Source organism: Dama dama, chromosome 4, assembly GCF_033118175.1.
Source record: "Dama dama isolate Ldn47 chromosome 4, ASM3311817v1, whole genome shotgun sequence".
Lineage (NCBI taxonomy): Eukaryota > Metazoa > Chordata > Mammalia > Artiodactyla > Cervidae > Dama > Dama dama.
Genome location: NC_083684.1, coordinates 67948394 through 68090468, shown reverse-complemented (window position 1 = coordinate 68090468; position 142075 = coordinate 67948394). Strand labels below are relative to the sequence as shown.

At 44.5% G+C, this 142075-nt stretch overlaps 7 protein-coding genes across 20 annotated transcripts; all 7 read right to left on the bottom strand.

Annotated features, from left to right (window-relative positions):
* Window positions 1–6453: 6453 nt before the first annotated feature.
* Window positions 6454–11602, bottom strand: LOC133055211 (cationic amino acid transporter 3-like). Its single transcript, XM_061140638.1, has 11 exons — window positions 11230–11602; window positions 10538–10696; window positions 9075–9252; window positions 8772–8884; window positions 8378–8600; window positions 8087–8226; window positions 7868–7970; window positions 7500–7684; window positions 7134–7300; window positions 6753–6861; window positions 6454–6587 (listed from the first exon to the last, which is right to left on the bottom strand). The coding sequence occupies exons 1-11, from the start codon at window positions 11600–11602 to the stop codon at window positions 6454–6456; spliced, it is 1884 nt and encodes a 627-aa protein (XP_060996621.1).
* Window positions 11603–20371: 8769 nt separating this feature from the next.
* LOC133051886 (cationic amino acid transporter 3-like) lies at window positions 20372–25851 on the bottom strand. Its single transcript, XM_061136561.1, has 11 exons — window positions 25474–25851; window positions 24579–24737; window positions 23122–23299; window positions 22818–22930; window positions 22430–22652; window positions 22139–22278; window positions 21935–22037; window positions 21359–21543; window positions 20991–21157; window positions 20612–20720; window positions 20372–20445 (listed from the first exon to the last, which is right to left on the bottom strand). Exons 1-11 carry the CDS (start codon window positions 25844–25846, stop codon window positions 20384–20386), a joined length of 1812 nt encoding a protein of 603 aa, XP_060992544.1. The 5' UTR covers window positions 25847–25851; the 3' UTR covers window positions 20372–20383.
* Window positions 25852–31341: 5490 nt separating this feature from the next.
* Window positions 31342–42780, bottom strand: LOC133054852 (cationic amino acid transporter 3-like). 8 transcript variants are annotated; one of them, XM_061140206.1, is made up of 14 exons: window positions 42762–42780; window positions 41908–42114; window positions 40464–40571; window positions 38453–38799; window positions 37443–37601; window positions 35916–36093; window positions 35600–35712; window positions 35140–35362; window positions 34835–34974; window positions 34638–34740; window positions 34253–34449; window positions 33888–34051; window positions 33499–33607; window positions 31342–33327 (listed from the first exon to the last, which is right to left on the bottom strand). In XM_061140206.1, the coding sequence occupies exons 2-14, from the start codon at window positions 41955–41957 to the stop codon at window positions 33215–33217; spliced, it is 2004 nt and encodes a 667-aa protein (XP_060996189.1). In that variant the 5' UTR covers window positions 41958–42114; window positions 42762–42780; the 3' UTR covers window positions 31342–33214. The 8 variants fall into 8 exon arrangements, with proteins under 8 accessions (XP_060996189.1, XP_060996188.1, XP_060996193.1 ...); XM_061140205.1 differs by lacking the exon at window positions 42762–42780 and adding an exon at window positions 42223–42486; XM_061140210.1 differs by lacking the exon at window positions 42762–42780 and adding an exon at window positions 40914–41722 and having other exon boundaries at window positions 41908–42198.
* A 20709-nt stretch (window positions 42781–63489) lies between these two features.
* LOC133051877 (cationic amino acid transporter 3-like) lies at window positions 63490–69975 on the bottom strand. The gene is given in 11 exon segments (XM_061136551.1): window positions 63490–64137; window positions 64303–64411; window positions 64686–64852; window positions 65050–65246; window positions 65436–65538; window positions 65633–65772; window positions 65943–66165; window positions 66517–66629; window positions 66830–67007; window positions 68889–69047; window positions 69604–69975. Coding segments are annotated over 11 exon segments (1881 nt in total). The 5' UTR covers window positions 69974–69975; the 3' UTR covers window positions 63490–64015.
* A 9177-nt stretch (window positions 69976–79152) lies between these two features.
* LOC133054851 (cationic amino acid transporter 3-like) lies at window positions 79153–95475 on the bottom strand. Of its 7 annotated transcripts, none has more exons than XM_061140201.1 (14): window positions 95100–95475; window positions 90280–90350; window positions 87843–87983; window positions 87182–87581; window positions 86403–86561; window positions 83194–83380; window positions 82880–82992; window positions 82491–82713; window positions 82180–82319; window positions 81968–82070; window positions 81584–81780; window positions 81216–81382; window positions 80835–80943; window positions 79153–80671 (listed from the first exon to the last, which is right to left on the bottom strand). In XM_061140201.1, the coding sequence occupies exons 4-14, from the start codon at window positions 87552–87554 to the stop codon at window positions 80586–80588; spliced, it is 1857 nt and encodes a 618-aa protein (XP_060996184.1). In that variant the 5' UTR covers window positions 87555–87581; window positions 87843–87983; window positions 90280–90350; window positions 95100–95475; the 3' UTR covers window positions 79153–80585. The 7 variants fall into 7 exon arrangements, with proteins under 7 accessions (XP_060996184.1, XP_060996185.1, XP_060996179.1 ...); XM_061140202.1 differs by having other exon boundaries at window positions 87182–87555; XM_061140196.1 differs by adding an exon at window positions 88134–88987 and having other exon boundaries at window positions 87182–87983; window positions 95100–95474.
* A 9751-nt stretch (window positions 95476–105226) lies between these two features.
* On the bottom strand, window positions 105227–112155 carry LOC133051869 (cationic amino acid transporter 3-like). The gene is given in 13 exon segments (XM_061136539.1): window positions 105227–105344; window positions 105759–105867; window positions 106345–106511; window positions 106707–106906; window positions 107076–107178; window positions 107281–107430; window positions 107605–107817; window positions 107987–108103; window positions 108431–108493; window positions 108496–108603; window positions 110358–110516; window positions 111726–111729; window positions 111787–112155. Coding segments are annotated over 13 exon segments (1815 nt in total). The 3' UTR covers window positions 105227–105291.
* Window positions 112156–119640: 7485 nt separating this feature from the next.
* On the bottom strand, window positions 119641–141619 carry LOC133054849 (cationic amino acid transporter 3-like). The gene is made up of 13 exons (XM_061140195.1): window positions 141495–141619; window positions 135530–135637; window positions 132738–133136; window positions 131566–131724; window positions 130443–130620; window positions 130127–130239; window positions 129747–129969; window positions 129457–129596; window positions 129253–129355; window positions 120938–121137; window positions 120592–120758; window positions 120212–120320; window positions 119641–120049 (listed from the first exon to the last, which is right to left on the bottom strand). Exons 3-13 carry the CDS (start codon window positions 133105–133107, stop codon window positions 119952–119954), a joined length of 1860 nt encoding a protein of 619 aa, XP_060996178.1. The 5' UTR covers window positions 133108–133136; window positions 135530–135637; window positions 141495–141619; the 3' UTR covers window positions 119641–119951.
* Between the last annotated feature and the right edge of the window lie 456 nt (window positions 141620–142075).

Sequence of the window (142075 nt, the reverse complement as noted above, 5' to 3'; positions counted from 1 at the left end):
TATGACCCAGCAATACCACTTCTGGGCATACACACCAAGGAAACCAGATCTGAAAGAGACACGTGTACCCCAATGTTCATCGCAGCACTGTTTATAATAGCCAGGACATGGAAGCAACCTAGATGCCCATCAGCAGACGAATGGATAAGGAAGCTGTGGTACATATACACCATGGAATATTACTCAGCCATTAAAAAGAATTCATTGGAATCAGTTCTAATGAGATGGGTGAAACTGGAACCCATTATACAGAGTGAAGTAAGCCAGAAAGATAAAGACCAATACAGTATACTAACACATATATATGGAATTTAGGAAGATGGTAACGATAACCCTATATGCAAAACAGAAAAAGAGACACAGATGTACACAACAGACTTTGGGACTCTGTGGGAGAAGGCGAGGATGGGATGTTTCAAGAGAACAGCATCAGAACATGTATATTATCTAGGGTGAAACAGATCACCAGCCCAGGTTGGATGCATGAGACAAGTGCTCGGGCCTGGCGCACTGGGAAGACCCAGAGGAATCGGGTAGAGAGGGAGGAGGGAGGGGGGATCGGGATGGGAAATACATGTAAATCCATGGTTGATTCATGTCAATGTATGACAAAAACCACTACAATATTGTAAAGTAATTAGCCTCCAACTAATAAAAATAAATGGGGAAAAAATAAAAAATAATAAAAAAAATAAATAAATAAAATTTAAAACATAAGTCTTAGAATCTCCAGGAACTGATTAAATCCCAACCAATTCTCACACAAACACAACAGCTCCCAGCTTTCGTCTAGAAAACGGGTCTCTCCACCCTCAGGCTGGAGCCGGGCTGACCCCCTGCACTCTGGGGTTGCAGAGGTCTCTTTAGGAGGATGTGAACTCAGTGCCCAGTCTCCCACAGAAGATGGTGCCCTGAGACTTACTGGTCCTTGGAGCAGAGCCTGGAGCACTGGGTCAGTCAGGGAGACTGAGGTTAAGCCGTGCGGGGCTGGAGCTGAGACATCTGTGAGAACCGAAGTGGGGAGTCCTGAGCACAGAAGACAGCCTTTACTCCTGGGATGTGGGGTGCAGATGGGGTTGAGTGGGTGGAGAACAGTGTTGCTATCAGCTCTTGACACTTATGTGTCACCTCAGGAGGTGGTTCTGAGAAGGTTTTTTTTTTTTTTTTTTTTTTTTTAATTGTGGTAAGGTACCCACAACATATTATTTACCATTTTAATTATTTTAAGAGTCCAGTTCAGTTGCGTTAGTACATTCACATTTTGCCTTACCAAACTCCAGAGCTTTTTTTCGTATGGCAAAACTGAAATTCCATTCCCATTAAACAAATCCCCCTTTCTCCTTTCCCAGTTCCTGGCAATCACCATTCCTCTTTTTGTCTCTATGAATCTGACCACTATATGTACTTCATTTAACTGGAATCATTCAATATCTGTTCTTTCCTGTCAGGCTTCTTTTATTTAGTACAATGTCTACTAGATTCATGCACATTTTTACCATTAAAAAATAATTGATTTATTTTTGGGGTTGTTAGGTCTTTGCTGCTGCAGGTGGGCTTTCTCTAGTTGCAGTGAGTGGATCTACTCTCTAGTTGCGGTCACGGACTTTTCATTGCAGTGGCTCCTCTTGTTGTGGTGCATGGGCTTCAGTGGTTGCAGCTTGTGGCCTGAGGTTGCCCCACAGCTTGAGGAATTTTCCTAGACCAGGGATCAGACCTGTGTCCTCTGCATTGGCAGGAGGATTCTATTCCATTGTGCCACTAGGGAAGTTCTTGTGTGTTTGTGTGTGTGTGAGTCACTCAGTCATGTCCGTCTCTTTGCAACCCCATAGTCTGTCCATGGGATTCTAGGCAAGAATACTGGAGTGGGTTGCCATTCCCTTCTCCAGGGAGATCTTCCATACACAAGGATCAAACCCAGGTCTCCTGCATTGGCAGGTGGATTTCTTACCACCTGAGCTAAATGCTGACTAACACTCCATTATGGGTACCTACCACCTTGGTTCATCCATTTAATGGTCAATGGACACTTGGGTTGCTTTCATGTTTTAGCTATTGTGAATAATGCTGTTATGAACCTGAGTGTAAAAATATCTCTTCCAGAGTATGCTTTCAACTCTTCTGGGTATAGGTCCAGAGGTGGAATTGCTAGATCATATGGTTTTAAGATTTTTTCCTGCTTGTGATGGAGAAGATGTTCACATATTGAGGAATGGAGAAGTCATTGTGGCTTATCCATGGTTCAGCCTGAACTGTGTGTGAACTAAGACTTCCTCTCCAACTCTCACAGCTCATTTGCTTTAACCATTGAGGTAAAGAGCATCTGTTTTGAAGATAAGGATGAATAACTCCCTTCTCATGGCCTCCATGTTAACACTCCCTGTGAGATAAAGTTCCCTTACCAGACAGCAGGGAACTGCTGTCTTGCTGTCTCTGTACTAAGTCTCTCTCTCTTTAAATCTTGAAGGAATACACCCTGTCATGTTGATGTATGTACTTTGTTTGGGTGAGGTATAAGACTGTGCTGGAAACCATGCTTCAACAGAGTATGTGCCTGTTTTTATGTGCCTGTTGGCCGTCTGCATTTCCTCCTTGGAAAAATGTCTAATCATTTCTTCTGCCCAGAAGAAATGTTGATCTGTAAGAGCTTTTTATGTATATGGGATTCTTTCATTATGTGTTGTGTTGCATGCATGCTCAGTTGTGTCCAACTCTTTGTGACCCTATGGACTGCAGCATGCCAGACTTCCCTGTCCTTCACCATCTCCTAGAGCTTGCTAAAACTCATACCCATCGAGTCAGTGATACCATCCAACCATCTCCTCCTCTGTCATCCCCTTCTCCTCCTGCCTTCAATCTTTCCCAGCATCAAGGTCTTTTCCAAGGATTCCATTTTTCACATCAAGTGGCCAGAGTATTGGAGTTTCAGCTTCAGTATCAGTCCTTCCAATGAATATTCAGGCCTGATTTCCTTTAGGGTGGACTGATTTGATCTCCTTGCAGTCCAAGGGACTCTCAAGAGTCTTCTCCAGTGCCACAATTTAAAGCATGAATTCTTCAGTGCTCAGCCTTCTATATGGTCAAACTCTCACATCCGTACATGACTTACTGGAAAACCCATAGCTCATAGATTAGCCCAAGCTTTAAACTCTCATTTTCCTTTTCAATTAGTTTCACAAATATTTTCTTCCCAGACAAATACTGTGCATCCCCCTTGATAACAACTGCTAAATAAAATTTTCTGTTTGGGGGCACATAAAATATTATATGTACGTGTGAATCTTTTATCACATATCTCATCAAATATAGTTGATGTCTGTATTCCAGACACTATTTTGGCTGCTGGGAAGAAAATAGTGTCAAAAGTGTGGTGGGCTGAATGCATCTCCCTGCTCTCAAATTCATATGTTGAAATCCTAATCCCCAGGAACCACAGAATGTGATTGTATTGGTCATTGGGCCTGAAAGAGGTAATTAAACTTAAATGAGGTCACTAGAGTGGGTCCTAACTCAGTGTGACTGATGTCTTCATAAGAAGAGGATTAGAATGCTGGGAGTATACACAGAAACCAAGAGGTGAGAGATTTAGCAAATAAAAATACAAGACACCTACAGGTAGTGAATTTCACAGAAACAGAGAACATTTTAAAATGTATATTTAATACATATGTCTTAGATAGATACATATTTTATGCATGTTGACTATACATATATACATATCTTACTATGTACAGATACAATGACAAGTACACCCATAACTTGATTTTTTGTACTTTCCAGATAATGATTCTTTTTCTTTTCTTCTTCTTCTTTTTTTTAAATTGAAGATTTGTGGCCACTGAAGTTAATGTTTACCACATTTAAAAAAATATTTTAAAATCAAGGTATGCGCATTATTTTTTTTTACAGAATGCTCTTGCACACTGAGTAGAGTGTAGTATAACATAACTTTTACACTCACAGGGAAGCTAAAAAATTTGTATATGACTCTGTTTATTGCCACTTCTTTTAATTGGGTTGTCTGGACTCAACCAGAGATATTTCCAAAGTATGCCTATGCAGGTGATTTGATTAATGAATGAATCTCCAGTTTGGGTTATATCACTTATTTTATTTTGTTGGTTGTGCTGCACATCTTGTGGGATCTTAGGTCACCCATAAAGGACAGAACCCACAATCCCTGCAGTGGAAGCACGGAGCCCTAATGACTAGACCACCAGGGAATTCCCCATACCATTCAACAGTTATGAAAATGCACCATTTTCTTTCCTGGAGAATTACTCACATTCTGGTTTCAGTTAATGGTGCTTTCAGTTCAAATGTGAATCTATCCCTCCTGTCCACTATGAGCTGGTGGTTGATCTGAAGGCTTGACTACATTCTGATTCAACTTTTCATCGAGTCTTGCCTCTCACAGCACATGGAGTAGCTCAGGATATCCGGTTGTCCGGAAGTAAGGGAAGGATGATAATCAGGTGAGGTCAACCTCTTCTATCAAAGTTTCACCAGCAGTTTCAGTCTCCGTGACTTGGATTCTACGCCTTTAATTTCATCACGACTCTCAATTTGGTGATTTTCCTACTTCTGCTCAACCTCCTCTATCTATTTTTAAAAAATATTTGCTATTTTTTTAATTTGGCTGCGCTGGGTCTCAGTTGTGGCACCTGGAGTCCTTCATTGTGGCGTGAAGACTCTCCCTGTGGCAGGCAGGCTTCTCTCTAGCTGTGGTGGGCAGGCTCAGTCACCCCCCAGCATATGGGATCTTAGTTCCCTGACAGGGATCAAACTCATGTCTTTTGCATTGGAGGGCGGATGCTTAACCACTGGACCACTGGGGAAGTCCTGCGTTCCATCTAGTTTTAATTCATCTAGTAACTTGCTACTCAGTTTCTTTTTTAAATTATTGTTTTATTTATTTATTGTTGGCTGTTCTGGGTCTTTGTTGCTGCGTGGGCTTTTCTGCAGTTGTGATGAGCAGGGGCTCCTCTCTAGTTGTGGTGCACAGGTTCCTCATTGCAGTGGTTTCTTTTAGGGCAGAGCACGGACTCCAGGGCATGCAGGCTTCAGGAGTTACGGCTCCCAGGTTCTAGAGTGCAGGTTCAGTAGCTGTGGCCCACTGGCTACATGGCAAGTGGGATCTTCCTGGACCAGGGATCACATCTGTGTCTCCTGCATTGACAGGTAGATTCTTAACCACTGGACCACTGGCGAGGTCCCATCTTCCATCTAGTTTTATATCATCTCATGAGTTTTCTACTCCATTTCTTTTTTAAAAAAATAATTTTATTCATTTGTTTATTTATAACTGTTCTGGGTTGTCTGTTGATGAATGGGGTTTCCTGTAGCTGCAGTGCACGGGCTTCTCATTGTGGTGGTTTTTCTTGTTTCAGAGCTCAGGTTCTAGGGCATGCAGGCTTCAATAGTTGCAACTCATGGGCAGTAGAGCACAGGCTCAGTAGTTGTGGCCCAGGGGCTTTGTTGCTCCATGGCATGTGGGATCCTGCCTGATTGGGGATCGAATCTGTGTCTCCTGCATTGGCAGGCAGATTCTTTACCACTGAGCTACCAGGGAAGCCTGCTACTCAGTTTCTTGATTTTCATCCCTCCTTCATTCTGTTTCAGTTTCTCAACCCCACAACCAATCCTGTACTTCATTATAACCACTGTCTTCATTGTTCATAATCTCCATTTCAAGCATTCTGTCCTGCAACAGCTTAAACTTGTCTTTTCAGTTTCACCTTCCAACATTTATCAACAAAACCCTTAGTTCCCACCCCCTTGACCCACCTCTGGCAGTGCAGGTTTTTTCCCAATTAAGAATTTTTCCTAATCAACTCTACTGTGCAGCTCTAAGAGTCTGAGACAGAAAAGTCAAGAAAAATGATTATTTTCACTATTGACACTATATCTCAATAACACCAGAGGAAAGGCACAAATGAGCATATCCCTTTCTCATTATGAAAGGATCCACTTTATCTGTTATTACTCTCTTTTCCTTAAGGTCAGCTTTGTCTGATATTGATGTAGCCGTGCTACCTTTCTTGTGTTACTGTTTGCACAATGTACCTGTTCTTTTTGTTTTACTTCCAATATATTTGTGTCCTAATATTTCAAGTGCAATACCGGACACATATATTGTTACCTGAATTTCCTTCCCATGTGGGAGTCGCTGGTGTTTTTACTGGAAAGAGGGAGGAGGAACTCTTATATGCAGGTCAGTATTTTATTTCTTCTTCTCGTTGCTGCTTACATTGTAGTTTCTTTGTGAAACATTCATCTTGCTTCACTTGATGAAATTTTAAAAAGTTTATTTAAAATTTATGCAATGTTACAGTCACTGTGTCCATGAACAATAAAATACGGGGCTCTGAGGGCCTCCACTGTCAATCCATAGAGGCTCACAGTGCCCCTTAAACCAGCAGATCCTCCAGGGCCTGGAGGGATTCCACACAGCATCTACTCCTGTGGATAAGATAACTCAGCATCAGGGATGTTTTTGTCAAGAGTCTGGGAGGCGGAAGCTGGTGGCTGTTGATGATTGTTCCCTGCCAGGCTGTGTCGGATCCCATATCCAAAGTAAATGAGAAATCCTAGTAGAGAAATGAGACAATGAGAAGGTAAATTAGGCCTTCTCCTCACTTACAAATGCAAGATGGGCTCCTGTTATGGTGTCTGACACAATATAGGAAGAAATGGTAGGAACGTGGTTGGGTTCAGCCACTCAAGAGGTCTCTTTATCCCAGAAAGTCACTTACCAATTGCATTCCAAACACCAAACTGGGTCCAAGTCCTATGGGTTATCAGCATCATTAGGTAAATGTTCACAAAGATGCTCACCAGTGGGAGGACAGGCAGAACAGGGACCTGTAGGCAAAGTCAGCTCATGCTGAACACACCTCTGACATTTGAAAAGGAAACCCTACTCCACATGGGTGAGACGACTCTAGTCCTTTTCAGGCTGTATGTTCAGTGCCTTCTGAGATTGTGTATGTAAAGCACTGAGTGTGGATCAGGGAAGCGTCTGTTTGTTTTAGCAACTTCTCTTCTTCTCTGGGCCAGCAGAAGACGTTTAAATCTCAAAGCATGCAGACTTCATTTATTCAGTATGGATGCTTCTGGCACATAAGGTCACCTACCTTGAAGTAAAGAGCAGTGGGGTCCTGGGGCTGCCTCCAGATGATGACCGTGACCCCAGCGATGAGCAGCAGCAGCAGCACAGCCACTGTTGTGAGCACGGGGTCTCCAGAGAACACCTGGCTGGGCCACTGGGCCAGGATCAGGCTCAGGATGGTGAGCAGGAGAACTGCAAGGGTTAAGGTGGAGGAGAACAGGCTGGACTCCAGAAGACAAAGATGTCAGGACCTCGGGTCACACCCCTCCTCAGGCTGCCCACCTCAGGAAGGGCCATCATATCTCCAAGATGTCTCAACAGCCAAAGACACAGAATTCCACTCTATGTTGCCAATTTCAGAATATGACCAAAGAGAAATCTCACAGCTCACCAAGCAGTAAAGTGCATCCATAGATAATCTGGCCAGACTCCTGGGTGGGGATGGTGTTGATAGGATACCACAGAGTCTTCAGGATGTTTGACGTTCCTGCTTCACGTACAGGTGCTAAAGGACTTGCTTCACATTCTGAAACATCAATTTCTTCTCTCTTGCTTAAATTCTGTTCTGGTTGGTACCTGAATTACAGGTATTATGCTAAGAGTGGCCCATACTCATCCAACATCACACAGACTATTCCACATCTGTCCTACCTTGAGCAGAGAAGGACATATAGAAAGCAGCATGAAGGCACCAGATGGTTACCGCCCCATCAATCCCCACAAGTTCAAGACCCCAGTCAAGGTGTAGTGGAGTCTCACCTGAGGACAAGCATAGAGAAAGCCACCAGGGAGTAAACAAGCAGATTCTCAATTGACATGAGGTTCAGAAGGTCGCTGAACTTGAAGAGCAATGCCAAGAGCCCTAGAATGAAGGCAAAAAAAGATGGTGGAGGGAGGAGATGGTGGAGGGGGTGAGAGACCAGAGGAAGTACTCAAGCTAAAGAAATTGATCAAAGAAGGAGTGGGTTTGTTATTCACCTGCAAGATTTCCAGAAGACATGATGGCCATGATGGGGGTTCTTGTGCGAGCAAAGACATTGGCAAGTCCTTGGAAAAGGAGCCCATCATGTGCCATATCCTTGATCACCTCAGGTATGGGGAAGAATATATTCTGGAGTCTGGAAGGGAAAATGGGAACATGAGGTTAGACTAGGGCATCTGCTCCCTGGTCTACAAGATGTAAGCTGCCTTTATCTCTTGTCTCTCAATCCTAAAGTGTTGGGAACCTGAGCATCTGACCATAGATGGGGAGAAAACCATGACACTGACCTGGATGTAAGAGCACAGAGGGTGGTAACAGCCACGACATATCTGGCAACGTCCCACCCAATGTAGAGAAAAGCCTGCGGCAAGGGGCTCTCAGGGTGAATCTGGTAGTAGGGCACCATGAGGGTGAGTGCTGCTGAGACACCAGAGTACGCCAGAAAGCAGATGAAGATCGTGATCAAGATGCTCCAGGGGATGGAACGACGAGGGTTTAGGGCTTCTTCCCCTGCAACATTGATGGAGGTACCATGTCAGGAAAACACACTGGGGTGAAAGCACAAAATCCCTCTCCTTCTTGTACCATGAAAATAAGCCTAAACTTCTACCCACCCCTGTGCCCAAGGGGAAGCCCAATCTGTCCTTAAAACTCTGATGGGACACACAATGACCATGTTACCTTTAGTGACAATGACATCAAAACCAACAAGTGCATAGAAACATGTTGCTGCTCCATGGAGAATTCCATCAAGACCAAATGGCACAAATCCTCCAAAACCCAGAGGACCCAAGCTATGGTGAGAGAAGCAACAAGGAAGAACATGGGTGAGGTGTGTTCAGCTGTCTCTTCTGGAATCCTCAGTTAATACCACAAGTCCTGGGCTCCAGACTCCCAACATTTGTATTCATCAGCCCAGGTATCTTAGTCCCAGCTCTGCACCCTCAGCCCATGCATTACTAAGGTCAAGAATACCACCCTAACCTAGAAATGCCACCCGATCCAGGTGTGATAGATGTGTAGTCCTGTTCTGTGAGCTTCCAGTTGTGCAGGTCTCCCTTAATGAAGCCAGAGAGCATGATGAAGATGAGAACCAAAACGTTGATGCCTGTGAACACTTTGGTAATCAGGGCTGACTGGCGAGCTCCCAGAGCAAGTGCCCCTGTAAGAAAGATGGAATATGGGACATCCAAAATAACTAAATCTATAGAGACAGAACACAGACTGGTGGTTAACAGGAGCTGGGGGTTGTGGGAGTGGGGTAGATGGATGGACAGTGACTTCTCAGTGGGTGCAGGGTTTCCTTTGTTGTGATGAACATGTTTGGAACTACATGGAGGTGATGGTTGTGCAATGTTGTGAATGTACTAAGTGTCATGGAGTTATATACTTTAAGGTGGTTAATTTCTTATTGTGGCCATCACCTCACAGTATACACATTGAACACCTTAACCATATATAGTGTTGTATATCAATTATACCTCAATAAAACTGAGGGAAAACAGTAAAATTGTTAGTTTTATGCTACGTGAGCTATCTCCCAGCTGAAATCACATCTTTAGTCTTAAAACAGCAGAAGGAACTTGTCCAAGTAATTGATTCCAAGCTGGGGTTGAGTTTGTGCCTCAAGGGACATTTGTAATGTCTGGAGACAAATATAGGATTGTCACAGTTTGGGAGACAGGTATAACTCGTATCTAGTGAGGAAAGCCTGGAATGCTACTTATCTGACAATGATAAAAATTAAGAAAATTCTACAGTTTAAAGAGTCAACTCTTTGGAAAAGACCCTGATGCTGGGAAAGATTGAAGGCAGGAGGAGATGGGGACAACAGAGGATGAGATGGTTAGATAGCATCACCGACTCAATGGACATGAGTTTGAGCAAAACTCCAGGAGATAGTGGAGGACAGAGGAGCCTGGTGTGCTGCAATCCGTGGGATCACCAAGACTCGAACATGACTTAGGGACTGAACAATAATAACAACGGACAACACAGCCCGCAACACCAAAGGATGTTCCAGCCTAGGAAGTCAGTACTGCCAAGGATGGGAAACAATAGTCTATGTCTTGCCTTCCTCTCTCTCATATCCAGACCCTTCTTGGAGGATGGATTGTGCATGTATGCTCAGTTGCTGAGTTGTGTCCAGCTCTTTGTGATCCCATGGACCATAGACCACCAGGCTTCTCTGTCCATAGGGTTTTCCAGGCAAGAATACTGGAGTGGGTTGCCATTTCCTCCTCCAGAGGGTCTTCCCCACCTAGGGATTGAACATGCGACTCCTGTATAGGCAGACAGTTTCTTTACCACTGAGTCACCAGGGAAGCCATACCTGAGACCCTTCTTCTCAGTCCTAAGCCCCCACTATTCTGCCACCCCAAGCCTTTCCCACCCCAGTCCCCCTCTACACCCCACTCTTCTCATCCTAACTCTGACCCCTGTCTCACCTGTGAACAGCAGCACCACAGCCAGGGCGACAAAGTCTGGGTATGTGGCCAGGTAATCAGGCATGTACTGAAAAAAAGTTTTCTGTAATGCCTGAGAGATGTGGTTCCCAATCAGGCTGTCAAAGGTGGAGCTCCAGGCCTTGGCCACACTTGCACTGGCTGCAGGAGCAGAAGAAGGAACAGTCATTGGTCACATGAATTGAATCCCTTCGTGCACCATGGTATGTATTTTGGGGAGGAAAAATACAAAACACCAAATCTCAAAGAGTTTCTTATCATGAGGTGGGGAGAGTAGACCCAGCTGATTCCAAAATAGGTCAACAATTTAATATTATAGTGAGACATCAAAGTTATGTAAGAAAACAAGGAAGAGGGAACAAGAGGTCTGGCAGATAAAGGACTAAAAATTTAAATCCAGTGTTAATGGAAACTCCATGAAGTCAACAGCTGAGCAGAGACTTCAATACAGTGAGGGGATGAGCCTATGGGACATGCCTCCTTCTCACCCACTCCCCACAGTATGAGGAAAGGGAGAGAGAGAGAGCTGAGTAGAAGTTGTGGAGTTTTCCTGACACTATTACTCTCCTCGTCTCACTAAGTGGATGACAAAGTGCCCATGAATGACTGAAGACCAAATCCCCACTCCGAATTTCTGGTCTCAAGCCCCATGCTCTCTTCATCCATCATCTCACCAACAATATAGGACAGTATGAGGTTCCAGCCAGCGATGAATGCCCACAGTTCTCCCACACTGATGTAGCTATAATGATACACAGAACCGGTCCACAATATCCGTGTCCCAATCTCGGCATAGCAGAGTCCAGACAACACAGAAGACAGGGTGGCCACCAAGAAGGAGATGATGATCGCTGGTCCAGCAACGAACAGGGCCACTACACCAACCACAAGGTACACGCCAACGCCCAGAGTGCTGCCCACACCCAAGACCACCAAGTGGAGGATGTTCAGACGACGGGTCACGGGACTCTCTAAGCCCTCCCTGGGCTTCAGTGGCCACCTGCGGATCAGCTTCTGACCACACTGGCGGGGATCCTGACACCGCATCCTAGGTGGAGTTGAGGAACTGTGATCTGCAGAGAAAGGAAGACACCAAGCCATGAAGAATATCCATCTGCCCTTGGCCCTGGGAGTCCAATTCCATGGAACAATGGAGTGATGGGGGACAGATGGTGAAAGGACACTTGCGACAAGTTCTCCATCTCTGAGCATAGGTTTCTTCAAGCATAAAGAAGCCTTTTAACATGTTTCAAAGTTACTGGAAGGGACTTCCCTGGTGGCACAGTGTTTAAGAATCTACCTGCCGATGCAGGGAACATGGATTCAATCCCTGGTCCAGGAAGATTCCACATGCCGAGGGGCAACTAAACTGGGACACCACGACTACTGAGCCTGTTCTCTAGAGCCTGTGCTCCACAACAAGAGGAGCCACGGCAATGAGAAGCCCACACACCAGAATTAAAGGGTAGCCCCTGCTCACCACAAGTAGAGAAAGCCTGCTCACAACAATAAAGACCCAGTGCAGCCATTAATTAATCAGTTTTTTAAAAGTTACTGGAAAGGTTGTTTAAAGAGAAATGAGGTAGAGTGAATTAGGTCTCCCCTGCAATTGTGACCCTTTGGAAGATGGACAGTTTTGAGCTGAAGGCAATGAAGACCCAGCAGACTCAGAAGCTTCTTGCCAACTCCCCACCCCCGACCCTTACCTGCTCAAAATAATGTAGTTTAGGAGGAGAGTTATTACCAGAGATAAATTTTTATCTCAGAAAGACTTGTCTGCATGGCACAGCAAACTTTTGTTCACCTAGCATTTCCTCTTCCCATCCTTCCTGTGGGTTCTCTTCCCCTTGAAGCCCCAGATCCTTACTCCCTTCTCTTTAACTCAGGGGAGTGTATAAGCCTCAACTGTCTGACTGTCACTATAGCTTAGAGTTTTTATTGGACTCCAATACATAGCAAATTAAACTTGTTCATCTGATTTTGCTGACTTAATTATTAGACTGGGCAAAGAACCTGGAAAGAAAAGCTTCCTGCCCCACAGAAGCAGAAGTTTCCGACACAGGATCTGACACAGCAGCTGCTTAATTGGCATGAGTGGATGAAAAGGCTTATCTTTGGATTGAAATCAACCAGCTCTGTTGGTTCAAATCCAACTATACTACATATTAGCTTGTCTTATTTTGCACAAACTATGTACAATCTTTGTCTCCTTTTCCTATATAAAACAATGAATAATATTATCATTGTTAACTCCCTTCCTTGATCTGAGTGAGGTGATCCTTTCAGGAACTTGCTGATCAGAGAGCTCAGACTCCATACATTTCTTCACCAGGGATTCTGAAACCTTGTAGATTTCTGTTCCACTACTTGCAGAGGGAAATGGAATAGGATCTCTGCTCTGGGGGAGAAGGAGATGGAATCTGTAGGAGGCACAGACTCTAGCCCAGCTCAGTTAAAGCATCAAACCTGACTGGTCTCCGAAGTGCCTGTGGGGAGTGGGGGACTAACCTTCATTCTGAATCAGAAATGACAGGACTCTGTTTCCTGCTCCTTTGGGGCATGAAATGTCTCCTCACTACACGGCTCTGCAGGAGTTCCACCTCTGACACTCCGAAGTCCAAGTTTATCATTTTGGTTAAGAGCAAGCATTCAAAGAGCCAGGCAACTGATCAGAATTTTAGCTCCATGATCACTCTTATGCCTTTAAACAAATCGTATATTTCTCTGGACCTATGCTTCTTTCTGTTCAAATGCTCGCTTCTGAAACCTTGTGCAGTGTGAGTAGGAATGTAAAATGCTGCAGTTGCTGTAGATAAATTATGGTGGTTCCTCAGAAAATTAAAAGTGGAATTACCATATGATCCAGCTAATTTCGCTTATGGGTATACACCCAAAGGATCTGAAAATAAGGTCTCAAAGAGAAATTTATACACCCACATTCACAGCAACATTATTTACAAAAGCTGAAAGATGGAAGTAGTCCCAATGTCCATTCATGAAGAAATAGATACATGCAATGTAGTCTGTACTACCAGTGGAACAGTATTCAGCCTTAAAAAAAATCAAGAAATTATGACACAAGCTGCAACATGGAGAACCTTGAGGACACTATGCTAAGTAACACAAGCCAGTAACAAGAAGATAAATATTATATGATTTCACTTCCATGAATTACATGGAGTTGTCAAATTATAGAGATAAAAAGTTCTGAATCATGGTTCTCCAGGGGCTGGGGTGCAAAGGGAAATGGGGTATTAGATCGGGGCACAGTTTCAGTTTTACAAGATGAAAAGAGCTATGGAGATTGGTTGCATAACAGTGTAAATAAAAAATGGATCAGAATCCTACAGTCCTTCTCCACCCCACCCCCTATTCCTCTATTCGCCTTTTGTCTGTAGAACACTTTTAGCCACAGAATAACAGAGAAGTGAGAAAATGAAGAAACCAAGGAAAGTAAACAAAGAGGACAAAACAACAATAGTTTAGTCACTAAGCAAAGTCAAGGACCTTTAGTTCCTTCTCAAGGTCTATAGATAATATTCTGAGCCATATGCTGTGAGCTGTCTTATAGGTACTGAAACCCCAGGGTGGAGCCGTTAACTACAGGATGACCAGACTGTAGCCATGACATAACCTGCCAAAATTCTGAGACCTGTTCTCAAAAAATGGGAACTAATCAACCCTGGAACTAAAGATTAACTGTACTCAAAACAATCAAGATAATGCTGATCGGGCCACCCCATAACCAATTTCAGGATGTTGGTCAGAGCTGACTGTGCTGTTTCTGTACGTATCCCCCTTCCTCCATCTATACACCCTTACTTGCCTTTAAAACCCTTGCCCACTGATGGTCAGTTGGGGAGTCAGCCTTGGGACTCTCTCCCCACCCTGTACCCCTACTCCAGTTGTCAGCTGCCAGGATAAAGCAAACTCTCCTTTTTACCAACTTACCCTCTCGACTATTAACTAATAACTTCTGAGTGGCAAGCAGTTTTGACAGCCAATGGACTTAATAGTATGGAACTGTACACTTAAAGAAGGTTGGAATAGCAAATTTTATGTTATGTGTATTTTACCACCATTTTAAAAAATTGCTGCCCAATAGTAAATAATAGAGCTGGCTTCACAGACTTGCTGGGTGTAATAAACCCCAGGTGATTTAATATAAATCACCATAGTCTTCCCAAGGAATCTGGGAATATTCAAGTCCCAGATGGAGAACCAGAAAATACGGAGGTCCCATAGTATAAAAGAGACTGAATCCAGGGTCCACATATCATAGACTCTATGTAAGTTTAATCTTTATTGTTGAACACCACTCAACAAACACATCTAGAGACTCCAGACACTAATGCAATCTCCCCCACACTACCTCTTCACATACACACACACTGAGTTCTCAGTTCCTTCTGTTTTCATCTGTAAAACGGGTTTCTCCATCCTCAGGCTGGAGCTGGGCTGGGATTGCAGAGGTCTCTTTGGGAGGATGTGAACTCAGGGCCCAGTCTCCCACAGAAGAATGTGACCTGAGACTTACTGGATCCTTGGAGCAGAGCCTGGAGCACTGGGTCAGTCACGGAGGCTGAGGTTAAGCTGTGCAGGGCTGGAGCTGAGACATCTCCAAGAACCGAAGTGAGGAGTCCTGAGCACAGAAGACAGTTCTCACCACTGGGTTGTTGGGGTGGAGATGGGGCTGGGTGGGCGGGGAGCATCTGCAGTGTTGCTATCAGCCCTGACTCTTCTGTGGTGGCCCTTGGGGGAGGTTCTGAGAGGGTTTTATTATTATTATTATGGTAAAATACCTATAATATAAAATTTACCATTTTAACTCTTTTTAAGTGTCCAGTTCAGTTATGTTAAGTGCATTCACATTTTGTGCAACAGAACTCCAAGACTGTTTTCATCTTACAAAACTTCAACTCTGTACCTATTCAACAATGCCCCTTTCTCCTCCACTAGTTCATGTCAATCACCATTCTACTTTCGGTTTCTGTCTATTAATCTGACAACACTAGGTCCTTTATTTAAGTGGGATCATAGAATACTTGTCATTTCCTGTCAGGCTTATTTCACGTAGTAAAATGTCCACAAGGTTCCTTGTGTTGGAAAGGTTCCAAATGTGTTGGAATTTTCTTCCTTTTCAATGTTGAAGAATACTCTACTGTTTGTGTCTACCACATTGGCTTATCCATATGTTGGTCAGTGGACACCTGGGTTGCTTTCATGTTCTAGTTTTGTGAATAATGCTGCTATGAAAATGAGTGTACAAATACTTCTTTCAGCATGTGCTTTCAATTCTTTTGGGTATAGCTTCAGAAGTAGAATAGCTGGATCATATGATTCTAAGATTTTTATCTGCTCCTGATGGAGAAAACGTTCACCTACTGAGGAATGGGGAAGTCATTTTGGTTTATACATGGTTCAGCCTAAACTTTGTGTGAACTAAACCCTCACAGCATCTGCTTTAACCATTGAGGTAAAGAGTGTCTGTTTTGAAGATAAGGATGGGTAACTCCCTTCTCATGGCATCTATATTAACATCCCCTCCAAGATAAAATTCCCTTCCCAGGCACCAGAGAGCTGCTGTCTAACTGTTTATGTACTAAGTCTGTCTCTCTTGAAACCCTGAAGGAGTACACCCTGTCGGGTTGACGTGTGCTCTTTGTTTGGATGAGGTATAAGATGATGCTGGAAACCATGCTTCAGCAGAGCATTTTCTCAGAGCTCTCTGAGAGGCTGCCTTTCCAACTATAGTCCTCAGTTTGTTTGGCTCAAATTAGACTTCTTTCTGTCCCTATTGATTGTTTCTGTGGGCACAAATTTATTTGATTATCAAGAACCTTGAAAATTAGGGGCTATAAAACCAGGGATTGAACTCTCAATTCTCCTCACTCCCAGTTTTATTTACACTACTTGGCGTTCCACAGTACTGAGATACTCAACTGTGGGGAACCCCTAAGCCCAGCTTGGCACCAATCAGGAGTTTGTTGTTGTTGCATTCAGTTGCTAAGTGTGCCAGACTCTTTGCAGCCCCATAGACTGCAGGACACCAGGCTCCTCTATCCTCCACTATCTCCCTCAGTTTGCTCAAATTCATGTTCATTGAGTTGGTGATGTTATCTAACCATCTCATCCTCTGTTGTCCCCTTCTCCTTTTGCCTTCAATCTGTTCCAGCATCAGGGTCTTTTCCAGTGAGTCAGTTCTTCTCATCAGGTGGCCAAAGTATTGGAGCTTCAGCTTCAGCATCAGCCCTTCCAATGAATATTCAGGGTTGATTTCCTTGAGTATGGACTGGTTTGATCTCATTGTAGTCCAAGGGACTCTCAAGAGTCTTCTCCAGCATCACAATATGAAAGCATCAGTTCTTCGGTGCTCAGCCTTCTTTATGGTCCAACTCTCACATTCATACATGACTACTGGAAAAACCATAGCTCATAGATTTGACCTAGTTTTAAACTCTCATTTTCCTTTTCAATTAGTTTCACAAATATTTTTTTCCCAAACAAATACCGTGCATTCCCCTTGGTAACAACTGCTATATAAAATTTTCTCTGTTTGGGGGCACATAAAATATTATATGTACATGTGATTCTTTTATCACATATTTCATCAAATATAGTTGATGTCTGTATTCCAGACACTATTTTGGCTGCTGGGAAGAAAATAGTGTCAAAAGTGTGATGGGTTGAATGTACCTCTCTGCTCTCAAATTCATATGTTGAAGTCCTAATCCCCAGGAACCACAGAATGTGACTGTATTGGTCATTGGGCCTGAAAGAGGTAATTAAACATGAATGAGGTCATTAGAGTGGGTCCTAATTCAGTACGACTGATGTCTTCATAAGAAGAGGATTAGAATTAGGGAGTATACACAGAAACCAAGAGGTGAGAGATTTAGCAAATAAAAATACAAGACACCTACAGGTAGTGAATTTCATAGAAACAGAGAACATTTTAAAATGTATATCTAATACATATGTCTTAGATAGATACATATTTTATGCATGATATCTTACTATGTACAGATACAATGACAAGTACACCCATAACTTGATTTTTTGTGCTTTCCAGATAATGATTTTTTTTTAAACAAATTGAAGTTTTGTGGCCACTGAAGTTAATGTTTACCACATTTAAAAATAATATTTTAAAATCAAGGTATGTACATTATAATTCTACAGAATGCTTTTGCACACTGAGTAGAGTGTAGTATAACATAACTTACATGCACAGGGAAACAAAAATTTGTATATGACTCCGTTTATTGCCAGTTCTTTTTATTGGGTTGTCTGGACTCAACCAGAGATACTTCCAAAGTATGCCTATGTGGGTGATAGTATTTGATTAATGAATGAATCTCCAGTTTGGATCATATCACTTATTTTATTTTGTTGGCTGCGCTGTGCAGCTTGTGGGATCTTAGGTCACCCATAAGGGACAGAACCCGCAATCCCTGCAGTGGAAGCACGGAGCCCTAATGACTAGACCACCAGAGCATTCCCCATACCATTCAACAGTTATGAAATGACCCTTTTCTTTCCTGGAGAATTACTTACATTCTGGTTTCAGTTAATTGCATTTTCAGTTCAAATGTGAATCTATCCCTCCTGTCCACTATGAGCTGGTGGTTGATCTGAAGGCTTGGTTACATTCTGATTCAACTTTTCATCGAGTCTTGCCTCTCACAGCACATGGAGTAGCTCAGGATATCCGGTTGTCCAGGAAGTAAGGGAAGGATGATAATCAGGTGAGGTCAACCTCTTCTATCAAAGTTTCACCAGCAGTTTCAGTCTCCGTGACTTGGATTCTACGCCTTTAATTTCATCACGACTCTCAATTTGGTGATTTTCCTACTTCTGTTCAACCTCCTCTATCTATTTTTAAAAAATATTTGCTATTTTTTTAATTTGGCTGCACTGGGTCTCAGTTGTGGCACCTGGAGTCCTTCATTGTGGCGTGAAGACTCTCCCTGTGGCAGGCAGGCTTCTCTCTAGCTGTGGTGTGCAGGCTCAGTCACCCCCCAGCATATGGGATCTTAGTTCCCTGACAGGGATGAAACTCATGTCTTTTGCATTGGAGGGCAGATGCTTAACCACTGGACCACTGGGGAAGTCCCGCGTTCCATCTAGTTTTAATTCATCTAATAATTTGCTACTCAGTTTCTTTTTTAAATTATTGTTTTATTTATTTATTGTTGGCTGTTCTGGGTCTTTGTTGCTGCGTGGGCTTTTCTGCAGTTGTGATGAGCAGGGGCTCCTCTCTAGTTGTGGTGCACAGGCTCCTCATTGCAGTGGTTTCTTTTAGTGCAGAGCACGGACTCCAGGGCATGCAGACTTCAGGAGTTACGGCTCCCAGGTTCTAGAGCGCAGGCTCAGTAGCTGTGACCCACCAGCTACATGGCAAGTGGGATCTTCTCGGACCAGGGATCACATCTGTGTCTCCTGCATTGACAGGTAGATTCTTAACCACTGGACCACTGGCGAGGTCCCATCTTCCATCTAGTTTTATATCATCTCATGAGGTTTCTACTCCATTTCTTTTTTAAATAATAATTTTAAAAATAATTTTATTCATTTGTTTATTTATGACTGTTCTGGGTCTTCATTGATGAACAGGGTTTCCTGTAGCTGCAGTGCACGGGCCTCTCATTGTGGTGGTTTTTCTTGTTTCAGAGCTCAGGTTCTAGGGCATGCAAGCTTCAATAGTTGCAACTCATGGGCAGTAGAGCACAGGCTCAGTAGTTGTGGCCCAGGGGCTTTTTTGCTCCATGGCATGTGGGATCTTGCCTGATTGGGGATCAAACCTGTGTCTCCGGCATTGGCAGGCAGATTCTTTACCACTGAGCTACCAGGGAAGCCTGCTACTCAGTTTCTTGACTTTCATCCCTCCTTCATTCTGTTTCAGTTTCTCAACCCCACAACCAATCCTGTACTTCATTATAACCACTGTCTTCATTGTTCATAATCTCCACTTCAAGCATTCTGTCCTGCAACAGCTTAAACTTGTCTTTTCAGTTTCACTTCCTATTTTTCAGTTCCACCCAACGTTTATCAGCAAACCCTTACTGCCCACCCCCTTGACCCACCTCTGGCAGTGCAGATTTTTTTCCCAATTAAGAATTTTTCCTAATCAACTCTACTGTGCAGCTCTAAGAGTCTGAGACAGAAAAGTCAAGAAAAATGATTATTTTCACTATTGACACTATATCTCAATAACGCCAGAGGAAAGGCACAAATGAGCATATCCCTTTCTCATTATGAAAGGATCCACTTTATCTGTTATTACTCTCTTTTCCTTAAGGTCAGCTTTGTCTGATATTGATGTAGCCGTGCTAGCTTTCTTGTGTTACTGTTTGCACAGTGTACCTGTTCTGTTCATTTTACTTCCAACATATTTGTGTCCTAATATTTCAAGTGCAATACCAGACACATATATTGTTACCTGAATTTCCTTCCCATGTGGGAGTCGCTGGTGTTTTTACTGGAAAGAGGGAGGAGGAACTCTTATGTGCAGGTGAGTATTTTATTTCTTCTTCTTCTTGCTGCTTACATTGTAATTTCCTTGTGAAAATTCATCTTGCTTCACTTGATGAAATTTTAAAAAGTTTATTTAAAATTTATGCAATGTTACAGTCATTGTGTCCATGAACAATAAAATACAGGGCTCTAAGTGCATCCACCTTCACAGTCCATAAAGGCTCACAGTGCCCCTTGAAACAGAAGATCCTCCAGGGCATGTAGGGATTCCATACAGCATCTACTTCCTGTGGTTAAGATGGCTCAGCATCAGGGATGTTTTTGTCAAGTCTGGGAGGTGGAGGCTGGTGGCTATTGATGATTGTTCCCTGCCAGGCTGTGTCGGATCCCATAGCCAAAGTATATGAGAAATCCTAGTAGAGAAATGAGACAATGAGAAGGGAAAGTAGGGCTTCTCCTCACTTACAAATGCAAAATGGGCTCCTCTTATGGTGTCTGACACAATTTAGGGGAGAGGTGGTAGAAACAGGATTGGGTTCAGTCACCTAAGGGGCCTCTTTATCCCAGAAAACCACTTACCAATTGCATTCCAGATTCCAAATTGGGTCCAAGTCCTTGGGGTCATCAGCATCATCAAGTAAACATTCACAAAGATGCTCACCAGTGGGAGGACAGGCAGAGCAGGGACCTGTGAGCAGAATCAGTTAATTTTTGAACACACCCCAGATGTCTGAAAGGGAAATCCTACCCCACATCGGTGGGAAGACTCCAGTCTTTTTCAGGCTGTTCATTCAGTGCCCACTGACATTGTGTATGTAAAGCACTGAGTGTGGATCAGGGAAGGGTCCATTTGTTTTAGCAACTTCTCTTCTTTGGGCCAGCAAAGGATGTTCAGACTTCAAAGCCTGCAGACTTCATTCATTCAAGGTGGACAGTTTAGGCACATAAGGTCACCTACCTTGAAGTACTCAGGAAATGGGTCCTGGGGCTGCCTCCAGATGATGACCGTGACCCCAGTGATGAGCAGCAGCAGCAGCACAGCCACTGTTGTGAGCCCGGGGTCTCCAGAGAACACCTGGCTGGGCCACTGGGCCAGGATCACACTCAGGATGGTCAGCAGGAGAACTGCAAGGGTCAAGGTGGAGGAGAACAGGCTGGACTTGAGAAGCTAAAGATGTCAGGACCTGGGGTCACCCCCACCCACCCCAGGCTGCCCACCTCAGGAAGGGCCATTGTATATCCAAGACTCCTCAACTGACAAAATGCACACTCCCACCACCTCCTGTCAGTCTCAGAATATGACCAAAGAGAAATTCCACTGCTCACCAAGCAGGGAGGTACATCCATAGACAATCTGGCCAGATTTCAGAGTGGGGATGGTGCTGGGAGGGAACCACAGAGTCTTCAGAATCCTTGAGGTTCTTGCTTCAGGTACTGGTTCTGAAGGACTTGCTTCATGTTTTGAAATATCAATTTCCTCCTTCTTGCTTAAAGTCTGTTCTGGTTGGTACCTGAATTAGAGATATTAAGGCAGTGTTAACAGCAGCCCCTACTCATCCAACATTAGACAGCCTGTTCCACCTCTCTCTTGCCTTAAGCATAGAAGGACATTTAGAAGGTGGCATGAAGATAGATTTAAAAGAAGACATTTAAAAGGTGTTTGCAATGTAAGAGGTCTGGGTTTTATTCCTGGATTGGGAAGATCCCTAGAGAAGGGAAATTCTACCCACTCCAGTATTCTGGCCTGGAGAATTCCATGGGCTGTATAGTCCATGGGGTCACAAAAAGTTGGACATGACTGAGTGACTTTCATTCACTTCAATTTATGAAGGCATAAGATGATTACTTCCCCATCAATCCCCACGAGTCCAAGACCCCAGTCAAGGTGCAATGGAGTCTCACCTGAGGACAAGCACAGAGAAAGACACCAGGGAGTAAACTAGCAGATTCCCAATTGACATGAGGTCCACAAGGTCACTGAACTTGAAGAGCAATGCCAAGAGCCCTAGAATGAAGGCAAAAAAAGATGGTGGAAGGAGGGAGAAACTGGAGGAAGTACTCAAGCTAAGGAAGTTGATCAAAGAAGGAGTGGGTTTTGTTATCCACCTGCAACATTTCCAGAAGACATGATGGCCATGATGGGGGTTCCTGTGTGAGCAAAGACACTGGCAAGTCCCCGGAAAAGGAGCCCATCACATGCCATATCCGTGATCACCTGGGGTATGGGGAAGAAGATGCTCTGGAGCCTGGAAGGAAAAATAGGAACATGAGGACAGACTGGGGCACCTGCTCCCTGGTCTACAAGGTGTAAGCTGCCTTTATCTCTTGTCTCTCAATCCTAAAGTGTTGGGAACCTGAGCATCTGACCATAGATGGGGAGAAAACCATGACACTGACCTGGATGTAAGAGCACAGAGGGTGGTAACAGCCACGACATATCTGGCAACGTCCCACCCAATGTAGAGAAAAGCCTGCGGCAAGGGGCTCTCAGGGTGAATCTGGTAGTAGGGCACCATGAGGGTGAGTGCTGCTGAGACACCAGAGTACGCCAGAAAGCAGATGAAGATCGTGATCAAGATGCTCCAGGGGATGGAACGACGAGGGTTTAGTGCTTCTCCCTCTGCAACATTGAGGGAGGTCAGGAAAGCACACTGGGATGAAAGCACAAAAATCCCTCTCCTTCTTGTACCATGAAAATAAGCCTAAGTTTCTACCCATCCCTGTGCCCAAGGGGCAGCCCAATCTATCCCCAAACCCCTGATGGGACACACAATGACCATGTTACCTTTAGTGACAATGGCATCGAAACCAACAAGTGCATAGAAACATATCGCTGCTCCACGGAGAATTCCATCAAGACCAAATGGCACAAATCCTCCAAAACCCAGAGGACCCAAGCTATGGTGAGAGAAGGAACAAGGAAGAACATGGGTGAGGTGTGTTCAGCTGTCTCTTCTGGAATCCTCAGTTAATACCATAAGTCCTGGGCTCTAGACCCCCATCATTTGGATCCATCAGCCATGGTCTCTTAGTCCCAGCTCTGCACTCTTCAACCCATGCATTACTAAGATCAAGGGTACCACCCTAACCTAGAAATGCCACCCGATCCAGGTGTGATGGATGTGTAGTCCTGTTCTGTGAGCTTCCAGTTGTGCAGGTCTCCCTTAAAGAAGCCAGAGAGGATGATGAAGATGAGAACCAAGACGTTGATGCCTGTGAACACTCTGGTAACCAGAAGTGACTCACGAGCTCCCAGAGTAAGTGCCCCTGTGGGAAAAATGGAATATGAGATCGAAAATAACGAAATCCATAGAGCCAGAACACAGGTGGTTACCAGGGGCTGGGGGTTGTGGGACTGGGACACATGGATGGACAGTGACTGCTCAGTGGGTGCAGGGTTTCCTTTGTTGTGATGAACATCTTTGGAACTACATAGAGGTGATGGTTGTACAATGTTGTGAATGTGCTAAGTGCCACGGTATTGTATACTTTCAGAAGGTTAATTTTTTTATTGTTGCAACCATCTCACAATATATACACCTAACACCTTAAACTTATACAATGTCGTATGTCAATTATATCTCAATAAAACCAAAGAAAGATAGTAAAATGGTTAACTTTATGCTATGTGAATTATTTCCCAGTTAAAAACATCTTTGGTCTCAATACACAGGAAGAAACTTGTCAAAGTAAATGATTCTCAGTGGGGGTTGATTTTGTGCCCTAGGGATGTTTGCCAATGTCTGGAGACATTTTGATTGTCATTGTCACTACTTGGGAGATAAGCATAATGTCTAGATAGACAGGGTGTCTAGTGAGGAAAGTCCAGGAATGTTATATATCTGGCAATGATAAAATTAAGAAAATCCTACAATGCAAAGAGCCTACTCATTGGAAAAGACCCTGATGCTGGGATAGATTGAAGGCAAAAGGAGAAGGGGGCAACAGAGGATGAGATGGTTGGATGGCATCATTGACTCAATGGACATGAGTTTGAGTAATCTCTGGAAGATAGTGAAGGACAGGGAAGCCTGTAGTCCATGGAATCACAAAGAGTTGGACCTGACTTAGGAACTGACAACAACAACAACAATGGACAGGACAGCCCCTAATACTGAAAGCTGTTCCAGTCTAGAAGGTTGGTAGTGCCAAGAGTGGGAAACAGCAATCTATGTCTTGCCTTCCTGTGTCTCTTGCCCCAGACCCTTCTTGGTAGATGGATTGTGCGTGTGTGCTCAGTTGCTCAGTTGTGTCCAACCCTTTGCGACCCCATGGACTGCAGTCCACCAGGCTCCTCTGTCCATGGATTTTCCCAGCAAGAACACTGGAGTGGGTTGCCATTTCTTCCTCCAGGGGGTCCTCCTGACCCAGGGATTGAAACTACATCTCCTACATTGGCAGGTAGGTTCTTTACCACTGAGCCACCAGGGAAGCCATCTCCCACACCTTTATTCCAAGTCCTAATCCCCCACGATTCTGCCATCCCAAGCCTTTTAGCTCCTCCACCACACCCCTCTTCCCATCCTAATTCTGACCCCTGTCTCACCTGTAAGCAGCAGCACCACGGCAAGGGCAATAAAGTCTGGGTACCGGGCCAGGTAGTCGGGCATATACTGAGAGAAGGCTCTCTGTAATGCCTGAGAGATGTGGTTCCCGATCAGGCCATCAAAGGTGTAGCTCCAGGCCTTGGACACACTTGCAGTGGCTGCAGGAGGAGAAGAAACATTCATTGATAAACATGAATTGAATCCCTCTATGCACCAAGGGGCAACAGAGGATGAGATGGCTGGATGGCATCACCGACTCGACGGACATGAATTTGAGTAAACTCGGGAGTTGGTGATGGACAGGGAGGCCTGGCATGCTGCAATCCATGGAGTTGCAAAGAGTCGGACATGACTAAGCGACTGAACTGAACTGAACTGAACTGAATGCACCATGGGATGTATTTGGGGAGGAAAACTACAAAATGTCAAATGTCAAACAATTTCTTTTCATGAAGTGGGGAGGGTAGACTCAGATGATTCACAAAATAGGTCAATTATTAAGTATTTTAGGGGAGATCAATGTTATGCAAGAAAACAGGGAAGAGGGAACAAGAGGTCTGGGAGAAAATGATTAAAATTTTAAATCCAGTGCTAATGGAAACTCCATGAAAGCAAAAGCAGAGCAGAGAATTCAGTATGGTGAGGGGATGAGCCTGTGGGCCACGCCTCCCTCTCACCCACTCCCCATGGTTCCCGTTCCTCTGGATTCTTGGTCCATCATTTAAGGAAAGCAGGGGAGAGCTGAGTAGAACGAAGTTGTGGAGTTTTCCTGGCACTATTACTCTCTTCGCCTCACAAAGTGGATGACAAAGTGCTCATGAATGACTGAAGACCAAATCCCCACTCCTAGTTTCCCAGTCTTCAACCCCCCACCTTCTCCAGCCATCATCTCACCAAAGACATAGGACAGTATGAGGTTCCAGCCAGCGATGAATGCCCACAGTTCTCCCACGCTGATGTAGCTATAATGATACGCAGAACTGGTCCACTTTATCCGTGTCCCAAACTCAGCATAGCAGAGCCCAGACAACACAGAAGACAGGGCGGCCACCAAGAAGGAGATGATGATCGCTGGTCCAGCGACGAACAGGGCCACCTCTCCAACCACGATGTACACGCCAACCCCCAGGGTGCTGCCCACACCCAAGACCACCAGATGGAAGATGTTCAGATGACGGGATAAAAGAATCTCAGGCTCCTCCCTGGGCTCCAGGGGCTGCCTGCGGATCAGCTTCTGACCACACTGGCGGGGATCCTGACACCGCATCCTAGGTGGAGTTGAGGAGCTGTGATCTGCAGAGAAAGGAAGACTCCAAGCGATGAAGAATGTCCATTCACTCTTGGCCCTAAGAGTCCAATTCCATGGAGCAATGGAGTGATGGGGGGCAGATGGTGAAAGGACACTTGGGGCAAGTTCTCCATCTCTGAGCATTGGTTTATTCAAACATATAGGAGACTTTTAACATGTTTCAAAGTTACTGGAAGGGACTTCCCTGGTGGCACAGTGTTTAAGAGTCTACCTGCCAATGCAGGGGACACGGGATCAATCCCTGGCCCAGGAAGATTCCACATGCCGAGGGGCAACTAAACTGGGACACCACGACTACTGAGCCTGTTCTCTGGACCCCTCGAGCCTCAACTACTGAGCCTCAACTACTGAACCTCAACTACTGAGCCTCTATGCCTTGAGCCCGTCGTCTGCAACAGGAGAAGTCCCTACAATGAGAAGCCTGCGCACCAAAACTAGAGAGTAGTTCTGCTCGCCACAATTAGAGAAAGCCTGCACACAGCAACAAGGATGCTGCATAGTCATTAATTAATTAAATACTTTTTAAAAGTTAGCAGGAAGGTTGTTTAAAGAGAAGTGAGGTGGAGTGGACTGCATCTCCCCCCACCAATTGTGCCCCTTTGAAATATGGATAGTTTTGAGCTGAAGGTAATGAAGACCCAGCAGACTCAGAAACTCCTTGCCCCTCCCCTTAACTGCTCAACACAACATAGTTTAGGGGCCTATGCCTAGAGGAGAGCTAATACCAGAGATACATTTTTATCTCAGAAAGACTTGCCTGCATGGAAGAGCAAACATTTGTTCACCAAGTGTTGGCTCTTCCCATCTTTCCTGTGGGTTCTCTTCCTCTTGTTTGAAGCCCCGGATTCCTACCTACCCTTCTTTCTTCACTCAGTGGAGTGTATAAGCCTCAACTGCCTGACTGTCTATGTGCCTTAGAATTTTGATCAAGTTCCAATACATAGCAAATTAAACTTGTTCATCTGACTTATGTCAACTTCATTATTAGACTGGGCAAAGAGCCTGGAAAGAAAAGGTTTCTGCCCCACAGAAGCAAAAGCCACCAACACAGAACTTGGCACAGTAGATGCTTACTTGGTATGAGTCGAGTGGGTGAAGATAGTGATTTTTGTATTGAAATCAACCAGCTCTCCTGGTTCAGATCCACCTATACTACTACTTACTAGCTTATGGGCTCCCCTGGTAGCTCAGCTGACAAAGAATTTTCCTGAAATGCAGGCGATCCAAGTTAGACTCCTGGGTCAGGAAAATCCCCTGTCAGAGGGATAGGCTATCCACTCCAGTATTCTTGGTTTTCCCTAGTGGCTCAGATGGTAAAGAATCTGCCTGCAATGCGGGAGACCTGGGTTTAATCCCTGGGTTGGGAAGATCCCCTGGAGGAGGAAATGGCAACCTACTCCAGTATTCTAGCCTGGAGAATCCCCATGGACAGAGGAGCCTGGTGGGCTACAGTTCATGGGGTCACAAAGAGTTGGACATGACTGAGTGACTAAGCATACACACACACACACACACACACATTAGCTCATCTGATTTAATATAACTCATCACAGTCTTCCCAAGGAACCTGCAAATGTTCAAGTCCCAGGTGAAGGACCAGAAAATACAGAGATCCCACAGTATAGAGGAGACTGAATCCAGGGGTCCACATATCATAAACTCCATGTAAGTAAAACATTTATTGTTTGAACACCACTCAACAAACACATCTAGAGACTCAAGACACTAATGCAATCTCCCCCATACTACCTCTTCACACACATACACACACAAACTGAGTTCTCGTTTCCTTCTGCTTTCATCTAGAAAATGGGCCTCTCCACCCTCAGGCTGGAGCCGGGCTAACCCCTGCACTCTGGGGTTGCAGAGGTCTCTTTGGGAGGATGTGAACTCAGTGCCCAGTCTCCTACAGAAGAGGGTGGCCCGAGACTTACTGGATCCTTGGAGCAGAGCCTGGAGCACTGGGTCAGTCAGGGAGGCTGAGGTTAAGATGTGCGAGGTTGGAGTTCTAAAAACTGAAGCAGGGAGTCCTGAGCACAGAAGACAGTCCTTACTCCTGGGTTGTTGGGGTGGGGATGGGGCTGGGTAGGCGGAGAGCAGTGTTGCTATCAGCTCTTGACACTTATGTGGTTACCCTCAGGAGGAGGTTCTGAGAGGTCTTTTTTTATTGTGGCATAATACCTATAACATAAAATTGACCATTTTAACCATTTTTAAGTGTCTAGTTATGTTAAGCACATTCGAATTTTGTGCAACCAAACTCCAGGACTGTTTTCATCTTGCAAAAGTTCATCTCCATTCCCATTCAACAACAATCCCCCCTTTCTCCTTTCCCAATTCCTGGCAATTACCCTCCTCCTCTCTGTGTCTATGAGTCTAACCACTCCAGATACTTCATTTAAGTAGAATCAGAATATTTGCCATTTCCTGTCAGGTTAAGTTAGCTTAGTGAAAAGTCCACCAAGTTCTTTCATGTTGTAGCATGTGTTGGAATTCCCTCCCTTTTTAATGATAAATAATACTCTATTGTTTGTACCTACCCCATTGACTTATGCATATGTTGGTCAATGGGCACTTGGGTTGCTTTCGGGTTTTAGTTTTGTGAATAATGCTGCTATGAAAATGAGTGTACAAGTACCTCCTCCAGAGTGTGTTATCCGTTGTTTTGGTTTAGCCTCGGAAGTAGAGCGAGCTTCCCTGGTGACTCAGACAGTAAAGAATCTGCCTGCAATGTGGGAATACCCAGGTTCGATCCCTGGGTCAGGAAGATCCCCCGGAGAAGGGAATGGCTACCCTCTCTAGTATTCTTGCCTGGAGAATTTCAGGGACAGAGGAGCCTGGCGGGCTACAGTCCATGGGGTTGCAAAGAGTCAGACACGAGTGAGTGACTAACACTCTCTCTTTCAGAAGTAGAATAGCTGGATCATATAGATTTTTGTCTGCTTGTGATGGAGAAGTATTCACATACTGAGGTAGGAAGTCATTTTTTCTTATGGTTCATCTTGAACTGTGTGTGAACTAGGACAGCCTGTCCAGCCCTCACAGCTCATCTGCTTTAACCATTGAGGTAAAGAGAGTCTGTTTGGAAGATAAGAATGAGTAACTCCCTTTTCATGGCGTCCATGTTAACACTCCCTCCAAGATAAAGTTCCCTTCCTAGACACCAGGGTCCTGCTGTCTCGCTGTCTCTGTACTAAGTCTGACTCTCTTGAAACATTGAAGGAATGCGCCCTGTCATGTTTATGTGTGAGCTTTGTTTGGATGAGGTGTAAGAGGATGCTGGAAATCATGCTTCAGCAGAGCAGTTCCTCAGAGCTCTCTGAGAGGCTTCCTTCCCAACTATAGCCCTCAGTTTGGTTCAAATTAAATTTTTTTCTATCCCTATGGTAGGTTCTTTATTGATTGCTTCTGTGGACACAGACTCATTTGATCATCAAGAACCCTGAAAAAGAGGGGCTGTAAAACCGGGGACCCAACTCTCAATCCTCCTCCCTCCCAGTTTTATTTACACAACTTGGCCTTGCACAATGTGCTTGTGACCTGAGACACTCAGTTGTGGGGAATCCCTAAGCCCAGCTCAGCACCAATTAGGAGTTTGTTGTTGTTACATTCATTCACAAAGTCATATCCAACTCTTTGCAACTCCATGGACTGCAGCATGCCAGGCATCCCTGTCCTTCACTGTCTCCTGGAATTTGCTCAAACTGCTGTCCATTGAGTCGGTGATGCTGTCTAACCATTTCATCCTCTGCCACCCCTTCCTACTCCTGCCCTCGATCTTTCCCAGCATCAGGGTCTTTTCCAATGAGTCAGTTATTCGCATCAGGTGGCCAAAGTATTGTAGCTTCAGCATCAGCCCTTCCGATGAATATTCCAATGAATGATTTTCTTTAGGATTGACTGGCTTGAATTTCTTGCTGTCTCTCAAGAGTCTCTCAAGGACTGGAAATAGAACTGTCATATGACCCAGCAATACCACTTCTGGGCATACACACTGAGGAAACCAGATCTGAAAGAGACACGTGCACCCCAATGTTCATCACAGCACTGTTTATAATAGCCAGGACATGGAAGCAACCTAAATGCCCGTCAGCAGACGAATGGATAAGGAAGCTGTGGTACATATACACCATGGAATATTACTCAGCTGTTAAAAAGAATTCATTTAAATCAGTTCTAATGAGATGGATGAAACTGGAGCCCATTATACAGAGTGAAGTAAGCCAGAAAGATAAAGAATATTACAGCATACTAACACATATATATGGAATTTAGAAAGATGGTAATGATAACTCTACATGCAAAACAGAAAAAGAGACACAGAAGTACAGAACAGACTTTTGAACTCTGTGGGAGAAGGTGAGGGTGGGATGTTTCGAGAGAACAGCATGTATATTATCTATAGTGAAACAGATCACCAGCCCAGGTGGGATGCATGAGACAAGTGCTTGGGCCTGGTGCACTGGGAAGGCCCAGAGGAATCGTGTGGAGAGGGAGGTGGGAGGGGGGATCGGGATGGGGAATACGTGTAACTCCATGGCTGATTCATGTCAATGTATGACATAACCCACTGAAATGTTGTGAAGTAATTAGCCTCCAACTAATAAAAAAAAAAAAAAAAAAAAAAAGAGTCTCTCAAGGGACTCTCAAGAGTCTTCTCCAGCACCACAGTTCAAAATGACTAAAGTTCAGTTCTTTGGTGCTCAGCCGTCTTTATGGTCCAGCTGTCACATTCACATATGACTACCAGAAAAACCAATCTAGTCATAGATTAGATATAGCTTTAAATTCTCATTTTCCATTTCAATTAATTTCACAAAATTTTTTTTTCAAGTGAATACTGTTCATTCCCCTTGATATCACCTGAAAAATAAAATTTTCTCTGTTTTGGGGCACATAGCCTGGTGGGCTACAGTCCATGGGGTCGCAAAGAGTCGGACACGATTGAGCGACTTCACTTTCACTTTTCACTTTCAAAATATTACATGTACATGTGATTCTTTTATTATATATCTCATCAAATATAATTGAACATTTTCTGCACTTCAGACACTGTTTCAGCTGCTGGGGAGAAAATGGTGGTCAAACGTGTTGTGAGTTGAATACGTTTCCCTGTTGTCAAATTCCTCTGCCGAAACCCTAACCCCCAGGACCACAGAATGTGACTGTATTTGGTGAGAGGGCCCTAAAGAGGTAACTAAATTTAAATGAGGTCATTAGGGTTGGCCCTAACCCAATATGACTGATATCCTCATAAAAAGAGGTGATTAGAACACAGAGAGCATATAAAGAGACCAAGAGGTGGAGAGATTTAGCAAATAAAAATACAAGACACCTAAATGCAGTGAACTTCATAGAAACTGTGAACATTTAAAATATATATTTTAATACATAATCTTATATAGATACATATTTTATGCATTTAACTATATATATCTTACTATGTACAGATATATTCACATGTACACACATGCTTCACTTTTTACAAATACTGCATGTTTTACAAATTGATTTGTGACCACTGTGTTATCAGTTGATGTTTACCATATTTTAGAAAAAAGTATTTTTAAATCAAGGTGTGTACTTTTTTAAACGAAATGTTATTTCACACTGAGTATAGTATAGTATAACATAACTTTTTTAAAACATGACTTTTACATGCATGGGGAAACTAAAAAATTTGTGTATGACTCTTTTATTGCCAGTTTTTTAAAAATTGGGTCATCTGGACCCAACCAGCAATATTTCCAGCGTATACCCATATAGGTAATCGTATTTGATTAATGAATGAGTCTCCAATTTGGGTCACGTCACTTATTTTATTGGTTGCACTGTGCAGCTTGTGGGATCTTAGTTCCCCCATCTGGGACAGAACCTGCACACCCTATAGTGGAAAAATGGAGTCCTAATGACTAGACCACCAGGGAATTCCCCATACCATTTAATAGTCATGAAAAAGCACCATTTTCTTTCCTGGAGAATTACCCACATTCTGGTTTTGGCTGATGGCATTTTCAGTTGAAATGTGAATCTATCCTTTATACCTGCTGTGAGCTGGGAGTTGCTCTAGAGGCTTGATTATATTCTGATGCAGTTTGTCATCAAGGCTATGTTCTAGGAAGTGTCCTGTACTGCTTATCACAGCACATTGGGTAGCACAAAACCTGGGTGTCCCTCATCAGTAAGGGAAGAATGACAATCAGGTGATGTCAACCTCTTCCATCAAAGTTTCACCTGACAGTTTCAGTCCCCATTAATTTCTAATCCAGTAATTTCATTCAAACTCGCAAGATAGTGATATCTCCGTTTCTGTTCATCTTCCTTCATTTATTCTTTAATCCATCTGATAATTTTGCTGTTTAGTTTCTTGACTTCCATCCCCCTTTTACTCTACTTCAGTTGTTCATTCCCACAAACAACCCTCTATATCATTATCACCAACATCATGAAAGTCCATGATCTCAGTTTCAAGCATTCTGTTCTGCAGCAACCACTTTTCATCTTGTTTCTCCAGGTTCATTTCCCATCTTTTAGCTTCACCCAACTGTAAGCATTCATCAGCCAATTATTACTTCCCATCCCATTTCCTTCCCTCTAGCAACGCAGGTGTCCTTGTTGTTTTTTCAATTAAGAACTTTTTCTCATCAACTCTGTTGTATAACTCTAACGTTCTACCACAGAAGAGTAAAGAGAAATGATCATTTGGACGATATTACACTACATCTCAATAAGCTGGGGGAAGAGATTAAAATGAGCATTTCCCTTTATCATTACTCAATGATCTATTTTATCTGTTATTCTCTTTTTCTTAAACTCTACTTTGTTCTATAATAAGATAGCTGCCCTAGCATTCTTGTGTCACTGTTTGTACAGAGTGTTTGTTCCCCTCCTTTTACTTCCAACTTATTTATGTCTTAATGTTTAAAGTATAACCCTGGGCAGAAAATATACTTACCTACATTTCCTTCCCAGGTCACAATCTCTGCATTTTCAGTGGAAACAGACACAAGAAGGTGCTTCTTATACACCCATTAATATTTTAGTACTTTCTCTGGTTGATGGTTATTTTGTTGTACTTTCTTTGTGGAAATTCACCTTGAGGCTCACTTATGAAGCATGTGCTTTTCTGAATATATATTTTGCTTTGAAAAGTTTACTTCGAAATTATTCAACAGTAAAGTCATTTTATCTGCTGGCAATAAGCACATAGCTGTAAATGCATTTCACCTTCAGGCTCCACAGAGGCTCAAAGTGCCACTTGAACCAAAAGAGACTTCTGAGTCTGGAGGAATTCCACACACTATCTATGTCCTGTGGTTAAGAAGATTAATCACCAGGGATGTTTCCATCAAGCATTTGGGGATTGGAGGCCGGCAGCTGTTGATCATTGTTCTCCCCCAGGCTGTGTCGGATACCATATCCAAAGTATATGACAGATCCTAGTAGGGAGATGAGACAGTGAGAAGGAACAGTAGGAGCTCTCCTCATTTATGAAAGCCCAGCAGATGTCCTATGCCTTCTGTTGCATCTGACAGTTTAGGGGAGAGGTAGTAGGAAGACACTTGGGTTCAGTCACTCAAGGGGCCTCAGTTTCCAAGAAAGTCACTCACCAATCCCCATCCAGAGGCCAAACTGGACCCAGGTCCTAGTGTTCATCTGCATCATCAAGTAAACGTTCACAAAGATGCTCACCAGTGGGAGGACAGGCCAACAAAGGACCTGTGGACAAAGTCAGTTCATCCATGAACACACCCCAGGCGTCTGAAAGGGAGACCCTACTCCACATGGGCAGGAAGAGTCCAGTTCAATGCAGGCTGTGTGTTCAGTGCCTACTGAGATTGTGTGTGTAAAGCACTGAGTGTGGATCAGGAAAGGGTCAATTGGTTTTAGCAACTTCCCTTCCAGGAGCAACTCCTGATCGAGCCTATAGCATTTAGATGTCAGAGCAGGCGGCCTTCATTCCTCAAGGTGGAGAGCTTGGACACATAAGGTCACCTACCTTGCAGTGAAGAGGAGAGGGGTTCTGGGGCTGCCTCCAGATGATGGCCGTGACCCCAATGATGAGCAGCAGCAGCACAGTCACTGTTGTGTACACTGGGAGTCCAGAGAACACCTGGCTGGTCAACAGGGCCAGGATCAGGCTCAGGATCGTCAGCAGGAGAACTGCAGGGGTCAAGGTGGAGGGGAACAGGCTGGACTCCAGAAGACAAAGATGCCAGGACCTTGGGTCACACCCATCTCAAAACTGCCCACCTCAGGAAGGGCCATCATCTCTCCAAGATTCCTCCTCAACTGCCCAAAACACACCGCCCTCCCCATACTGCCAAATTTAGAATACAGCCAAAGAGAAGCCCTACTGCTCACCAAGCAGGAAGGCACATCCATAGACAATCTGCCCAGATTTCCGAGTGGGGATAGTGCTGGAAGGGAACCACAGAGTCTTCAGAATCGTTGAATTTTCTGCTTCAGGTACAGATTGTAAAGGCCTTGCTTCCAACTGAAAAATATCTATTTCCTCTTCTGCTGTCTCATTCTGGCTTAAATTCTGTTCTGGTTGATACCTGAATTAGAAAGATTAAGGCAGTATTAATAGTATCCCCTACTCATCCAACATCACCCAGATGATTCCATCTCTTTCCCAAATTAATCATCGTTGGTCATTTTGAAGGCAGCATGAAGGCAGAAGAGGATCATCTTCACATCAATCCCCACCAGTCAGACCCCCAGTCAACGTGTCGTGGGATCTCACCTGAGGACAAGCACAGAAAAGGCCACCAAGGAGTAAGCGAGTAGGGTCCCAATTGACATGAGGTCCACAAGATCAGTGAGCTCAAAGAGTAGTGCCATGACCGCTAAAATCAGGGCACAAACAAAGTGGGGGGAGACAGTGAGACCATGGAAATATGCAAGTTAAGAAAAATGATCAAAGAAGTTTTGTTTATTCACCTGCAAGACTTCCAGAAGCCAAGATGGTCCAGATGGCAGTTCGTGTGCGGGCATGGATTTGGGCAAGTCTCCTGAAAAGGAGCCCATCCTCTGCCATTGTGTAGATCACACGAGGCATAGAGAACATGGTGCCTAGGAGGCTGGGAGAGAAAGTGGACATGTGGGAGGAAGGGGAGAAGCAGGAGAGACTGGGGTTTCTGCTCCCTAGTCTACATGGGCTAACTGTCTTTCTCTTTTGTTTCTCAAACCGAGGCTACGATGGCTGATAATCTGACAGAGGATGGAGAAAAAGCTTTGATACTGACCTGGATGAAAGAGCACAGATGGTGATAGCAGCCAGGACATATCTTAGATGCCTCCACCCAACATCAAGGAAAGCCTGCAGCAGGAGGCTCCCAGGGTGAATCTGGTAGTAGGGCACCAGGAGGGTGAGTGCCGCCGAGACACCAATATACATCAAAAAGCAGATCAAGATTGTGATCATGATGCTAATGGGGATGGAACGCTGAGGATTTCTGGCTTCTACCCCTGCAAGATGGGGAGAGTATTAGGTCAGTAAACATATTGGAATGAAAGCACAAAACCCAATTTCCCCTTGCAGCTCCAAACACAGTCTAACCTTCTCCCAACCCCTGTGCCCAAGGGCGGCCCAACCTGCCCAGACCCTTGATAAGATGACAAAAACCACTACAATACTGTAAAGTAATTAGCCTCCAACTAATAAAAATAAATGGGGGGAAAAAAGGTGCACAGTGACCCTATTACCTGTCGTAGCAATGACATCAAAACCAACAAAGGCATAGATGCATGTTGCTGCTCCCTGGAGAATCCCTTCAATGCCAAAAGGTATAAACCCTCCAGCACCCAGAGGTCCCAAGCTGTGATGAGAGAAGGAATGAGGAAGATCATGGGTGAGGTGAGTTCAGCCATCTCTACTTGTATCCTCAGTTACTATCACAACTCCTGGGCTCCACGACCCCACCATTGGATCCATCAGCCCCAATCTCTTTGGTCCCCACCATCTTCTCAGCTCTGCACATCACACACACAGACATTACTCAGCCAAGAGTACTCTCCTAACCTAGAGGTGTCAGTGGATTCAGATGTGTTCAATGTGTAGTCCTGTTCTGTGAGCTTCCAGTTGTGCAGGTCTCCCATAATGAAGCCAGAGATGATGATGAAGATGAGACCAGAAATGTTCAAGCCTGCAAACACTTTGTTAAGCATGACTGATTCATGAAGTCCCAGAACCAGTAGTCCTGTGGAAAGATAGAATATGAAACATCCAAAATAACTAAATCCATAGACATACAAAGAAAACGAGTGGTTGCCATAGGCTCGGGTTTACGGGTGGGTGACAGGTAGACCGTGACTGCTCAGTGCGTACAGGGTTTCCTTCTGTAGTGATGAAGATGTTTGGAGCTGCATGGAGGAGATGGTTGCACAACGTTGTGAATGTACTAAGTGCCACTGAATGGTATACTAAAGATGGCTAGTTTCTTATTGTGGCGATCATCTCACAATAAACACATTGATCAGTGTCACTTTATACATCTTAAAATTATGTAATATTGTATCTCAGTTAAGACAAGCTATGACAAACCTAGACAGCACCTTAAAAAGCAGAGACATCACGTTGCCAACAAAGGTCTGTCTAGTCAAAGTTGAGGTTTCTCCAGTAGTTATGATGGATGTGAGAGTTGAACCATAAAGAAGCCCAAGCATGGAAGAATTGATGCTTTCAAACTGTGGTGTTGGAGAAGACTCTTGAGAGACCCTTGGGCAGCAAGGAGATCAAGCCAGTCAATCCTAAAGGAAATCAACCCTGAATATTCATTGGAAGGACTGATGTTGAAGCTGAAGCTCCAATACTTTGGCCACCTGATGTGAAGAACAAACTCATTGGAAAAGATGCTAATGCTTGGAAAGACTGAAGGCAGGGGGAGAAGGGTATGACAGAGAATAAGATGGTTGGATGGCATCATGAACTCAATGGACATGAGTTTGAGCAAACTCGGGGAGATAGTGAAGGACAGGGAAGCCTGGCATACTGCAGTTCATGGGGTCGCAAAGAGTTGGACACGACTTAGCAACAGAACAACAATAACAGTCTCAATTATATCTCAAAAAATCTGGGGGATATGGTAAAATGGTTAATTTTATTTTGTGTGAATTTCCACTCAAATAAACAAATATCTTTAGTCTCAGTACAAGGAAGAAACTTGTAGGCCTAAAGTAAATGATTATCAGGTGGGGATGATTTTGTCTCTGAAGAGACCCTTGGCAATATCTTGAGGCATTCTGTTTGTCATAATTTGGGTGACGGGCATTGCTGTTATCTAGTAAGTAAAGACCAGGGGTGCTAATCAACAGCTGACAATGAATGAAAAGAAAATTTACAATGAATAAGACAGCTTCCTCACTTCGAAGAATGATTGCACCCAGAATGTCAGTGGAAAACAGTGGTTTGTATCTTGACTTCTTGTCTTATCTCAGACAGTTCATTCCAGTCCTAATTATCCCACCATTCTGGAACTCCAAGCCTTCTGCACCCCAGCTGCCCCTCCACACCCCACTCTTCCTGTTCTATCTCTGAACCCTGTCTCACCTGTGAGCAGCAGCACCAGGCCCAGGGCAAAAAAGTCTGGGTACCAGGCCAGGAAGTAGGGCATATACGGAGAGAAAGTTCCCTGGAACGCCTGAGAGATGTGGTTCCCAATGAGGCTGTCAAAGGCGAGACTCCAGGCCCTGGCCTCACTGGCAGTGCCTGCAGTAGCAAAAGAACACTCACTGACAAAGAGAAATTGAACCCCTATCATGTAACATGGGGTGTACTGGGGGGAAAAACAGACAAAATACCTAACTTACAAAGTTCCTTTTTATGAAGTGGAGAGGGTATACCCTTCCCAAACAGTGCTAATGGTAAAGAACCTGCCTGCTAGTGCAAGAGACATAAGAGATGCAGGTTCAACCCCTGGGTTGGGAAGATCCTTGGTGGTAGGAAATGGCAACCCACTCCAGCGTTCTTGCCTGGAGAATCCCATGGACAGAGGAGTCTGGTGGGCTACAGTCCATGGGGTCGCAAAGAGTTGGGCATTACTCAAGCGACTTGGCACGCAGAGTAGACCCAGATGATTCACAAAACAGGTAAACTATTTAATATGTTAGGAGGAGATTAATGTGAGGCCAGAAACTGTAACAGGGAAATGGGACCTAGAGGACGGGGAGGTGAGGGTGAAAATTTAAGTTGAATTGTAAACAAAAATCCCACAAAGGAAACAGCAGAACAGAGACTTCAATATGGTGAGGGGAAGGGCCTGGGGGACATGCCTCCTTATCACCCACTCCTTTCAGTTCCTTTTCCTGCTCTGTTCTTGGTTCAGTCATTTAAGGAGAGCAGAACTGACCCAACTAGAAGATAGTTATAAGGGTTTCCTGCCACAGTTACCCACGTCCCCCAACAAGGTGGATTAACGATGTTCTCATGAGTCAGTGATGACTTCAATACCCGCTCTGAATTTCCTGATTTTAAGCCCCACACCTTCCCCCACCCCACCATCTCACTGACAACAAAGGACAGGATGAGGTTCCAGCCAATGATGAAGGCGCACAGCTGACCCATAGTGACGTAGCTGTAGAGATACGCAGAACCTGAGCGTGGTACCCAGGCCACCAACTCAGCGTAGCAGAGCCCGGACAAAAAAGTTGACAGGCCAGCCAGCAAGAAGCAGATGACGATCGCTGGTCCAGCCTCATACACAGCCACTTCTCCAACCATGATGTAGACACCAGCTCCTAGGGTACCGCTTACACCCAGGGCTGTCAGGTCTATGGTGTTCAGACAGTGGGCCCTGCCACTCTCAGACTCCTCCCTGGGCTCCAGCGGCCGCCTGCGGATCAGCTTCTGGCCAAATTGGTGGACATCCTGATACAACATCCTAGAGAATCGAGGAGGCTCAGATCTGCTGAGAAAACGACACAGCAAGCCGTCAAGAATGTCCACCCGCCCTTGGCCCTGGAAGTCCAGTTCCACGGAGTGAGGGAGTGATGGGAACAGGTGACAAGAGGACATGTTGAGCGAGTTCTCTATATCTGAGATATGGTTTTTTAAACCTAATAGCATTGAAACAAATATACTATCAAGGGTGAAACAGATCGCCAGCCCAGGTTGGATGCATGAGACAAGTGCTCAGGGCTGGTGCACTGGGAAGACCCAGAGGGATGGGATGGAGAGGAAGGCGGGAGAGGGGATTGAGATGGGGAACACATGTAAATCCATGGCTGATTCATGTCAATGTATGGCAAAAACCACTACAATATTGTAAAGTAATTAGCCTCCAACTAATAAAAATAAATGGAAAAAAAAAAAAAAACCTAAGTAAATCTTTCAAGATGTTTCAAAGTTATGGAAAGAGTTGCTTGAAGAGAAGCAAGGGGGAGCCCTTATCTTAATGAAGTGTGATTTTATTCCTCCTATCTTCTTCACTGAAAACACACATCCTACTTTCCTGTTGTATACTAAAATGCTTCCGTTATTATTTCTAGTAGCTTTACCTATATATTTCAAGTAGAATCCTCAACTTTTAAAATCTGGAAAAGCTAAAACATAATTATTTCTAAAGTGTTCATTCAAAAACTTTTATCCTATACCAAGCCAATTTTCTTGCTAACAAATGTTGTAACATAAATTTAGTGACTTTCAGGCAATCCAGTCACAGTAAAAGTGTTATGCTGAATATTGATGACTCTGAAGATATGTCTATATTAACAAACTCAAACTGACTTTAAGATCAGATATCAGTTTAACACTGAATATCTCCCAGAGTGTGTGAACCTGAAATTCATTTAGCTTCATTCTTGTATTTAGAATTATTTCCTTTCTTTTCTTTAAGCCAATTTAATAGCGCTTCTTTACAAATCAGCAGCACCATCCAAAAGCAAAGACACATACTGAGACAGACGTAAATCCAGACAGAGACCTCATAGTTTCATTTTCTAAACTTAGCCCTGAATCAGCTATTACAATATGAAATTCACTAGTTTGTAAACAACTGTTACAGTAAAATACAGTTACTCTTTAAAATAAATATATTTATATAAAATTTTTATAAAAAATTTAAATAGGTAATAAATAAACTTTTAAAATGATTCTTCCATGTTTTTAGCCTCAGTCTCAGAAATTAGGCACGGCTTAGATAAGTGTTCCTAAGAGCCCTGGTCTCAAGGCATAGGCAGAGAAAATCATGTTCTCCTAATAGGACTTGTTCTTTAAGGGTCAGAATTCTGAAAAAAAAATATACATATATTTTAAAAACTAATTTTCTCTATTTGCACATGCAAAAAGAACCAGTATTTTTTCTTCATTTCAAAAGAGTTTTTAATCTTAACAAATTTTCTTCAGAGTCTAGAGACTATTGTGGCCACAAAATGTTAGAATAAAATATCTTCTTTCATTTCTTTTTTTTTTAATTAGTTGGAGGCTAATTACAACATTTCAGTGGGTTTTGTCATACATTGACATGAATCTTCTTTCATTTCTGTAGTCACAGTTTCATAGGTTGATTCTAGACCAGAGAGTTCTCAAATTGGCCCTGCTAACAGGGGGAAAGTGGCTGATAAAATGTTGTACCAGCAAAGACTGTTTCTCTGGAGAGAAGGGGGTCTTTTTTTGATCCGAAGAATCTGAAGCAGTAAGGAAACTTGCAGGAGCTGGGGAAGCTTGGTTCCCCCCTGAAAACTGGGAAAAATTAGAAGGGGATCATTTAGAATAAATAGGACATTTAACCTCAGTTTATTTTCCCATCCATGGCAATAAAGATTTAATTGTAAGATACTATAATATTATAAGATAGTATAATATTACAATCCAGAGACCCAATTTTTTAGGTCATTTTCCATCCCTCTATGTAAATAAACACCAGCGATCATTAAAGCAAATCTAAGTTTTCTCTTTCTTGGCCCATCTAGCTTAAAAAGGGCAATGTCCCAGGTTGAACAACCTGCAACCAAGAACAGCACTCCTAGAAATGAAGTTCAGCCTCCCAGAAACAGGATTTGGGGGCCCCTGAGGGAGACTCACACTGTCCTCTGAATTTCCTTCGAATCCTGTGCATGGTGGAATTTTGAGAGTCCTCTAATCTCCCATTTTTCACTGACCAGGAGTCTGTAGTTGACCCAGGGCCTCCCATGAAGGGTGCCCAGGCGCGGGGGTGGGGTGGGGGGGTTGAGGGAACATCTCAACCAGTGCAGGTGTCACTGGGGTCCCCCTCGAGGAGGGTCTGTCATAGCTGTGAGGTCTGCGTGACCGTGGCCAGCCCAGTAGGCTGTGCCCCTTGCAGTGCACGGGCTGTCGCCGCCAGGAGTGGCAGAGAACTGCTGGAGGAACTGGCGTTGGCCACAAGGGAGAAGGCCATGGGGGTCAGGACCTGAGGGCCAGGTGGTGGGAATAGTCTCACAGGGGATTTGTGGACACAGACTACAGCAGGAGATAAAACAGCAGAAGTAGCCCCAGGTCTGTCACCCCATTTGTTTGGTGTCTAAGGTAAAACTGAAGGGGACATGAGGCTTAGGTGAAATCTTGCTTCTCAAGTAGATTAGTAAATTCTAATTAGTAAATTAGTAAAAGCAAGTAAATTCTGCACTTCTCAAGTAAAGAAAATCACAGGACAAGAAGAATTTGCCTGCTGGTGGGTTGCTTGGGGAGAAAGACATGGAAGACTGACTGTGGGGCCTGGGGGTTGTCATTTTTCTACTCCTGGGAAATAAAAGTGCAGTGTATAGCAGGGAGCAATTTGTTGGAGGCAGTGGCAAGTGCCAAGCTATGATTTCCGGGGCGTTGCTCTCAGTGTTGACGTGGATGGGCCCAGGGCATGCTGGGAGTTGTAGTTCCTGCAGAGCCAGTGAAAGACAGAGAGGAGAGAGAAGAACATGACTTGGCCTCTTTCACTGAGCGGACCTGTAGCCCTGCGGATCTTGGAAGGAGAACAAAGCAGAGAGTGAGAGCAAGCAATTTCATGGGAGAGGGAGAAACTCAGAGGTCTCCAGCCAGCAGTCTGGGGACACCTGCAGTTTACCTTGAAATCCTGGGTCTCAGCATCAGACGTTCTCGGAGAGAGTCAGCCATGAACGGTGGCTTAGTTCTCTGCCCAGGAATTGGACCTGGGTGGCCTGGGTGAAAACCAGCAATCCTAGCTGCTTGTCTACCAGGGGCTAGAGGCTAGAGACAAGGTTCCTCTGGCTCTCATCCCCATTGATAAATTCATTACTCAAGAAGTCAAAACCTGTAAAAAAAAAAAAAAAGTATATGACGTACAGATACAACCCAACAAGCCAGAGGCACAGAGAAACTGCTTGTTCAGTTCAGACCAAAGTGAGGCAGAATTACACACCTGGAGAGAAGAGAGGTGGGCCTTCCCCCGGGGAGGAGGAGCCCCATAAAATGGCAGTTAAGTCATTCACACAGGGCACTTCTTCCAGATTTGTTCACCTTTGGCCAATTGTCTGGTTTCTTTTTCCACACCTGCCCTGCCCTAGGATCCTCCCCAAAACACATGTGCAACTTCTTTCCAAGATGGATTCTAGTCCAGAGCCCTGTGAGGGGGTCCTTGGCATCACCTATTACGGGATGGCACCCCCTTCTTTTTGACCTCCAAGGAGCCTTTCTGGGCATGTGCAGCATCTCCCCAGTCCCAGGGGTGGGAAGTATGTGACCTCTTGATCTTTTAAGCAAATGGAGTTTAGCCCTGCCGTGATTCTTATCTTAAGTGTCCACAGGAACAAAGTCCAGCTACTATGCTATTCTTGTCATTTCCATCTCGAAGTTGCTAACAGGAGGCTGGTTGTAAATGTCTAGCCTAGAGCCCACCTGGCTCCTTCCTCAGGAAATGTAAACAGGAGCCTAACTGTGAACGCCCAGCCTGGAGCTTACCTAGATCCTACCTCAGGGCCGTATGGGGCTCCAAGGTGTTATTTCTGTCCCCTGTTTCTTGTAGGCAGACGCCAGCCTCTGTGACCTTCCCTGAGTTCCAAAGGGCAGCTTCAAGCAGTTGCTAATCATGGACCTGCCAAGAAACCACCTGAGACAAAATTAAAGGGGCCAAAGCAATTTCACTAAAATTGTCTAAAAATGTTCTACCTACAAGAAGAGACCTTTAAAAAGTAAGGTTGTAGTTACTAGCTTCCAGCAGACATTGTTCTGTGAATGGATGTGGCATCCGAGTCTGATGCAACTCAGAAAACTCATTTTTGCCAATGCAAGGACTTGTCTGAGATCACACCCAGCGTCACCTAGCTATTTCCTTGGATGTCTGCACCACAGCTACTTTATTTTGACTTTTAACTGTAGTTTTCTCCCTAAGAGCCAAAGCAGGTGCTACCATTAGTGATGTCAGTGTTTGTCTATGTATGTGAAGATGAAAGAACTGGGACTCAGAAGATCTCCTCCTGACTTGTGGACACAGTGGAGGAAGGAGAGGGTGGGACAAATTGATAGAGTAGCATTGAAACATATACACTGTGTGCACTAAGTCACTTCAGTCATGTCCAAATCTTTGTGACCCTGTGGACTGTAGCCCTCCAGGCTCCTTTGTCCATGGAATTCTCCAGGCAAGAATACTGGACTGCCATTCTCTTCTCCAGGGGATCTTCCCGACCCAGAGATGGAATCTGGTCTCCTGCATTGCAGGCAGATTTTTACCATCTGAGCCACCAGGGAAGCCCCCAAAACATGCACATTACCATGTGCAAAATAAACAGCTAATGGGAAGTTGCTTTGCAACAGAGGGAGCTCAACCCAGCGCTCTGTGACAACCTATAAGAATGGGATGGGGGGGTGGGTGAGACGGAGGTTCAAAAGGGAGGGGACACATGTATACCTATGGCTGATTCACGTTGTTGTATGGCAGAAACCAACAGAACATTGTAAAGAAATTATCCTCTGATTAAAAATAAATTTTACAAAATCTTCTGAGAGTATCTAACTCTCTAATGGCCTGTTCTGCCAGTTTCCCCCAGTGCACAGAGTGCTTCATTCCTGATCACCCTAAACTCCTCTCAGGGCAGTGTTGAAAGTCAGCAGCTGCAGCAGCTCCTGATTTAATCCTTGCAGAGGTAGATGGCAAGTGCCAGTTTCCAGTTGGCAGGGCTCCTGTATGGTCATAAATTCAACCATGGTTTGGGAGGCAATCCATGACCATTATGGTCCAGGAAAATACTCTCTCTTGTTGCTTCTCCCAACAGTTAGAGTTACACGGTTACTGGCACTGATCTCATATGAAACTATAGGTCATCATTTTATCTGAGGCTCAGTACGGAGAAGCCAATGGCACCCCACTCCAGTGTTCTTGCCTGGAGAATCCCAGGGATGGCAGAGCCTGATGGGCTGCCATCTATGGGGTCACACAGAGTTGGACATGACTGAAGCGACTTAGCAGCAGCAGCAACAGTAGTGGAAGATGGAGCAGTTTTGCGAAACAGGAGAAACACAAATAACAAAGCTGGCAGTATTCCTAAGGTCATAAGTGAGAATTAATGAGAACTTCCATTAGGTGTGGCCCAGTAGATTTCAGGTCGTCTGACTCAATCCATTCTGTATCAGTCCTTATCTCTCAGAGAAATTATTTATTGGCACCATCCATAAGGCACTGGCCCTCTCATTGTTCTCCAAGCTGTGTAGGATCCTATATTGAAAATATGGAGTGCTCTGATGAGCCAAGGGAGTGTCAGATTTCTCTATGGGCTCCAGCGGCCGCCTGCGACCAGCTTCTGACCAAACTGGTGAACATGCAGACGAAGCATCCTAGACACAGTTGAGGAGGGTACAACCTGCTGAGAAAGAGAGACACAAAGTCATCAGTCATGTCCATCATGGAATGTCCATCCTAAATAACATGGTCCTACTGTGGAGCATAGGAAACTCTACTCAATATCCTGTGATAAATCATAGGAAAAGAATATGAAAAAGAGGGACTTCCCTGGTGGTCCAGGAGCTAAGACTCCACGCTCCAAATCAAGGGGCCCAGGTCCCATCCCTGGTCAGGGAGCTAGATTCCACACACCACAACAAGAGTTGGCTCAGACAAATAAATATTTTTTTAAAATGTGAAAACTGTATACATAACTGAATCACTCTGCTATACAGCTGACGTTAACACAACATTAGAAATCAACTTTACTTAAATAAAAGAAAAAAAAAAATCCATTCACCCTTGGCCTTGGGAGTCCAATTCCATGAAGCAATGGAATGAGGGGAAGTAGGTGATATAAGGACACATTGGGCAAGTTGTCCGTCTCTGAGCTTCAGTTTCTTCACACATAAATAACACTTGTAATGTATTTCAAAGTTACTGGGAGACTTACTTGAAGAGACATGAGGAGGAGGAGAATACATCTCCCAAAAATGTCCCACTTTGGATATGGGTTGTTTTTAACTGAAGGCAATTCAGACCCAGCAGACTCAGGAGAAGCTCTTTGTCTCTCCTTTAACTGCTCAAAATAATTACATTAGGGAACCTATGCCAGGAATAGAGCTATTACCAGAGAACAGCTTTCAATCTCAAAAGGACTTGCCTGCCTGGAGGAGCAAGCAGCTGTTCACTGACCACTTGCTCTCCTCACCTCCTGTAAGTTGTCTTCCTCCTCCTTGAGGCCTCAGATCCCTACCCCCTTCTCCTTAGCTCAGGGGAGCATGTGAGCCTCAATTGCCAGACTGTCTCTGAGCCTAGGGGCTTCCCTGGTGGCACAGTCAGTAAAGACCCCGCCTGCAACGTAGGAGACCCGGGTTCTTGGGTGGGGAAGATCCGCTCGAGAAGGGAATGGCTACCCACTCCAGTATTCTTGCCTGGAGAATCCCATGGACGGAGGAGCCTGGAGAGTTAGAGTCCACAGGGTCGCAAAGAGTCGGACACTACTGCAGCGAGCTAGCATGCAGACCCTGATCCTAGTTACAGCGTGCGGACTGTTTGAGGCAGGCTTCCTGCGGGCTTCCCTCCAGTGGTGGCCTGCAGGCTCCAGGCCTTGTGGCCTCAGGAGCCCCGGGCATGTAGGACCTTAGTTCCCAGACCAAGGATCTTGAACCCGCCTCCCCTGCATTGGCAGGCAGATTCTTTAGCACTGAGCCTCCTGGGAAGACTTCTGTGTATTTTACCACCATTAAAAAAAAAAAAATTACTTCCCATGATAAATAATAGAACGCAGGTGTAGCAAACCCAAAAGCTACTGAATGTAAGTTATCATGCGTTTGTTCTCCACACATACCTAAATCTGTGGGTGTCCAAGTCCCTTACAGTTACCCCAGTAGCTGCAGAAGAGGAGGAACCCATTGATTCAAAGGGCCCACAGTAAAAAGAGATTGAAATCATAAAACCTATACTAGGGCATGATCCCCAACCCTACATCATAAACCTTATATAAGGGTGATCTCTAATATTATATGAACAGCAGTAAAAGTTGTCTTAGAGCCTCAAGGCACTGATCCAATCTCCCCCCACCCTTCCTTACACACACACACACACACACACACACACACGCACACACACGCACACACACCACAGACACCAGCTCCTGCTTTCATCTGTAAAACAGGTCCCTCCAGCCTCAGTCAGGAGCCGGGCTGACACCCCTGCACTCTGGGGTTGCAGAGGTCTCTTTGGGAGGATGTGAGCTCAGCGCCCAGTCTCCCACAGAAGAGGGTGACCTGAGACTTACTGGATCCTTGGAGCAGAGCCTGGAGCCCTGGGTGAGTCAGGGAGGCTGAGGTTAAGCCGTGTGGGGCTGGAGTTGAGACATCTTTAAAAACTGAAGCTGGGAGTCCTGAGCACAGAAGACAGTCCTTGAACCCCTGGGTTGGTGGGGTGGGAAACACCTGCCGTGTTGTTATCAGCCCTGACTCTTCTGTGGTTACCCCCAGGGGGTGGTTCCGAGATGGTGTTTATTGTAGTAAAAATACACATAATGTATAATGTACCATTTTAACCATTTCAAGTGTCCAGGTCAGAAGTGTTAAGAACATTCACATTTTGGGCAACCAAACTCCAGAACTTTTTTTCATCTTGCAAAACCAAAACTGTACACATTCAACAAAAATTCCCCCTTTCTCCTCCACAGTTGTTGGCAATGGCCATTCTACTTTCTGTCTCTATCAGTCTGACCACTCTAGGTACTTCAGGGGAATCCTTCAATATTTGTCATTTTCTGTCAGGCTTGTTTCATCTAGTAAATTGTCCACAGGTTCATCCATGTTGTAGCTTATTGGAAACAGGTTATATTCTTTTTGTGATGGCATGTTTCTTTAATGTTTCATGCTGTTTTTGTAGTTTTCCACTGGCGCTCTCCCATTTGAAGTGGCAGACATCATCAATCTTTGCTAGTTACCTTCAGCTGGGGTATTCAAGGATGGTGGTGCTATTATCTGGGACTTTGTCTTTCTATCCCTACACCTGCTACACTTTTCTTGCTCCCTCTTGTGGGAGAATTCTTTTTTTCCTGTTGATAAAGTTATATTTTGTTATTTGTTTATTAATATTTATGTCCATCACAATCATATACACACAAAACTATTTGATACAATCTTCAGGATTAATAACAGCAAACACAATCAACAAACAAAATGAGAAAAAAGTAATATATCAGAATTTAATGATCTTTCTCTTGTCGTGTTGAACATAGGCTACATGCTCTTATCTTCAAGCTTGAGCCAGACACATATTCAAATAGAGAATCTAAAGATCTGTTAATAGAAGAAAAGTGGTCCCCTGTTTTCATTGAGAATAAGCCTTGGGTACTTTAATATAAGATGTTTGCTTACATAAAATGTTTATCCTATAATGCTTTTCTGTCTCTCTGCTCTGACAACCCACCAGGCTACCTCCTGGAAACCTGTCTCTGGAATTCCAGAAGGTGGCTCTAGGGCTCCAGTCTGCGGACACCCTCACCCAGAGCGGGGCCGGTTTTCTGAGCCGGTTTCTTGTCTACCTGAGCTCCCCTGGGCATTTCAGGGGGAGGGTCCCACAAGGAAACCCTGGAGAGCAGAGGGAGGTGTGGGTCCAGCACTTGGGGCACTGAAGGTGCCCATGGATGCAGGAGGTAGATTCCCAGCTGTGGTGCTCAAGGAGGCATGTGGTTGGGTTCCCTGTTGAGAGCAATCCCTTTCCTGCCCTTTGAAATGTTGATTGGCCTCTTTGCCAATATCCTTTCTCTCCCTCCTCATGGAGGTCCCATCTCAGCACTGTAGAGTCTACTGTAGGGACACAGATATCGCCAGAAGTGTCCTGCAGAACTAGGCTACCTGGACACTCACTGGGCTCTTTCCTTTTCTGTGGTGGGAGATCAGCCCCATGAGATGTTTCCTTGTGTGTGTATTTGGGGGGCTGGGGGGAAGTTTCTGATACTTTTGCTTTGATCCTTTTTTTGGAGTGCCAGACTCTTCCATAGTGAAGGCTGACCTTCTGTGAATTTTCTCTTGTGATGTGAATCTTTCCAGGTTACTATTCTCCAGGTTACACCTCCACCCCCAGAGGGGTCTGGGCAGGTTCCCTGGCTCTGCAGGTTCTGCAGCCCACAGCGAGGTGTGCCAGCCTGTGACCCAGATACACAGATAGACAAAACTCCTCCAGGGCTCCTTGGGTACATGGAGCTGGTCCTACCACACTCACAGAGGTGCTTTTCCAACCCAATCCAGAAAATGGGCAGAAAGCCTAAACAGACATTTCTCCAAAGAAGACACACAGATGGCCAACAAAGACATGACAAAAAAGATGCTCAACATCGCTCATTATCAGAGAAATGGAAATCAAAACTACAATGAGGTATCACCTCACACCAATCAGAATGGCCATCATCATAAGTCTGAAAACAATAAATGCTGGAGAGGATGTGGAGAAAAGGGAATCCTCTCTCACTATTGGTGGGAATCTAAACTGATACAGCCACGACAGAGAACAGCATGGAAGTTCCTTAAAAAACAAAACTACCATATGATCCAGCAATCCCACTACTGAGCGTATGACATGAGAAAAATAATTCAGAAAGACACAAGTACCCCAATGTTTACTGCAGCACTGTTTGTGGTCACCAGCACATGGAAGCTACCAAACTGTGTTGGGTAGAGAAGATGTGGTACATGTGCACAATGGACTATCAGTCAGCCACAAAAAGAAAAGAGATTGGGTTATTGGTAGTGATATGGATGGATATAGAGTCTGTCATACAGAGTGAAGTGAGAAGAGAAAGGCAAATGTCATATATTAATGTATATGGATGGGATCAAGAAAAATGGTACAGATGAGCCTGTATGCAGGGCAGGAACAGAGACGCAGGGCGAGGGGACAGACATGTGAACCGATTTGGGGAAGGGGAGGGTGAGATGAACTGAGAGCGTAGCATTGACATATATACACTAGTGTGTGTAAGGCTGATAGCTAGTGGGAAGTGGTTGTCTAGCTCAGGGAACTCAGCTTAGTGCCCTGTGATGACCTAGAGGGTGGGATGGGGAGGGAGGGAAGTTCAAGATGGAGGGGACATATGTATACATGTAGCTGGTTCACTTCTTTGTATGGCAGAAAAATTACCACAACTTTTTCAAAAGGTGCTTTTCCTCCTGAATGGATATCTATTTGTTCTTTGTTTATTGAAATACAGTTGGTTTATAATATTAGTTTCAGGTGTATAGCATAGTGATTCAGTATTCTTACAGTTACTGTATGATATCATTTGTATGTGGAATATTAAAAAATAATACAAGTAAATGTATCAAGGGAGAAACAGACTCACAGACCCAGAAAACAAACTAGTGGTTAACGGTGGTGCGAGGGAAGGTTGTTTTTGTTCAGTCACCGAGTCGCATCTGACTCTTTGCGACCCCATGGACTGCAGCACTATCCCTGTTCTCCACTATTTCCTGGAGTTTGCTCCCAATTCGTGTTTATTGAGTTGGTGATGCTATCTAACCGTCTCATACTCTGTCACCCCCTTCTCCTTTTGCCATCAATCTCTCCCAGCATCAGGGTCTTTTCCAGTGAGTCAGCTCTTCACATCAGGTGGCCAAAGAGAGGGAAGGAGGCAGGATCAAATTAGGGATATGGGATTCAGAGATACAAACTATTATACCATGTATACAATAGATAGGCAGCAAGGATAGATTGTAGAGTACACGGAATTGTCACCCTTACTGTGTAATAACTTTTGATGGAGTATAATCAGTGAAACTACACAGTAGCTATGGTGTACACCTGAAACAATTAATAATATAATACTGTAAAACAAGTCTAATTCAACTAAAAAAAATACTGGTGTAACCAACAATTCACAATTACTTACTTAGTTTTCACTAGTAATTAGAATTGCTATGCAATTTCACCAATGGCTCACTGAATAAGGAATCTGCCTGCAATGCAGGAGACACTGGTGATGAGGGTTTGATCCCTGGGTTGAGAATGATCCTCTGGGTAAGGAAATGGCAACCACTTCAGTATTCTTGCCTGGGAATCCCAGAGACAGAGGAGCCTGGTGGGTTACCGTCCATGGGGTTGCAAAGAGTCGGACCCAACTGAGCAACTAAGCACAAATGTTAAGAAGTCTGATTAATATGTATCATTAAAACTACTGAAATTAATAAGGAAAATACCTTTGTGTTCAAGGAAATTTTTAAAAGTTATAAGGATGAATGTGTATTTTGTTAAAGGGAAAGGAAGTAATATTGTCCTAAAGTGACATTAAAGTGGGGGAGGGGAGAAGCAGAACACTGAAAATCTGAGTGTAATAAATAAAGGAAGTTATAGAAAACTTGTGGAGGATTTCCCTGGTGGTTCAGGGGTTAAGACTCTGGGCTTTCACTGCAGGGGGCCTGGGTTAAATATCCCTGGTCTGGGAACTAAGATTCTGCAAGTTGCAGACAAGGCAAAAAAAAAAAAAAAAAAGAAGAAGTTGTGCTATCTTTGAAAATCTTCCCCAAATCAAATTCCTTTACCCCCCCCCCCCACACACAAATTATTTGGCCATGGCAAATCTTAATTGCATTATGATGTGGGATCCAGTTTCCTGACCAGGGATGGAACTTGGACCCCATGCTTTGGGAGCATGGAGTCTTAGGCATTGGACCACCAGGGAAGTTGCTCCCAAATAATAAGTGAAGTATTTTTTTGACCTCTAGCTAATTTGGGGATTTTTCAGTGAGCCCCTACAACATCTCAGAGAAAGATATTGAGTTCATTATAATTAGGAAAATTGGCAAATATCATTATGTGGCTATCACGGTCAAGTAAGTAATGATAAATGTTATCAATGTTTTTTCTAAAAAACTGTATGAAATTGTAAAAAGACTAATATGTCCCAGCATATTGTTATCAGTCATAATTCTAATTATTGTCTTGAAATATTAATTGTTATAAAAATAGCCCCAAATCTCCCCTTTTTCTTACCTCAATTGCCATTTAATTTTCCATCAACAGAGCCAAACACCTCACTTCTGGAATTACCATCTTACATAGGTTATGTAAGGACTCATCCTGCATTTTATTTCTCTACTTCTTTGCCAAGCATAGCTTTGACTAGATGGACCTTTGTTGGCAAAGTAGTGTCTCTGCTTTTTAATACACTGTCTAGGTTTATCATAGCCTTTCTTCCAAGAAGCAAGCATCTTTTAATTTCATGGCTGCAGTCACAGCCCACAGTGATTTGATATATCCCAGTAAATTGTTATCAGTCATAAGTTATCTTAAAATTTAATATATTATCTTAAAATTCTGTGTTATGGAAATAACCAAAATTCTCTTTTCTTTTTTCTTACCATGGTTGTTATTTAATTTTCCATCAACAGAGCCAAACACCTCAGCTCTGAAATTCTTATCTTACATAGGTTATGTAGGGACTCATCCCGTGTCTTATTTCTCCACTTCTTTGTCAAGCCTTTAGAGGGTTAGAGGGAAGGTTAGGTGACTTTTCCAGGCTCACGCGGCCAGTAAAGTGGGGAGGCATGGGGTGGGGGGAAAGGAATGTGTGAAGCCTGGAGGGTGTCCACGTTGTACCCCTGTCCCTGGAAAGACAGCAGATCCTCGGTCATCTCCCCAAACCCCTTCCTCACCTAGCTGCCCTACTCACAACCACTCACTGACTCCCTGTGGGACCCTCCCATTTTATGAATATTAGGGGAATAACCTGTTAATGATTTGTTCTGTCTCCTGCCCTGCTTCAGCCAACTGTTTTATCCTCCTAGCCAATCTACACCAAAAATAATCATTTTAAAAATCCTTCATGGCTTTCCATGAGATGCCCACCTACATCCATCACTTCATGATTTTCATATGAAAGTGAGATCCGATCAAGGGAACCCCTTCTCAACTCACAGAACCCTTTCACCACCTCCCCTCTTCTCTCTCCTCTTCCCAATTTCTCTCTGTATTTATCATCTCCTGCAACACGATACAGTATGCACCACTCATAGATCAGACATGGCTTTAAAGTCCAATTTTCCATTTTAATTAGTTGAGCAAAAAATTTTTTTTCCATATAAATACTGTACATTGACTGTGATAACATCTGCTAAATAAAATTTTCTCCCTCTTGGGGCACATAAAACATTACATATACATGCGATTCTTTGATTATATGTCTCATCTCCTATAACTGAACACATGGTATTTCAGATATTTCACTCTACTTTAGCTGGTCATTCCCACAACTCTTACACAAAGTATGGTTACCTGCATTTCCTTCCAGGTCAGAATCTCTGTGTTTTCACTGGAAATAGGCCTAAGAAGGTGCTTCTTATACACCCATTGGTATTTTATTACTTCCTTTAGTTAATAGGAACTATTAACTGAGCTCTGGTGGCTCAGATGGTAAAGCGTCTGCCTATAGTGCGGGAGACCCGGGTTCAAGCCCTGGGTTGGGAAGATCTCCTGGAGATGGAAATGGCAATCCACTCCAGTCTTCTTGCCTGGAAATTCACAAAGAGTCAGACACGACTGAGCGACTTCACTTTCACTTTTAATAGTTAATAGTTGTACTTTCTTTGTGACAATTGATCTTGCTACCCACTTATGAAGCATGTGCTTTTCTGTATACATATTATGTTTTGAAAGGTTTACTTTAAAATTATTCAACAGTAAAGTCATTTTATCTGCTGGCAATAAGCACATGGCTGTCACTGCATTTCACCCTCAGGCTCCACAGAGGCTCAAAGTCACCCTTGAACGGGAAGATGCTGCCAGTGTGTGAAGGATTCCACACAGTATCAGTTTCTTATGGTTAACCTCATTCATCATTGGGCATCTTTTGGTCCAGCATTTGGGAGGTGGAGGCTAGTGACAGTTGATCATTGATCTCCTGCAAGCTGTGTTGGATTCCATAGTCAAAGTATATGGCAAATCCTAGTAGGGAAATGAGATGATGAGAAGGAAAAATAGGTGCTCTCCTCACTTAAAAATCCCATTAGCCCTCCTATTACAGTGTCTGACACAGTTTCTGAGAGAGGTAGAAGGAAGACACTTGGGTTCAGTCACTCATTTTCCAAAGAAGGCACTTACCAATCGCCATCCAGATGCCAAGTAGGACCCAGGTCCCAGTGTTCATCTGCATCAACAAATAGACATTCACAAAGATGCTCACCAGTGGGACGACAGGCAGAGCAGGGACCTGTGGGCAAAGTCAGTGCATCCCTGGACATATCCCAGATGTCTGAGAAGGAGACCCCAACCCATATGTGTCAGAAGACTCCCATTCTACTCAGGCTGAGTGTTCAGTGACTACTAAGATTGTGTACATAAAGCACTGAGTGTGGATCAAGGAAGAGACCAGTGGTTTTAGCAACTCCTGTCATTCCTGGTCCAGCGAAGGATGCTTAGACCTCAAAGCATGCAGACCTCCTTCACTTAAGGTGGACACTGTGGGCACATGAGGTCACCTACCTTGAAGTGAAGAGCAGTGGGGTCCTGAGGCTGCTCCAGATGGTGACCGTGACCCCAGTGATGAGCAGCAGCAGCAGCACAGCCACTGTTGTGAGCACGGGGTCTCCAGAGAACACCTGGCTGGGCCACTGGGCCAGGATCAGGCTCAGGATTATCAGCAGGAGAACTGCAGGGGTCAAGGTGGAGAACAGGCTGGACTCCAGAAGACAAAGACGTCAGGACCTCAGATCACACCCCCTTCCCCCATGCTGCCCACATCAGGAAGGGCCATTGTATCTCCAAGACTCCTCCTCAGTTGCTCAAAACACACTGCCTTCTCCATGGTGCCAATTGCAGAATACAGCAAAAGAGAAGTCCCACTGCTCACCAAGCAGGGAGGCACATCCATAGTCAATCTGGCCAGATTTCAGAGTGAGGATGGTGCTGGTAGGGAACCACAGAGTCTTTAGAGTCCTTGAAGTTCCTGCTTCCGATGCACGTTCCCAAGGACTTGCTTCCCATTGTGAAATATCTATTTCATCATCTTTTTTCTCATTCTTGCTGTAATTCTGTTCTGGTTGATACCTGACTTAGAAATATCAAGGCAGTAATAATGGTAGCCCCTACTCATCCAACATCACCCAGACTAATCCGTCATTTCTCAACTTAATGATAGCAGGACATTTAGAAGATAGCAGGAAGGAAGAAGAGAATTATCTCAGCATCAATTCCCATGAGTCAAAGACCTGCAGCCAAGGTGGAGAGAAGCCTTACCTAGGACAAGGACTGAAAAGACCACCAGGAGTAAGCAAGCAGGGTCCCAATTGACACAAGGTACACAAGATCGATCAGCTCCAAGAGAAGAGCCAGGACCGCTAAAATCAGGGCACAAATGAGGTGGGAGAAGAGAGTGAGACTGTGGATACAAACAAGTTAAGAAAATTGATCAAAGAAGGAGTGGATTTTGTTTATACACCTGCAAGCATACCAGAAACCAAGATGGCCCAGATGGGGGTTCCTCTGCTGCCATGGAGTCGGGCAAGTCCCCGGAAAAGGAGCCCATCCTCTGCCATTGTGTAGATCAACCGAGGCAAGGTGAACATGGTACCCAGGAGGCTGGGAGAGGAAACGGAAACATGTGAGAACGTGGAGAAGCAGGAGAGACCAGGGCTTCTCTTCCCTGTCTTCCTGGGGTCAGATGTCTTTTCCTGTTGTCTCTCAATCCAAGGGCTATGATCCGTGATAATCCCACAGCGGGTAGATTAAAAACTGTGACACTGACCTGGATGTAAGAGCACAGAGGGTGCCAACAGCCACAACGTATCGGGCAGAGTTCCACCCGACATAGAGGAAAGCCTGCAGTAGTAGGGCACGATGAGGGTGAGGGCCACTGAGACACCAAAATACGCCAAAAAGCCAATAAAGATCGTGATCACGATGCCCAAGGGGATGGAGCAACGCGGATCTTGGGCCTCTTTCCCTGCAAGACGGGTGGCATACAGGGTCAGTAAACACACTAGAATGAAAGCACAAAATCCAATTTCCCCTTGCACCACCAAACGCAGTCTAATCTTCTCCCAACCCCTGCACTCAAGGGCAGCCCAACCTGCCCAGACCCTCGATAAGACACCCAGCGACCGTGTTAACTGTCGTAGCAATGACATCAAAGCCAACAAAGGCATAGACACACGTTGCTGCTCCCTGGAGAACCCCTTCAAAGCCAAAAAGGCAGAAACCCTCCAGAACCCAGAGGGCTCAAGCTGTGTTGAGAGGAGTAAGAAAGAACATGAGTGAGGTGTGTTCACCCATCTCCACTGGACTCCTCAGTTAACTTCACAAGCCCTGGGCCCCAGGATTCGTATCATCTAGATCCGTCAGCCCCAAAGTCGTTAGTCCCCACTGTATTCCCAGCTCTGCATCAAACACACAGGCATTACTGTGACCAAGAGCACCGTCCTAACCTATAGGTGTCACTAGATCCAGGCATGGCTACTCTGTAGTCCTCTTCCATGAGCTTCCAGTTGTGCGGGTCTCCCTTAATGAAGCCAGAGAGGATGGTGAAGCTGAGAACCAAAATGTTCAAGCCAGTAAACACTTTGTTAACCAGGGTCGACTCACGAGCTCCCAGAAACAGTAGTCCTGTGGGGGAACATGGAATAAGAGACATCCAAAATAACTAAATCCACAGAGACAGAAAATGGACGAGTGGTTGTCAGAGGCTGGTGTTTGTGAGTGAGTGGAAGGTGGACAGTCATCGCTCAGTGTGTACAGGTTCCCCTTTACTTGCAATGAAAAAATTTGGAACTAGAAGCAGGTAATGGTCGTACAACTATGTGAAGGTACTGAAAGTGAAAGTCGCTCAGTCGTGTCTGACTCTTTGTGACCCCATGGACTTAGTCCATGGAATTCTCCAGGACAGAATACTGGAGTGGGTAGCCTTTCCCTTCTCCAGGGGATTTTCCCAACCCAGAGAGCAAACCCAGGTCTCATTGCAGGCAGATTCTTTACCAGCTGAGTTACAAGGAAAGCCCAAGAATACTGGAGCGGGTGCCTATCCCTTCTCTAGTGGATCTTCCTGACCCAGGAATTGAACCGGAGTCTTGAAGGTACTCAGTGCCACTGAATTGTCCACTTGGAGATGGTTAATTTCTTACTGTGGCAACCATCCCACAATAAACCAATCAATCAAATCACACTTTGCCTATCTTAAAACTATATAATATTGCAGTCTCAATTATATCCCAATAAATCTGGGGCAATATAGTAAAATAATAATAATAATAATAAAATAATAAAGGTTAATTTTGTGTGAATTTCCTCTCAAACATCTTCAGTCTCAGTACACGGAAGAAACTTATAAGTCTAAGTAAACGATTATCAGGTGGGGGTGATTTTTATCTCTCAAGAGACTCTTGGTAAAGTCTGGAGACATTCTATTGCTGTAATTCAGGAGGTGGGCCTCACTATTTTCTAGCGAGTAAAAACCAGGGTTGTGGTGGTTTAGTCGTGAATCATGTCCGACTCTTGTGAGCCCGTGGACTGTAGTCCGCCAGGCTCCTCTATCCATGGGATTCTCCAGGCAAGAATACTGGAGGGGGTTGCCATTTCCTTTTCCAGGGGATCTCCCCGATCCAGGGATCGAACCTGGGTCTCCTGCACTACAGGTAGATTCTTTACTGTCTGAGCTATGAGGGAGAAACCAGGGTTGCTACTCAATATTTTACAATGATTGAAAACAAAACCTACAATGAATAGGGCAGTACTCCACACACACACCAAAGAATGATTTTACGCAGAATATCAATAGTACCAAAGGTGGAAAACCATGGTCTATGTCTCTCTTGCCTTCCTGTCTCTCCTGTCCCAGACACTTCATTCCAGGCTTAATCCGCCCACCATTCTGGAGCCCCTAGCCGTCTGCACCTCAGCTCCCCTCTTCTATACCCTACTCTGCCTGTTCCATCACTGAACCCTGTCTCACCTGTAAGAAGCAGCACCAGGCCCATTGCAAAAAAAATCTGCATATGTGGCCAGGAAGTAGGGCACGTTCAGAGAGAAAGTTCCCTGGAATGCACGAGAGATGTGGTTCCCAATCAGGCTGTCAAAGGCAGTGCTCCAGGCCCTGGAGGTGGTGCCTGCAGCAGCAGAGGAAGAAACGCTCATCAACAGACATGAGCTGAACTCCTGCCGTGTCTTTAATAACTGCAAATCAGTCAATGTGATACACCACATTAGCAAATGGAAAGTTAAAAGCCATATGATTATCTCAATAGATGCAGAGAAAGCCTTTGACAAAATTCAACATCCATTTATGATATAAACTCTCTAGAAACCAGGCATAGAAGGAACATACCTCAACATAATAAAAGCCACATGTGATAAACTGCCGGGAGCCGGCACACGAGATCCCACCCATGACAAGGTCATGAGGGAGAAAACCTGACAGGCAAGGCGGATCAGGTTTTCAGGGGTTTTGAAAAGCTGCCCCCAGTGCTCACCTTAAAGATGATATCTGTCTTTCTGATGCCTGCCTCAATAGACTACTCCCTAATTTCTGTGACACAGGCAGAAGGCCTTCCCTGATCTCTTCCCAAATAAAAATCAATTTAGAATTTTAATCAATAAGTTTCCTGGGTGGTGGTATTTTATGAGATTATCCAGGGTGAAAGGAGTGTTTTAATTTAAACTCCTTTGCTGGTAGTTTGTTAGCCAAATGCACTTATGCCCTTGGTACTAATATGCATGATTGCTTATAATATCCTAATCATAAAATAGCATAAAGAACCTGATTATTTAAAAGCCCTAATAGACATAGAGCATTTTTGAGGGGTGAAAGAGTCCTATTAGAAAACATAAGAAAAATTATTCTAAAGGTGGTTATTGGGTTGACGTTTGCTTGCTGTGTTTTGCTTGTTGTGTTTTTGCTTTTAATGTGCTAAGGTTGTGTTATAGAAACCATTGTTAATATAGTTAAAGATCTAGAGAAATAGGAACTTAGCCCTAGTGTAGTAACAATGAAGTGGTTGTTAATTGTCAGCCAGGAGTGCCAGGCAGAGGCTGCCTCACCAAAGTCGCAGAGTCAGTGTGGGGTAAACTTCTTAGATAAATGCAACTGACAACTTCTGCAGAAGGATTAATTTTTGTGTTAACAAAGTTATACTTCTACTCTGTACTGTTGCCCTATGAGACTGCTACGTTTCAGTTAAGGTCACCATAGAAACAGAAAATAGGTTTACATTCACCTGACTTGCATAAAATATTAACAGGCCCCAAGGCCAGAAGATAATGTACAAGACCCTCATAAACAAAGAAGTATGCAGAAAACACCCTGGTTTCGTGAAGAACAAGTTGATGTAATGTTAAAGTATCTTCCCCTTAGAAATGTACTAATTTAGGGTATAAAAGCCACAGTAAAAAATAAAGCATTGCCAGACTCTGCCAGACCCTGCAAACACCCCCATCTGGTCATTCTCTCTCTCTCTCTCTCTTTCTCTCTCTCTCCCTCGCAGACTTGGCCCTATCAAGGCTGGTCTCACGTGTCTTCTCTCTCTCTCGCTGACGCCGTTCATCCTGAGGGTATCCCCTGGATCCTGCCGAGGCTGGACCCCGGCAATAAACCCACAGAAAACATTATCCTCAATGGTGAAAAATTGAAAGCATTTCCCTTAAAGTCAGTAATAAGACCAGGGTGTCCACTCTCACCACTACTATTCAACATAGTTTTGGAATTTTTAGCCACAGCAATCAGACAAGAAAACGAAATAAAAGGACTCCAGATTGGAAAAGAAGAAGTAAAACTCTCACTGTTTGCAGATGACATGAGCCTCTACATAGAAAACCCGAGACTCCACCAGAAAATTACTAGAGCTAATCTATGAATATAGTAAAGTTGCAGGATATAAAACTAACACACAGAAATCCCTTGCATTTCTATAAATGAACAATGAGAAAACTGAAAGAGAAATTAAGGAAATAATTCCATTCACCATTGCAACAAAAAGAATAAAATACTTAGGAATAAATCTATCTAAAGAAACAAAAGGCCTATAGATAGAAAACTATTAAACACTGATGAAGGAAATCAAAGAGGACACAAAGAGATGGAGAAATATACCATGTTCATGGATTGGAAGAGTCAATATAGTGAAAGTGAGTATACTAAACAAAGCAATCTATAGATTCAATCCAATATAGCTACCAATGGTATTTTTCAGAGAACTAGAACAAATAATTTCACAATTTGTATGGAAATACAAAAAATCTTGAACAGCCAAAGCAATATTGAGAAAGAAGAATGGAACTGGAGGAATCAACCTACATATCTTCAGACTATACTACAAAGTTACAGTCATCAAGACAGTATGGTACTGGCACAAAGACAGACATATAGATCAGTGGAATAAATTAGAAAGTCCAGAGATAAATCCATGCACCTATGGACAACTTATCTTTGACAAAGGAGGCAAGAATATACAATGGAGAAAAGACAATCTTTTTAACAAGTGGTGCTGGGAAAACTGGTCAGCCACTTGTAAAAGAATGAAACTGGAACACTTTCTAACACCATACACAAAAGTAAACTCAAAATGTATTAAAGATCTAAATGTAAGACCAGAAACTATAAAACTTCTAGAGGAAAGCATAAGCAAAGCACTCTCTGACATAAATCATATCAGGATCCTCTATGACACCTCCCAGAGTAATGGAAATAAAAGCAAAAATAAACAAATTGGACCTAATTTAAATTAAAAGCTTTTGCACAACGAAGGAAACTGTAAGCAAGGTGAAAAGACAGCCCTCAGAATGGGAGAAAATAATAGCAAACAAAGCAACTGACAAAGAACTAGTCTCAAAAATATACAAGCAACTCCTGCAACTCAATTCCAGAAAAATAAATGACCCAATCAAAAAATGGGCCAAAGAACTAAACAGACATTTCTCCAGAGAAGACATACAGATGGCCAACAAGCACATGAAAAGATGCTCAACATCACTCATTATTAGAGAAATACATATCAAAACCACAATGAGGTGCCATCTCACGCCAGTCTGAATGGGTGCTATCAAAAAGTCTACAAACAATAAATGCCAGAGAGGGTGTGGAGAAAAAGGAACCCTCTTACACTGTTGGTGGGGATGCATACTAGTACAGCCACTATGGAGAACAGTGTGGAGCTTCCTTTACAAACTGGAAGTAGAATTGGCATATGACCCAACAATCCCACTGCTGGGCATGCACACCAAGGAAACCAGAATTGAAAGAGACACATGTACCGCAGTGTTCATCACAGCACTGTTTACAATAGCCAGGACATGGAAGCAACCTAGATGTCCATCGGCAGACAAATGGATAAGAAAGCTGTGGTACATATACACAATGGAATATTACTCAGCCATTGAAAAGAATGCATTTGAATCAGTTCTAATGAGGTGGATTACTGGAGCCTATTATACAGAGTGAAGTAAGTCAGAAAGAAAAACACCAATACAGTATATTAACACACACATATATATGGAATTTAGAAAGATGGTAACGATGAACCTATATGCAAGACAGCAAAAGAAACACAGATGGAAAGAACAGACTTTTGAACTCTGTGGGAGAAGGCGAGGGTTGGATGATTTGAGAGAATAGCATTGAAACATGGATATTATTATATGTGAAATAGGTCGCCAGTCCAGGTTCGAGGCATGGAACAGTGTGCTCAGGGCCGGTGCACTGGGATGATCCTGAGGGATGGGATGGGGAGGGAGGTGGGAGGGGGGTTCAGTATGGGGAACACATGTACACCCATGGCTGATTCATGTCAATGTATGACAAAAGCTACCACAATATTGTAAAGTAATTAGCCTCCAGTTAAAATAAATAAAGAAATTAAGAAAATTATTCCTCCTTTCATTGCCAGTTCCTTTTATTCAGGTGGTCTGGACCCAGCCAGCTATATTTCTAAGGTATTCTTGTATGAGTGATCTTTTTAAATTAATTAATAAATCTCCTGTTTGGGTCATACCATTTATTTTATTTTATAGGCTGCAGTTTGAAGCTCACTGGACCTTAGTTACCTGACCAGGGATGGAAACTGAGCCCCAGGCAGTGGAAGCACAGAGTTCTCACCACTGGACCACCAAGGAATTCCCTCTATTTATATTAGAGAGAGTGCACCATTTTCTTTCCTGGAGAACTGCCCACACTCCAGTTTTGGCCGATTGTGTTTTCAGTTGAAATGTGAATATGTCCCTTATGTCTGCTATGAGGTGGTAGTTGGTCCAAAACTTGATTTTATTCTGATTCAACTTCTCATCAAGGCTATGCTCCAGGAAGTGTTCTTTATTGGTGTCTGGTTGTCCCACATCAGGAAGGGTAGAGTGTTAATTAGGTGATGTCAACCTGTTCCATCAAAGTTCCACCTGGCAGTGTCAGTTCAGTTCAGTTCAGTCACTCATTTGTGTCTAGTTCTTTCCAACCCCATGGACTGCAGCACGCCAGGCTTCCCTGTCCATCTCCAACTCCTGGAGTTTACTCAAACTCCTGTCCTTTGAGTCGGTGATGCCATCCAACCATCTCATCCTCTGTCGTCCGCTTCTCCTCCTGCCTTCAATCTTTCCCAGCATCAGGGTCTTTCCAAAGGAGTCGGCTCTTTGCATCAGGTGGCCAAAGGATTGGAGTTTCAACTTCAGCATCAGCCCTTCCAATGAATCTTCAGGACTGATTTCCTTTACGATGGACTGGTTGGATCTCCTTGCTGTCCAAGGGACTCTCAAGAGTCTTCTCCAACACCACAGTTCAAAAGCATCAGTTCTTTGGTGCTCAGCTTTGTTTATGATCCAAGTCTCACACCCCCCATGATTATGGAAAGACCACAGCTTTGTAGACAGATCTTTCAGCTAAGTAATGTCTCTGCTTTTTAGTATGCTGTCTAGGATTGTCATAACTTTTCTTCCAAGGAGCAAGCATCTTTTAATCTCATGTTTGCAGTCACCATCTGCAGTGATTTTGGAGTCCAAGAAAATGAAGTCTGACACTGTTTCCATTGTTTCCCCATCTATTTGCCATGCAGTAATGGGACTGGATGCCACGATGTTCCTTTTTTGAATATTCAGTTGTAAGCCAGCTTTTTCACTCTCACCTTTCATTTTCATCAAGAGGCTGTTTAGTTCTCCTTTTCTTTCTGCCACAAGGGTGGTATCATCTGCATATCTGAGGTTATTGATTTTTCCCCTGGCAATCTTGATTCCAGCTTGTGCTTCATCAGCCTAGCATTATGTACTCTGTATATAAGTTAAATAAGCAGGGTGACAGTATACAGCCTTGATGAACTCCTTTCCCAATTTGGAACCAGTCTGTTGTTCCATGTCCAGTTCTAACTGTTGCTTCCTGACTTGCATACAGATTTCTCAGGAGGCAGGTTCGGTGGTCTGGTATTCACATCACTTGAATAATTTTCCAGTTTTTGTGATCCACACAATCAAAGGCTTTGGGGTAGTCAATAAAGCAGATGTAGAAGTTTTTCTGGAACTCTCTTGCTTTTTCTATGATCCAACAGATGTTGGCAATTTGATCTCTGGTTCCTCTGCCTTTTCTAAATCCAGCTTGAACATCTGGAATTTCTCAGTTCACGTACTGTTGAAGCCTAACTTGGAGAATTTTGAGCATTACTTTGCTAGCGTGTGAGATGAGCGCAACTGTGTGGTCGTTTCAACATGTTTTGTTTGGCATTGTCAGTCTCTATAATTGTGTCGTAAGTCTGTAATTTCATTAGAACTCACAGCCTGGTGATATTCCTAATTCAGTTAATCCTCCTCCATTTACTTTTAAATTCATCTAATAATTGTGCTGTTAGTTTCTTGACCTCTATCCCTGCTTCAGTCTTCTTCTTCAGTTGTTCATTCCCACAATCTTTAACTTCATTTTTACCAACATCGTGAAAGTTCATGATCTCCATTTCCATCATTCTCTTCTTCAGTAACCACTCTTTATCCTGACTTTTCAGTTTCACTTTCTTTCCGTTCTACCCAACTGTAAGCATTTATTAACCATTACTTCCCATCCCATCCCCCTTTTTCTACCAATGCACTTGTTGTTAATGTGGGTTTTTTTTTTTTTTTTCCAGTTAAGAATGTTCCCTCATCACACACTTATATTTATTGTGTAACAGTGTTTTGGTGACAGAAATGTAAGGAAAATAATCACTTACACGATATTACAGTATATCTCAGTAAGCTGGGGGAAGAGATTAAAATGTGCATTTCTCTTTGTCATTCTTCAATAAAGCAGTTTTTCTGTTCTCTTTTTCTTAAATTCTATTTTTTACTACATTGATATAGCTATTCTAGCTTTCTTGAGTTGCTGTTTGCACAATGTATTTGTTCCTTTCTTTTCCCTTTTGATCCATTTGTGTCCTAATATTTGAAGTGTAACACTAGACGTGAAATATGGTTACCTTCATTTCCTTCCCAGTTCACATTTTCTGTGTTTCCAACAGAAATAGGTATGAGAGGGTATTTCTCATATGCCCATTAATCTTTCATTACTCCCTTTAAATGATAGTTACATTGTTGTACATTTCTGTGAAAACTGATCTTGCTGCTTACTTATGAACCACGCAATTTTCTGCATTCATATTATGTTTTGAAAAGTGTATATAAAAACTATACAATATTACAGTCACTTTGTCCACTAAAAATAAATGCAAGCTTCTAAGTGCATTCCACAGTCACAGCCCGCTGAGGCTAAAATTGTCTCTTGAAGCAGAAGATCCCTCCAGTGTATGGAGGGATTCCACACAGCATCTATTTCTCATGGTTAAGACGATTCATCACTGGGGATGTTTTTGTCCAGCATTTGGGAGGTGGAGGCTGGTGGCTGTTGTTCATTTTTCTCCTCGAAGCTGTGTCAGATCCCATATCCAAAGTATATGACAGATCCTAGTAGGGACATGAGACAGTGAGAAGGGAAAGTAGGTGCTCTCCCTACTTACAATGCCCAATAGGTCTCTTATTACGGCATCTGACATATTTGGGGAGGGCTTCTAGGAAGAGGATTGGTTTCTGTCACTCGAGGGGACTCTTCACCCCCAAAAAGCTACTCACCAATCCCCATCCAGATGCCAAATTGGATCCAAGTCCCAGTGTCCAACTGCATCATCAGGTAAATGTTCACAAAAATGCTCACCAGAGGGAAGACAGGCAAAGCAGGGACCTGTGGGCAGAGTCAGTTCATCCCTGAACACACACCAGATGTCTGAATTAGAGACTCCACCCCCAGGAAGAGCAGGAAGACGCCAGTTCTACTCAGGCTGTGTGTTCAGTGACTACTGAGACTGGGTTTGTGAATCACTGAGTGTGGATCTGGGAAGGGTCCATTGGTTTTAGAAGTTCCCTTTACTCCCTGGCCCAACAAAGATGTGTAGACCTCAAAGTACACAGAATTAATTCACTCAAGGTGGACACTCTGGGCACATAAGGTCACCTACCCTGAAGTGAAGAGGAGAGGGGCTCTGGGGCTGCCTCCAGATGATGACCGTGGCCCCAGTGATGAGCAGCAGCAGCAGCACAGCCACTGTTGTGAGCACGGGGTCTCCAGAGAACACCTGGCTGGGCCACTGGGCCAGGATCAGGCTCAGGATGGTCATCAGGAGAACTGCAAGGGTCAAGGTAGGGAGAAAAGGCTGAACCCAGAAGACGAAGACGTCAGGACCTTGGGTCACACCCCTGAAATAGCCCACATCAGGAAGAACCATCATATCTCTAAGACTCCTTCTCAACAGCCAAAGACACAGGCTGCCAACCTATCTTGTCAATTTCAAAATACCACCAAAGAGAAACCCCACTGCTCACCGAGCAGGAAGGCACATCCACAGACAATCTGGCTAGATTTCCGGGTGGGAATGGGGCTGGTAGGGTACCACAGAGTCTTCAGAATGCTTGAGGTTCCAGCTTCAGGTACAGGTTCTGAAGGACTTGCTTCATGATCAGAAATCTCAATTTCCTCCTCTACTTTCTCATTCTTGCTTAAATTTTTGTCTGGTTGGTACCTGAAGGAGAGATATCAAAGCAGTATTCACAGCAGCCCCCTACTCATTCAAACATCAGACAGTATAATTCACCTCTTTCTTGCCTTAAGCCTAGTGAAACATATAGAAGGCAGCAAGAAGACAGCAGAGGATCACCTCCCCATCACCCCCTAGAGTCCAAGGCTCTCAGCCAAGGTTAGTGGGTCTCACCTGAGGACAAGTATGGAAACAGCCATAAGAGTGTAAGCAGGCAGGACCCCGGTTGACATGAGTTTCACCAGATCGAGGATCCTGAGGAGTGATGCCATAAACCCTAGAATGAGGGTGGGGGGAGGGAGTGAGAAGTCCCTGGAAGCATTCATGTTAAAGAAATTGGTCATAGGAAAGAATGGACTTCCTTTATTCACCTGTAAGAATTCCAGAAGCCATGATGGCCATGATGGGGGGGTGTATGCAGGCGTTGATCTGAGTAAGTCTCCGGAAAAGGAGCCCATCATCTGCCATTGTGCAGATCAACTGAAACATGGGGAACATGGAGCCCAGGAGGCTGGGAGAGAAAATGGAAACACACGTGAGGATGTGGAGATGCAGGAGTGACCAGAGCATCTGTTCCCTAGTCTACATGGGTTAAGGTATCCTTCCTTCTTGTCTCTCAATCCCAAGGGCTGGGATATCTGAGAATCTGACAGTAGATGAGGAGAAAACGAGGACACTGACCTGTATAAAAGGGTACACAGGAAGACAACAGCCATGGCATATTTGGCAGAAGCCCATCCTACATGGAGAAAAGCCTGCAGTAAGGGGCTGTAAGGATAAATCTGGTAGTAGGGCACCATGAGGGTGAGCGCTGCTGAGACACCAGAGTACGCCAGAAAGCCGATGAAGATGGAGATCACCATGCTCAAGGGGATGGAACACTGAGGATTTGGGGCTTGTTTTCCTGCAGGACAGGAGGAAGCACTGGGTCAGGAAAGCATGCTGCTGTGAAAACAGAAAATCCCCTTCTCTGTTGCACATCCAAAAGCAGGCTTTTGTTGCTGCTGTTCAGTCACTCAGCTGTGTCTAACTCTTTGTGACCCCATAGACTGCAGCACGCCATCTCCCTGAGTTTGCTCAAACTCATGTCCATTGAGTCGGTGAAGCCATCCAACCATCTCATCCTCTGTTGCCCCCTTCTCCTATGTCCTCAATCTTTCTCAGCATCAGGGTCTAACCTTCTACCAACCCCTGTGCCCAGGGGCAGCCCAATCAGTGCCCACATCCCTGATGGGACACACAATGACCATGTTACCTGCAGTGACAATAGCATGAACATCAAAATATGAGGTGAAAAGTATAGCTGCTCCTTGGAGAATCCCTTCAAAGCCAAACGGCACAAACCCTCCAGAACCCAGAGGGCCCAAGCTATGGTGAGAGAAGGAAAGATGAAGAACATGGGTGAGGTGTGTTCAACCACTTCTACAGGGCTCCTCCCCTCATATCACAAGTCCCGGGCTTCAGGACCCCCATCACCTGGATCCACCAGCCCAGATATCTTTAGTCCCCACCATGTTCCCAGCTCTGTACCAACACCACCCATGTATTACCAAGAGGACCCTCCTGACCTAAAGGTGCTGCTGGATCCAGATATGTTAGCTCTGTAGTCCTGTTCTGTGAGCTGCCAGTTGTGCAGGTCTCCCTTAATGAAGCCAGAGAGGATCATGAAGATGGGAACAAAAAGGTTCAAGCCTGTGGACACTTTGAAAATCAGGGTTGTCACACGAGCGCCCCGAACCAGTAGTCCTGTGGGAAAGATGGAATATGAGACACAGAAAGCAGACCAGTGGTTGCCAGGGCTTGAGGGTCGGGGTGGTTTGGGGCAGACCGTGGTATGGGATAGACCATGACTGCTCAGTGGGTGGAGAAGGCAATGGCAGCCCACTCCAGTACTCTTGCCTGGAAAATCCCATGGGCAGAGGAGCCTGGTAGGCTGCAGTCAGTGGGGTCACTAAGAGTTGGACACGACTGGGTGACTTCACTCTCACTTTTCACTTTCATGCAGTGGAGAAGGAAACGGCAACCCACTCCAGTGTTCTTGCCTGCTGAATCCCAGGGATGGGGGAGCCTAGTGGGCTGCCGTCTATGGGGTCGCACAGAGTCAGACACGACTAAAGCAACTCAGCAGCAGCTCAGTGGGTACACGGTTTCCTTTTGGGGGAGATGACCATGTTTGGAACTAGATGGAGTGATGGTTACAACACTGTGAATGGACTAAGTATCAGTGAGTTGCACGCTTTGAGGTGCTTTCCTGGTGGCTCAGTGGTAAAGAATCTGCCTGCAATGCAGGAGTCACAGGAGACACAGGTTCAATCCCTGGGTTAGGAAGATCTCCTGGAGGAGGGCATGGTGACCCACTCCAGCATTCTTGCCTGGAGAATCACAAGGACAGAGGAGCTTGACAGGCTGCAGTCCATATGGTTGCAAAGAGTTGTACATGACTGAATCGACTTAGTGCCCAGACACACATGTGCACTTTAAGATGGTTAATTTCTTACTGTGGCCATCATCTCACAAGGTATATCTATCAAATCATCAATTTGTACACCTTCAGTCAGTTCAGTTCAGTTCAGTTCAGTCGCTCAGTCGTGTCTGACTCTTTGTGATCCCATGAATTGCAGCACGCCAGGCTTCCCTGTCCATCACCAACTCCTGGAGTTTACTCAAACTCATGCCCATCGAGTTGGTGATGCCATCTAGCCATCTCATCCTCTGTTATCCCCTTCTCCTCCTGCCCCCAATCCCTCCCAGCATCAGGGTCTTTTCCAATGAGTCAAGTCTTTGCATGAGGTGGCCAAAGTATTGGAGTTTCAGCTTCAGCATCAGTCCTTCCAGTGAACATCCAGGACTGATCTCCTTTAGGATGAACTGGTTGGATCTCCTTGCAGTCCAAGGGACTCTCAAGAGTCTTCTCCAACACCACAGTTCAAAAGCATCAATTTTTCGGTGCTCAGCTTTCTTCACAGTCCAACTCTCACATCCATAGATGACCACTGTAAAAACCATAGCCTTGACTAGACGGACCTTTGTTGGCAAAGTAATGTCTCTGCTTTTTAATATGCTATCTAGGTTGGTCATAACTTTCCTTCCAAGGAGTAAGTGTCTTTTAATTTCATGGCTGTATATCTTAAACTTACACAATATTGTATATCAATTACATCTCAATAAAATTGGGAAAAACAATGTGTTAGTTTTATTCTATGAGAATTTCCTCTCAATTAAAAAAAAAATCTTTGGTCTCAGTACAGAGGAAGAAACTTGTCATGCTAAGTAAATGATTCTGAGCTGGGATGATTTTATCACTGAAGGGACAGTTGCCAATGCCCAGAGGCATTCTGATGATCACAGTTTAGCACCAGTACCTAGTGAGCAAGGCTGGGGATGCTATGCAACATCTGACTATGATTAAAAAACAACAACAACAACAACAACAAAAACACCACCCTACAATATGGAGCACAGGACAGACCCAGGGTGGGAAACAATTCTCTATGTCTTGCCTCCCTTACTCATAACCCTGATCCTTCTTTCCAGCCCTAATTCTACCTTCTGCCACCTCAAGCCTTTCCCACACCAATTCTCCCTCCAAACCCCACTCTTTCCACCCAATGTCTGACCCCTTCTCACCAGTCATCAGCAGCACCAGGCCCAGGGAAATAAAGTCTGGATACGGGGCCAGGAAAGAGGGCATATGTGGAGAGAAAGTTCTCTCTAATGCCTGAGAGATGTGGTTCCCAATGAGGCTGTCAAAGGTGTAGCTCCAAGCCCTGGTCACACAGGAAGCGGCTGCAGTGGCAGAAGAAGGGAGATTAATAGACATTAATTAAACCCATACAATGCACCTTGGGATGTATTTATGGGGAAAACAGACAAAATTCTCACTCCCAACTAGTTCCTTTTCATGAGATTGGGGAGAGAAGAATCAGATGATTCACAAAATTTAATTCACTATTTAATATGTGAGGAGATCAATGTTATGCAAGAAAAGAATACAGTGAAGTGGGACCTGGGATGGCTGGGAGATGAGTGTTGAAATTTTAAATCAAGTAGTAAAGGAAAATCCCTTGAAGGCAACAGCTGAGCAAAGACTTCCATATGGTGAGGGGAGGAGCCTGTGGGAACTGCCTCCCTCTCACCCACCCCCTACAGTTCCCTTTCTTCTGGTTTCTTGGCCCATGTTTAAAGAAAACAGGATAGCTCAGTACAGTGAAGCTGTGGGGCTTTCTAGAGCTTCCCTCTACAAGCTCCATAACAAAGTCTTTATGAATGAGTGAAGACCCCAGTTACCCTCCTAGTTTACTGACGCTTAAGCCCCACTTCGTCCCCCTCCCCATCATCTCACCAGCCACTAAATACAGTAAGAGGTTCCAGCCAATGACGAAGGCGTAGAGTTCTCCCATGGTGACGGAGCTGTAGAGATACGCAGAACCAGAGTGTGGTACCCAAGCCCAAAGTTCGGCATAGCAGAGTCCAGACAACACAGAAGACAGGGCGACCACCAAAAAGGAGATGATGATCGCCGGTCCAGTGATGAACATGACCATGACGCCGGCCAGGACGTACACACCAGCGCCCAGAGTCCTGCCCACGCCCCAGAGCACCAGGCCGAGGGTGCTCAGCGGAGCTCTGCGACTCTCAGACTCCTCCCGGGGCTCCAGTGGCCACCTGCGGACCAGCTTCTGAACAAACTGGTGAACATACTGATGCAGCATCCTAGACGGAGTTGAGGAGGTTACGGTCTGCTGAGAAAACAAGACACAAAGTCATCAAGCAGGTCCATCCGCCCTTGGCCCTGGGAGTCCAATTACACGGAGCAATGGAGTGATGAGGGGCAGGCTGTACAAGGACACAATGGCAAGTTCTCCACCTCTGCGCTTTGGTTTCCTCAAACATAAATCAGACATTTAATATGCTTCAAACTTGCTGGAAAGGTTGCTTAAAGAGAAGTGGGGGATGGGGGGCACAGAATACATCTTCCCAAGGGTGCCACTTTGGTTTTTGGGCTGTTTTGAGATGAAGTCAATCAAGATACTGCAGCCTAAAGAAAAGCCTTTTGCCTGTCCCTTCGTGGCTGAAAGTAATTTAGATTAGGGGACCCCTAACAGCTCCATGTCCCCAGAGAGCTATTATCAGAGAGAACTTCTGGTCTTAGAAAGGCTTGTCAGCATGGAGGGGCAAACATTTGTTAACCAATCATTTGCTCTTCTCATCTTCTGTAACCAAGCGGGGCTGATCTCAGAGAGAGAGAGACAGCCGTGAGTGGCAGCTTGAAGCGAGGTCTTAGTTCTCTGACCAGGAATTGGACCTGGGCCGCCTGGATGAAAACCAGGAATCCTCCTCCTTGTCCAAGACCGGCTAGAGGCTGGAAACAAGGTTTCCCTGGCTATTGCCCCCACTGAAAAATGGGAGGAAAAAACTGAAAAAAAAAATTAAAATTAAGAAAGCAGCTTATTACTAGAGACACCACACAACAAGCAGGAGAACACACAGAGAAATAGTTTTTTGTTTTTTATTTAAAACAGAAGCAAGGCAGAGTTCATGCCTGTAGAGAAAGGATGTGGGCATCCCCATAACGAGTAGGATCCCATAAAGATGCAGGCAAATTATTCATGCAGGGCAGTTCTTCTCGGTGTGTTTGCCTTTGGCCAACTGTCTGGTTTCTCTTTCCACACTTGACCTGCCCAAGGATCCTCCCCGTGCCCTAGATTTCTTTCTACTAGAGATCCTCTGAATGTTTTTGAAATGCCAACAGATAGTGGTTTCTCTGCACCTGTTAAAGCTATTCATGACCGAAGGGTCTCCAATTTCTGGAGCGACCAGCCAGAGACAGAATAAACAGGTTTTATTTTACCCACAAGTGTAAATTAACAGATTGCTGTACATCATAAGTAGCTTGAGGAGAACAGTCTTCTTATGTTTGAAAAAACAATAATTAGAAGCCAATAATTTGCCATACAAAAGTCATTAAAAAAAAGTCATAAAGATTATAATCATATTTAGCATTTCATTTGTGGATATTAGTCACTCAGTTGTGTCCAAATCTTTGTAACCCCATGGACTGCAGCCTGCCAGGCTCCTCTGTCCGTGGGATTTCCCAGGCAAGAATACTGGAATGAGTTGCCATTTCCTCCCCTAGGGCATAATCCAGACCCAGAGATCAAGCCCAAGTCTCCTGCATTGCAGCCAGGTTCTTACTGTCTGAGCCACCAGGGAAGCCCAGCAGTTCATTTAATGCCATGTAATTCGCTTCTGTTCCGTTTGAGTCCAGTTTTTCTATTAGTTCTGTTGACCTGGCCTGATGATTAAGGATGCCAGTGACAGTGAGAGTTTCAAGAAGTCTGTGAGGTTTTTGTTAAGGCTGGTGTGATTTGTCCAGTGAGGTGAGTACCTTGATCACTGGAGATTATGGAAGGCATACTCCAAGTGGAATGCATATTTATTTTTTAAAATTTTCTATTCATTGCAAGGGCATCAATCTTGCAGCCAGGAAAGTCTTTAACCCATCAAATAAAAATGAGATTTTTCAGGGAGCCAGGAAAAGCCGGGCAGTCGTCTTGGGTGTCCCAGAGCCCTGACTATTTAATCAGCAGCTATTGTATACCCATTTTAAATTCCCTCAGTTAGGAGTAGACCTCTGCCACGCTCTTCTCTGGTGGCCCAGATGGTAAAGAATCTGCCTGCAATGCAGGAGACATGGGTTCGATCCCTGGGTTGAGAAGATCCCCTGGAGAAGGAAATGGCAACCCACTCCAGTATTCTTGCCTGCAGAATTCCATGGACAGAGGAGCCTGGTGGGCTACAGACATAGCATTGCAAAGAGTCGGACACTACTGAGTTACTAACACATTCATTTTCAGTTGCTATGCCACAAGGATATCAGGGTGTCCAAAGTCTGACAATAAAGGTTAAGTTTTGTAGAAGAATGAACTTTATCTACATGTGTCATAATCTTCAGAGATCGTGAAATGCTCCTTATTTTCTCAACCAAAGTAACGAGAGATCTCAAAAGCAATAACAAATCACTTAGACCCAAAGAGTTCACACAGTCTGTTATCAAAAGCAGCGCTCCAAGAAAACATTGTTCTCTTAACAGACAGAGAAAATCATATTCCAGTCTGGCAACAGCTTACTGTTAATAACAACATTTATTTACCTAATTAATTTTGATTCAATTTTGGAAAGCCCTCTCTATAGATCTTGAAGAGGTAGCACTTTTTCAAAGGCATCCAAGTGAAACCATAACTGTGTATATGTAAAGAAAAGATTTAAGAAGGCATGTTTAAAGTCTGACTATGGACTTCCCTGCTGAGTCCGGTGGCAAAGAATCAACCTGCCAATGCAGGGGATGCAGTTGGATCCCTGAACCAGAAGATTCCACATGCTGTCGTGCAACGAAGCCCATGCACCACAACCACGGAAGCCCGCACCCTGGAGCCCGGGTTCCGCAGAAAGAGACGTGACCACAAAGGGAATCCTGTAGGTCGTAACTGGAGAGCCACCCCCACTCAGACAACTAGAGAAAGCCAGCTCGCAGTGACAAAGACCAGACACAGCCAAATATTAAATAAATTAATTAAATAGTCTCTAGGGGCTTTCACCTTAAAAATGTGATTGCAATGCAATTGACAAAGTAGCTGGGTTACTGCTGTGACTTAAAACGCTCTCAGAAAATAACTGGAATTATGCCTAACACTGCACTTGTTTGTGTTGCATCTAAGGTAAAGTTGAAGGGAACATAAAGCTTAGATGAAAAAGAAACTTTGAAAGTGAAAGTTTAATTGCTCAGTTTTGTCCAACTCTTTGTGACGCCATGGACTCTAGCCTGCTAGGCTCCTCTATTCATGGAATTTTACAGGCAAGAACACTAGAGTGAGTTGCCTTTCCCTTTTCCAGGGATCTTCCAACCCAGGGATCAAATCTGGGTCTTCTCAAGTAAAGTAGGAAAGAAAATCACAGGATAAAAAGAGAAAAGTACAGTGTGTGTGCTGGTGGGCTGCTTGAGAAGAAATACACTGGAGGACCCGGGGATGTAATTTTTCTACCATCCCTAGGAAATAAAGTGTGGTGTGTAGCAGGGAGCAATTTACTGATGGTGCCAATGATGAGTCCCTGCTTTGTTGATGAGGAAGCACTGCTGGGCTGAGGACCTGCGGGGGTTGCAGTTCAAGGAGAGCAAGAGACAGAGGAAACGGAATTTGGGCTCCTTCACTGAGCAGACCTAGATTGAAACCTGTGGGTCTTGGAAACAGAGAGTGAGAGCAAGCAAATTCTCGTGGGAAAGAGAGAGAAGCTCAGAGGTCTCTAGCCAGCAGTTTGGGGTTTACCTTAAAATCCTGGGTTTCAGCATCAGGTGTTCTTGGAGAGAGTCAGCCGTGAGGGGTGGCTTAGCTCTGTGTGCAGGTATTGAGCCCGGGTGGCCTGGGGGAAAACCAGGACTCCTAACTGCTCGTCCTCCAGGGGCCAGAGGCTAGAGACAAGGTTCCCCTGACTCTTGCCTCCATTGAAAAATACATTTCTCAAGGCGGAAAAAAAATTTTTTTTAATCAAAAATAGGTACAAAGTGTATTATTAGAGACTCAGCACAACAAGTGAGTGAGCACACAGAGGAAGTTTGTTCAGTTAACACAGAAGCGAGGCAAAGATACACACCTGGAGAGAAAGAGTGTGGGCATTCTCTGAGGAGGAGGAGCCCCATAACCCACAAAAGTCAGTAAAACCATTCATACAGGGCAGTTCTTCTGGGTTTGTTAGCCTTTGGCGAATTATCTGGTTTCTTTTTCCACAGCTGCCCTGCCCTTGAATCCTCATTTTCAAGATGGGTTCCATTTTTTTTCAAGATGAGTTCCAGCTGGGAGGCCATGGGATGGGGTGGGATCCCAACAGCTCCTATTATGGGGGGATGCCCTCCTCCTCTCTGACCCTCAACATGTGCCCCTGTCTCCCTGGCCACAAGGCTGGGAAATCTGTCACTCTTGACCTTTAAATCAAAGAGGTTTTAGCCCTGCCATAATTGTTGCCTCAAAGTGTCCAGGAGACAAAGTCCAGCTACTTAGTCTGTTCTTGTCATTTCCATCTTGAAGTGCCAACAGGAGGCTGGTTGTAAATGTCTAGCCTAGAGCCCACCTGCCTCCTTCCTCAGGAAATGTAAAAAGAAGTCTAATTGTAAATGCCCAGCCTGGAGCCCACTAGCTCCTACCTCAGGACCATATGGGCTCCTGAGAATGAAGGCTTTTTTTCTGTCCCCTGTTCCTTTTTTAAAAGTATTTTTTTTTTAATACCAAAAACATTTTGTATTGGGGTGTAGCGAAGTAATAATGTTGTGGTAGTTTCAGGTCAACAGCGAAGGGACTCAGTCATACACACATAAGTGTCCATTCTCCCGCAAACTGCCCTCCCATCCAGCCTGCACCCAACACTGAGCAGATTCCTTTGTCTACAGTAGGTCCTGGTTGGTTTTCCATTTTAAATACAGCAGTGTATACAGGACTTTTGCAAAGTCTCTAACTATCCCTTCCCCTGTCAACCATAAATTCATTTCCTAAGTCTGAGTTTCTTTCTGATTTGTAAGTAAGTTCATTTCTGTCCCTTGTTTCTTGTATCTAGACCCTAGCCTCCATGACCTGCCCTGAGTTCCAAAGGGCAGCTTCAAGCAGTTGCTGCTCACAGAATCTGAAACTCCGATACTTTGGCCACCAGATGTGAAGAGCTGACTCATTTGAAAAGACCCTGATGCTGGGAAATATTGAAGGCGGGAGGAGAAGGGGACAACAGAGGATGAGATGGTTGGATGGCATCACCAACTCAATGGGCATGAGTTTGGGTAAACTCCGTGATTTGGTGATGGACAGGGAGGCCTGACGTGCTGCAGTCCACGGGGTTGCAAAGAGTCAGACATGACTGAGTGACTGCACTGAACTGAACTGAATCATGGAAGGAGCAGCTGAGAAACTACCTGAGGCAAAATTAAAGGGACCAGAGACCCTTTAAAATTTAATCTTCCTGAGGATTAGGAGACCGACTGCCTGGGATCCTGCACACACCCTGATCTGTCAGCAACTCCTCCCTTGACGGTTGCCATAAAACTCCTCACTGAACTCGCCTGGGTTGGGGCTCAGTTTCAATGGCAGGAGCCTGCTCTGTCCCCTGGGCCTGGTAAAGCAATAAAGCTTTTCTTTCCTCCTCCACCCAAACCTCTGCCTCTGAGGTTGGACTCCACACTGGTCTTCAGAGAGGCTGAGCTTTCAGCATCACTTCCTGTTAATGCAGGTGTAATGGCCCAGATAGAAGGAGTTGGAGAGGTGACAACCTGATCATTGGTAGACAAAGGAGACATCATTTTTATCATTCTTTTATTTATTAATTTTTTTGGCTGTGCTGGGTCTTCACTGCTGTGTGTGAGTTCTCTCTGTTTGTGGGGAGTGGGGGCTACTCTCTGGTTGGCTTGCAGGGGCTGCTGTTTCAGTGGCTTCTGGGCTCTCAAGTGCAGGCTCAGTAGTTGTGAGTACAGGCTCAGCTGCTCCAAAGCATGTGGAACTTTTCTGGGACTGAACCTGTGCCTTCTGGATGGGCAGGTGGATTCTTATCCACTGAACCACCGGGGAAGTCCCCTAGATCTCATTTCTTCTCAGGAGAATTTGCCAGACAACCAGTCTGGACCTGGTGCTTTGGACAGACGTGTAGTCAGGCTCCAGTTGTCTCCTTTAACTAAGTAGGTCTTAACTTTTTTTGTAGTGAAACAAGTAAAGTGTACATTTAATCCATGTATCTTATATGGGTATTTTATGCATATTGATTATACACGTATACACTCACTTCACTATTTACCAATGTTGCATTTTTTACAAATTGAGGATTTGTGGCCACTGTGTTGTCAGTTAATGTTCACCATATCTTAGAAAGGAATATTTTTAAATCAAGGTATGCACAGTAATTTTTTTTTTTACAGATTGTTATTTCTCACACTGAAATCAGATTGATGATATTCTTTGCAGCCAAAGATGGAGAAGCTCTATACAGTCATCAAAAACAAGACCGGGAGCTGACTGTGGCTCAGATCATGAACTCCTTATTGCCAAAGTCAGACTGAAATTGAAGAAAGTAGGGAAAACCACTAGACCATTCAGGTATGACCTAAATCAAATCCCTTATGATTAGACAGTGGAAGTGACAAATAGATTTAAGGGACTAGATCTGACAGAGTGCCTGATGAACTATGGATGGAGGTTCATGACATTGTACATGAGACAGGGATGAAGACCATCCCCAAGAAAAAGAAATGCAAAAAGGCAAAATGGCTGTCTGAGGAGGCCTTACAAATAGCTGTGAAAAAAAGAGAAGCAAAAAGCAAAGGAGAAAAAGAAAGATATACCCATTTGAATGCAGAGTTCCAAAGAATAGCAAGGAGAAATAAGAAAGCCTTCCTCAGTGATCAATGCAAAGAAATAGAGGAAAACAATAGAATGGGAAAGACTAGAGATCTCTTCAAGAAAATTAGAGATACCAAGGGAACATTTCATGCAAAGATGGGCACAATAAAGGACAGAAATGTTAGAAATGGACCCAACAGAATCAGAAGATATTAAGAAGAGGTGGCAAGAACACACAGAAGAACTGTATAAAATAGATCTTCATGACCCAGATAATCACGATGGTGTGACCTAGAGCCAGAAATCCTGGAATGTGAAGTCAAGTGGGCCTTAGGAAGCATCACTATGATCAAAGCTAGTGGAGGTGATAGAATTCCAGTTGAGTTATTTCAAATCCTAAAAGATGATGCCATGAAAGTGCTGCACTCAATATGCGAGCAAATTTGGAAAACTCAGCAGTGGCCACAGGACTGGAAAAGATCAGTTTTCATTCCAATCCCTAAGAAAGGCAATGCCAAAGAATGATCAAACTACTGCACAATTGCACTCATCTCACACGCTAGCAAAGTAATGCTCAAAATTCTGCAAGCCAGGTTTCAGCAATACATGAACTGTGAACTTCCAGATATTCAAGCTGGTTTTAGAAAGGGCAGAGGAACCAGAGATCAAATTGCCAACGTCTGCTGGATCATTGAAAAAGCAAGAGAGTTCCAGAAAAACATCTATTTCTGCTTTACTGACTATGGCAAAGCCTTTGACTGTATGGATCACAATAAACTGTGGAAAATTCTGAAAGAAATGGTCATACCAGACCACCCGACCTGCCTCTTGAGAAATCTGTATGCAGGTCAAGAAGCAACCTTTAGAACTGGACATGGAACAACAGACTGGTTCAAAATAGGAAAAGGAGTACATCAAGGCTGTATATTATCACCCTGCTTATTTAACTTATAAGCAGAGTACATCATGAGAAATGCTGGACTGGAAGAAGCACAAGCTGGAATCAAGATTGCTGGGAGAAATATCAATAACCTCAGATATGCAGATGGCACCACACTTATGGCAGAGAGTGAAGAGGAACTAAAAAGCCTCTTGATGAAAGTGAAAGAGGAGAGGGAAAAGTTGGCTTAAAGCTCAACATTCTGAAAACTAAGTTTATGGCATCCAGTCCCATCACTTCATGGCAAATAGATGGGGAAACAATGGAAACAGTGGTTGACTTTATTGTCTTGGGTTCCAAAATCACTGCAGATGGTGGTTGCAGCCATAAAATTAAAAGATGCTTATTTCTTGGAAGGAAAGTTATGACCAACCTAGACAGCATATTAAAAAGCAGAGGCAATAATAATAATAATAAGGAAAAAAAGTAACAAAAAAATAAAAAGAAAGAAAAAAAGCAGAGGCATTACTTTGCCAACAAAGGTCCATCTAGTCAAGGCTATGGTTTTTCCAGTAGTCATGTATGGATGTGAGAGTTGGACTATAAAGAAAGCTGAGCGCCAAAGAATAGATGCTTTTGAACTGTGGTGTTGGAGAAGACTCTTGAGAGTCCCTTGGACTACAAGGAGGTACAGCCAGTCCATCCTAGAGGAGATCAGTCCTGGGTGTTCATTGGAAGGACTGATGTTGAAGCTGAAACTCCAATCCTTTGGCCACCTGATGTGAAGAGCTGATTCATTTGGAAAGACCCTGATACTGGGAAAGATTGAGGGTGGAGGAGAAGGGGACAACAGAGGATGAGACAGCTGGATAGCATCACTCACTCAATTGACATGAGTTTGAGTAAACTCTGGGAGTTGGTGATGTACAGGGATGCCTGGTGTGCTGCAGTCCATGGGGTGACAAAGAGTTGAACATGACCTAGCGACTGAACTGAACCGATTTCTCACTTAGAGTGTAATATAACATAACTTACACATGCACAGGGAAACTTAAACAATTATGTCTCTTTTCATTGCCAATTCTTTTTATTCAGGTGGTCTGGACCCAACCAGCAATATTTCCAAGATATGCCTGTATGAGTGATCTTTTTGAATTAATTAACAAATCTCCTGTTTGGGTCATACCATTTGTTTTATTTTATTGGCTGTACTTTGAAGTTCACTGGATCTTAGTTCCCTGACCAGGGATGGAACCTGAGTATCTGGCAGTGGGAGCATAGAGTCCTCATCACTAGACCACCAAGGAATCCCCTCTACTAATATTACAGAGAGTGCACCGTTTTATTTCCTGGAGAACTGCCCACATTCCAGTTTTGGCTGACTGTGTTTTTAGCTGAAATGTGAATCTGTCCCTTATGTCTGCTATGAGGTGGTAGTTCATCCAAAATTTGATTGTATTCTTTTTTTTTTAAAAATTATTTAATTAATTTATTTATGTTTCATTTATTTATATTAGTTGGAGGCTAATTACTTTACAATACTGTAGTGGTTTTTGCCATACAATGACATGAATCAGCCATGGATTTACATGTGTTCCCCATCCTGAACCCCCCCTCCCACCTCCCTCCCCACCCATCCCTCTGGCTCATCCTAGTGCACCAGCCCTGAGCACTTGTCTCATGCATCAAACCTGGACTGGCGATCTGTTTCACAATTGATAATATACATGTTTCAGTGCTATTCTCTCAGATCATCCCACCCTCTCCTTCTCCCACAGAGTCCTAAAGTCTGTTCTATACATCTGTAATTATATTCTGATTCAACTTTTCATCAGGGCTATGTTCCAGAAAGTGTTCTTTATTGGTGTCTGGTTGTCCCACATCAGGAAGGGTAGAATGATCATCAGGTGATGTCAACCTGTTCCATCAAAGTTTCACCTAGCAAAGTCAGTCTCCAGTTTAATTGTGTCCTAAGACTGTAATTTCATTAGAACTTGCAAGACAGTGATATTTCTATTTCTGTTAATCCTCCTACATTTATATTTTAATTCAGCTAACAATTTTGCTGTTCAGTTTCTTGACCTTTATCTCCCCTTCACTCTTCTCCAGTTTTTCATTCCCACAAAAAATCCTATGCTTCATTATTACCAACATTGTCAAAGTATGTAATCTCAATTTCAAGCATTCTGTCTGCAGTGATCACTTTTTATCTTGACTTTCCAGGTTCACTTTCTATCTCTTAGTTCCACCCAACTGTAAGCATGTATCAAACAACCGTTATCTCTCATTCCATTTCCCTTCCTCTAGCAATGCAAGTGTTGCTGTTGTGGGTTGGTTTTTTTTTTTTAGTCAATTAAGAACTTTTCCTCATCAACTTTACTGTGTAATTCTAAGGTTCTGCAACAAGAGTAAAGAAAAATGATCATTTACACAATGTTACACTATATCTCAATAAAGCTGGGAGAAAAAATAAAAATGAGAAATTTTTCCCTGTATCATTACTGAATGATCTACTTTATCTGTTATTATCTTTTTCTTAAATTCTACTTTTTCCTGTATTAATATAGCTATCTTAACTTTCTTGTGTTACTATTGGCATAGTGTATATGTTCCCTTCTTCTTACTTTCAACTTATTTCTGTCCTAATATTTGAGGTGTAACATTTGACACAATATATAGTTACCTGCATTTCCTTCCCAGATTACAATCTGTGTTTGCACTGGAAATGAGGCACAAGAAACTATTTCTCATGTGCCCATTAATATTTTATTAGTTCCTCAGGTTGCTGTTTCCATTGTTGTACTTTCTTTGTGAAAACTGATCATGCTACTCACTTATGAAGCATGCACTTTTCTGCATGCATACTAAGCTTTGAAAACTTAAAATTATGCAACTCTGAGGCCGTTTTGTCCACTACCAATGAACACAGGGCTCTAAATGCATTCCAACCTCAAGCTCCATAGAGGCTCAAAATGCCCCTTGAACCACAAAATACCTCCAGTGCATAGAAGGATTCCACACAACATCTGTTCCTGTGGAAACAGATTCATCATTCATTCATCACTAGGAATGTTTTTGTCAAGTCTGCAAGGTGGAGGCTGGTGGCTGTGGCTCACTGTTCTCCAGGCTGTGTCTGATCCCATATCCAAAGTATATGGCAAATCCTAGTAGGCAAATGAGACAGTGAGAAAGAAAAGTTGGCACTCTTCTCACTTACAAATGCCCAATAGGCCTCCTTTTATGATGTCTGACAGGAGGGGAGAAGTAGTAGGGAGATGATTTGATTCAGTCTCTCAATAGGTCTTATTTTCCAAGGAAGCCACTTACCAATCCCCATCCAAATGCCAAATAGGACCCAGGTCCCAGTGTCCATCTGCACCATCAGGTAAACGTTCACAAAGATGCTCACCAGTGGGAGGACAGGCAGAGCAGGAACCTGTGGGCAGAGTCAGTTCATCCCTGAACACAGGCCAGACGTCTGAGAGGGAGACGCTGCCCTGTATGGATAGGGCGACCACAATCCTATTCAGACTGTGAGTTCAGTGCCTCCTGAGATTGTGTATGTGATGCACCAACTGTGGATCAGAGAAGGGTCGATGGTTTTTAGCAACTCCCCTTATTCCTTGGGCCGACAAAGATGTTTAGACCTCAAAGGAGGCTGACTTCATTCACTCAAGGTGGACACTCTGAGCCCATAAGATCACTTACCTTGAAGTAAACAGAAGAGGGGCTCTGGGGCTGCCTCCAGATGATGACCGTGACCCCAATGATGAGCAGCAGCAGCAGCACAGCCACTGTTGTGAGCACGGGGTCTCCAGAGAACACCTGGCTGGGCCACTGGGCCAGGATCAGGCTCAGGATGGTCAGCAGGAGAACTGCAGGGGTCAAGGAGGAGGAGAACAGGCTGGACCCAGAAGACAAAGACGTCAGGACCTTGGGTCATACTCATCTCTGTAACTGCCCACCTCATGAAGGGCCATCTTATCTGGAAGATTCTTCCTCAACTTCCCCACACAATCTGCCCTCCCCGTTCTATTAATTTCAGAATACAACCAATGAGAAATCCCACCACTAACCAAGCAAGAAGGCACACCAATAGACAATCTGCCCAGATTTCACAGTGGGGATGGTGTTACTGGGGCACCAGAGACTCTTTAGAATGTTTGAGGGTCTTGCTTCAGGCCCAGGTTCAAAACGACTAGCTTCTAGCAGAGAAATATCAATTTCCTCCTCTGTTGCCTCATTGGTGCTTAAGTTTTGGTCTGGCTGATACCTGAAGTAGAAATATTAAGTCAATATTCATAGCAGCCCCTACTCATCCAACAACAGACAGTCTAATCTTTCCCAACTTAATAATAACAGGACATATGGAAGGCAGAAAAGGATTATCTCCCCGTCAATCTTGGACAAATCAAAGACCTCTCTCCCCTCACCCCAGTCAAACTATACTGGAGTCTCACCTGAGGACAAGGACAGAAAATGCTACCAAGGAGTAAGCAAGTAACATCGCAGTTGACACGAGGTCTACAAGATCACTGAGCTCAAAGAGTAAAGTCATGACCCCTGGAATGAGGGAACAGACAAGATGGATGGAGAGAGTGAGAAACCAGAGGAAATATACAAGTCTAGAAAATTGATCAAGGACAGAGTGGATTTTTTTTTTTTCCTTAACCTGTAAGACTTCCAGCAAATATGATGGCCAGGATGGGGGTGCCTGTGTGGGTAAAGATCCGAGCAAGTCCCTGGAAAAGGAGCCCATCCTCTGCCATTGCACAGATCAACTGAGGCATGGGGAACATGGTACCCAGGAGACTGGAAAAGAAAATGGAAACACACATGAGGACGTGGAGAAACACGGAAGAGAATGGCTTCTGCTCCTTAGTCTACAAGGGGCAAGATACCCTTCCCTCTTGTCTCTCAATCCCAAGGGCTGGGATACCCGAGCATCTGACAGTAGACGGGGAGAAAAAAAAAGACACTGACCTGGAAGTAAGAGCACAGAGGGCGCCAACAGCCACAGCATATCTGGCAGGGCCCCACCCAACGTGGAGAAAAGCCTGCGGCAAGGGGCTCTCAAGCTGAATCTGGTAGTAGGGCACCATGAGGGTAAGTGCCGCCGAGACACCAAAACATGTCAAAAAGCAGATGGAGAGTGAAATCACGATGCCCAAGGGGATGGAACGATGAGGATTTGGGACTTCACCCCCTGCGAGATGGGTGCAGTATTGAGTTCAGAAAGACACTGGAATGAAAGCACAAAATCCCCTTCCTTCTTGCACCTCCAAAAGCAGTCTAACCTTCTTCCAACCCCTACACCCAAGGACAGCCCTACCTGCCCAGACCCTCGATAGGACACACAGTGACCACGTTACCTGTAGTGGCAATGACATCAAAGCCAACAAAAGCATAGAAACATGTCGCTGCTCCATGAAGAATCCCTTCAAAGCCAAAGGGCACAAACCCTCCAGAACCCAGAGGGCCCAAGCTACGGTGAGAGAAGGAACAAGAAAGAAGGTGGGTGAGGTGAGTTCAGTCACCTCTTCTGGGCTCCTCCTTCAACACCACAAGTGCTGAGCTCCAGGACTCCCATCCCCTGGATCCATCAGCCCAGGTCTCTTTAGTCTCCACCACATTCCCAGCTCTGCACCATCCAATTGCAAGAGTTGGCCAAGAGGACCCTCCTAACCTAGAGATGTCACTGTATCCAGATGTGTTCAGTGTGTTCAGTGAGTAGTCCTGATTCGTGAGCTTCCAGTTGTGCAGGTCTCCCTTAATGAAGCCAGAGAGGATCACGAAGCTGAGGACCAAAAGGTTCAAGCTTGTGAACACTTTGCTAACTAGGGCTGACTCATGAACTCCCAGAACCAGCAGTCCTGCGGGAAAGATAGAATATGAGACACCCAAAATAACCAAATCCATAGACACATAAAGGAAACTAGTGGTTACAGGGGCTGGGGTTTGGGCATTAGTAGCAGGTGGACTGTGACTGCTCAGCAGGTAAAGGGTTTCCTTTTGTTTGTTTCTTTAATTTATTTATTTTAGTTGGAGGCTAATTACTTTACAATATTGTAGTGGTTTTCACCATACATTGACATGAATCAGCCATGGGTGTACATGTGTTCCCCATCCTGAACCCCCCTCCCCATCCCATCCCCCAGGGTTGTCCCAGTGTACCAGCCCTGAGCACCCTGTCTCATGCATTGAACCTGGACTGGCAATCTGTTTCACATATGGTAATATACCTGTTTCAATGCTATTCCCTCAAATCATCCCACCCTTGCCTTCTCCCACAGAGTCTGAAAGACTGTTCTATACATCTGTGTCTCTTTTGCTATCTTGCGTAGAGGGTCATTGTTACCATCTTTCCAAATTCCATATAAATGCGCTTAAAGCTCGACATTCAGAAACTAAGATCATGGCATCTGCTCCCATCACTTCATGGGAAAGAGATGGGGAAACAGTGGAAATGGTGTCAGACTTTATTCTTTTGGGCTCCAAAATCACTGCAGATGGTGATTGCAGCCATGAAATTAAAAGACGCTTACTCCTTGGAAGGAAAGTTATGACCAACCTAGATAGCATGTTAAAAAGCAGAGACATTACTTTGCCAACAAAGGTCCGTCTGGTCAAGGCTATGGTTTTTCCAGTGGTCATGTATAGATGTGAGAGTTGGACTGTGAAGAAAGCTGAGTGCTGAAGAATTGATGCTTTTGAACTGTGATGTTGGAGAAGACTCGAGAGCCCCTTGGACTGCAAGGAGATCCAACCAGTCCATCCTAAAGGAGATCAGTCCTGGGTGTTGATTGGAAGGACTAATGCTGAAGCTGAAACTCCAATACTTTGGCCACCTCATGTGAAGAGTTGACTCGTTGGAGAAGACGCTGATGCTGGGAGGAATTGGGGGCAGGAGGAGAAGGGGATGACAGAGGATGAGATGGCTGGATGGCATCACCGACTGGATGGACATGAGTTTGAGTAAACTCCAGGAGTTGGTGATGGACAGGGAGGCCTGGCGTGCTGTGATTCATTGGGTTGCAAAGGATCAGACATGACTGAGCGACTAAGCTGAACTGAACTGATACTCTATTGGTGTTTTTCTTTCTGGCTTACTTCACTCTGTATAATAGGCTCCAGTTTCATCCACCTCATTAGAACTGATTCAAATACATTCTTTTTAGTGGCTGAGTAATATTCCATTGTGTATATATACCACAGCTTTCTTATCCATTTGTCTGCCAATGGACATCTAGGCTGCTTCCATGTCCTGGCTATTGTAAACAGTGCTGTGATGAACACTGGGGTATATGTGTCTCTTTCAATTCTGGTTTCCTCGGTGTGTATGACCAGGAGTGGGATTGCTAGGTCATATGGCAGTTCTATTTCCAGTGTTTTAAGGAATCTCCACATTGTCCTCCATAGCAGCTCTACTAGTTTGCATTCCCACCAACAGTGTAAGAGGGTTCTCTTTTCTCTGCACCCTCTCCAGCATTTACTGTTTGTAGACTTTTTGATAGCACCCATTCTGACCGGTGTGAGATGGTACTTCATTGTGGTTTTGATTTGCATTTCTCTGATAATGAGTGATGTTGAGCATCTTTTCATGTATTTGTTAGCCATCTGTATGTCTTCTTTGGAGAACTGTCTGTTTAGTTCTTTGGCCCATGTTTAGATTGAGTCATTTATTTTTCTGAAATTGAGCTGCAGGAGTTGCTTATATATTTTTGAGATTAATTCTTTGTCAGTTGCTTTGTTTGCTATTATTTTCTCCCATTCTGAAGGCTATCTTTTCATTTTGTTTATCATTTCCTTCATTGTGCAAAAGCTTTTAAGTTTAATCAGGCCCCACTTGTTTACTTTTGCTTTTATTTCCATTACTCTGGGAGGTGGGTCATAGAGGATCCTGCTGTGACTTATGTCAGAGAGGGTTTTGCCTATGTTTTCCTCTAAGAGTTTTATAGTTTCTGGTCTTACGTTTAGATCTTTAAGGATTTACTTTTGTTGTGATGAAAATGTTTGGAACTAGATGGAGGTTATGGTTACACAGCACTGTGAATGTAATAAAAGTCCCACAGAATTGTACACTTGCAAATGGCTAATTTCTTATTGTGGCAGTCATCTCATAGTAGACAGGTCTATCAAATCATCACTTTCCTCATCTTAAAATTATATACTCTTGTATATCAATTATATCTCAGTAAACTGGGGGAGTACAATAAAATGGTTAATTTTATTTTGTGTTAATTTCCTCTGAATTAAACAAACATCTTCAGTGTCAGTACAAGGAAGAAACTTGTAAGCCTAAGTAATGATTGTCAGATGGGGGTGACTTTGTCTCTGAAGAGACTTCTGGCAATATCTTGAGGCATTCTGATTGTCATACTTTGGGTGGAGGGCATCAATTTCTCTAGTGAGTAAAGACAAGCGGTGGCTTCCCTGGTGGCTCAGTGGTAAAGAATCCACCTGCCAATGCAGGGGATGCAGGTTTGATCCTGGGGTCGGGAAGATCCCCTGGAGAAGGAAATGGCAACCCACTCCAGTATTCTTGCCTGGAAAATCCTGTGGACAGAGGGACCTGGTGGGCTACACTGCATGGGGTGGCAAAGAGTCAGATAGTGACTTACCAACTAAACAACAAAGACCACGGCTGCCACTCAGGATCTGACAACGACTGAAAGCAAAACCCGCAATGAACAGGATAGCCCCCTACACTAAAGAATAATTCAACCCAGAATGTCAATACTGCCAAGGGTTGAAAACATTGGTCTGTGCCTTGCCTTCCTGTCTCTCTTATCTCAGACACTTCATTCCAGCCCTAAGCCTCCCACTATCTGGAACCCCAAGCCTTTTGTACCCAGCTCCCCTTCCACACCCCATTTTAGCTGACCTCTGTCTCACCTGTGAGCAGTAGCACCAGGACGAAGGCAAAAAAGTCTACATAGGTGGCCAGGAAGTGGGGCACATGCAGAGAGAACATCTCCTGTAACGCCTGAGAGATGTGGTTCCCAATCAGGCTGTCAAAGGCGTAGCTCCAGGCTCTGGCCTCACAGGCAGTCGCTACAGCAGCAAAAGATGAAGACCCATTGACAAACACAAATTGCACCCCAACCTTGTACCATGTGATGTATTTGGGGGAAAACACACAGAGAAAATCCCTAATCTCAGAATGCTTCCTTTTATGGGGTGGAGAGAGTAGACCCAGATGATTCACAGAACAGGTCAACTATTTAATATGTTGTTGTTGTTAGTCACTCAGTCGTGTCCAACTCTTTGTGACCCCATGGACTGTAGCCTGGCAGGCTCCTCTGTCCATGGGATTCCCCAGGCAAGAATACTGGAGTGGGCTGCCATTTCCTTCTCCAATTTAATATGTTAGGAGGAGATAAGAGGAAACAGCTGAGCAGAGACATCACTACGTTGAGGGGAGGAGCTTGTGGGACATGCCTTCCTCTCACCCACTCCCTACAGGTCCATTTCCTTCTCGGTTCTAGCTCCCATCATTTCAGGAAAGCAGTGTAGACCCAAGTAGAATAAAGTTTCTAGCTATGAAGTTCCTCTACCATTACCCACTTCACTCCACAAGGTGGATAATAAAGACCTCATGAATCAGCAACACTCCAATTCCCCTCTGAATTTTCTGACCTTAAGCCCCACCTTCCCCCACCCCATCATCTCACCCATGACAAAGGACAGGATGAGGTTCCAGCCAATGATGAAGGCACACAGCTGACCCATGGTGATGTAGCTGTAGAGATACGCAGAACCGGGGCGTGGTACCCAGGCCGCCAACTCTGCATAGCAGAGCCCGGACAAAAGAGTTGACACTCCGGCCGCAAAGAAGCAGATGACAGTTGCTGGTCCAGCCTCATACACAGCCACTTCTCCAACCAAGATGTACACACCAGCTCCCAGGGTGCTGCCCACACCCAAGGCCACCAGGTCCAGAGTGTTCAGATGATCAGCCTTGGGCCTCTCAAACCCCTCCCTGGGCTCCAGTAGCCGCCTGCGGACCAGCTTTTGACCAAATTGGTGAACATCCTGACACAACATCCTAGATAAAGTTGAAGAGGATCAGATCTGCTGAGAAAATGACACGGCAAACCGTCAAGAAAGTCCATGTGCCCTTGACACTGGGAGTCCAGTTCTAGGGAGCAGGGGAGTGATGGGGAGCAGGTGAAAAAAAGACACATTGACAAGTTCCCTGTCTCTGAGATTTGGTTTCTTAAACATCTGTTCAGTTCAGTTCAGTCACTAACATTTGTCCAGCTCTTTGCAACTCCATGGACTGCATGGATGCCAGGCTTTCCTGTTCATCACTATCTCCCAAAGTTTGCTCACACTCATATCCATCGAGTCGCTGATGCCATCCAACCCTCTGTCGTCCTCTTCTCCTCCTGCCTTCAATCTTTCCAGCATCAGGGTCTTTTCAAATGAGTTAGCTCTTCACATCAGGTACCCAAAGTGTTGGAGCTTCAGCATCTTTAAATATATTTCAAATAATATATTATTATTATATACTGGAAGCATTGCTTAAAGAGAAGTGGTGGGGGTGGGGGGCAGAATTTCCACTCTAAAATGTGCCACTTTGTCTTGTAGATTGTTTTGAACTGAAGGCAATTAAGATGCTACCTCCTGAAGAAAAGCCTTTTGCCTCTCCCTTCATGGCTCATAATAGTTTAGATTACGGGACCTATGTCAGAAAAAAAGAGCTGTTATGACATAGTTTCTTGCCTTTGAAAGACTTGTCAGCATGGAATGGCAAAGATTTGCTTGCCAATCATTTGCAGTTCCCATCTTCTGAAACTGAATGGGGTTGATCTCAGAGAGAGAGGCAGAGAGAGAGACACACACAGAGAGAGAGAGCCATGAGTGGGGGCTGGAAGCAAAGTCTTAGTTCTCTGCTCAGTAACTGGACCTGGGTGGCCTGGACGAAAACCAGGAATCCTAGCCGCCCATCCACCAGGGGTTAGAGGCTAGAAACAAGGTTTCCCTGGCTCTTGCCTGCATTGAAAACTGCATTTCTCAAGGAGGCAAAATGATTTAAAAAAAAAAAAAAAGTGTATTATCGGAGACACAGCACAACAAACAGGAAAGCACAGACAGAAGCTGTTTTGTTAAGACAGAAGCAAGGCAGAGATACACACCTGGAGAGAAAGGGTGTGGACATCCTCCCTAAAGTGGTGGAGCCCCTTAAAGAGGCAGTTAAATCAAAGCTTCCCTCGTGGCTCAGTGATAAATATCCACCTGCCGATAGCAGAGACACAGGTTCCATCCCTGGTCCTGGAAGATCCCACATGCCATGTGACAGCTAAGCTCATGTGTCATGACAATCAAACCTGTGCTCTCAGACCCAGGAACCGCAGCACCTAGGGGGGCCAGGGAGCCCTAGAGCCTCTGGTCCACAGCAAGAGAAGTCACCTCAGTGAGAAGTCAGAACGCGGCAACTGGAGACTCGCCGCTGCTCTCTGCAACTAGAGAACAGTCTGTAGAGCAGGGAAGACCCATCAGAGCCAAAATAAACAGATAAATAAAACAAGTTTTTGAAAAGAGACAGCTGAATCATTCATACAGGGCATTTCTTCCAGTTTTGTTTTACAGTTACCCAATTAGGTCCTGACCTGCTCTAGGACCCTCACCAACATGTGTGTGTAACTTTTTTCCAAGACAGATACCAGCCCAGCAGCCTCTGGGGGTCCATGGCATCACCTATTATGCAATGGTGCCCCCCTCTTTTTGATGCCCATGGAGCCTTTCTGCACATGTGCAGTATCTCCCTTAGCACAACTTTCCTACTGTATTCCAAAATATTTCCTTTATTGCTTCTAGTAGCTTTAAGTACCTTTCAAGTAGAACCCTCAGCTCTTAAAACCTTAACCTATATTGAAAACAGAGAAGAAAGCAATTGTGAACCACTGGTCACATTAGCAATTTTTGTTTGGGAAATTTAAGACCATATTCCATAGGTTGCATTTTCCCAAATTGCAATTTCTTTTCCCAACATAATACAAAGCATGTCCAATAAACCCAAGGTTTTTAGTTTTGCTCTCCCAAGAAGACAAAAGTAGGTAAATGTAGATTTGTTCAGTGATCCATGTTCTAGTATTTTATATTAAAAATAATTTAGACATTTAATAAGTTATTATTTGACTTGATTTAGTAAAACTCTGTAGTTCCAAGTTACCAAAAATATGGAAAACCTAAGACATAATTATATCTAAAGTGTTCACTCAAAAGCTTTTATCCTATACCAAGTTAGATTTTGCTGACAAAAGTTGTAACATACATGGCATTAATTTAATGACATTCAGTCCATTCAGGTACAATAAAAGTATTATATTTAATATAAATGCCTCTAAAGACATACTAAGAGGGATTAATATGACTCTAAAGTCCATATTGAGACTTAACTTTCATATCTGATATTTAACACTGAATATTTCCCAGATCACATGAACCTGAAATTCATTAAGTTTAATGTCTCTTATTTTTAGAATTGTTTGATTTGTAAGTGCTTACTTTTCTTTAAGCCAATTTAATAGAGCTCCTTTACAAATTAATCTCAAAAATCCATAACAAAGACAAATACTGAGACATGCATACATCCAGATAGGGATCTTATGGGTTCATTTTCTAAACTTAGTCATGAATCAGGTATTATAAAACTCACTGGTTTATAAACAACAGTTTTAATAAGGATAAGTTTAAAAGACTTCCTTTCCATTTCCCCCTCCATCTCAGGAACTGGAGATTATTAGACTAGATAAGAGAAATGTACCTGAGAGTGTGATCTTAAGCACAGGGAAAGTCATGTTCTTCTACAGGACTTGTTCTCTCAGTGTCAGAATTCTGAAAAAAAAAAATAATAATAATAAAAGTATTTTAAAAGCTAGTTTTCTCCAATTGCACATGCAAAAAAACCCAGTTTTTGTTTGTTTTTGTTTGGGGGGGTTGTTTTTGTTGTTTGGGGTCCCCCCCCATTTCAAAAAGTTTTATCTTAGCTAGTTTTCTCTGGAGTCCAGAGAATTTTGTGGCCACACCATGTCATAATAAAATGTCATCTTTCTCTTCTCTAGTGAAAGTTTTATAGCTAAAACTTAGACCAGATAGTGCTCAAATTGGCCCCGATAAGAATGGCAGACTGGCTGATAAAATGCTGTCCCAAGGGATCATCCCTCTGGGGAGATGGGGTCTTAGTTTGATCAGATGAGGGGGAACGAGATGGCGGAGGAGCAGGTGGATGTGGAGTTCCTCTCTCTCCAGAGATACATCAGGAAGACACCTTCAGACACAGGAGATCTTGCAGAACGGCAGCTGAGAGCAGGCAGGAACACCTGGCCACCAGAGAAGAATATATAGAACCACACAAAACTCAGTAGGGTGAAGGAAGTAAGGGGGAAAGAGAGTTAGTAGGACTGGACATGCCCTTGGCAGGTGGGGGGACTGCAGCAGGGGTCCGGTCCCCACGTGGGCACCCTTGGAGGGTGAGGAAACTGTTCAGGGAACAGCGGAGAAGCACTTGAGGCTGAGGGTGAAGCAGCTGATCTGAGATGGTGGTGGTGGGGGTAGAGTCACTAAGGCATGACTCTTGCTGTAGCCCGCCAGGCTCCTCTCTCCATGGGATTCTCCAGGAAAGAATACTAGAGGGGGCTGCCATTTCCTTCTCCAGGGGAATCTTCCTGATGACCCAGGAATCAAAGCCAGTTCTCCTGTATTGCAGGCAGATTCTTTGCTGACTGAGCTATGAGGGAAGCTGATCTGTGAGAGTCTGAATGGAATGAGAATCATGCAGACAATCCTAGCCACAGCCATACTACTGCAGACAGGGACGCAAGTCCCCTAGAAGGTGCAGGGCTGGGAGCTGGAGAGGAGGGACTGTGGAGCGATCCCAGGACGAGGTCTGCTGTTGACTGTGGGGAGAGGGCCTGAGGTGACATCGGGGAGGAGATGGCAGTGGGAAATGCCTGTTACGACCAACCTCGACACCATATTAAAAAGCAGAGACATTATGTTGCCAACAAAGGTCCATCCAGTCAAGGCTATGGTTTTTCCAGTAGTCATGTATGGATGTGAGAGTTGGACTATAAAGAAAGCTGAGTGCCAAAGCATTGATGCTTTTGAACTGTGGTGTTGGAGAAAGCTCTTGAGAGTTCCTTGGACTGCAACAAGATCCAACCAGTCCATCCAAAAGGAAATCAGTTCTGGATATTCATTGGAAGGACTGATGTTGAAGCTGAAACTCCAATACTTTGGACACCTGATTTGAAGAACTGACTCATTGGAAAAGACCCTGATGGGAAAGATTGAAGGCGGGAGGAGAAGGGGAAGACAGAGGATGAGATGGTTGGATGGCATCACCGACTCAATGGACATGGGTTTGGGTGGACTCCAGGAGTTGGTGATGGACAGGGAGACCTGGTGTGCTGCGGTTCATTGGGTCACAAAGAGTCAGATATGACTGAGTGACTGAACTGAACTGAACTGATGGAGGCAGGGCGATCCTGCTGAGTCACTCACAGGTGGTGGAGCTATCGCTGTAGCCTCTCTGTCCCCACACGTCAGCCCTGGACAGTGGAAGTCCCCAGAGAGAGGTTGGCCCTTCCCTGACTTCACTGGGGAGGGAGCCGGGTGCGTAGAGAAGGACGGGCCACAGAGGCGCTCTGACTGCAGCTGCCAGAGGTGAGGGCGAGACCCTGGGAGAACCAGAGCTCCCTCGGCTGAGACAGCTGGGGTCCCTGCACACTCGGCAGAGTTCCCACGATCCAAGCAGCTGTGCCACCTCCACGCTGGATCCTCACTGGGGCAGAGCTGCCAGAGGCTAGAAAAAGCCCTTTCCTGCGGCCCTAGCCGCCAGTTCCCCTGAGCACCTGGTGCCCCGGGCCCGGCCACCCCAGCAGCTGCACCCCCCGCACCCCGTCCTCCCTGGGGCAGACCCACGCCCTCCAGGGCAGCCTCAGCAGCAAAGCCCTGTGGACGACTCACAGGCAGAGGTGGAGACCAAGCCACAGCTGAAACCCAGGGGCAGTGCGGCTGAGGAAGAGAACTCAGAACCTTCGCACCTGCTGCACAAGTTGCAGATTGAATCCACTCGATCAAGGAGCAGACTCTGTGTCTCTGAATATATGAAAGGACACCTAGCGCTCCCGAAGAAGAAAACACACAGCTCTGGCAGCTGTGGACCTTGGAGGCAAGAACAAGCAGGAGTAGGACCAGATTAGAGTCTGAGCTGCCCACGCAGCAGGACCAGAGACCAGCGCAGTGCTGGAGGGCATCCCGGGGAGGCGAGGTGCCCGGAGACTCCCAGCAACAGAAAGGATGCTGACAGCTGAGATCCAAGAAAAGCATTTATTATTCTTATACTTTAACTTTGTTCTCTAGTTACTTCTGGATATTTTCCTTCCCCCCACCCCCCACTGTGTTGCTATAGTAGTTGATTTTATTAGTACTATTAAATCTACTTAAGCTTTTGAGAATTTTTTTACACTCCAGGGAGAGTTTTTTTAATCACACTTTTTATTTCCTATTTATACTTCTGCCTCTATGTTGGCCTTCTGTGGTTCTATGGGGTTTTCCTTTTTAATTCTTAAAGTTTTAAATTTTATTATTATTATTTTTCTACATTTATTCTTTGGATTTTCTTACTGCTAGTTTCCTGTTGTAGTTATTCTTTAATATACATAAATCTTTATCTACCTCTATTTAACTTTGTTTCTTCTATTCTTTCTTCCTTTTCTTTCTTTTTCTCACCATGTTTATTTTGTTTCCGTTGCTTTATTTCCCAGTTGGCACCTTGATATGGTTTTATTTTCTAGCTTGTGCTTTAGTTAATTTTCTTTGTAACTGGTGTCTATCAATTTTGGTTCCCTTTGCTTGCCGGGTCTATCTCTTGTGCTTTATTTAGTTTTTTGCTGTTTTGGTTTTGTTTACGGGTGTATATGTCTGTGTGTGTGTATTCCATTGTTTTCATTTGGCTGATCAGAACAGTCTGAAGAAGTAAGCGAACTTGCAGGAGTGGGGAAAGCTTGATTTCCCCCCTGAGATTTGGGGGAAGATTAAAGGGGATCATTTAGAATGTAGGGTGGTTAACCTCCATCCATGTTCCCATACTTTGGCAATGCATATCTAATTGTAGGATAGTATTATAAGCGAGCAGAGAAGGCAAAGGCAACCCACTGTAGTACTCTTGCCTGGAAAATCCCATGGACAGAGGAGCCTGGTTGGCTGCAATCCATGGGGTCGCAAAGAATCGGACATGACTTCACTTTCACTTTTCACTTTCATGCATTGGAGAAGGAAATGGCAACCCACTCCAGTGTTCTTGCCTGGAGAATCCCAGGGACAGGGGAGCCTGGTGGGCTGCCATCTATGGGGTCGCACAGAGTCGGCCACGACTGAAGCAACTTAGCAGCAGCATTAAAAGTGAGAGACCAAATTTTTTCATGCCCCAACTTAAATAAAGGCCAGGCAACATTACAGCAAAGCCTAGTTTTCCTTTTCCCGCCTCTCTGGATTAGAAAGGGGATTCTCCATGGTGAGCAGCCTGCAACCGAGAACTGCACTCTTGGAAATAAAGTCCTGCATCCCAGAAGCATTCCTGGTAGGGTTGGGGTTAGTCGCTCAGTCTTGTCTGACTCTCTGCAGCCCCATGGACTGTAGCCCACCAGGCTGCTCTCTCCATGGGATTCTCCAGGCAAGAATACTGCAGGGGGTTGCCATTCCCTTCTCCAGGGGATCTTCCCAATCCAGGTACTGAACTCAGGTCTTCTGCATCGCAGGGAGATTCTTTACTGTCCAAGCTACCAAAGAAGACAGAAGCATTCCTAGGGGGCACCTGATGGTGGCTCAGAGTGTTTTCTGGATTTCCCTCAAATCCTGTGCTTGGTGGGATTTTGAGCATCCTCTGCTCTACCTTTGATCCCTGACCTGACATCTCTGGAGGGCCAGTCCCTCCTGGGAGACACTGCCAAGACTTTCCTGAGAGGCGTCTTTTGCAGCAATGAGGTCTGCTGGAATGTGGCCCGTCCATTAGGCTGTCCCTTGCCTGGAGTGAGGGGGGGACTTGCTGGAGGGCCTGAGGGCCTGGAGGCAGGAGGATTCCCAGAGGATTTGTGGGCACCGGCCATGGTGGGAGATTAAACAGCAGGAGCATCACAAGTCTATCACCCTGTTTGGCATCTGGGGTAAAACTGAAGGGGACATAAAGTTTAGGTGAAAAAGAAATCTTGCTTCTCGAGTAAAGTAGGAAAGGAAATCACAGGGAAAAAAAAAAATTAGAGAAAGGCAGTGGGGCCAGGGGATAAAGTGTGGGTGTAGCAGGGAGCAATTTCTTGGAGGTGGTGGGAGGTGAGCTACGGCTCCTAGCGCCTTGCTCGCAACATTGATGAAGGCAGGGACATGCTGGGGTTGTGGTTTAGCAGAGTGAGAGAGAGGGGGAGGGGAGAGAGAAAAACCAAAACTTGGGCTCCTTCACTGAGCGGATCTTGATCAAAACCTGTGGGTCTTGGAAAGAGAACAAAGCAGAGAGTGAGAGCAAGTTTTCATGGAGAGAGAGAGAGACTCAGAAGTCTCCAGCCAACAGTCTGGGGAGACCGGCTTTACCTTGAAATCCCGGGTTTCAGCACCAATGATCTTGGAAAGAGTCAGCCGTGAGAGGTGATTTGAAGCCAGAGCCTCGTTCTCTGCCCAGGAATTGGACCTGGGGTGAGGGTGGGGGGCCTGGATGAAAACCAGGAATCCTAGCTGCTTGTCCACCAGGGGCTAGAGGCTCAAAACAAGGTTCCCCCAGCTTTTGCCCTCACTGAAAAATGCGTTTCTCAAGGAGGCAAAAACTGTAAAAATCAAAAACAAGAACAGGTAGAATGTGTACTATACTCAGCCCAACAAGCAGACGAGCACAGTTTGCTCAGTTAAGACAGAAGCAAGCCATTACACACCCAGAGGGAAAGGGTGTGGGGTCTCCCACCCCATGAGGAGGAGCTCCATGAACACACAGGTAAATCATTCATACGGGGCCGTCCTTCCCGGTCTATGTTAGCCTTTGGCCGGTTTTCTGGTTTCTGTTTCCACACTGGACTGTTCCAGTGTTACCAAAGACTCAGACTCTCTACACAGATGCCGAATCAACCCCCAAGCCAATTCTGGGGGAAGTAGAAGAGGACAGCTTTCTTATTTACTGGGCAAAGGGAGACACACCAGGCTTCTGCCTGAAAAGAGTGATGTGTCTCAACCCCAGGGAATTTAATCAGGGCTTTTACAACTGTGGGTCCAAGGCGGGGTCCCTGACAAGATTGCGGGCTAAGCAGGGCTTGCACTCCCTTCGTCTCATCTCGGGGGACCTGGGGCCTGTGGTGGTCAGCTCTCCCACTCTTGAGACCTTCTCTGGTCCCTTTAATCTCAGCTGGTTCTGGGGCTGCTCCTCCCTTAATCAGCAACTGTGCAAATCTGCCCTTTGGAACGCATGGAAGGTCATCACGGCCGGAGTCTTGCCTGCAAGAAAGGGAAGACAGAAAGGCCTCTGTGCCTGGGAGCCCCCCGGGGCAGATGCAGAGAACAGACTCATGGGGAAGGAGAGGGTGGGGCGAATTGAGAGTCGCCCTGACATTCATATACCTCCGTGTGTAAATTAGAGCTGACGGGAAATTGCTATGTAACAGGGGGCTCAGCCCCGTCTCTGTGGAGACCTAAAGGGTGGGTTGGGGGAGGGGAGGGAGTCTCAAGAGGGAGGATATATGTATGCTGCTAAGTCGCTTTAGTCGTGTCTGACTCTGTGCAACCTCATAGACAGCAGCCCACCAGCCTCCCCTGTCCCTGGGATTCTCCAGGCAAGAATACTGGAGTGGGCTGCCATTTCTTTCTCCAATGCATGTAAATAAAAAGTGAAAGTGAAGTCTCTCAGTCGTGTCTGACTCAGCGACCCCATGGACTGCAGCATACTAGGCTCCTCCTTCCATGCGACTTTCCAGGCAAGAGTACTGGAGTGGGGTGCCATTGCCTTCTCCGATATATGTATAATTATGACTAAATTGAGTTGTTGTATGGCAGAAACAGCACAACAGTGTAAGTAACTATCCTCCAGTTAAAAAATAAATTAAGCAGAAAGAGTTCTATGGGACTCTCACACTTAGCAAATCAAATTTGTTAATTTGTGCCATGTCAAATTAATTATTAGATCAGCAAAAGAACCTAGAAAGCAAAGCTTTCTGCTTCTTCAGAAGCAAAAGATTCCAGCACAGTCCCAGTCATACGCAGTAGCTGCTTAATCGGTAAAAGCTGAGTGTATAAGAATGATGATTTTTTCATTGAAATCAACCTGCTCTGCTGGTTCCCATCCAAACTCCCGCACCTCTCAGCTGGTCTGATTTTGCACAAAATGCCTACCGTCTCTGTCCTGCTGTCCTGTGTAATTCAGGGGAGGTTATTATTGTCATTATTCCCTGCCTTCTTGGATAGGGACGAAGTGTCTTTAAGGGGTTTGATGATCAGAGAACTCACACTCCACACAATCTTCACCAAGGATCCCGAAACCTGGTAGCTTTCTGTTTCACTGTTTGCAGACTGGCATGAAATTGGAACTCTGCTTTGGGACAGAATGAAATGGAATTTGTAGGGAGGGACAGACTCTAGCCTGGCTCAGTCAAATCATCAAACCAGAGTGGCCTCTTTTTTTTCTTTTCTCTTTTTATTTTGTATTGGGGTAGAGCCGATTAAGAATGTTGTGACAGTTTCAGGTGAAAAGGGAAGGGACTGAGCCATACATATTCATGTATCCATTCTCCCCCAATGCCCACACACACAAACCAGAGCAGCCTGTCTCTGATTTACTTCACTCTGTGTGACCTGAACGAGTGTATATTAATGCAAGTATATTGAATCTTAGAAAAAGTGATATTGATGAATCCATTTACAGGTTAGGAATGGAGGAGCAAATGTAGAAAATGGACTTGTGGACACAGGGCGGGGAGGGGTGGGGGACAAACTGAAATAGTAGCATTGACATATACGCGACCAAGTGTAACACAGACAGCTGGTGGGAAGCTGCTGTTAGCACAGGGGGCTCGGCTGGGGGCTCTGTGTGGACCCAGAGGGTGAGGGGGGGTGGGAGGGAGGGGGCGGTCCAGGAGGGAGGGAATATGTGTGTACACACGGCTAATTCACGTGGTTGTAAAGCAGAAACCAACACAACATTGTAAAGCAATTATATTCCCCTCCAAAAAAAACCTGCCTGGAGGGAGAGAGGTCTAGTCTCCATTCTGAATCAGCAATGGCAGGACCCTGTTTCCTGCTCTTTGAGGCATGAAATACACCTCACCACAAGGCTCTGTGAGGCTTGACTGACCCAATTAACAGAAGTCAGCTGCCAGGAGGCTTCCACCACTGTTACTCCAAAGTCCAAGTTTAGCACTTTGGTTCAGAGCAAGCATTCAAAGAGCCAGGAAGCTCGGATTAGAATCTTGGTTCTGCCAACACCTTGTGCCCTTGAGGAAGTCATTTAGTTCTCGGGACCGGTGTTTTCTTCTTGTTTAAATTCTGCTGATGAGCCCTTGTGCATGTCAAATGGCTCACCTGCTCTGGATAACATATGGTGGTTGCTCCAAAATTAAAAATAATTTGCAACAATCCGGCAATTCCACTTCAGCAAGTACACCCAAAAGAAATGAAAATAGATTCTCAAAGAGATATTTGTACACCCAGGGTCACAGCAGCATTATTCATAGGAGCTGAAAGTTGAAAATTAAAGTCGCTCATATTGTATCCGACTCTTTGCGACCACAATGACTGTAGCCTGCCAGACTCTTCTAACCACAGGATTCTTCTAGCAAGTTGGAAAGTTGAAACCTAGAAGCAACACAAATATTCATCCAGGAAGGACTGCATAAACACAAGGTGGTCTATACCCAAGTGGAATATTACCAAGCCTTAAAAAGGCAGGAACTTCTGACGCATGCTACCATGTTGAGGTACTTTGAGGACATTTTGCTGAGTGACCTAAGCCAGTCACAAAAATACAAATATCGCATGATTCCACTTCTATGAAGTACTGACAGATTCAAAGCCATGGAGACAAATGTGGAATGGTGGTTGGCCAGGGGCTGAGGTAAAGGGGGAACTGGGGAGTTATCGTTCAATGGGGACACAGGAGAATGAGTTCCAGGGACTGGCTGCACAACCATGTCAATATACTTAACATTTTTGGACTGTACACTTAAAACAGTTAAGTTGGTTAATGTTATGTTATGTGTATTTTATCACCATTTAAAAAATTGCTTCCCGTGATAAGTAATAGCACAAGCTTCACACAGTTACTGGGTGTAGCAAACCCAAAGGGGACTTAATATAAGTCAACAAGCATTTGGTCCTCCACACAAACCTAAATCTATTCAGTCCCTTACAGGTACCTGAATATCTACAGAAGAGGAGGAACCCATAGATTCCCAGGGCCAGAAGAATATAGGAGCCTGAAATCTGTGTCCACATCATAGCCCCTACTTAAGGGTAATTAATCGCTAGTATTATTTGAACATGAGTAAAATTGTCTTAGAGTCTCACAGCGCTGATCTAATCTCCCACACCTTTCCTTACACACACACACACACACACACACACACACACACACACACACACACATACACAGACACAGTACAGACACTTTCATCTAGAAAACGAGTCTCCCCACTCTCAGGCTGGAGCTGGTCTAACCCCTGCACTCTGCGGTTGCAGACGTCTCCTTGGGAGGATGTGAACTCAGCACCAAGTCTCCTACAGAAAAGGGTGACCCGAGACTTACTTGATCCTTGGAGCAGAGCCTGGAGCACTGGGGCAGTCAGGGAGGCTGAGGTTAAGCCGTGCGGGGCTGGAGCTGAGACATCTCCAAGAACAGAAGTGGGGAGTCCTGAGCACAGAAGACAGTCCTCACCCCAGGTTGTTGGGGTGGAGATGGGGTCGGGGGGAAACACCTGCAGTGCAGCTATCAGCCCTGACTCTTCTGTGGTTCCCCTCCGGGGGTAGTTCTGAGATGGCCTTTATTGTGCTAAAATACACACAACATAAAATTTACCACTTTAACCATTTTAAGTGTCCAGTTCAAGACTGTTAAGGACCAAAAAAAGTGTTAAGGACATTCATAGTTTGTATAACCAATCTCTTGACCTTTTCTTCATCTCGCAAAACTGAAACTGTACCCATTAGACTGAAATTCCCCCTTGCTGCTCTGCAGTTCCTGGCGATCCCCACTCTGCTCTCTCAACCTGACCCTCCAGGGGCTTCACTCAGTGGAACCTTCCGGTCTGCGTCATTTCCTGTGGAACCGCCTTCACTAGTGTAACGGCCGCCAGGCTCATCCAGGTTGTAGCTTATTGGAAGCATAGTGTTTTTATTTGTGAGGGCGCATCTGCTTGATTTTTATGGTTTTTTTTTTTTTTTTTTTTTGTAGTCTTTCATCGGTGCCCTCACATTTGAAGGAGCAGACTTGTCCTTCAGTCTGTGGTGGTTCCCTCCAGCTGAGGTATTATTCTCTTAGATGGTGGTGATTCCTGGGGTTTCCTGTCTTTCTCTCCCTACACCTGCTCCACTCTGCTTGCTCCCTCTTGTGGAAGAATTCTTAAGCATTTCTGTCTCGTCTATGATCCTAAAAGAAATCCGTCCTGAAGGTTCACTGGAAAGACTGATGCTGAAGCTGAAGCGGCAATACTTTGGCACCTGATGTGAAGAACTGACTCACTGGAAAAGACCCTGTGGCTGCATGGTGACTGCAGCCATGAAATTAAAAGATGCCTGCTTCTCGGGAGGAAAGCTGTGACCAACCTGGACAGTGTACTAAAAAGCAGAGACATTACTTTGCCAACAAAGGTCCGTCCAATCAGAGCTATGGTTTTTCCAGTAGTCACGTATGGATGTGAGAGTTGGACTATAAAGAAAGCTGAGTGCCGAAGAATTGATGCTTTTGAACTATGGTGTTGGAGAAGACTCTTGAAAGTCCCTTGGACTGCAAGGAGATCCAAAAGACTAAACGATATCAGTCCTGGGTGTTCATTGGAAGGACTGATGCTGAAGCTGAAACTCCGATACTTTGGCCGCCTCATGCGAAGAGTTTACTCATTTGAAAAGAGCCCGGTGCTGGGAAGATTGAAGGCAAGAGGAGAAGGGGATGACAGATGGTTGGATGGCATCACCGACTTGATTGGTATGAGTCTGAGCAAGCTCCGGGAGTTGGTGATGGACAGGGAAGCTGGCGTGCTGCAGTCCATGAGGTCGCAGAGTCAGACATGACTGAGCGACTGAACTGAACTGAGCTGAGCTGCTCTTACAACTCACCAGGCTGCCCCCTGGAAACCTGTCTTTGGATTTCCAGCAGGCGGCACTAGACCTCACGTCTGCAGGCACCCTCGCCCATAGCAGGGGCTGGTTTTCTGAGCCTGCTCCTTCCCTAACAGAGCTGCCATGGGCGCTGCAGGGGGAGGGTCCCACAAGGAGCCCCCGGAGAGTTGGGGGGCTGGTGTAGGTCCAGCACCCGGGGCATTGAGGGTGCCCGGGGACCCAGGAGGGAGGTTCCGGGGTGTGGTGCTCCCAGAAGCTTCTCAGTGAACTGCCTGTGGGGAGCGGTCACTTTCACACCCTTCGCGGTGTTTATCAGCCTCTTTACCAAAACCCTTCCTCAAAACCCTTCCTCTCCCTCGTCATGGGGGTCACCCCTCAGGTCTCTGGTGCTGCTGGAGAGAAACAGGTGTCTCCACGGATGTCTGCAGAACTAGGACAGCTCTTTCTGTGGTGGGAGGTCAACCCCGTGGGATGTTTCCTTGGGGCGGGGGTGGGGGGGGGGGGAGGGGAAAGCGTCTGCTATGTGAGCCATAATCAGACTCCTTTTTTTTTTTTTTTTAAATGCCAGAATCCTCGCTCACTCGGTGAAGGCTGTATGCGTCATCAGTCTCTTCAGTCCTGTCCGACTCTTTGTGACCCCATGGACCCTAGCCCACCAGGCTCCTCTGTCCATGGGATTCTCCAGGCAAGAATCCTGGAGTGGGTTGCCATGTTCTTCTCCAGGAGATCTTCCCAACCCAGGGGTCGAACCCGTGACTCCTGTGTCTCCTGCATTGGCAGGCGAGTTCTCTACCGCTGAACCACGGGGGAAGCCCGTAGTGAAGATTGCTGCTGCTGCTGCTAAGTCGCTTCAGTTGTGTCTGATCTGTGCGACCCTATAGTTGGCAGCCCACCAGGCTCCCCCATTCCTGGGATTCTCCATGCAAGAACACTGGAGTGGGTTGCCATTTCCTTCTCCAATGCGTGAAAGTGGAAAGTGAAAGGGACTTGGCGACTCCATGGAGTGCAGCCAACCAGGCTCGTTCGTCCATGGGATTTTCCAGGCAGGAGTACTGGAGTGGGGTGCCATTGCCTTCTCTGAGTAAAGGTTGACCTTCTGCAAATCCCCTTCCTTGCATGGAATCTCTAGGTCAGTATCTCTGGGTTCCCACGACCACCACCACCACGACCACCACCAGCCCTGGCAGCATCACCCCCAGAGGGGTCTGGGCAGGTTCCCTGGCTCTGCAGGTTCTGCAGCCCATAGCGAGGTCTGTCGGCCTGTGACCCGGATGCACAGGCGGACAAGACTCCTCCAGGGCTCCTTGGGGAGATGGCGCTGTGTCCCCCACACTCACAGAGGTGCCTTTCCTCTGGAGTGGATGTCTAACTCATTGTTTATTTATTCAAATAGACTTGGTTTATACTACTTTTAGGTGTACTGCCTAGGGATTTTGAAATTTTTACAGATGCTGTATAATATTATGTGTGGAATCTGAAAAAATAACATAAATGAATACATATGGCAAAACAGAAACAGCATCACCAATTCAGAAAATTTACAAGTGGCCATCTGTGAAGAGAGGGAAGGGGGAAGGGGCAAATTGGGTGTATGGGATTAAGAGATACAAGGTAGGAGGAGAAGGGGACGACAGAAAAGGAGACGGTTGGATGGCATCACTGACTCGATGAACATGAGTTTGAGTAAGCTCTGAGTGTTGGTGATGGACAGGAGGCCTGGCATGCTACAGTCCGTGGGGTCACAAAGAGTCAGACACAACTGAGTGACTGAACTGAATACATAACCAGTAAGGATATGTTTGGAGCACAAGGAATTATAGCCATTGTCTTGTATAACTTCTACTGGAGTATCATCTGTAAAACTACCAAATCACTGTGCTGTATATTTGAGATGAATGTTATATTGTAAACCAATGATACTTTGTTTTTTTATGTTGACAGCATTTTTTTTAATTAAAAAAATATTTCATTTTAGTTGGAGATACTTCAATTAAAAAAATACTGGTATAACAAGTAGTTCACAATTGTTTACTTCTTGTTTCTCAGTAGAAATTAAAGTTTCTCAGGGTTAAGAATTCTGATTAATATGTGTAATTAAAATGACTAAAATTACTAAGGCGAACATCTCTGCATGCAAGGAAATGTTTTAAATGTTATCAGGAAACCCACTGAGACTTGCAGATCAGAGTCCCCTCTTTGTCTTATTTTCTCTACCTGGCCTGGCTAACATAAGTCTACCGACCATTTGCTTTACCATCTTTATGTGAATGGCCTTCCTTCTCTTTCAAGTCCCAAACCACTACCCACAACACTCTCTTTAGTCTTTAACTGAAGATGGTATGGAAGGGAAAGGATTTGGTTATTCTGGCAAGTTGCTCAGTTTTCTTTGGTCTCTCCCCTGTATTGTTGTTCAGTCACTCTGTCTGTGGACTGCAGCATACCAGGCTTCCCTGTCCATTATCAACTCCCAGAGTTTGCTCAAACTCATGACCACTGAGTTGGTGATGACATCCAACCATCTCATCCTCTGTTGTCCTCCTTTCCTCCTGCCCTTGATCTTTCCCAGCATCAAGGTCATTTCCAATGAGTTGGCTCTTCCCATCACGTAGCCAAATATTGGAGTTTCAGCTTCAGCATCAGTCCTTCCAATGAATATTCAGGAATGATTTCCTTTAGGATGGATTGGCTGGATCTCCTTGCAGTCCAAAGGACTCTCAAGCGTCTTCTCCAACACCAGGTCAAAAGCATCAATTCTTCAGTGCTCAGCTTTCTTTATAGTCCAACTCTCACATCCATACATGACTACTGGAAAAACCATAGCTTGGACTATATGGACCTTTGTTGGCAAAGTGATGTCTCTGTCTTTTAACTCACTGTGAAGCCTTATCATAGCTTTTCTTCTAAGGAGCAAGTGTCTTTTAATTTCATGGCTGCAGTCACTGTCTGCAGTGATTTTGGAGCCCAAGAAAATAAAATCTGCCACTGTTTCCATTGTTTCCCTATCTATTCACCATGAAGTGATGGAACCGGATGTCATGATCTTCGTTTTTTTAATGTTGAGTTGTAAGGCAGCTTTTTCACTCCCCTCTTTCACCTTCATCACATTATTGAGCTATCACTTGATTTTTGTCCCGTTAAGCTATCTCATGTCAATTTAATCCTTAGACCGACCAGAAGAACATGGAAGGGTTGATTAAGTTTCTCATCAAGGCTCTTTTATGGGTGGTGTTCTGTTGCCTGTTACAGCATATTGGTAGCACAGGATATCTGGTTGGCCCACAGCAGTAAGCGAAAAACAGCAATCAGGTGATCCAACCCCTTCAGACAAAGTTTTACTTGACAGTTTCAATCTCCATTAATTTCTTCCTAAGCCTGTACTGTCATGAGAACTGGCAAGGTAGTGATGTTCCTAATTCTGTTCGTCCACCTCCATCTGTATTTTTATTCATCTAATACCTTGCTACTCAGTTTATTGACCTGTATCCCTCATTTATTCTAGTGCAGTTGCTCATTCCCACAAACAACCCTCTACTTCATTATTATCAATATCTTGAATGTGCATAATCTCAATGTCAGGCACTCTGTTCTGCAATAACTCTTTAACGTGTCTATCCAGCTTCATTTTCTGCCTTTTAGTTCCACCCAGTTGTAATCATTTATCAATAAATCACTACTTACTACTTCTTTCCTTCACCTCTGACAATGCAGGTGTGTTTTTTTTCCCAATTAAGAACTTTCCATCATCAACTCTATTGTGTAACTCCAAGAGTCTGTGATAGAAAAGTAAAGAGAAATAGTCATTTATAAAAGATTACACTATGCCTCCATAAAGCTGGGGGAAAAGATAAAAATGATCATTTTACCATGATGACATGATCCACTTTATCTGTTATTCTTCTCCTTTGCTTAAAGTCTACTTTGTCTGATAGTAATAGAGCTGCCTTAGCTTTCTTGTGTTACTGTTTGCACAGTGTATCTGTTCCATTCCTTTTACTTCCAACTTACCTCTGTCCTAATATTCCAAGTGCAGCACTGGGCATAGTATACAGTTACCTGTCTTTCCTCCCCAGACAGTCACCTCTGCATTTTTGCTAAAAAGAAGCATGAGGAGGAGCTTTGTATGTGCAGGTTAATGTTTTATTTCTTCCTCCAGTAGCTGCTTACATTGTTATACATTCTTTGTGAAATATCATCTTGCTGCACACTTATAAAACATGCCCTTTTTTATGTGGGTATCATGGTCTGAAAAGAACACTTAAAAATTATTCAGCATGTAAGTCATTTGTCCACTGGCAATAAATATAGGTCCCTAAATGCATTGCACCCTCATAGTTCATAGAGGCTCAAAGTGCCCGTTGAACCAGAAGATTCCTCTAGCATATGGAGGGATTCCACACAGCATCTATGTCCTGTGGTTAAGATGATTCAGCAGAAGGGATGCTTGGGTGAAGAGTTTGGAAGGTGGAGGCTGTTGCTTCTAGTTCTGCTCCAGGCTATGTCGGATCCCATAGCCAAAGTATATGGCAAATCCTAGTAGGGAAATGAGACAATGAGAAGGGAAAGTAGGTGCTCTCCTTACTGATACACGCTTGTGTACACACACGCTCATGTGCATGCTCAGTCCCTCAGTTGTGACTGATTCTTTTGTGACCCCACGGACCATAGCCCTCCAGACTCCTCTGTCCATGGGATTCTCCAGTCAAGAATACTAGGGTGGGTTGTTATTTCCTCCTCCAGGGGATCCCCCTGGCCCAGGGGTTGAACCCATGCTCTTATGTTTCCTGCACTGGCAGGTGGATTCTTCACCCCTGAGACACCAGGGAACCCTACACTTGCTCAGTAGGTCTCCTATGAGGGTGTCTGACACAGAATAGGGGAGTGGCGTTAGGAAGAGGATGGGGACCAGTCAACTGAGAGGTCTCTTAATCCAAGAAAACCACTAACCAATGGCATTCCAGACACCGAATTGGATCCAGGCCCCAGAAGTCAACTGCGTCATCAGGTAAATGTTCACAAAGATGCTCACCAGTGGGAGGACAGGCAGAGCAGGGACCTGTGGGCAGAGTCAGTTCATCCCTGAACACAGCCCAGATGTCAGAAAAGGAGCCCCCAACCTACATGTGGGCAGGAAGACTCCAGTCCTATTGAAGCTGTGTGTTCAGTGCCAGCTGAAACTGGGTATGTGAAGCACTGAGTGTGGATCAGGGAAGGGTCCATTGGTTTGAGCAATTTCCCATCTTCCCACGTTCAGCAAAGGAGGTTTAGACCTCAAAGCAGGTAGACTACATTCACTCAAGGTGGATAGTTTGGGCACATAAGGCCACCTACTTTTTAAAAATTAATTAATTAATTAATTTGCCTGCATCAGAACTGAGTTGTAGCCTGAGGGGCTTCTCTAGTTTTGGGGCATGGGCTTAGTTGCCCTGCAGCATGTGGGATATTTGTTCCCCCATCAGGAATCTAACCTACATCCCCTGCATTGCAAGGTGAATTCTTAACCACCGGACCACCAGGGAAGTCCCTCACCTACCCTGAACGGAAGAGGAGAGGGGTCCAGGGACTGCCTCCAGATGATGACCGTGACCCCAGTGATGAGCAGCAGCAGCAACACAGCCACTGTTGTGAGCACGGGGTCTCCAGAGAACACCCGGCTGGGCCACTGGGCCAGGATCAGGCTCAGGATGGTCAGCAGGAGAACTGCAGGGGTCAAGGAGGAGGAGAACAGGCTGGACCCGGAAGACAAAGATGTCAGGACCTCGGGTCACACCCCTCCCCAGGCTGCCCACCTCAGGAAGGGCCATCTTATCTCCAAGACTCCTCAAGTGACAAATATACACTCCTATCCATCCTGCCAATTTCAGAATATCACCAAAGAGAAGTCCCCCTGCTCACCAAGCAGGAAGGCACATGCATACACAATCTGGCCAGATTTCTGGGTGGGGATGGCGCTGGTAGGGAACCACAGACTCTTCAGAATGTTTGAGTTTCCTGCTTCAGAAACAGGTTCTGAACGGTTTCCTTCAACTTTAGGCTTCATCTCAATTTCCTCCTCTGTTTTCTCCTTCTTGCTGAAATTCTGATCTGGCTGGTACCTGAGTGAGAGGATATTAAGGCAAGATTAACAGCAGCCCCTATACTCATCCAATATCAGACAGCTTAATCCAACTCTTTCCTGACTTCAGCAGAGCAGGACATGAAGCTAGAAGAATCTTAGCTCCCCTTGAGTCCACGACCCCCAGCCAAGGTGTAGCAGAGTCTCACCTGAGGGCAAGGACAGAGAGAGACACCAGAGAGTAAGCAAGCAGGGTTCTGATTGATAGGAGGTCCACCAGATCGCTGAACCTGAAGAGTAACACCGTGACCGCTAGGATGAGGGCACAGACAAGGTGAGGAAGGGAGTGAGAAACAGCCAGAAATATCAAAGGTAAGGAAATGATCAAACAAGGGATGGATTTTGTTTATTCACCTGCAAGGGTTCCAGAAGATATGATGGCCATGACCGGGGTGCCTGTGTGGGCATGGATCTGGGCAAGTCCCCGAAAAAGGAGTCCATCCTCTGCCATCACGTACATCACCCGAGGCATGGGGAACATATCACCGAGGAGACCGGAAAAGAAAATGTCAATGTATATGAGGACATGGAGAGACAGGAAGGAAGGACTGAGGCTTCCATGCTCTAGTCTACATGGGGCAAGGTGCCCTTCCCTCTTGTCTCTCAATCCCAAGGACTGGAATACCCGAGCATCTGACAGTCAATGGGGAGAAAATCAAGACACTGACCTGGATGTAAGAGCACAGAGGGTGCCAACAGCCACGACATATCTGGCAGGGTCCCACCCAACATGGAGAAAAGCCTGTGGCAAGGGGCTGTCAGGATGAATCTGGTAGTAGGGCACCATGAGAGTGAGTCCCGCTGAGACACCAAAGCATGCCAAAAAGCAGATGATGATCGTGATCATGGTGCTCACGGGGATGGACCATTGAGGATTTAGGGCTTCTTCCCCTGCAGGATGCATAGATGTACTAGGTTAGGAAAACACAGTGAGTGAAAGCACAATATTCCCTTTCCTCTTGCACCATCAAAAGCAGCCTAAACTTCTTCCAACTCCTATGCCCAAGGGCAGCCTAATCTGTGGTCAAACCCCTGATGAGAAGCACAGTGACTATATTACCTTTAGTGACAATGGCATCAAAACCAATAAACATGTAGAAACACAGAGCTGCTCCCTGGAGAATTCCATCAAAGCCAAAAGGTGCAAACCCTCCAGAACCCAGAGGACCCAACTTATGGTGAGAGAAGGAATGAGGAAGAACATGGGTGAGGTGAGTTCAGCCATCTTTACTGGACTCTTCCCTTCATACCACAAGTGCTGGGATCCAGGACCCCCATCACTTAGATCCATCAGCCCAGGTCTGTTTGGTGGTAGTTTAGTCAATAAATCATGACCGACTCTTTCGACCCCATGGGCTGTAGCCTGCCAGGCTCCTCTGTCCATGGGATTTTCCAGGCAAGAATCCTGGAGTGGGTTGCCACTTTTTAGTCCCCACAAGATGTGCAGACTTGCACCCTCCATCACACAAGTGTCACTATGGACAAGAAAACCCTCCTAACCTAGAGGTGCCACTGGATTCAGATGTGTTCAATGTGTAGTCCTGTTCCATGAGCTTCCAGTTGTGCAGTCTCCCTTAATGAAGCCAGAGATGATGATGAAGCTGAGAACCAAAACACTAATGCCTGTGAACACTTTGTAAATCATGGTTGACTCAGGAGCTCCCAGAACCAGTAATCCTGTGGGAAAGATGGAATATGAGACATCCAAAATAGCCAAATCCATAGACACAGGAAGCAGACCAGTGGCTACAGTGTCAGGAGGGCTGATGGTGGTGGATAGATGGACAGTGACTCCTCAGTGAGTGCAGGGTTTCCTTTGGTTGTGATGCAAATGTTTGGAACTAGATGGAGTGATGGTTACACAGCACTGTGAAGGTACCCAGTCCCACTAAGGACATGTTAATGTGGCTTGTTTCTTACCGTGCCGTCATCTCACGGTAGACATGTCTATCAAATCATCATGTGGTGCACTTTAAACTTATACAATGCTGGATGTCAACTAACTCGATAAAATTGGGGGGAGGATATAATTAAATGGTTAATTTTATGCTCTGTAAATTTTCTCTCAATTAAAAAAAAATGTTTGGTCTCAGTACAGAGGAAGAAACTTGTCAGTCTAAGTAAAAGCTTCTCAGTTGGGAGTGGTTCTGTTCCCCAAGGGACTGTTGGCAACGTCTGGAGACATTCTCTTTGTTTTGTTTTGGGATCATTTTTTGGCCATGCCATGGTTTGTAGGATCTCCATTCCCTTGCCACGGATGAACCTGGGCCATGGCAGTGAAAACCCAGAATCCTAACCACTAAACCACCAGATACACAGAGGACACCACCCTTTTGACAGAAGGTGAAGAGGAACTGAAGAGCCTCTTGATGAAAGTGAAAGAGGAGAGTGAAAAAACTGGCTGAAAACTCAACATTCAAAAAACCAAGATCATGACATCCAGTCCCATCACTTCAGGGCAAGTAGATGGGGAAACACTGGAAACAGGGACAGACTTTCTTTTCTTGGGCTCCAAAATCACTGCAGACAGTGACTACAGCCATGAAGTTAAAAGACACTTGTTCCTTGGATAAAAAGCTCTGACCACCCTAGTCAGCATATTAAAAAGCAGAGACATTACTTTGCCGACAAAGGCCCATCTAGTCCAAGCTATGGTTTTTCCAGTAGTCATGTATGGATGTGAGAGTTGGACTATAAAGAAAGCTGAGCACTGAAGAATTGATGCTTTTGACCTGTGGTGTTGGAGAAGACTCTTGAGAGTCCCTTGGACAGCAAGGAGAGCCAACCTGTCCATACTAAAGGAAATCAGTCCTGAGTATTCATTGGAAGGACCGATGCTGAAGCTGAAACTCCAATATTTTGGTCACCTGATGCAAAGAACTGACTCATTGAAAAAGACCCTGGTGCTGGGAAAGATTGAAAGTGGGAGGAGAAGGGGACGACAGAGGATGAGATGCTTGCATGGCATGACTGACTTGATGGGCATGAGTTTGGTGATGGGCAGGGAAGCCTGGCATGCTGCACTCCATGGGGTTGCAAATAGTCGGACATGACTGAGCAACTGAACTGAAGTGAGGCCACCAAGAAACTCCCTGGACACATTCTGATTGTCACAATTTGGGCCGGGGGGGTTTGTGTCACCCATATCTAATGAGCATAGTCCAAAGATGCTACACATCCAACAGTGATTAAACTAAGAAAATCCTACAGTGCACAGGTTAGCCCCCACACCAAAGCCTGTTCCAGCCTAGAAGATCAGTAATGCCTAGGGTGGGAAACAATGGTCTATGTCTTGCCTTCCTGTCTCTCATACCACAGACCATTCTTCCCAGTTCTATTCCCCCACCATGCTGCTACCCCAAGCCTTTCCCACCCCACTTCCTCCTCCACACCCTACTCTTCCCATCCTATCATGAAAATCCCCAGCTTACCAGTGAGAAGCAGCAACACGGCCAGTGCAACAAAATCTGGGTACTTGGCCAGGAAGTAGGGCATATATGGAGAGAAAGTTCCCTCTAACGCCTGAGAGATGTGGTTCCCAATCAGGCTGTCGAAGGTGTGGCTCCAGGCCCTGGCCACACTTGCAACGGCTGCAGGAGCAGCAGAAGGAACATTTGTTAACAAACATAAATTGAACCCCTCTATGTGCCATAGGATATATTTTGGGGGAAAATTACAAAATACTGATGGTGAGTACAGCTTTGTGGGACTCCGGACACAGAGGCCTTTTTGTCCCCCGTTTCTTGTAGGCAAAACTCTAGCCTCCATGACCTTCCCTGAGTTCCAAAGAACAGATTCAAAGAGTTGCTAATCAAGGGGCGGGGGGGGGGGGGGGGGCAAGAAAACACCTGAGGCAAGATTAAAGAGACCACAGAAGCTCATCAATATTGGGTGGCTTGTTGGTTGCTTTCCTGATTGTCTAGTGGTTAAGAATATGCCTTGCAATGAAGGGAGTCATGTTCGATTCCTGGTCAGGGAACTAAGATCCCACGTGGCACAGAGCAACTAAATGTGAGCATCACAACTAGACAGTCCATGCCCCTCGATGAAAGATCCTCTGTGCTGTAACTAAGACCTGACACAGTCAAATAAATAAATATTCAAGAAAAGAAAGAAAGAAAAACTTAAAAATAAATTAAGAGAGCTGATCACCTGAGATTCTACACATACTGTGAGCTTGTCAGGATAGCTCTGACCAGGAGCCCTGACTATATAACCTCTCCCTATTCCCCAGGAAGTGAGGGCACTGTTATTAAGGCACTAACCTACTGTGTTCCCCCTTTGCCTGGCAAAGAAATAAAGTCACTCTCTCCTTCTCCTTCATGACTCTGTCTCTGTATTTCTGTTTGGTGTTGGTGCACAAAGAGCCAAGATTTTGCATCAATACCTACTCTCAAAGAGTTCTTTTTCATGAGGTGGGGAGAGTGGATGCAAATGATCACCATATAGGTCAACTATTTAATATGTTGGCGGGTGATCAAGGTTATGTAAGAAAACAGTGAAGTGGGAACAGGAAATATGGGAGACAAAGGTTGAAATCTTAAATCAAGTGGTAAAGGAAAATCTCATGAATGCAACAACTGAGCAGAGACTTCAATACGGTGAGGGGAGCAGCCTGTGGGACACCCTCCCTCTCACCCACTCCTGACAGCTCCCTTTCCTCTGGGTTTTTGGTCCATCATTTAAGGAAGCAGGAGAAAGCTGACTAGAATGAAGTTGTGGAGTTTTCCTGACACTATTTCCCTCCTCTTCCTCCTCCAGCAAAGTGGATGACCAAGTGCTCATGAATGACTGAAGACCCAACTCCTCACTCCTAATTTCTGATCTCAAGCCCCACACGTTTTCCACCCATCATCTTACCAATGATGTTAGTATGAGGTTCCAACCAGTGACGAAAGCCCACAGTTCTCCCACACTGATGTAGCTGTAGAGAAGCACAGAACCGGTCCATGACACCCGTGTCCCAAACTCGGCATAGCAGAGCCCAGACAACACAGAAGACAGGGCGGCCACCAAGAAGGAGATGATGATCGCTGGTCCAGCAATGAACACGGCCACTTCTCCCACCAGGATGTACACGCCAGCCCCTGGGGTGCTGGCCACACCCAATACCACCAGGTCAAGGGTGTTCAGGTGACGGGCCTCGGGACTCTCAGACCCCTCAGTGGGCTTCAACTGTCGCCTTCGAACCAGCTTCTGACCAAATTGGTGAACATCCTGACATCACATCCTAGGCAGAGTTGAGGAAGTAAGATCTGCTGAGGAAACAAGACATAAAGCCATCAAGAATGTTATCCACCCTTGGTCCTGGGAGTTTCACAGATGAACAGCGTGATGGGGACCAGGTGGTCAAAGGACACATTGCTAAGTTCTCCATCTCTGAGCTTTGGTTTCTTAAACATAAAGAAGACTCTTAATGTGATTCGAAGTTACTAGAAAATTTGTTTAAAGAGAAGTGAAGGGGAGCAGACTATGTCTCCCCCAAATGTCCCACTTTGGCATGCAGGTTGCTTTGTGCTAAAGTCAATTAAGACCCAGCAGACTCAGGAGAAGTTCCTTGTCTCTCCTTTAACTGCTCAAAATAATGTAGATTAGGAGACCTATGCCAGGCAGAGAGTTATTTACCAGGGATAGTTTTTTTATCTCAGAAAGACTTACCTGTCTAGAGCAGCATACCTTTGTTTCCCAAACACTAGCTTTTCCCATCATCCTGTGGATTGTCCTCCTCCCTTTTGAAGCCCCAGATCCCTAACCCCTTCTCCTTAGCTCAGAGGGGCATATAAGCCTCAAATTCCTGTCTTTGAGCCTCTGAGTTTTCATGGGATTCCAATACATAACAAATTAAACTTGTTAATGTAACTTATGCCAACTTAATTATTAGACCAGTAAAAGCTCCTATAAAGAAAAAAATTCTGCTCCTACGACAGCAAAGGCTTCCAGCAAAGTGCCAGGCACAGAGTAGCTGCTTAGTTGGTATGAGTTGAATGGGTAAGAATGCTTACTTTTGAATAGAAATCCATTTGTTGGTTCAAATTTCACTCTGCTACATATTAGTTTGTCTGATTTTGCACAAGCTGCATACCACTCTTTGTCTTCCTTTACTCTGTCCCTGGGTCAGGAAGATCCCCAGGAGAAGGGAATGAAAACCCACTCCAGTAGAGTTGCCTGGAGAATTCCACAGACAGAAGAGCCTGGCGGGCTACAGTCCATGGGGTCATAAAGAGGTGGACAATACTGAGAGACTAACACTATCACTTTCACTCCATAAAACAGGGAACTTTACTATCATCATTATTCCCTCCCTTCTTTGATATGCTTGAAGTGACTCTTTTAGGAGCTTGATGATCAGAGAGTTCAGACTCCACACATTTCTCCACCAAGGATCCTGAAACTTCTTGTTATCTTCCTGTTTTGTTGCTCACAGAGTGACATGGAATAGGAACTCTGCATTGTAACTGGACGAGATGGAATTTGTAGGAGGGACAGATTGTGGCCCAACTCAGGCAATGCATCAAACCAGAGAAGCCTCCCAACTGGAGGGAGGGACTAGCCTTCATTCTGAATCAGAAATGACAGGACTCTGTTTCCTGCTCCTTTGGGGTGTGAAATGTCCCCTCACTACACTGCTCTGCAGGGCTAGGATGACCCAGTGACCACAAGTTACTGCCATGGGGATTTCTGCCTGTGGTACTCCAAAGTCCAAGTTTAGCATTTTGGTTAAAAATAAACATTCAAAGAACCAGGAAAGTGTGGTTAGAATCTTGATACCACCTGTGCCTTTGAACAATTCATTTACTTCTCTGGTCCTCTGTTTCCTTCCTGTTTAAATTGGCTGATTAACCGTGGTGCACAGTTAATAGGAATGTAAAATGGTACAGCTGATATGGTGGTTCTTCCAAAAACTAAAAATGCATTTACTATGTTATCCAGCAATTTCTCCTGTGTATGTACACCTAAGAGAACTGACAATAGGATCTCAGAGAAATATTTGTACACCCATACTCATAGCAGCATTATTCACAATAGCTGAAAGTTGGAAGCAGCCCAAAGGTACATGCAGGAAGGAACAAACACATTGTGGTCTATAAATAATGGGATATTATCCAGCATGAAGAAAGCAGGAAATTCTGGGCCATGCTACAATGTGGAAGAACCATTGGGACATTATGATAAGTGATTTCACAGTCACAGAATGACAAGCATGTATATTTCTTCCTGCACAAAGTTCCTAAAGTAGTCAAATTTATAGAGGTAGAAAGAAAAAAATAGTTGTTTCTCCAGGGCTGGGGTGAAGGGAAAAACAGAGAGTCATTGCTAAATGGGGACACAGTTTCAAGTTTACAAGATGAAAAGAGTGCTGGAGATTGGATGAGCAACAATTTAAATATATTCAACATTGCTTATTGTACACTTAAAATGGTTAAGATGGTAAATTTTATGTTATGTGTGTTTTACCACCACTTTCCTAAACTGCTGCCCATGATAAATAATAAAGCTGGCTTCACAGAGTTGCTGTTAGTAGCAAACCTCAACATGATATAAATTACCAAACAGTCGCCCCTCATGAATACCCACATCCGTGGGTGCTCGAGTTCCTCCTAGTCACCCCTACATCTGCAGACACAAAGAGCAGACAGTACAGTGAGGAGTGAAGTCAGTGGTACACACGTGACATTCACTGTGTGAGCGTAATTACTGTTTGTACGTGGGTCAAAATAGTCTTACATGTAAGGACACTGATCCAGTCACTCCCTCTCCCCGGCACACACACACACTTCTCTTTTCACCCACATCTGTCGATCCCAGCTCCTGCTTTCATGTAGAAAATGGGTCTCTCCACCCTCAGGCTGGAGCCGGGCTGACCCCCCTGCACTCTGGGGTTGCAGAGGTCTCTTTGGGAGGATGTGAACTCAGCGCCCAGTCTCCTACAGAAGAAGCTGACCCAAGACTTACTGGATCCTTGGAGCAGAGCGTGGAGCACTGGGTCAGTCAGGGAGGCTGAGGTTAAGCCGTGTGGGGCTGAGGCTGAGACATCTCCAAAAACTGAAGTGAGGAGTCCTGAGCACAGAAGACAGTCCTCACCCCTGGGTTGTTGGGGTGGAGATGGGGTTGGGCGGGCACTTAGCATCTGCGGTGTTGTTATCAGTCCTTGACACTTATGTGGTTACCCTCATGGGAGATTCTGAGAGGGCTTTTTTTTTTTTTTTTTTTTGTGGTAAAACACACATAACATAAAATCGACCATTTTAACCATCGTTAAGTCTCCATATCAGTAGTAGTAAGTACATACACACTTTGTGCAACCAAAGCCCAGGATGTTTTTCATCTTGCAGAACTTCAGCTCTATATCCATTCATCAGCAACTCCCCCTTTCTCCTCTACCAGTTCAGTTCAGTTTGCTCAGTTATGTCCAACTCTTTGCGACCCCATGGATTGCAGCACACCAGGCTTCCTTGTCCATCACCAACTCCTGGAACCTGCTCAAACTCATGTCCATTGAATTTGGGATGCCAACCAACCATCTCTTCCTCTCTCATCCCCTTCTCCTCCTGCCTTCAATCTTTCCCAACATCGTGGTCTTTTCCAATGAGTCATTTCTTTTCATCAGGTGGCCAAAGTATTGGAGTTTCAGCTTCAGCACCAGTCCTTCCAATGAATATTCAGGACTGATTTCCTTTAGGATGGACTGGTTGGATGTCCTTGCAGTCCAAGGGACTCTCAAGAGTCTTCTCCAACACTGCAGTCCAAAAGCATCAATTCTTTGGCACTCAGCTTTCTTTATGGTCCAACTCTCACACACACACATGACTACTGGAAGAACAATAGCTTTGACTAGATGGACCTTTGTCAGTAAAGTAATGCCTATGCTTTTTAATATTGCTGTCTGGGTTGGTCATACCTTTTCATCCAAGGAGCAAGTGCCTTTTAATTTCATGGCTGCAGTCACCATCTGCAGTGATTTTAGAGACCAAGAAAATAAAGTCTTTCACTGTTTCCATTGTTTCCCCATCTATTTGCCATGAAGTGATGGGACCAGATGCCATGATCTTTGTTTTTTGAATGTTGAGTTTGAAACCAGGTTTTTCACTCTCCTCTTTCACCTCTATCAAGATGCTCTTTAGTTCCTCTTCACGTTCTGCCATAAGGGTAGTGTCATCTGCATATCTGAGGTTATTGATATTTCTCCCAGCTTGATTCCAGCTTGTGCTTCATCCAATTTTGCTTTTCTCTTGATGTACTCTGCATATAAGTTAAATAAGCAGGGTGATAATATACAGCCTTGATGTACTTTTTTCCTAATTTGGAACCAGTCTGCTGTTCCATGTATGATTCTAACTGTTGCTTCTTGACCAGCATACATGTTTCTCATGAGGCAGGTAATGTGGTCTGGTATTCCCATCTCTTTAAAAATTTTCCACAGTTTGTTGTGATCCACACAAAGACTTAGGTAGTCAGTGAAACAGTAGTAGATGTTTTCTGGAATTCTCTTGTTTTTTCTATGATCCAATGGATGTTCTCAATTTGATCTCTGGTCCCTCTGCCTTTTCTAAATCCAACTTGGACATCTGGAAGTTCTTGTTTCATATACTGTTGAAGTCTAGCTTTGAGAATTTTGATCATTACTCTGCTAGTATGTAATTGTGCAATTGTGTGGTAGTTTGAGCATTCTTTGGCATTGTCTTTCTTTGGGATTGGAATGAAAACTGATCTTTTCCAGTCCTGTGGCCACTGCTGAGTTTTCCAAATTTGGTGACATTAAGTGCAGCACTTTCACAGCTGTGATCAAAACTATCCCCAAGATAAAGAAACGCAAAAAGGCAAAATGATTGTCTGAGGAGGCCTTACAAATAGCTGAGAAACAAAGAGAAAGGCAAAGGAGAAAAGGAAAGATACAGACAATTGAGTGCAGAGTTCCAAAGAATAGCCAGGAGAGATAAGAAAGCCTACCTAAATGTTCAATGCAAAGAAATAGAGGAAACCAACAGAATGGGAAAGATTAGCGATCTCTCCAAGAAAATTAGAGATACCAAGGGAAAATTTCATGCAAAGATGGGCACAATAAATAACAGAAATGGTATGGACCTAACAGAAGCAGAAGATATTAAGAAGAGGTGACAAGAATATAGAGAAGAACTATACAAAAATGATCTTCGTGACCCAGATAACCACGATGGTGAGATCACTCACCTAGAGCCAGACATCCTGGAGTGTGAAGCGAAGTGGGCCTTAGGAAGCATCAGTATGAACAAAGTTAGTGGAGGTGATGGTATTCCAGGTGAGCTATTTCTCCTCCACCAGTTCTTGAAAATTACCCTTCTCCTCTCTGTCTTGATGAATGTGACCACTCCAGATACTCCATTTAAGTGGAATCACAGAATATTTGTCCTTTCCTGTCAGGCTTATTTTTTTTTCACTTAGAAGAAACTTTCACTTAGAAGAATGTGCACAAGGTTCCTTCATGTTGTAGTATGTGTTAGAATTCCCTTCCTTTTCAATGGTAAATAATCCTCTATTATTTGTGCTTGCCACATTGGTTCATCTATTTCTCAGTCAATGGGCACTTGGATTGCTCTCATGCTTTAGTTATTGCAAATAACGCTGCTGTGAACATGGGTGTACAAATATCTCCTCCAGAGTGTGTTTTAAATTCTTCCTCATGATGGATCATGGGATTCTAAGATTTTTATCTGCTGGTGATAGAGAAAATGTTCACATATTGAGGGGAGGTCAATTTGGCTTATACATGGTTCAGCCTGAACTGTGTGTGAACCAAGGCTGCATTGTCCAATCTTCAAAGCTCACCTAATTTAACCCTTGGGGTAAAGAACATCTGTTTTGAAAGTAAGGGTGAGTTACTCCCTTCTCATGGGCTTCCCAGGTGGCTCAGTGGTAAAGAATTCGCCTGCCAAGCAGAAGACACCAGTTTGATCCCTGCATCAGGAAGATTCCCTGGAAGAGAAAATGGCAACCCACTCCAGTATTCTTGCCTGGAGAATCCCATGGACAGGGGAGCCTGGCAGGCTGCAGTCCATTAGACTGCAAAGAGTCTGACATGACATGACTTGGCAATTGAACAACAACAAGATTTGACAGAAATTGGGTACCTAGTTTTTCCCACATTGTCCAATCTGTCTGTGCCTTAATAAAGTCTACCCAACCAGAAAGTCTACCCAACCAGAACCACTGAACAAATGACATAAGGTATAAATGCTTTAAAATCTCAGCACTATGGAAAACAGTGTGGAGATTCTTTTAAAAAACTGGAAATGGAATTGCCATATGACCTAGCAATCCCACTCCTGGGCATACACACCGAGGAAACCAGAACTGAAAGAGACACCTGTTCCCCAATGTTCATCACAGCATTGTTTACATTAGCCAGGACATGGAAGCAACCTAGTTGCCCATCAGCAGACGAATGGATAAGAAAACTGTGGTACATATACACAATGGAATATTATTCAGCCATTAAAAATAATTCATTTGAATCAGTTCTAATGTGGTGGATGAAACTGGAACCCAATATAGAGAGTGAAGTAAGCCAGAAAGAAAAACACCAATACAGTATACTAACGCATATATATGGAATCTTGAAAGATGGTAATAATAACCCTATATGCAAGACAGAAAAAGAGACACAGATGTATAGAACAGACTTTTGGACTGTGTAGGAGAAGGCAAGGGTGGGATGATCTGAGATAATAGCATTGAAACATGTGTATTATCAATTGTGAAACAGATCACCAGTCCAGGTTTGATGCATGAGACAAGTGCTCAGGATTGGTGCACTAGGATGACCCAGAGGGATGGGATAGGGAGGGAGTTGGGAGGGGGTTTCAGGATGGGGAACACATGTAAATCCATGGCTGATTCATGTCAATGTATGGCAAAAACCACTACAATATTGTAAAGTAATTAGCTTCCAACTAATATAAATAAGTGAACATAAAATAAAATTAAAAATCTGCAATAGCCCAGTCTCCAGCATTAGGCCATCCTAACTATAAATTACCATTTTCACTCTTTGCTCTTGAATATAGAAGATTCGTCCTGAGCATATTAACTCAGAGACATGGTGACCCATGTGGGCCCATTGGCTATTCTGGACCCGGAGTCAGATTTGTAACAGAAGGCAGGTTCAGCCACTTGCGGCTCAACAGACAGTAAATCAAGGGGCATGCTTTCGTAGACAAGAAAGATGCTTTATTCAGAAAATCCAGTGATCTGGGGAGAAGGTGGACTTGCATCCATAACAGTTCTGCTCAGCGATGACCATCTTTTAAGGGAAACAATCTCAGTTAATCGTTAAGGCAGGAAGTCACTGTCTTTTTTCCATTGCTGCAAATAGGCAGCAGTGGACTGCCTATTTTCCCTGGGATGCTGTCTTGCTCGAGTGACCCACCTGCAACCAGAGATTCTCTTGCCTGTGTGGTCCACCTGCATGTTTACTAAAGGGAAGCTACGGGAGGAAAGTCAGTCATTCTTAAACCAAATTTTTTTTTTTTTTTTGGCTACACCATGGGGCATGTAGGGTCTTTGTTCCCCAACCAGGGATAGAACCCATGCCCCATGCACTGGGAGTGTGGAGTCTTAGCCACTGGACTGCCAGGGAAGTCCCTGGAGTATAACTCTTCACATAATACGTCCTCACCTGAGTTTCCTTCCAGTGGGGCAGTCTCTGTGTTCTTGTTAGAAAGAAGTACAAGAAGGTGATTCTAATGTGCCCATTAATAATTTATTTCTTCCTCTACTTGCCGGTTACATTGTGGTACTTTGTGAAAATTCATCTTGCTGCACACTTATGAAGCATGCACTTAGAAGTATGTATAGTGTGTTTTTAAAAGTTACTGATTATTGCACAATGGTCCAGTCACTTTGTCCACTAGCAATAAACACAGGGCTCTAGGTGCCTCCACCGAGGCTCACAGTGTCCCTTGAATCAGCAGATCTTCCAGGGCATGGAGGGATTCCATGCAGCATCTACTTCCTGTGGGTAAGATGACTCAGCACCAGGGATGTCTTTGTCAAGAGTCTGGGAGGTGGATGCTGGTGGCCGGTGGCTGTTGATGATTGCTCCCTGCCAGGCTGTGTCGGATCCCGTATCCAAAGTATATGAGAAATCCTAGTAGGGAGATGAGACGATAAGAAGGAAATGTAGGTGCTCCACTCACTTACAACTGCCCAGTAGACCTCCTATGGCGTCTGATACAGTGTGGGGAGAAATAGTAGGAAGATGTTGGGTTCAGTCATTCAAGAAACCTCTTTATCCCAGAAAGCAACTTACCAATGGCATTCCAGATGCCAAACAGAGCCCAGGTCCCAGAGGTCGTCTGCATCATCAGGTAAACATTCACGAAGATACTGACCAGTGGGAGGACAGGCAGAGCAGGAACCTGTGGGCAGAGTCAGTTCATCCCTGGACACAGCCCAGATGTCTGAAAGGGAGACCCTATCCCATGTGGGTGGGAGACTCCTGTCCTCCTCAGGCTGTGCATTCAGTGCCTACTGAGATTGTGTATGCAAAGCCCTGAGTGTGAATCAGGGAAGAGTCCATTGGTTTCAGTAACTCCCCTCATTCTCTGTCCAGGAAAGGATATTTTGCCATCAAAGGACAGAGACTTCATTCACTCAAGGTGGACACTTCGGGCACATAAGCTCACTTACCCTGAATGGAAGAGGAGAGGGGTCCTGGGGCTGCCTCCAGATGATGACTGTGACCCCAGTGATGAGCAGCAGCAGCAGCACAGCCACTGTTGTGAGCACAGGGTCTCCAGAGAACACCTGGCTGGGCCACTGGGCCAGGATCAGGCTCAGGATGGTCAGCAGGAGAACTGCAAGGGTCAAGGAGCACCCAGAAGACAAAGACGTCAGGACCTTGGGTCACAATCTTCCCTGAAACCACCTATATCAGGAACGGCCATCATATCTTCCAGACTCCTCCACTGACAAAATACACTCACTCCATCCTGTCAACTTCAAAATATGACCAAAGAGAAGTCTCAGCACTCACCAAGCAGGAAGGCACATCCATAGACAATCTGGGCAGATTTCCGGGTGGGGGTGGTGCTAATAGGCAACCACAGACTCTTTAGAGTCTTTGAGGTTCCTGCTTCAGGTTCAGATTCCAAAGGATTTTCCTTGAGCAGAGGCTTCATCTGAATTTTGTCTTTTATTTTCTCATTCTTTCTTAAATTCCAGTCTGTCTGGTACCTGAATTAGAGACATTATAGGAATATTAACAGCAGTCCCTACTCATTCAAAAACAGGCAGCCCAATGCAGCACTTTCCTGCCTTAAGCAGAGAAGGAGTTTAGAAGGCTGAAGGGGGAGGTGGGTGAGGCTAAGATGGTGGAGGAATAGGACAGGGAGACCACTTTCTCCCTCACAAACTCATCAAAAGTACATTTGTACGCTGAGCTAACTCCACAAAACAACTTCTGAATGCTGGCAGAGGACATCAGCCACCCAGAAAAGCAGCCCGTTGTCTTCAAAAGGAGGTAGACAAAATATAAAAGATAAAAAGAGAGACAAAATAGTTAGGGATGGAGATTGTCCAGGGAACGGAGTCTTAAAAGAGAAGTTTCCAAACACCAGGAAACCTTCTCACCAGTGGTCTCTGGGAAGTTTTGGAATCTCAGAGGGCAACATAACTGGGAGAAAAAATAAATAAATAAAACCCACAGGTTGCGTGCCTAACAGCAACTCCCAGCAGAGAAGTATCCCAGACGCTTGCACCCGCCACCAGCAAGCATGGGCTGAATGGGGAGGAGCGGGCTGCATTGCTTAGGGTAAGGACCAGGCCTGAATGCCCTGAGGGCAGTCTGAGGGAGATAATGTGAGACAGCAACCTAAACTGTGGGATAACCAGAGGGGGGGGGGGGGAAGAGATAGAGACAGAGACAGAGAGAACTATCCCGAGAAAAGCCCTAACTGAAGGCCCGCTCACTGAACAAAGGACTGAGCAATACCAGAGAAGAGCTAGCCGGCTGAGGACCAGCCCATTTCCTGCTGGAGGCAGGGTGCAGGCGGGCGCCAGCCAGAGCAGGAAAGGGGCAAACTCAGCCCCAGAGACAGCATCCCCTACCAAACTGCGAACAGGCTTCCAGTTTCTAACGAAGACTTCCTGAGATTCTGGGCGGTTGACATCGCTGGGAGGGTCGCAGACAGAGATCAGCTCCCCAGAAGAGACACATGGCACCCTGGAGACGGGCGTGCCCTGGAAACCAAGTGGCTGGGACCCGGGTGGTGATAAGACACACCACACCTGGGGAGAGTGCTCTCGCCAAGAACCTGAGGGCCTGAGCTGCTCGGACCGTGGAAGGGCACAAAACACAGGCCTTTGTGGAGCACCCCAGAACTTGAACCTGAGCAGCTTAGACCTGGGAAGTGCATGCAACCTAGGGTCTCCTCCCTGCAGAGCAACCTGGAGCCTAAGCAGCGTAGACTGGGAAAGCACACACGCTGTGAGCGGGGGCAAACCCAGTGTGGCCGAGACACTGCGCGCACTCCCCACACGCCAGTGATATTAGTTTGCAGTGCCCCTCCCTCCCCACAGCACGACTGAACAAGTGAGCCTAAATAAGTGACCACCTTCGCCCCGTGTCAGGGCGGAAATTAGACACTGAAGCAAACAGAAGAAGCCAAGTAAACAGAGGGAACCACTTTGGAAGTGACAGGTGCAACAGATTAAAATCCCTGTAGTTAACACCGACTACATTGGAAGGGGCCTATAAATCCTCAGAAATATAAGCTGGAACAAGGAACCATCTGAAACTGAACTGATCCCACACTGCCCACAATAGCTCCAGAGAAATTCCTAGATATATTTTTACTATTATTTTTAAGAATTTTTTTTCTTTTTTTAAAGTCCTCTCTTACTCTTTAATTTTCATTTTTATAACTTACTAATACCTTGCAAACAAAAAGATCCTATTTTAAAGCAAACTTCATATATATTTCTTATATTTTTGTGATTTTTTAAAAATATTGTATTTTTGAGAGTCTAACCTCTACTCTAGATTTTTAATCTTTGCTTTATGATATTAGTTATCAATTTTGTACATTTAAGAATCCAATCTTCAGTACCCATTTTTACTTAGGAGTGTGATTACTGGCTTGATTACTCTCTCCCCCTTTTGACTCTCATTTTTCTCCCCCAGGTCACCTCTATCTCCTCCCACCCCCTTCTCTTCTCAACCCAACGCTGTGAATCTCTGTGTGTGTTCTGGACTGTGGAGAACACTTAGGGAACAGAATACGGCCTAGATCTATCTCTCTCCTTTTGATTCCCCCCTTTCTTCTCCTGCTCACCTCTCTCTCCTTCCTCCCTCTTCTCGATGTAACTCTGTGAACATCTCTGAGGGATCCAGACTGTGGAGAGCACATAAGGAATTGATTACTGGCTAGATTGCTCTCCCCCCTTTTGATTTCCCCTCTTCTCCTCCTGTCACCTCTATCTTCGTTCTCCCTCTCCTCTTCTCCATGTAACTCTGTGGACCTCTCTGGGTGTTCCGCACTGTGGGGAATCTTTTCAGCATTAACCTAGGTGTTTTATCATTGGTTCTATATGGATGGAGAAGTCTTGAGGCTACTGTAAGAATAAGACTGAGAACCAGAGGCATGAGGCTTAAGCCCCAAACCTGAGAACACCAGAGAACTCCTGACTCCAGGGAACATTAATTGATAAGAGATCATCCAAAAGCCTTCATACCTACACTGAAACCAAGCACCACCTAAGAGCCAACAAGTTCCAGAGGAAGACATACCACGAACATTCTCCAGCAATGCAGGAACATAGCCCTGAGCTCCAATATACAGGCTGCCCAAAGGCACATCAAACCCATAGACATCTCAAAACTCACTACTGGACACTTCATTGCACTCCAAAAAGAAGAAATCCAGCTCCACCCATCAGAACACTGACACAAGCTTCCCTAACCAGAAAACCTTGACAAGCCACTTGTCCAACCCCACCCACAGGGAGGAATTTCCACAATAAAGAGGAACCACAAGCTGCCAGAATACAGAAAGGCCAGCCCAAACAAAAGCAATCTAAATAAGATGAAAAGGCAGAGAAACACCCAGCAAGTAAAGGAACGTGATAAATGCCCACCAAACCAAACAAAAGAGGAGGAGATAGGGAGTCTATCTAAAAAAGAATTCAGAATAATGATAGTAAAAATTTTCCAAAATCTCTAAGGCAAACTGGAGTTACAGATAAATAGCCTGGAGACAAGGATCAAGAAGATGCAAGAAATGTTTAACATGGACCTATATGAAATAAAAAAGAGTCAATCAATAATGAATAATGCAACAACTGAGATCAAAAACACTCTGGAGGGAACCAACAGCAGAATAACAGAGGCAGAAGATAGGATAAGTGAGGTAGAAGATAGAATGGTAGAAATAAATGAAGCAGAGAGGAAGAAAAGAAAAAAGAATTAAAAGAAATGCGGACAACCTCAGGGACCTCTGAGACAATGTGAAACACTCCAACATTTGAATCATAGGAGTCCCAGAAGAAGAAGACAAAAAGAAAGGCCATGAGAAAATACTTGAGGAGATAAAAGCTGAAAATTTCCCTAAAATGGGGAAGGAAATAGTCACCCAAGTCCAAGAAACCCAGAGAGTTCCAAACAGGATAAACCCAAGGCAAAACACTGCAAGACACATATTAATCAAATTAACAAAGATAAAACAAAGAATAAATATTAAAAGCAGCAAGGGAAAAACAACAATTAACACACAAGGGGATTCCCATAAGGATAACAGCCGATCTTTCAATAGAAACTCCTCAGGCCAGAAGCGAACGGCAAGACATACTTAAAGTGGTGAAAGAGAAAAACCTACAACCCAGATGACTGTACCCAGCAGGATCTCATTCAGATATGAAGGAGAAATCAAAAGCTTTACAGACAAGCAAAAGCTGAGAGAATTCAGCACCACCAAACCAGCTCTTCAACAAATGCTAAAGGATCTGCTCTAGACAGGAAACACAGAAAGGGTATATAAACTTAAACCTGAAACAACAAAGTAAATGGCAATGGGATCATACTTATCAATAATTACCTTAAATGTAAATGGGTTGGACACCCCCAAAAAAGACAAAGACTGGCTGAATGGATCAAAAACAAGACCCCTATATATGCTGTCTACAAGAGACTCACCTCAAAACAAGGGACACATACAGTCTGAAAGTGAAAAGCTGGAAAAAGATATTTCACGCAAATGGAGACCAAAAAAAAAAAAAAAAAAAAAAAGCAGGAGTAGCAATACTCATATCAGATAATATAGACTTTAAAATAAAGGCTGTGAAAAGACACAAAGAAGGACACTGTATAATGATCAAAGGATCAATGCAAGAAGAAGATATAACGATTATAAATATATATCCACCCAACATACGAGCACTGCAATGTGTTAAGGCAAATGCTAACAACTATGAAAGGGAAAATTAACAATAACACAATAATAGTGGGAGACTTCAATACCCCACTCACACCTATGGATAGATCAACTAAACAGAAAATAACAAAGAAATACCAACTTTAAAAGACACACTGGACCAGTTAGACCTAATTGATATCGATAGGACATTTCATCACAAAACAATGAATTTCACCTTTTTCTCAAGTGCACAACAAACCTTTTCCAGGATAGATCACATCGTGGGCCATAAATCTAGCCTTGGTAAACTCAAAAAATTGAAATCATTCCAAGCATCTTTTCTGACAATAATGCAGTAAGATTAGATGTCAATTACAGGGAAAAAAAAAAAAAAAAAAAAAAACTATTAAAAATTCCAACATAAGGAGGCTAAACAACATGCTTCTGAATAACCAACAAATCACAGAAGATATCAAAAAGGAATCAAAATATGAATATAAATGAATGAAAATGAAAACACCACAACCCAAAACCTATGGGACACTGTAAAAGCAGTGCTAAGGGGAAGGTTCATAGCAATACAGGCTTACCTCAAGAAACAAGAAAAAAGTCAAATAAATAACCTAACTCTACACATAAAGCACCTAGAAAAGGAAGAAAGGAAGAACCCCAGGGTAAGTAGAAGAAAAGAAATCTCAAAAATTAGGGCAGAAATAAATGCAAAAGAAACAAAGCGACCATAGCAAAAATCAACTAAGCTGAAAGTTGGTTCTCTGAGAAGATAAATAACATTGATAAAACATTAGCCAGACTCATCAAGAAAGAAAGGGAGAGGAATCAAATCAACAAAATTAGAAATGAAAATGGAGAAATCACAACAGACAACACAGAAATACAAAGGATCATAAGAGACTACTATCAGCAGCTCTATGCCAATAAAATGGACAACTTGGAAGAAATGGACAAATTCTTAGAAAAGTACAATTTTCCAAAACTAAACCAGAAGAAATAGAAAATCTTTGCAGACCCATCACAAGCATGGAAATTGAAACCGTAATCAGAAATATTCCAGCAAACAAAAGCCCAGGAACAGACAGCTTCACAGCTGAATTCTACCAAAAATTTAGAGAAGAGCTAACACATATCCCACTCAAACTCTTCCAGAAAATTGCAGAGAGAGGTAAACTTCCAAACTCATTCTATGAGGCCACCATCACCCCAATACCAAAACCAGACAAAGATGTCACAAAAAAAGAAAATTACAGGCCAATATCACTGATGAACATAGATGCAAAAATCCTTAACAACATTCAGGAAACAGAATCCAGCAACATATTAAAAAGATCATACCTCATGACCAAGTGGGCTTTATCCCAGCAATGCAAGGATTCTTTAATATCCACAAATCAATGTATACACCACATTAACAAATTGAAAGATAAAAAGCATATGATGATCTCAATAGATGTAGAGAAAGCCTTTGAAAAATTCAACATCAATTTATGATAAAAACTCTACAGAAAACAGGAATAGAAGGAACATAACTCAACATAATAAAAGCTATATATGACAAACCGACCACAAACACTATCCACAATAATAAAAAATTGAAAGCATTTCCCCTAAAGTCAGGAAAAAGGCAAGGGTGCCAATTCTCACCACTACTATTCAACATAGATTTGCAAGTTTTGGCCATGGCAATCAGAGCAGAAAAAGAAATAAAAGGACTCCAGACTGGAAAAGAAGAAGTAAAAGTCTCACTGTTTGCAGATGACATGATTATCTAAATAGAAAAACCTAAAGACTCTACCAGAAAATTACTAGAGCTAAGCAATGATTATAGTAAAGTTGCAGGATGTAAAAGTAACACACAGAAATCCCTTGCATTCCTATACACTAACAATGAGAAAACAGAAAGAGAAATTAAGGAAACAATTTCATTCACCATTGCAATGAAAAGAATAAAATACTTAGGAATATATCTACCTAAAGAAACAAAAGAACTCTATATAGAAAACTATAAATTACTGATGAAAGAAATCAAAGAGGGCACAAATAGATGGAGAAATATACCATGTTCATGGATTGGAAGAATCAATATAGTGGAAATGAGTATACTACCCAAGACACTCTATAGATTCAATGCAATCCCTATCAAGTTACCAACGGTATTTTTCACAGAACTAGAACAAATGATTTCACAATTTGTATGGAAATACAAAAAACCTCGAATAACCAAAGCAATCTTGAGAAAGAAGAATGGACTTGGAGGAACCAACCTACAAGACAGTATGGTACTGGCACAAAGACAGAAATATAGATCAATGGAACAAAATAGAAAGCCCAGATATAAATCCACACACCTATGGACACCTTGTCTTTGACAAAGGAGGCAAGAATATACAATGGAGAAAAGAAAATCTCTTTAACAAGTGGTGCTGGGAAAACTGGTCAGCTACTTGTAAAAGAATGAAACTAGAACACTTTCTAACACCATACAGAAAAATAAACACAAAATGGATTAGATATAAATGTAAGACCAGAAACTATGAAACTCCTAGAGGAAAACATAGGCAAAACACTCTCTGACAGAAACCACAGCAGGATCCTCTTTGACCCTCCTCCCAGAGTAATGGAAATAAAAGCAAAGATGAACAAATGGGACCTAATTAAATGTAAAAGCTTTTGCACAATGAAGAAAACTGTAAGCAAGGTGAAGAGACAGCCTTCAGAATGGGAAAAAAAATAGCAAATGAAGCAACTGACAAAGAATTAATCTAAAAATATACAGGCAACTCCTGTGGCTCAATTCCAGAAAAATAAATGACCCAATCAAAAAATGGGCCAAGGAACTAAACAGACATTTCTCCAAAAAAGACATACAGATGGCTAACAAACACATGAAAAGATGCTCAACATCACTCATTATCAGAGAAATGCAAATCAAAACCACGTTGGGGTTCCATCTCACACCCGTCAGAATGACTGCTATCCAAAAATCAAGCAATAAATGCTAGAGAGGGTGTGGAGAAAAGGGAACCCTCTTACACTGTTGGTGGGAATGCAAACTAGTACAGCCACTATAGAGAACAGTGTGGCGATTCCTTAAAAGACTGTAAATAGAACTGCCATATGATCCAGCAATCCCATTGCTGGGCATACACACCAAGGAAACCAGAATTGAAAGAGAAACGTGTACCCCAATGTTCATCACAGCGCTGTTTATAATAGCCAGGACATGGAAGCAACCTAGATGTCCATCAGCATATGAATGGATAAGAAAGCTGTGGTACATAGACACAATGGAATATTACTCAGCCATTAAATAGAATACATTTGAATCAGTTCTAATGAGGTGGATGAATCTGGAGCCTATTATACAGAGTGAAGTAAGCCAGAAAGAAAAACACCAATACAGTATACTAATGCTTATATATGGAATTTAGGAAGATGTTAAGGATAACCCTTCTTGCGAGAAAGCAAAAGAGACACAGATGTATAGAACAGTCTTTTGGACTCTGTGGGAGATGGCAAGGGTGGGATGATGTGAGAGAATAGCACTGAAACATGTATATTATCATATATGAAACAGATCACCAGTCCAGGTTCGATGCATGAGACAGGGTGCCCAGGGCTGGTGCACTGGAATGACCCGGAGGGATGGGATGGGGAGGGAGGTGGAAGGGGGTTCAGGATAGGGAACACAGGTACACCCACGGTGGATTCATGTTAATGTATGGCAAAAACCACTATGATATTGTAAAGTAATTAGCGTACCAAAAAAAAAAAAAAAAAAAAAGCTGAAGAGGATGAACTGCCATTCAGTCTTTTTTTTTTTTTTAATTTATTTTTATTATTATTATATATATATATTTTTTCCAGTGTCATACATTGATATTAGGAATGTAAGAGCCCCAGTCAGGGTGCAGTGGAATCTCACCTGAGGACAAGGACAAAAAACGCCACCAAGGAGTAAACCAGCAGGTGTCCAATCGACATGAGGTCCACCAGATTACTGAACTCAAAGAGCAACGCCATGGTCCCTAGAATGAGGGCACGAATGAGGTGGGGGCCGGCAGTGAGAAACCACTGGGCATATCCAGATAAGGACAGTATCCAAGGAGGAGTGTGTTCTGAGGCTCACCTGCAAGGATTCCAGAGGACACAGTGGCCATGATGGGCGTCTTTGTGCGGGCATGGGTCCGGGCAAGTCCTCGGAAAAGGAGCCCATCCTCGGCCATTTCCTGGATCACCTGAGGCACGGGGAACAAGGAGCTCTGCAGTCTGGAAGGCACGGTGGGAAGACGGGTGGGGATGTTGAGAAGCAGGAGAGACCAGGGCTCTGTCTCCCTGGTCTACCTCTCATCTCTCAATCCCAAGGGCTGAAACACCTGAGCATCTGACAGTTCGCGGAGAGAAAGCCTTGACACTGACCTGTATAAAAGAAAACAGAGGATGCCAACAGCCACGACATATCTGGCAGGGCCCCACCCAACATGGAGGAAAGCCTGTGGAAAGGGGCTGTCAGGCTGAATCTGGTAGTAGGGCACCATGAGGGTGAGAGTCGCCGAGACACCAAAATATGCCAAAAAGCAGAAGAAGACCGTGGTCACGATGCTGATGGGGATGGAGCGGTGAGGATCTGGGGCTTCTTCCCCTGCAGGGTGAGTGAACATCTCGGGTTAGGAAAACACTGATGGTGCAGCACAAAATCCACTCTCCTCTTGAACTTCAGAGTGTTAAAAAATCTTCTACCAACCCCTATGCCCAAGGGCAGCCCAATTTCCTGATGGGACACACAATGGCCCTGTTACCTTTAGTGACAATGTCATCAAAACCGACAAACGAATAGAAACATAGAGCTGCTCCATGGAGAATTCCATCATAGTCGAAGGGCACAAACCCTCCAGAACCCAGAGGGCCCAAGCTACAGTGAAAGAAGAAGCAAGAAAGACCATGAGGGAAGTGTGTTCAGTCATCCCTACTGGACTTCACAGTTAATACCTCAAGCCCTGGGCTCCACGACCTTGTTATCCGGATCCACCAGCCCAGATCTCTTTAGACCCCACCAGATTCCCAGCTCTGCACCAGCCCCCACAAGCATGACAAGGACCAGAGCACCCTCCTGACCTATAGATGTCACCGGATTCAGACATGTTCAATGTGTAGTCCTGTTCCGTGAGCTCCCAGTTGTGCAGGTCTCCCTTAATGAAGCCAGAGATGATGATGAAGCTGAGAACCAAAAGATTGATGCCTGTGGATATTTTTCCAACTAGGACTGACTCACGAGCTCCCAGAACCAGTACTCCTGTGGGAAGGAAGGAATGTGAGACATTCCGAGACAACCAAATCAAATCCATAGACACAGAAGGCAGACTAGTGGTTGCCAGGGGTTAGAGAGCTGTGTGATTAACATGGATGGACTGTCACTGCTCAGTGGGTACTGGGTTTCCTTTTGCTGTGATGAAAATGTCTGAAGCTAGAAGAAGGTGATCATTATACATCTTGAATGCCCTAAGTACCACTGAGTTGCATACTTTAACGTGGTTAGTTTCTTACTGTGGCCATTATCATATGATACGGGCTCAGTCACTCTGACCCTTTGAGACCCCATGGAGCCTGCCAGGCTCCTCTGTCCATGGAATTTTCCAGGCAAGATTACTGGAGTGGGTTGCCATTTCCTACTCCAGTCACATAATATACACATCTCTCAAATCATCATGATGTTCACCTTGAGTTGATATAATGTTGTATGTCAATTATATATGAATAAGACTAATGAAAAATAATAAAATGGCTAATTTTATGCTATGCTAATTTCCTCCCAATTGAAAAAAGTCTCAGTACAGAGGAAGAAACTTGTCACTCTAAGTAAATGATTCTCAGCTGTGGGTGATTTGTGTCCCCAAGAGACATTTGCCAATGTCTGGAGACATCGTTTGTCACAGTTTGGGAAATGTGAGTCACAGGTGTTTAGTGAATGAAGTCTAAAGGTGCTACACACCTGACAGTGATTAATTAAGAAAATCCTACAGTACACAGGTCGGCCCCCAACACCAAAGGCTGTTTCAGCCTAGAAGGTCAGTAATGCCAAGAGTGGGAAACAACAGTCTATGTCTCGGCTTCCTGTCTTCTGTATCATAGACCCTAGTTTGTAGGTTCCACAATTCTGCCACCTCAAGCCTTTCCCACCCTAGTTCCCCCGCTGCCCCACATCCCAGTCTTCCCATCCTAACTTGGATCCCTGTCTCACCTGTGAGCAACAGCACCAGGGACAAAGCGACAAAGTCTGGATACTTGGCCAGGTAGTAGGGCATATATGGAGAGAAAGTTCCCTCTAAGGCCTGAAAGATGTGGTTCCCAATCAGGCTGTCGAAGGCGATGCTCCAGGCCCTGGCCACGCTGCCTGTGACTGAAGCAGAATAAGAAGAAACATTTGTTGACAATTATAAATTGTACCCCCCTATACACCAAGACCCCTTCATGGATCACAGCATTGTCATGGTGATGGGCTAGCATAGTTCAATAAAACTATGAGCCTTGCCATGCAGGACCTCTCAAGACAGATGGGTCACAGTGAAGAGTTTTGACAAAATGTGGGCCACTGGAGAAGGAAATGGCAACCAACTCTAGTATTCTTGCTAGGAGGACCCCATGGACAGCATGAAAAGGCAAAAAGTTATGATTCTGGAAGAGGAGCTCCCCGGGTCAGAAGGTGTCCAACATGGGAAAGATTGAAGGTAAAAGGAGAAGGGGGCCTCAGAGGATGAGATGGTTGGACAGCATCACTGACTCAGTGAATATGAGCTTAAGCAAACTCCAGGAGATAGTGGAGGAAGAGGCGCCTGGTGTGCTGTAGTCCATGGGGTTGCAAAGACTTGGGCACAATTTAGTGACCAAACAACAGCAAAAACAAATACACAAAGTCATGTATGTTGGGGAAAAAACACAAAATACCAAATCTCAAAGAGTTTCTTTTCATCGGGTGGGGAAAATAGATCCAGATAATTCTAAAATAGGTCAACTATTTAATGTTTGTGGGAGATCAAAGTTATGCAACAAACGAGGGAAGTGGGAGCAAGTTGTCTGGGCAATGAGGATTAAAATTTTAGTTCAAATGCTAATGGAAACTCTGAAGGCAACCGCTAAGCAGAGACTTCAGTATAGTGAGGGGATGAGCCTGTGGGCCATGCCTCCCTCTCACCCACTCCCCACGGTTCCCTTTCCATCTGGGTTCTTGGTCCATCTCTTAAGGAAAGCATGGGAAAGCCGAAAAGAATGAAGTTGTGGACTTTTCCTTATGTTATTCCCCTCCTCTCCTCACAGAGTGGATGATCAAGTTCTCATGCATGATCGAAGACCCAAATGCCTGCTCCTGGTCTCCTGAACTTCAGCCCCACACCTACCCCTGACCCATCTTCTCACCAACGACATAGGACAGTATGAGGTTCCAGGCAGTGATGAATGCCCATAATTCTCCCAAGCTGATGTAGCTGTAGAGATATGCAGAACCAGTCCACGAGACCTGTGTCCCAAATTCGGCATAGCAGAGCCCAGACAATACAGAAGACAGGGCTGCCACCAAGAAGGAGATGATGATCGCTGGTCCAGCAATGAACATGGCCACTTCTCCCACCAGGATGTATACGCCAGCCCCCAGGGTGCTGGCCACACCGAAGGCCACCAGTTTCAGGATGTTCAGAGGAGCCGTGGGACTCTGAGAATCCTCAGTGGGCTCCAGGGGCCGCCTGCGGACCAGCTTCTGACCGAACTGGTAGAGATCCTGACACCGCATCCTAGATGGAGTTGAGGAGCTGTGATCTGCTGAGGAAACAAGACATGAAGCCATCAGCAAGGTCCACGCGCCCTTGGCCCTGGGAGTCCAAGTCCACGGAGCAGTGCAACGATGAGGGGCAGGTGGTAAAAGGACACTTGGGACAAGGTCTCCATCTCTGAGCTTTGGTTTCTTCAAACACAAAGAAATCTTTTAACATGTTTCAAAGTTACTGGAAAGGCTTTTGAAAGAGAAGTGAGGTGGAGAGGATTAGGTCTCCCCCAAAATGTGCCACTTGGAATATGGGTTCTTTGGTGTGTGTCTGTGCTCAGTCCTGTCTGACTCCTTGAGACCCTGTGGACGGTAGCCCGCCAGGATCCCCTGTCATGGGATTCTCCAGGCAAGAATGCTGGAGTGTGTTGCCATGATCTCTGCCCAGGGATCTTCCCGATCCAGGGATCAAACCTGAGCCTCCTGTGTCTCCTGCAGAGGCAGGTGGGCTCTACCACTGAGACCTCTGGGAAATCCCTGGATTGTCTTGAGCTGAAGGCAATTAAGACCCACAGACTCAGGAAATGCTTTCTATCTCTCCCTTAACTGCTCAAATGTCCATGTACAAGCACAAACATACATCCACTTATTGTGCCTCAATATACAGCCTTAAAAAAAAATTGTACGTCTGTGGCAACCGTATGTTGTCATAAGATGGTTAGCAATTCTTCTTTTTATAAATACAGTGTCTTAATATTACAGAATCTGAAGCAGTAATGGAACCTGGAGCCTGGCAGGCTACAGTCAAGGGGATTGCAAAGAGTCAGACAAGACTGAGCGATGAAACAACAACAACAGGCATGGGGGAAGCTTGGATTCCCCCTGAGAGCTGGGAGAAGTTAGAAGGGGGTCATTTAGAATGCCAGGAGAGTTAACCTCAGTCCATTTTCCCACTTTGTGGCAACAAAGATCTAATTGTAAGATAGCATTATAATCTAGAGACCAAGTTTTAGGCCACTTTCCAACCCCCAACTTAAATAAAGGCCCGACATTATTAAAGCAAACCTGAGTTTTCCTTTTCTTGGCCCATCTGGCTTTTAAAGGGAATACTAGCAGGTTGAGCTTCTCTAGGGGTTCAGAAAGTAAAGAATCCGCCTGCAGTGCAGGAGACTGGTACTCGATCCTTGGGTGGAGAAGATACACTGGAGAAGGGAATGGAAACCCACTCCAGTATCCTTGCCTGGAGAATCCCATGGACAGAGGAGTCTGGCAGGCTACAGTCCACAGGGTCAAAAAGAGTTGCACATCACTTAGCGACTAAACCACAGCTACAACAATATGGGAGCAATTTGCTGGCGGTGGTGGTAGGTGCTGAGCCTTGATTCTGGGTGTGGTTCTCCCAAAGTTGATGAGGAAGCTCTGCTTGGGTGAGGGACAGGCCGGGGGTTGTCGTTTAGGCAGAATGAGAGAAATAGAGAGAGGGGCAAGAAAAAGATAACTAGGGCTCCTTCACTGAGCAGACCTAGATTAAGCCCCGCAGGTCTTGGAAAGAGAACAAAGCAGAGAATGAGAGCAAGTTCTCCTGGGAGAGAGAGAGAGTCAGAAGCCTCAAGCCAGCAGTTTGGGAGACCTGCAGTTTACCTTAAAATCCTGGGTTTCAGCCCCAAATGATCTCGGAGGGAGAGAGAGACAGCCGTGAGCACTGGCTTAGTTCTCTGCCCAAGAATTGGGCTTGAGTAGCTTGGATGAAAACCAAGACTCCTAGTCGCCAGTCCATCGGGGGCTAGAACTAGAAACACGGTTCTCCTGGCTCTAGTCCCCAGCAAAAAGGAAAAAAAAAATAGCATCTCCCCAGGAGGCAAAAACTAAAAATATGGTAAAAGTCTATTACTGGAGACACAGCACACTTGTGCAGGAGCACACAGAGGAAACAGTTTGTTTAGTTAAGACAGAAGCCAGGCAGAGTTCACACCCAAGAGAGAGGCTGTGGGCGTCCTCCCAAAGGAGGAGGAGCCCCATAAAGACACTGTTATGTTGTGTAGGTAGAGCAGTTCTTCCCGACTTTGTTTACCTTGGCCAATTACCTGGTTTCTTTTTCCACAGCTGCCCTGTCCTAGGACCCTCCCTGACAAGTGTGTGCAGCTTTTTTTCCTAGATAGATTCCAGCACACAGGCCTGTGGGGGTCTGGACATCACCGATTATGAGATGGCACCCCCTGATAGGAGGTGCCCCCCAAGGAGACTTTCGCACATGTGTGGTTACCCAAAGATAGAAAATATGTGACCTCTTGATCTTTTACACACACGGGGTTTAACCCCTTTCTGTCTCTGCCATGATTGCTATAGTAACATGTCCACAGCAGGCAAAGTCCGGCTATTTGCCCTGTTCCTGTCATTTGCATCTCCAAGTGCAAACAGAAGTCTAGTTGTAAATATATAGCCTAGACCTCACCTGCCTCATTCCTCAGGAAATGTAAACAGAAGGCTAGTTGTAGATGTAGTTCTTTCTCCTGTTCATCTGCCCTTCGTGTGTCTTCTTTGCAGGCTCCAGACAGAGAACCTAGGAGGATGGAGGACAAGATTATTTGCCCCAAGAGCAATAAAGTTTAAATGCTTCTACAATATGATGAGGGCTTCCCTGGTGGCTCAGACGTGAAGAATCTGCCTGCAATGCAGGAGTTCTCAGTTTGATCTCTGGGTCAGGAAAATCTCCTGGAGAAGAGAATGGCAACCCACACCGGTATTCTCACCTGAGTAACCCCATGGACAGAGGAGCCTGGCAGGCTATAACCCATGGGGTCACAAAAGAGCCAGACATAACTGAGTGACTAAACAACAACAAATATATATACATATATATTCATACATGCATACAGTGGGATACTACTCAGCCATGAAAAATGAAACAATGCCCCTTGCAGCAGTATGGACCTAGAGCTTATCATAGTTAGTGAAGTAAGTCAGAAAGAGAAAGACAGATACCATATGACATCACTTACATGTGGAATCTAAAATACAAGCCACATGAACATATCTATGAAATAGATATAGACTCACAGATATAGAGAGCAGACATATGATGGCCAAGGGAGAGGGAGAAGGAAGGATTGGGAGTTTGGGATTAGCACATGCAAACTATTCTATATAGATAAACAACAAGATCCTACTGTATAGCACAGGGAACTATAATCAATATCTTGTGATAAATTGTCATTGAAAAGAATATATCAATATATATGTATATCTGAGTCACTTTGCAGTACAGGAGAAATTATCTCAATGCTGTAAATCAACTATACTTCAATAAAATGAAAAGAAAATAGTTCAAATTGAAGCAGCCAATAAGTGAGATTCTAAATTTTAAAAAATAAGACATCTAAAATAGGCATTAGGGATTTAGTACTAAGGAGCACTCCCCTCTTTCACAACAGCAGGACATTTGGAATCCAGCCCACATATCTTATATTGAAAAAAAATTCCACATTGTTTTTTAAAAAAATCTGACTTTTTAAACAACTGTAATATAATAGAAGAAAACATACAGAGTTTAAAATAATGTAAGGACAGAGACTTAAGCCATGAGAATTGCGTGTCTGATATCACATAGTATAGAATTTTCTTGTTGTTTAGTCATTCAGTCATGTCTGACTCTTTTGTGGCCCCATGGACTGTAACCTGTCAGGTTCCTCTGTCCATGGGAACTGGAGTGGGTTGCCATTTCCTCCTTAGGGGATCTTCCTGTCCCAGGGGTCAAACCCACGTCTCCTGCATTAGCAGTCAGGTTCTTTACCACTGATCTACCTGGGATGTCCAGTAGACAACGCCAACTGACAGGCACTCTCTTCCTATTATGATTCATGAGAGAGTCACTCAGGTCCACCTCTGCTGCTTTCTCCCCACCCTCTCATCTTTCCAACATAATTTCCCATGTTTTAAATTCATCTCACGGTGACTGTGGTAACTGTAAGAGGTAGGCTCATAGTCTGCTTCTTTTTCCTTTTTCATTCAACAGTTACCCTGTATTTCCAAGTGAGTGTCCTGATCTTTATCCCGTCCCAAACTTCCCTGCCCTCTGACTTCTATCTCTCAAATACTAACACCTTTTCATTTTTATGTACTTCTTAAGTGTCTGAAATTATTACTCAATTCTACAACCATCGCTGAGTTTGGGTGCTTTGTGTTTACATTATATGTGAATATTTTAAATTGATGTTGAGTTCACTGTGACCTGTGATTCACAGTTGATAACCTGCCCCACCCCCACTCTTGCCCCCACCCCAGTCTTCAGCATGTTAGTCCTCCCATCTGTGCCTCCTCCTCCTGCCTCTTTTCTGTCTCAGATGGAAACACTTCTTCGTCTCACTCTCTCTCTCTTGCTTCTGCCCCCTCCCCCATGCATCCTGTTTTTTACACGAATTCATCACTATGCCTTGGACCAGTGGATTTCCTGTCTTGGTTGCATTTGGAAACCAATCCAAATCCCAAAGCCAGGCTAGCCCTGACAGAATGGAAACTAAATCAGAGGGGAGTTGAGAGAAAACCATGTGACCTGGGAAGAGGATGAAAAAATTCCCAATCACAGTATTGTCAAAGATTCTTCCATTATGAGGGGACCCTCTTGGGAACACACACACATACACCACGAGTTTTCTCCATTATCTTGTAAAAGGAAGGAGTCTAGAAATAAGTGTAATTTTTTCATGTTTTTTGATATTCTTATATTTTGGACTTCCCTGGTGGCACAGTGGATGAGAATCCACCTGCTAATGCAGGGCACATAGGTTTGATTCCTGGTCTGGGAAGATCCCACATGGCACAGAGCAACTAAGCCTGTGCTCCACAACTACTGAGCCTGTGCTCCACAATAAGAGAAGCCACCGCAAGAAGCATGCACACCAAAGCAAAGAGTAGCCCCCTCGCCACAATCAGAGAGAAAACCCACCCGAAGAAACTAAAACCTAGTGTGGCCAACATTTATAACAGTTTTTTAAAAATAAAATGTTTTGTGAAATTCACCAGTGAAATGATCTTTTCTGTGTTGAGAGGTTTCTTATCACTGATTTAACCTCCTTCAGTTCAGTTCACTTCAGTCTCTCAGTCGTGTCCAACTCTTTGCGACCCCATGATTCGCAGCAGGCCAGGCCTCTCTGTCCATCACCAACTCCCAGAGTCCACTCAAACTCATGTCCATTGAGTCGGTGATGCCATCCAACCATCTCATCTTTTGTCGTCCCCTTCTCCTCCTGCCCCCAATCCCTCCTAGCATCAGGGTCTTTTCCAATGAGTCAACTCTTTGCATGAGGTGGCCAAAGTATTGGAGTTTCAGCTTCAGCATCAGTCCTTCCAATTAACCTCCTTACTTGTTTGTTATTGGTTTATTTGTACAGTTTATTTTATCCTGATTTTGTCTTGGTAAGTTGGATGTTTCTAAAAATGTGGTCTGTTTTGTCTAGGTTATCCAATTTGTTGGCATATAGTTTTTCATTGTAGTTTCTTATAAGACTGTGTATATTTAAAGTACCATTTATAATATCTCCTCCTTATTTCTGATTTTATTTATTTGACTAATCTCTTTTTAAATTTTTTATTGGCATATAATTGCTTTACAATGTTGTGTTAGTTTTTGTTATATAAATAAGTGAATCAGCTTTGTTGCTGTTGAGTCACTCAGTCTTGTCTGACTCTGTGCCACCATGGACTGTAGCCTGCCAGTCTCCTCTGTCCATGGGATTCTCCAGGCAAGAATACCAGAGTGGGTTTTTACTTCCTTCTCCAGGGAAACTTCCCAGACCAGGGATTGAACTAGCGTCTCCTGCATTGGCAGGTGGATACTTTACTGCTGAGCCACATGGGAAGCCCAGTGAATGCTATACGTATTCATATGTCCCCTCCCTCTTGGGACTCCCTCCCACCCCATCCCCCATCCCAACCCTCTAGGGCACCACAGAGCTACAAGCTGAGGTTCTGTGTTCTGTGCAGGTTCCTATTAGCTATCTGTTTTGCACATGTAGTGTATACATGTCAATCCTAATCCCCCAGTTTGTTCAATCCTCTCCTTCCCCCACTGTGTCCATATGTCAGTGAGCTATCACCTCACAGAAGTCAGAATGGTCACCACTGGAAAATCCACAAACAATCAATGCTGGAGAGGATGTGGAGAGAAGGGAACTCTACTGCACTCTTGGTGGGAAAGTAAACTGACACAGCCACTATGGAGAACAGGATGGACATTCCTTAACAAACTAGGAATGAAACTACCATATGACCCGCAATCCACTGCTGGGCATAAACCCTGAGAAACTCAAAGTCAAATCAAACCAAATCACAAAGATACATGTACCTGGATGTTCATTGCAGCCCTGTTTACAACAGGCAGGACATGGAAGCAACCTAGATGTCTACAGACAGATGAATGGGTAAAGAAGATGTGGTACATATATGCAATGAAGTATTACTCAGCCATAAAAAGGAATGGGTGTGAGTCACTTGTAGTGAAGTGAATAAACCTAGAATCTGTTATACAGAGTGAAAAAACTCAGAAAGAGGAAAACAGATATTGTATAGTAAGCATATGAATGGAATCTAAAAAATAGGACTGATGAATCTATTTGTGGGGAAGGAAAGGAGATGAAGATGTAACAACAGACTTGTGGACACAGGTGAGGGAGGAGAGGGTGGGATGAGCTGAGAAAGTAGCACTGACATTTATACATGATTATGTGTGAAACAGATAGCTCGTGGGAAGCCACTGTACAACACGGGGAGCTCAGTCTGGAGCTCCGTGATGACCTAGAGGGATAGGGATATATACATATAATTATGACTGAGCCTCCTTGTTCTAAGGCAGAAACTAACACAACATTGTAAAGTGATTATCCTCCAACTAAAAAGGTGTAAAAATTTTAAGAATAAAGTATTATTAAATTTTGATTTTTAAAAAAAAAAAGGAAAAACAGATGGCTTCCCAAATGCCTGGAGGGAGGGAGGACTAATCTTCATTCTGAATCAGAAATGACAGATTCTGATTTCTATCCTTTGGGACATAGAATGTCTCCCCATTACACTTGCTTTGCAGGGCTAGGCTGACTCAGTGAACAGGAGTTAAGGTCGGTGGGCTTCTGTCCATGTTACTCTAAGGTCCAAGTTGAACACTATGGTTGAGGGTAAGCATTCAAAGAGTCAGGAATCTATGATTAGGATATTGGCCCCACGAACACCTCTCTGCCCTTCATCAAGTCATATACTTCTCTGGACCTGTGTTTCCTTCTTGTTCAAATGCTGCTGATAAACTTTTGAGCCCTGTCGTTTGGAATGTAAAATGGTGCAGTTGCTGTGGATAAAGTATGGTGGTTCCTCCAAAAACCAAAACTTAAATTACCATCGTGGTTGAGCAGTCCCACTTCTGAGTGTACACCCAAAAGAACTGAAAGTGAGGTCACAGGAAATGTTTGCACACCCATGTTTGTAGCAGCATTTTTCACAATAGTTTAAAGATGAAAGCAACCCAAATGGACATCCACGAAAACTGGATAGGCAGAATGTGATCTGTACCTACAGAGGAATATTATTCAGGAATAAAAAGACAGGAAATTCTGACCCATGCTACAACAGGGACAATACCCTTGTGGACAAGAAACTTGAGGACAATATGCTAAATGATAAAAAGCCAGTCTCTAAAAGACAAATACTGTTATGATTCCACTTCTATGAAGTACTTGATATAGTCAAATTTACAGCGACAGAAAATAGAATGGTGATTTACTAGGGCCTGGGTGAGAGGAAAAATAGGGAGTCATTGTTAAATGAGAACCTGGTTTCAGTTTTACAAGACGAAAAGAGTTCTGCAAATTGGTGCCACAGCTATGTAAATTTACCAAAAATTGCTGAACGGTTCATTTAAAAGTGGTGATGATGGCAAATTTATGTGTATTTTACCACAATTTAAAACAAAATGATGCCAGTGATAAACAGGAGAGCCAACTTCACAGAATTGCTGAGTGTACAAAACTCTAAGGTAACTTAACACGAAATACCACTGAGTCATCCTCAGCGGAATGCTCAGCTCCTAGAGGAGGCATCTGCAGACATGGAGGGCAGACAGGAGACAGAAGACTGAAGGCAGTGGTACCCGTATCACAAACTCTATGTGAGGGTTATCTGAGTGTTGAGTGAGCACCAGTCTAAAACCAGTCCAAGAGCCTTTGGACACAGATCCAATCTCTCCCAGCCCCTCCTCTTCTCACACAAACACAACAGCTCCCAGATCCTTCTACTTTCATTTGAAAAACGGGTCTCTCCACCATCAGACTGGAGCCAGGCTGCCCCCCAACAACCACACTCAGGATTGCCGAGGTCTCTTTGGGAAGATGTGAACTCAGCTCCCAGTCTCCCACAGAAAAGGGTGACCCGAGACTTACTGGATCCTTGGAGCAGAGCCTGGAGCACTGGGGCAGTCAGGGAGGCTGAGGTTAAGTCACGCAGGGTAGAAGCTGATGTGTGTCCAAAAACCAAAGAGGGAAGTCCCTGAGCACAGAAGACAACACTTAACCCCTGGGTAGTTGGGTTGGGGAGGAGGCTGGGAGGACCGGAAGCTTATGCAAAGTTCCTGTCAGCCCTGAACACTTCTGTGGTTACCATCAAGGGATTTTCAAAGATGTTTTTAACTGGGGTAACATACAAATGACATCTCCCTCATAGCACAGTCGGTAAAGAATCTGCCTGCAATGCAGGAGACCAGGTTCAATTCCTGGGTTGGGAACATCCTCTGGAGAAGGGATAGGCTACCTGCTCCAGTATTCTCACCTGGAGAATCCCATACACAGATTAGCCTGGCAGGCTATAGTCCATGGGATCACAAGATTTGGACACAACTTAGCGACGAAACCACCACCAATGTACAAATAACAGGAAATTGACAATTTTACCCTCTTTAAGTAATCAGTTCAGTCGTGTCATAACCAAAAGCAGGGTCCGGCTGCTGGCTCCTCAAAAGCCATTA

Excerpts from the sequence above, each read along its gene's own strand:
- LOC133055211 (XM_061140638.1), bottom strand. The coding sequence starts at position 11,602 with ATGCGGTGTCAGGATCCCCGCCAGTGTGGTCAGAAGCTGATCCGCAGG. Across the intron at positions 8,601-8,771 it reads TGATGTCATTGTCACTAAAG|GGGAAGAAGCCCTAAACCCT; the intron begins GTAACATGGTCA and ends TCAATGTTGCAG. Across the intron at positions 7,685-7,867 it reads TTCTCTATGCTTGTCCTCAG|GTACCAACCAGAACAGAATT; the intron begins GTGAGACTCCAC and ends CCTGTAATTCAG.
- LOC133051886 (XM_061136561.1), bottom strand. The coding sequence starts at position 25,846 with ATGCGGTGTCAGGATCCCCGCCAGTGTGGTCAGAAGCTGATCCGCAGG. Across the intron at positions 23,300-24,578 it reads CGTGGTGCTGCTGCTTACAG|GGGCACTTACTCTGGGAGCT; the intron begins GTGAGACAGGGG and ends TTTTTCCCACAG. Across the intron at positions 20,446-20,611 it reads TGGAATCTGGAATGCAATTG|GATTTCTCATATACTTTGGC; the intron begins GTAAGTGGTTTT and ends TTTCTCTACTAG.
- LOC133054852 (XM_061140206.1), bottom strand. The coding sequence starts at position 41,957 with ATGGCTGACTCTCTCCGAGAACGTCTGATGCTGAGACCCAGGATTTCA. Across the intron at positions 34,741-34,834 it reads GGCTTCTGGAAGTCTTGCAG|CGGTCATGGCACTACTCTTT; the intron begins GTGAATAAACAA and ends CCCTGATTTTAG. Across the intron at positions 34,450-34,637 it reads TTTTCTGTGCTTGTCCTCAG|GTATCAACCAGAACAGAATT; the intron begins GTGAGATCCCAC and ends TTTCTAATTCAG.
- LOC133054851 (XM_061140201.1), bottom strand. The coding sequence starts at position 87,554 with ATGTTGTGTCAGGATGTTCACCAATTTGGTCAAAAGCTGGTCCGCAGG. Across the intron at positions 83,381-86,402 it reads CCTGGTGCTACTGCTCACAG|GACTGCTGGTTCTGGGAGTT; the intron begins GTGAGACAGAGG and ends TCTTTCCCGCAG. Across the intron at positions 82,714-82,879 it reads TGATGTCATTGCCACTACAG|GGGGTGAAGTCCCAAATCCT; the intron begins GTAACGTGGTCA and ends CCCATCTCGCAG.
- LOC133054849 (XM_061140195.1), bottom strand. The coding sequence starts at position 133,107 with ATGCGGTGTCAGGATCTCTACCAGTTCGGTCAGAAGCTGGTCCGCAGG. Across the intron at positions 130,621-131,565 it reads CCTGGTGCTGTTGCTCACAG|GAGTACTGGTTCTGGGAGCT; the intron begins GTGAGACAGGGA and ends TCCTTCCCACAG. Across the intron at positions 120,759-120,937 it reads TGGATGTGCCTTCCTGCTTG|TTCTCCTGCTGACCATCCTG; the intron begins GTGAGTGCTGAG and ends TGACCCTTGCAG.